Source organism: Dendrobates tinctorius, unplaced genomic scaffold (genome assembly GCF_039654945.1).
Source record: "Dendrobates tinctorius isolate UK_male_01 unplaced genomic scaffold, ASM3965494v1 ptg000016l, whole genome shotgun sequence".
NCBI classification, from domain to species: domain Eukaryota; kingdom Metazoa; phylum Chordata; class Amphibia; order Anura; family Dendrobatidae; genus Dendrobates; species Dendrobates tinctorius.
The window spans coordinates 299461-403512 of NW_027361684.1; the positions used below are offsets into that span (position 1 = coordinate 299461).

Here is a 104052-nt window from a genome sequence, read left to right on the forward strand (position 1 = left end):
ATACTACATGCAACATGCATACTACATATATACCACATATATACAACATATATACTACATGCATGCAACATACATATATACTACATATATACTACATGCATGCAACATACATACTACATATATACCACATATATACTACATGCATACTACATATATACCGCATGCATGCAACATACATATATACTACATGCATACTACATATATACCACATATATACTACATGCATGCAACATACATATAAACTACATATATACTACATGCAACATACATACTACATATATACTACATGCATACTACATGCATACTACATATATACCACATGCATGCAACATACATACAACATATATACTACATGCATGCAACATGCATACTACATATATACTACATGCATGCAACATACATATATACTATATATATATACTACATGCAACATGCATACTACATATATACTACATGCATGCAACATACATACTACATATATACCACATGCATGCAACAGGCATACTACATATATACCACATATATACTACATGCATGCAACATACATACATACAACATATATACTACATGCATGCAACATGCATACTACATATATACAACATATATACTACATGCATGCAACATACATATATACAACATATATACTACATGCAACATACATACTACATATATACTACATGCATGCAACATACATATATACTACATGCAACATACATACTACATATATACTACATGCATGCAACATACATACTACATGCATACTACATATATACCACATGCATGCAACATACATATATACAACATATTTACTACATGCATGCAACATGCATACTACATATATACCACATATATACTACATGCATGCAACATACATATATACCACATATATACTACATGCATGCAACATACATATATACTACATGCAACATGCATACTACATATATACTACATATATACAACATATATACTACATAAAAAGCATAAAAAACAATAAAAAACAAAATAATATATACTACATGCATGCAACATGCATACTACATATATACCACATATATACTACATGCATGCAACATACATATATACTACATGCAACATGCATACTACATATATACCACAAGCATGCATCATGCATACTACATATATGCCACATATATACTACATGCATGCAACATACTTATATACTACATATATACTACATGCAACATGCATACTACATATATACTACATACAATACATTCATACAATACATACATATAGACATACAGTACATATAACATAGAGTACATACTCACCATCACTTGTCACTTTGATCCCCGAAGCCATTGTCATCTGTGGAATAAATATTAAAATAACAAACAACCAATATACTTACCCCTGATCCGCAGAAGTCCACGAGTGTCCCACGACGATCTTGCGTGGAGAACAGCAGCATCAGCTGATGCTACCGTTCTCTACGGGATCCAGGAAACCAATGACGGGAGGTAGGTATCCTTCCGCACTGTATTCCTCCGCCACTGTAAAAAAAAAGTCCCTAGTCTCATTTTATGGCATTGCTGTGTGAGAAATTTCCCACGCAGCTTTTGCATTCGGTGCACACGGGCGCACCTTCAAAAGTGCGCAGTGCACGGCAAAATCCTGCTAGCGCACGGCCAGCGCACGAACTGCGCACCCTATGCTAAAGATAGGGTGCGCAGATCGCAAGCGCCCATGTGCGCTAGTAGGCGGTGATGACCGGATGGGGCGGGCAGAGAGCCAGGAGGGGGCGGGGCTTAGCGGCGGCCGTGCGCAGGCCATCGCGCTATAAAGCACAAATGTGAAGCTAGCCTTATAGGCTTCTCCTGCTTTGTGTTCCTCCACCATGTTCATTTTCAGAGTGCCAGGCAGCTGCGTAAAAGAACCCATGGCTGCTGTTTTTTTGCACAAGATTAGAGGAGGCTGGGTTTTTGTAAGGCTGGGAAATTTGCTGAACTTTGCCTTTCCTGATGATAGTGAACTATCTATAACCTTAACATGCTAATTAAGGCCTGAAACCTAGGTCAAAGTTATCTGAGCACACAAATCTCCATTGGTGCCCAAACTTTTGCATCAGCCCATTTTCCTTTTTATAATTTTTAAAACGAAGAAAAAATGATAATATATATATATATATTTTGCCTAAAATACAAAGGAAATGTTTCATCTTTAACTTTAGACCTTTTAGAGATCATTCCATCTTCAACTTGCTTAACTGTTCACAATAACAGTAATTTTGACCAGGGGTGCCCAAACTTTATATGCCACTGTGTATAGAAATGGCAACATTTGTGATTAATTTATTGTATTTGAAAATTGAAATGTTGTAGGAAATGCATGGGAATCCATGTGAAGCAGTAAGGCGGGTGCGAGATTATACATACTTCCCCATTCACAAAATGCTTTTGAGACGCAGGTTAGAAAGTGGCATACAAAAATAGACTGTGCTTGTCAGAAAGGATAAACAGGACATGTCTGAAGCTCAGACTCCAGTGTCACAGAAATCAAATCGCACCAGTGTATCCAGTAACAACTCCAAGATATGTGACCACATCAGTAAACGGAACTCCAGCGTGACTTCAATGGATAGTTTAAATGGAACGCGTGGAGACTAGAAAGTATATTGGTAAGGAAATAGGTATATATAAGCACAGCAGCACTATGTGAAGGCCAAGGCATGCAGAAACAATGGAAATATTATCTCCAAGCTGTATTGTTACTCAGAAAGATGTACTTCCAAAAAAAGGGAAGGTTCTTAGCCTGTAAATTCATGTGAGCCCATCAACCATGGCAAGGTGACACTTCTCTGATTGGTCCTATCATACCACTTTCTTATCCTACTACATATTGTGCAGTTATTGCAGCTTGCACCTATTAACACTAAGGAGTTGCTTGTCAGTTTTTTTGCAGTACAGTCTAGTATTGGAGGTTATAACTGCCTCCTAGTCTGACGCTGCACTCCTCCCATTATCCTACAGCTGATTTTCACCAAATCTACTTGCCCATTCAAATTGTAGGCTCATAACCAGAGAGAGACAAAGTTTGCCCATTGTAGGCGTTTTAGCCCGAGAGTGGCATGTTCAGTAAGATAGGAAAGTTGTATGATTTGACCCATCAGAGAAGTGTCGTATTGCCACGGTTGATGGGCACACAAGAATTAGCCAATTTACGCGCTAAGAACCTTCCCTTTTTTTGTAAGTACATCTTACTGAGTAATAATGCAGATTTGAGTTAGGCTATGTGCATACATGCGGAATTACGGAAATTTCCGTGGCAATTCCGCAACTCCCTGCCACGGTAAAAACGCAGGAAATTCGCATGCAGAATTCCCGTGAAAAACGAGCGTTTTGCAAGCGTAATTAGCTTGCAGAATGCTAGCGATCTGTAGCATCGCTTGGAAAACTGATTGACAGGTTGGTCACACTCGTCAAGCATAGTGCTTGACAAGTGTGACCAACTTTTTACTATTGATGCTGCCTATGCAGCATCAGTAGTAAAAGACAGGATGTAAAAAATAATAAAAAAATAAAAAATATTGTTATTCTCACCTTTTGACGGCCACTGGAGTCCTTCCCGCCTCTCACCACGCTCCCGGCATCTTCCAGTCCCAGTAAGGCTTTGCGCGAAGGACCTGAGATGACATCACTCTCGCGAGAGCGCGACGTCATCTCAGGTGATTCGCGCAAAGCATTACTGGAACCCGAAGATGCCGGGAGCATGGTGAGAGGCGGGAAGAGCTCCGGTGGTTGCCGAAGGGTGAGTATATCTCTATTTTTTATATTAATTCTATTTTTTACAGGATTATGGTACCCAGGGCCTGGAGGAGAGTCTCCTCTCCTCCGGACCCTGGGTACCATCCGCATAGCCACATGCTTAAAATGAGCGTTTCAATGCAATCCCATGGGTGTGGAATCCCCGCGATTCCGCAAAAAGAATGAGCATGCTGTGGATTTTTCCGCTATGCGATTCCGCAGCGGAAAAATCTTCAGCATTAGCACAGCATTGCGGAATCCCATAGGATTGCATGGGATGCGTTTTTTTTTTCATTTTTGCAGCGATTCTACACGTAAAAAAACGCAGCGAAAATGCAAAAAAACCCGCAACGTGTGCACACAGCCTTAATGTCTACAGTATTTCTGTATGTCTTGGCCTTCACAGAGTACTGTTAATAAATAATAATAATAATTTTTTTTCTATAACGTCAACATATTCCGCAGAGCTATACATTATAGAGGGGACTTGTACAGACACTAGACATAACAGCATAACAATAAACACATAGATCAAAACAGAAACCAAGAGGAATGAGGGCCTATGCTTTTGTTTTAGATATTGTGCAGTTCTTGCAGCTTGCACCTATTCACACTTAGGAGATGCTTGTCAGGTTTTTTTTAGTGTATATATAAATATATTTATATATATATCTCGTAGGTACATACTACATATACAGTACAGATATATAGGTAAAACGTTTTGCCTGCTTTTCAGCTGTGCTCCATTAGAACAAAACTATACTTAGTGACTGTGAAGTTTAGATGTTTATGACCCTTTTCTATTTTTACTTTCCATGTTCTTTTCCCATGCCTATGGACATGGCTCACTATAAGGAAGGCTGAGCTCCAGCACTTCAAATTCCATTCCCTTATCATTCAATGCTTTGGGAAGAGGCATGATGAAGGATTGTGTTTTCTTGAAATTTAACATCATGTGACAAGCTCCTTTGAAGTTCGACAACTCGCTGTTCTCCATGTCCATAAGGCAAGGAATAACGATGTGGTCACTGTAATTAGATACTGGAGAAGTGGGAGTAGAATGTAATTGAAAAACTTCGGCAGCATTACTAACTACAGATACAAGCAACTAAAGCAACAATAAGAAAATGACCTCTATTATCAATTTCTATTATATTTTTCTTTTTCAAGCTTTAAATGTTCTTTAGTGCTTTCGCGCTGATTCTTTTCTTGTAAGACTTTAAAGGGTTGTTCCCATCTTTGTTCTTCATGACTGGCTCCTGATGATTCTGAGTTCAGAATTCTTGGGCCATCAGTTTGACTTGTGCGCTCTCGGCTGTTGCCAGAAGCGCTAGTTTTGGCTTTGAAGAATCAAAGACGCGCATTGGCTCTGAAGCTGTCCAGATGAAGCGATCCGGCCACCTACATAACAGTGCTCGGAGCTCGCTAGCCCAGAGCTGGTAAGCGTGCTTCTTACCTTGGAAACCGTTTACCGCCGATAGACTGCAGAGGTGGTAATGAGATGTAAGCTATAAAATTAGAAATCCCTCCATTTTTAAGAATGGTGAGAAGTTTTAATAAGGTAACTTGCAACATTCTGCAACTCAAAATTATGCAAACATTAATATTTTATAGCATTTACTTAAATGCTAAAAAGAAGCCTAAGCGGGAAAAAAAACCTTAAACTTAAAGGGGTTATCTACTATTCGGACAACACCTTCTCAATTACTGTACTCCTCCTTATAAAATGACAACAGCTTATACTGAACTTCCAGTGCAGGAATCATTCCAGCAATGACAATACTGGCTCTCCCTGGGCTCGCGTGACGTTTTTATGTCATGCAGGACCTGCAGCCAATCAGTGGTAGCTTCCCGCTCACTTTCTTCAGACTAAACTGACAGCTGGAAGAAGCAAGAGCTGCTTCTGCTTTCTGACTTCCACCGGAAACAAGAGTAAAACAGACGTTTATTGTGATACCAGGAGCCAAGGTTGTTCGAAAGCGGCTGGCACCGGAGGTGAGTATTAGCTGTTTCTACTTTATGCAAAAAAATATAGTCATTGAGAAGTGGTTGACCAGTTGTCAGCCTTATATTATGTGGTCTTAAATGCGTCATTCACACACTTGGTCTGGGATTTGCAAATCGTCACATTGCGGCATGTCCTGTAATGATGCCAATTTTTAATTTCAGATCTAAGCAGAACTCTTTTGGGATCTTTCTTTCACCCCATTGTGTGCAGTACCAATGTGTTCATGTTTCAAGTCAGGCAACATTATAAAAAAAATTCTGGAGTTATATTGTAAACTATGACACAGATTCATCAATGAATTTTTGCTAAAATTCTGGCATAAAACTCCTTGAAAAGTCACCAAATTTTTGTGCAACTTAAAATTTTGTAAAAAAATTTGTGACTTTTAGCATTTTATTAAATTTTATCCAAAGTGGTCAGAGATGGGGCGGGATGAGACATGGCGAAGGCCATTCCTCAAATTCATTCCAATTTATGGCACAAAAGTAGAGTAACTTATGCCAGAAATGTAGATCATCCCTTGACTGGAGTAAGATTTATTGCGGAGGCATATGGCAGTTATAATAGGGTACTGTACACTAGCCTTAATGAATTGGGTCCTATGTGCACGACTTGTGTTTTATTCACACAGGCAGGCACACACGGATATTGGCCCTTACATTCCAGTAAAACTATTGACGTGCCAAGTATATCTTTTATCACTGTTTTTGTAGCACTCAGTATGTGATAGAATTCCAGCTGATTATTAGGCTGTATGGGGCCAGAATAGTCACATGTAACCTGCAGCTCAAACCCAACTAGACTCAAAATAAGTTTTTAGTTTTCGGGTTGGGATGCGGGGTTAAAGCCATCAGGGGTTTCTTTAATCTATTTTCTACTTTGTATTTCTTGCGTCTACAACATTATTTAATATTATTGCTTTGCAATATTCAAAATTTCCATAAGAATGAGGGTATGTGCACACACTGCAGATTCACCTGCGGGTTTTTTCCTGCGGAACCACAGGTAAAACCGCAGGTAAAGTGACCTGCGGTTTTGCTGCGGTTTTGCCCTGCGGTTTCACACCTCTACTATGTTAAGGCTGTGTGCACACGCTGCGGATTTTGCTGCGGTTCCGCAGCGGTTTTGGCCGCTGCGGACCCGCAGCAGTTTTTGCTGCGGTGAACAGTACCATGATTCCCTATGGGAATCAAAAACCGCAATGCAGACGGTGCGGAATTTTCCGCGCGGATTATCTGCGGTTTTCAATCCGCAGAAAGAATTGACATGTCAATTCTTTCTGCGGATTCTCCTGCGGTTTGCCATGTCCTCCATTGAGGAGATGAAAAACCGCAGGGCAAAACCGCAGAGCAATCCGCAGGTAAAACCGCAGGTCTTTTGACCTGCGGTTTCACCTGCGGATTTTACAAAATCCGTGCGGATGAATCCGCACATAATCCGCAGCGTGTGCACACAGCCTAAAGGTGTGAAACCGCAGCAGAATCCGCAGAAACAATTGACATGCTGCGGAAAAAAACCCGCAGCTTTTCCGCAGGTAAAAAACCGCAGCGTGAGCACTGCGGTTTTGAAAACCCATAGGCTAACATGGTAAAGTACCATGTCTGCGGAAATGCTGCAGTTCTGCAGGGCCAAAACCGCAGCAAAACCGCAGCGCGTGCACATGGCCTGAATGAAGAGATGCGCATGCTTTGCCATGTCTCTATTCCTGAGAGCTTGTATTGAGGCTTCTTTTCCAAAGTTGATGTAAGAACCTACAATTACAGTATTGGTCATCTATGAAAAATACTATCATTATGCCAGAAATATCTCAGATGGTACAGAGACACTGAAAAGGGTTAACAAATTATGTAAAACTTTGTCTTCCTTACACCACCTCATGCATCGAGTAATTTCTAGAAATATTTAGTGGAAAAAAAAAAGTTCACATCTTTAATACATTTTGGGAAACGTTAAAATTTATAAAAACTTTTAATAATTGTTCAGAATTATTTGGAATTTTGCTTAGTAAATCTTCTGCCCCAATGTTTTTTGTTTTAAAACAGCAACATTATGAGACAGTCAACGTCTGAAAGGATTGTGAGAACGCTGCTGCATGTGACCGGTGGCGTCATCATTAAGGTTACTGCCGGTCACTGCAGCTCCGCGTTCTCACGCTCAGCTCAGTGTGTTCCGGCTGACCTGAAGAGTGGTCGCATCATTGATGTAACTGCTCCCGAAACCATCCGGATTCTCACGGGACATGGCCATCAAAGGACTATCGGCAGAAAGGGGAGTACTACTTTTTGCTTTTTTATTTTTATTTTTGTGGAATAAATGGGTAAAAGAGGGGCGGGAGTTTTTATTTCAAATAAAGGAGTCTGTGTGTTGATTTCAATTAAAGGACTTTTTCCTGTCTGTGTCTTTCTTACAATTTGTCTATGGGATTAGTAATGGGGGTGTCTTATAGACACCTTTCTATAACTAACCCTTAGGCTTGATATCAGCGACCATAAAGCAGCTGACATCAACCTCACAACTATTACACCACTTGCAACTGGGAAGAGTAAAGCTAAGCACCAGATTCGGCACATCTAATGGATGCACCATTTCTGCAGTGGCTGAGGGCTGATTTTCTTAGTCTGCTAGGGAGTCAATATTCATAGACCCCCTAGGCTATTAATATCAGCTCGCAGCTGTCTTGTTTAGCCTTTGCTGGTTAACAATTATAGGGGGGATCCCACGTCATTTTCCTATAATAAACAGTAAAGGCTAAGCAAATAACTGTGATCTGATATTAATTGCCTGGGAACCTTTATGACTATTGGCCCCTTCTAAGTATATAAACATTGGCCCCCAGCCATTGGCTTTCCCTCAGCTGGTTATGAAAATTACAGGGGACCCCACGCTGTTTTATTCTTTTAATTATTTAATATGCGCTAGACAGCGGGCGCTGACTGCAGCTGTCATTAGACTCGCCTGGTCTCACTAATCACAGGGAGGCCAGGCAACAATGATGAGAGCTGGATTCAGCGCAAACTGTACTGCTTTTTTCCAGGTGACAGTACGTTTCATCCGTGTGTCATCAGAGTGCGGCACACATTTTGAGTGTAAAAAGGACATGTGTGCTGGTTTTTCACACAGATTAATGGTCTGTGTGAGAAACCTGACATGTGCGCACCACCATTGAATACAATGGGTGTGCGTGTGTCCGTATTTGCAGTTCTTAAAAAACGGACCACATACGGACACAAAAAAACAGGTGTGTGAAGGAGGTCTTAGGCAGTTGGTTTAAAAGTTATCACTGATTGGTGTATACCAAATAGGTGTTCTCTTGGCATAAATTTAACTGCTGTGGATACTTTTAAAGGAGTTGTTCACCTTTGGGACAAATTTTTTTTTTTACTTAAATGTATATATTTGTGATTAAAAATTAAGTTTGCAATTGAATTTCAATAAATATTTTGCAGGCTCTTTTTAGAGGCTCGTGCCTCCGAGTCCAGCCATGCACCCATCACTGATTGGGGGGGAGGGTTAAACAGAGCTCAGCATTCTGAGCACTGCTAGATCTATAGCCGAGAAAACAGGGATTGTATCAAAATGACAGGATACAAATCAGCAAGGGATACATCACTAGAATCAGGCTTTCATGCATCATCTCAGATTAAAAGGCAAAAACCTGGTGTCAGATTCCTTTTAAGTGAAACAACTGGTCCCCAAAAGAGGACAACCCCTTTAACTGTCATGAAAATATGTCAGTGGACAAGGGTATATGTATCTGTATTCCAGACCATACTGTATATACACCGGGGCATTTTCCTAGTGCGTATGCTACAAGCGCAGTTTGCAGTGCAGGCAGAAGTTTTGGAGCGTCCGACATCAGAGCAGATGTTTTATATTCTTGGGAACATCTTTTTAGCTCAAGTCTTCTTGTAAATTCCTCCCCGTCATGTAATGTTTGGCATTTTTACAGTTATACTAACAAGAAGACAGAATGTAGGGACAGGAGGACAATCACTCATACGTTTAATGAGCTGCTAGTTCTTGCTGTATTATCACGGTATAATAATGAATACTGATCCTAATCTGAATATCTCTCAGAAACTCCGTGATTACTTTGTGAACTGCTGCATGTACAACTCGTGGGTATTGTGCTTGTTCACATGTACTGGAATTTCTGTGGATTTTCCATCTAGAGTTTTGGGTCCAGAAATCTGCAGAGTTTTACAACAGCAGAAAAGTGGATGAAAACTTGAAAACTCTTCAACTATTATTGGATAGTAGATCTCTAAATTTGGAAAATATTTCCTCTTTAGTGGGCAGTCCAACACATAGGAATAAATGGAGCCTTAGAAATATTTACTTACAAATTATCGGGGATAATATATTCTCTAAAAACTGCTATATGGCAAAGTGGGAAGCAGATCTTAAGATGACATTTCAGGAACATAAATGGGAATCGGCAATAAAATATTCTTATGGCTCTACTACATCTATGGCTTTGCATGAAGCTCACTTCAAGCTTATGGTACGGTGGTACTACACACCGACTAGGCTTTCTCACATTTGCAAAGACATATCTCCGTTATGTTGGAGAGACTGTAAATTGCTGGGTAATCTCTACCACATTTTCTGGAGCTGTCCGAGTTTAAGAACTCTATGGACAGAGGTGGGAAATCACATAAATACTATATCTTCAGTTAAAATAGAAGTTACTCCTGAGCCTACTTTCAGACTTCAGTTTTTAAGCATCAGGCGCGATGCGGCGAAAAATGTAAAAGCCGGATCCGGCGCCGGTTGCCACCGGATCCGGCTTTTTTCCCATAGACTTGCGTTATCGCCGCATTGCGCCTGATGGCCATGCGGCGTGCCCGGCTTTTGCCGGATATGGCAAAAAATGCCTGTCTGGCGTCTGCAAAAAACGTTCCCTGCAACGTTTTTTGACAGCGCCAGACCGCTTTTTTCCACTGCGCATGCCCAAAGACTCTCTCGCCCTCTCCCTCTCCTGCACCATCTCCGGCCTCAACAGATGATCCGGCGGGCTGCGGCTTCTACCCGATCAGGTTTGACAACTTTTCGCCGCAGCCCGCCGGATTTAAAAAACTGAAGTCTGAAAGTAGCCTAAGATGGCACTCTTGTCTCTGGACCTGGAATCCATTAGTCCCTCAATAAAGTATATAATAATTCACATTTTCCTGGTTGTCAAGAACTCCATGGCCTACTGGTGGAAAAAATCGAATGCGCCTTTGTTCTCAGATATCATTGAGACTTTGCATTCACACAGTCTCATGGAGAAGAGGATAGCTTTTAACAATAATTCACTGAATAAATATCATCTTAAATGGGAAGTATGGAATTCCAAATTTTTGTAAAACTCTTGCTACTCATGGGCTACATTTAATATTAGTTACACATGTTCTAAGTCTGGAAGGAAATGTTATTACCTGTATTTGTTTGCAAATGTCTTTGCACTAGAGCGGAGCTCTCCATTATTTATTTTCCCCTATTTCCCTTGTTATTCCCCTTCTTTTCCCTTTAAATTTTAAAACTAATAAAAATATTTAAAAGAAAACTTGAAAACTCTCATCTAAATGCCACCGACATTTTCCATTCACAAATTGACCGGTGTGCAAAGTTTTTAATCTCCACCATTCTGCTACAGATGAATTACATAATTTTTGTTTCCCCCTTGAGTTCAATTAGGAATTAAAAAAACAGCATTAAATCTCATTTTTATGGATTTTTGTGTGAAATATCTTCAGGTACAGAGCAAATTCGGTAACTCCCGCTGTCAGCCAGGGCCATGGGCATGGATTCGGTCACGGGAGCGGCGCCAGAACAGGTTCATTCATCGCTCTAAGTATACCCAGCGGTGGCACTTGCCGCACCCCTGACCCTGACTGACGGCCGGCGCCAATGCAGACTCAGTGTCAGTCAGGGATGGGGGCACAGGTTCAGTCTTCACTCTGCGTATACAGTATACTCAGAGCGGTGACTTAACGAGAATGCTGCTGGGGATAATAAAGTTAACTTTCTACCCGCAGCGTTAGGCTGCAGGCACCGGGCAGCAGAATAATGCTATTAACCCCATATCTGCAGGTTAATAGTGTTTTTTTCTGGTGACAGGTTCCCTTTAACAAAGATGCTTTACTAAACAGCCATTGCATGGCAACTACACACGTTGTCAAAATTGTTGGTACCCCTCGTTTAATGACAGAAAAACCCACAATGGTGACAGAAATAATTTGAGTCTGACAAAAGTAATACCGTGTTTCCCCGAAAGTAGGACCCCCCCGAAAGTAAGACAGGGTGGGGGTTACGGGGGGGTCCTTCAATGGTAAGGCCTCCCCCGAATGTAAGGCAGGGTTGGGGGCCGCTGTGAAATGTAAGGCCCTTACCTTTGGGCCGCCGCTGTCCCCCATTGGGTCCCCAGGCTCCAGAGGTGTCCTCAGGTGCAGCTGGGCGGGTCCAGCGCTCATGGGGTTAACTCGCCGTGTTAACCCCGCAATCCGCCCAGCTCAACAGCTCATTGGCCGCCCCTGTTCCCCACGTCACCGCCGGCCCCCGGCTCGAGCACTGATTGGTCCAGCAGCTCGGGCTGTAATTGGCCGCCCCAGCCCCACGTCACCGCTGTTTCCCTGCTGATTGGCACAGCGTTCCCTGCAGCACAGGCCTTCCGCACCCACAGCCGCACCGCAGAGGAAAACGTCCAGCATTTAAAAACCAAGTAGGGAAACATGTACTGTATAGGGTATGGGGCTGTGTGCAGTGGGATACGGCACTGTTATGGGGTGTGGGGCTGTGTGCAGTGGGATACGGCACTGTTATGGGGTGTGGGGCTGTGTGCAGTGGGATACGGCACTGTTATGGGGTGTGGGGCTGTGTGCAGTGGGATACGGCACTGTTATGGGGTATAACAGCATGTTAATAAATGTTAATTTATTGGTTAAAAAGAAATTGTCATTTTTTTTCGGCTAGTAAGACCTCCCCCGAAAGTAAGACAGGGTGGGACTTTTTGGGGTAAAATTAATGTAAGACAGGGTCTTACTTTCGGGGAAACACGGTAATAAATGAAAAATCTATGAAAATGAACAAATGAAAGTCAGACATTGCTTTTCAGCCATGCTTCCACAAAATTAAAAAAAAAAAATAAAACTAATGAAATAGGCCTGGACAGAAATGATGGTACTAGTGATGAGCTACTATACTGGTTGCTCGGATTTCCCCGAGCATGCTCGGGTGATCTCCAAGAATTTGGAAGTGCAATCCCCACATGTATTCAGGCTGTCAAGTAGCTGCAAATCATGCAACTGCGGGCGGCAGAAACTAAATCTCCGAGAACATCCAAATACTCAGAGATCACCCGAGCATGCTTGGAAAAACCCGAGCAACGAGTATACTCGCTCATCACTCGATGGTACCCTTAACTTAATATTTTGTTGCACAACCTTTTGAAGCAATCACTGCAATCAAATGATTCCTGTAACTGTCAATGAGACTTCTGCACCCCTCGACAGGTATTTTGGCCCACTCCTCAAGAGCAAACTGCTCCAGTTGTCTCGTGTTTAAAGGTTACCTTTTCCAGACGGCATGTTTCAGCTTTTTCCCAAAGATGCTCAATAGGACTTAGGTCAGGGCTCATAGAAGGCCACTTCAGAGTAGTCCAATGTTTTCCTCTTATACATTCTTGGGTGTTTTTAGCATATTTTGGGTCATTATTCTGTTGCAAGACCCAGACCTGCGACTGAGACCTAGCTTTCTGACACTGGGCAGCACATTTCTGTCTAGAACCCCTTGATAGTCTTGAGATTTCATTGTACCCTGCACAGATTCTAGACACCCTGTGCCAAATGCAGCAAAGCAGCCCAGAACATAACAGAGCCTCCTCCATGTTTCACAGTAGGGACAGAGTTCTATTCTTGATATGCTTAAGTTTTCCATCTGTGAACATAGAGCTGATGTGCCTTGCCAAAAAGTTAAATTTTTGTCTCATGTGTCCATATGATATTCTCCCACAAATTTTGTGGCTTGTCAACATGTAGTTTGGCAAATTCCAGTCTAGCTTTTTTATTATTTTTTTTCAACAATGGTGTCCTCCTTGGTTGTCTCCTATGAAGTGTTACAAGTATCATTTAAGCTGGCCATACACCTGTTCAGACTATAACCATCTCTCCCAATTTCTCCATACTCAGGAGTGTTCTCTATGGAGCGGTCTGGTAGAGGCTTATCTCTCAGTTGAACAAAAGGATTGGCTATTAAAATCTAACAGCTCAATCCTTCTCTCCCCCAAAATTATCTGTTGGGTAGAGATGTGAGGCTCCCATACACATCTGATGATTGTCCTATCCCACCAAAATCGTGTTATGGGGACCTGTATATGCTTTGATGCATATAATGTTGACTGTGGAGCCAAGGGCCAACGAGCAACATTGACTGGAGACCATTGCGCAGCTACATGCAAATATTACATTACCCTCATTCAGAAATTTACATCTGCTTCTATATAATATTCAACTGGGTAGTTTTTTAAAGTGAAGGATAAGATGCTGTATTTGTAGGTAGTGACTCAAGTATATTATTCCAACTATATGTCATATTGGGTGGGAGGAGACTAATCCTGATCAAGGGCCCACCGGGGGATTCTCCGGTTCTCCTGTGGGCCAGTCTGGTTGCAAATTCTGCTACTGCTTTACTGAATGATTTATTCTTAAAATAAGGGAATAATTCCAATGTGGGCAATGTTTATGAACCTTTCCTAATATATAAGAGTAGAGAATGCAGCCATTAAACTGTACAAATGTCTTTTTATAGATTGCTTTCAGAAAGTTCCATAAGTTTCCCAAAGCTAATAAATTCTGCAGCAGATTTTTTTTTATTTTTTTTTTGCATTCAGTGATATAGTTTCAAGCACAGAGCAGAGAGAAGGCCCCTGTGAGCCTCAGAGCAGTCGCATTCACAGCCCTGGTAATAGCTGTCACCCTGGTCGAGAACTCATCTGCGCCTGTTTAACTTCTATAACAAGTCTGCCAGTTTCTGGCGATGGTCAATATGTCCATTCCAATTTTCATAGCTGCTGCCGTATTGGAATCATAGCACGTACTGTACCTAGAAGGCATGTTCTGGTCTGCTGGACCTAACAGCTATTGACAGCTATGGACAGCAGGATAGTTGGACAACACAGTGCTACTTGCATTTATCACCCTTTAGGCTGTGTGACTTTGGAATCAATGTAATGGAAAGATTAGAAGACCTCTCCCTTCCACGCTGATAAATAGATTACAAGGGATTGGCTTATATAAAAACCGTGGCTTCTACTGCTGCTTTGTTTTTTTTTCTCCTTCCTTAAAGTCAGCTTAAGAGGGGGCGGCTTGAAATGATCTAAACCTTTCACTAGCTATAGCTGTTCTCTAGTTGACGGAAACACTCAACAACTTGTCCTGGCTTTCCACGGCACCGGTGGGAGAATCCCAGGTTTGGCCCGGTCGTACATGGATTACGAGGAAGACAATGATGATATTCTCTTTGCCAAGTGGATGAGTAGCTTCTGGGGACATAGAGGGATAGAAGAAAGTGAGAGGGATGCCAGGAGCCATCGGAAAAGGGCACAATGCCGTGCCCTGTCAGAGAGAAGAGCTTCTCTTCCATGTCCGGTATGTGAAGTCTAACTTTTATAAAGCAAATCATAAAGGTAGAAATAATCTTTATAGTATTATTCATTTTTTATAGTTAGTTTACTTTTTAATACAATGACGTTGATGTTTTACTTTTGGAGATAATATGAATGGTGTACTTTCGGGGCAAATTCCCATGAAAAAGCGTTTGTATGTTCTCCCCGTGTTTGCGTGGGTTTCCTCCGAGTTCTCTGGTTTCCTCCAAGACTCCAAAGACATATCGATAGGGAATATAGATTGTGAGCCCCATCGGGGACAGCAATGATGATGTCTGTTAAGCACTCTGGAGTGTGTTGGTGCCATATAAGTGAGCCTAATATATAAATAAAATATATTATTTATCTCCAAAAAATCTGCTACACTTTAGGGCAGGTTTACATGAGTGTATTTCCGGTCCTAGTGCTGTCCATGAGAAAAACGAATCTGAGCGTGAAAAAAAAAAATCGCAGTGTGCACTAGTTTGCAATTCTTTGACGTAGGAAACTTTATTTAGTCTTAGAAGTTTCTAATCACTGCAGCTGTATAAAGCTGGATTGCATACGAATAACAAATGAGAAAAAAAAATCATCCTAGTTTCATTAATAATAATAATCTTTATTTTTATATAGCGCTAACATATTCCGCAGCGCTTTACAGTTTGCACACATCATCATCACTGTCCCCGATGAGGCTCACAATCTAAATTCCCTATCAGTATGTCTTTGGAATGTGGGAGGAAACCGGAGTGCCCGGAGGAAACCCACGCAAACACTGGAAGAACATACAAACTCCTTTAAGAAAACTTGGACGATTTTATTAACGCTTGTGTGAACCTGTTCTAAACCAGGAATGCCAACCCCCAGAAATTCCAGGAAAGTCCGTAAAAATAGGATACTTTTTTCCAGTCTGTAAAAAAAATAATGTGTCCGTGATTTTTATGACATTGAAGAAACTTGTTCAGATTGTTTCCAGCCGTATAGTCATAATAAAATAGCGTATGGCATCCGGTGTGACAGCATGGGATGTGATATGGTAATGACCCTTGGCTCCAGCTCTGCTGTTAGGCTATGTGCAAACGCTGCGTTTTTTGCTGCAGATCCGCTGCGGATCTGCAGCAGTTCTGCAGACAGTGTACAGTAGCATGTAAATCTATGTGATTTACAATCTGCTGTGCACATACTGCGGATTTTTAGCTGCGGAAAAGCTGCGGTTTTGAATCCGCAGAAAGAAATGACATGTCTCTTCTTTTCTGCGGATTCCGCTGCAGTTTACCATCTCCTCAATTGTAGAGGTGATAAACCGCAGGGGAAAACCGCAGGCCAATCCGCAGGTAAAACAGCAGGTCATTTTACATGTGGTTCCGCAGATACGAATCCGCAGACCAATCCGCAGCGTGTGCACATAGCCTTAGGCTATGTGCACACACTGCGGATTGGTCTGCGGATTCTTACCTGCGGAACCGCAGGTAAAACCGCAGGTAAAATGACCTGCGGTTTTACCTGCGGATTGGCCTGCGGTTTTGCCCTGCGGTTTATCACCTGGACAATTGAATAGGTGGCAAACCGCAGCAGAATCCGCAGAAAGAATTGACATGTCAATTCTTTCTGCGGATTCAAAACCGCAGCTTTTCCGCAGTTAGAAATCCGCAGCATGTGCACAGCAGATTGTAAATCCCATAGGATAACATGCTACTGTACACTGTCTACAGAACTGCTGCAGTTCTGCTGCGGCCAAAACCGCAGCGGAACCGCAGCAAAAACTGCAGCGTGTGCACATAGCCTTAGAGTGATCCAAATGTTAGTGCTCTGTGCTCCGATCCTCTTGCATGAAAAAATCGCAGCACAGGTGCGGAGGAGATGGAGAAAGTAGGCAACCCTGGTTTTATAATATCAGAATTGGTTTTAAATTAAGAAATGTCATGAACACGCTGTGAAACATATCTGCTGCCTACATTGACCATTGATATTTACTACAGATTCCACTGTGGCATTTCTACTGCAGGAAAATTGGGGATTTATCCCCAAATTTTGAAACTGAGAAAACAAACTCCTTATGAACAAATCTCATGTACATGTCACAGATATTTTCCACAACTAAATTGACCTGATTTTTAAGTCGGCCGTGTGTCAATTCTTTTTACGGAAAACACCACAGGGTTAATTTTGTGGCAAATTTGCTATAAAATTAGCAGCAAAATCCGCATGCAGATTTTGCTATAAATTTTTTGAGATTTAGCTGTGATTTCCAGTAAAAAAAATTTGTTGAATGGACCCGTAACCAAAATATCTTAAGTTGTTCAGAAGAACTATTGTAATGCACATAATATTCTATGCATACATTACACATGGGAATTGTGTTACTACAGTTCTCAACATTGAATTTGCAACACAAAGAAGAGAAGTTGTGGAATGATGGAAATTACAGGATTGATAAAAATGTTAATAACCTACTAATGATGAAAAAATGGAAACTGCCTCGCTGACTGCACTTGGGCAAATCATCAAGATCCGCTGCTGGCAGCTCTCTCCCTCCACTTGCTAATCTATGACATGCCCAGATGTGCTCGATTGTAGACGCTGCGGGCCATGGTAGCACGTTTAGCCCATGCTGGCTGCTCCCAGAGCACAAGAAACATGTGTACTAGCATTGTTGTGTTAAAAAATGTCTCCTGGGACACTTTGGAGAAATGGCTGTACCATTGGTTCTACGATTAGACCATTCTGTATCACAAGTGAAATTGAATGTCACATACTAAGCCTGACGAGTCAAATAGCGTCTACATAAACAATGAGAAAGCGTGTGCATGACATTGGGCTATGAGCAAACGTTCTGCTACAGGTGTTCCATTGACATAATGCCACCGTTCTTGAAGGCTTTCACGGTGAAGAGCAAGACTGAAAAGAAAGCTGGAATGGAGGTATCTCCTCTTTTTCGAAGAGTCACACTTTTTTTGTCTTGGAAACAATGATAACCAGATATTGGTTTGAAGGCAATGGGGACAACGCCATGAAGAGGCTTCTACAAGGGAATGACAAACTTGTCCTACTTCCGGGATTGTGGTGTGGGGTGGCAGAATGTACAGTAACCAGACCTCTCTAATCTTTATTACAGGTACACTAACATCTAGTCTTTACTTGATTTGGGCGTGGAACCAGTGGTACGGCTATTACTCCAAAGTGTCCCAAGAGCCATTTTTCAACATAATGTAGCCAGGTTGAGTGTTTCTTGTGCTACTGTGAGCATCCTGTGTGCCTAAAGGTGCTACCATGGCCTATAGCATCTTCTCTCATCAAGCACATTTGGGATGTCATAGGTCAGCAATTGCAAAAGGAGCTGGCAACAGCAGATTTTGATGATTTGCCTAAGTGCATTTGGGTCGCCCTCACACCCAGGGCTGTGGGGTACTCTGTACCGGGCCGGTATCTCACAGGGAAGTGTCACAGTAGCGGTGACCCGGTCCGTGGCCCTGGGCACCCATTGTAAATGTTCAGTGTGAATGTGTAAGTCGTGACGCCACCTGTGGTGTTCGGCAATGTAGATGTTAAGCCGACGCTGCAGACAGTTCCTCTGGGACAGATGGTGTGGTGCTGCAGTGATGGTATAGCCCTACACAGGCAGGGCTGTAGTTCCAGGGCAGAGTGGATGTAGCGACACTTAGATGGTGTAGTGTCGGGCGCAAGGCATGTAGCAGTGCTGGGCAGGTTGACGCAGGAATAAGTGGAGGACACCAGGGCATGTAGTTCCAAAGCTTTACTCACAGTCTGTGGTGGCTCAAGAGCCCGCATCGGTGCCGTGTCCTCCAGGTCAGGAGCCCAGCCAACCTTCAGGCAAGATGAAGCACACCTTTCCAACACTCCTGCAACTTATGTGCCTTTTCTGAACGTCTCCCTCTTAGCGCCTTTAAGTGAAGTACTCCTAGTATTGAGTTACACTGGAGTTCCTCCTGTCCGATGTTCCTATGAACTCTACTTGTACGGCAGATAGCTGTAGCCTGCTTCGGGGACTCTCTGCTTCTAAGTCCCGGCTCTCTATCTCATTGCTGTTGTGCTCCCAAGTCTTGTGTGGGAATAAAGTGATGACAAACTTCTATTCCTCCGGTGTCTGTTGCGGGACCATAAGTATCCAAACAACCTTGGGGACCGGACCCCGGCCTTGCGCCTAGAACTTGAGAGGGGTTCTCTTCCTCTCCTCACGTTCCGTACTAATCCTTCTTATGGAGAGTCACGCTTTCTTTTAGTGTTCCTTTCCTGTGCCAGCGGACCCAGATCACTGAGGTCGGCTGCAGCACTTTCCCTCCTTCATCCTTCTCGGGATCTCCTTACACAGGTCCGACCTCGTCAGACTCCTGTGACTAACTCTCTATATCCTATCCTCTTCCCACTCTTTAGTGCAAACTAAACTCCACCCGCCTCCCAGCACGCTTCGTGTTCCAAGCAGGGAGCCACCAAAGGGTGCTTTGCTACACTACTGTGTTGTGTGGGATGCAGATGTTGGAGCGTGGTCAGAGGTCTCCACCTTACCTGAATGGTGTAGTACCTCTGTGGCGACTGAACCCTCAGGGGCGCCACATACCCCCCGTTAAACACAGCACGTCCACGAGCTGCAAGAAAGCAAAAGTTGACAAATACAGGAACATACAACATTTTTGGGATGCTTAATAAACAATACTTATCTAATCTTCTCAATATGAGAGGCAATCATTCTTGAACGTTGCAATCAATTCTTAATCAACTATCTAGAGTCCTAATTCAAAAGTGCAAGCTGCATTATCAACACATTTCTTTATCATCTTTCCTTTTCACATTTTCTTCTTTCTATCATTAACTTTAAGTGACAACCGCTGATACCTGGTTCATCGCTTGCATCTTCTTTTATTCAAATCTCTCATCTCTTTATTAAAGCATTCCTAAATCCTACAGTTGTGGCCAAAAGTATTGACACCCCTGCAATTCTGTCAGATAATACTCAGTTTCTTCCTGAAAATGATTGCAAACACAAATTCTTTGGTATTATTATCTTCATTTAATTTGTCTTAAATGAAAAAACACAAAAGAGAATGAATCAAAAAGCAAAACATTGATCATTTCACACAAAACTCCAAAAATGGGCCAGACAAAAGTATTGGCACCCTCAGCCTAATACTTGGTTGCACAACCTTTAGCCAAAATAACTGCGACCAACCGCTTCCGGTAACCATCAATGAGTTTCTTACAATACTCTGCTGGAATTTTAGACCATTCTTCTTTGGCAAACTGCTCCAGGTCCCTGATATTTCAAATCCAAATCAATCAAATCAAATCAAATTTATTATCGCCAAGTACATATTACATATATACAAGGAATTCTTTGTGGCAAAGAGGCAACATAATATATAACAACAGATACAACAAGTAACATCTAACAAGACAGATACAGTATATAGCCTACACATGACGATTTAATTGTTGAACAGAGAGTGGATAGAAGCTGTTCATATGGCGGTTGGTGCTGCATTTGGGGACTCTGAAGCGACGTCCTGAAGGGAGTAGTTGGAATGAGGAGTGTCCCGGGTGAGAGGGATCGGATGAAATTTTCAATGCGTGGGATCGAATACTCTTATCATAAAGATCCTGGATTTTAGGCAGGGGGAACCTATAATTCTCTCTGCTGTTCTGAAAGTCCTTTGTAAGCGGAGTTTGTCATGCGCAGTGGCTCCCCCATACCAGACTATCAGAGAGGAACAAATCACAGATCTGATGACAGCATTAAAGAATAAGATCAGCAGATTCTTAGACAAACCATATCTTTTCAGCTGACGCAGGAAGAACATCCTCTGTTGTGCTTTTCTTATACCAGCATCCACGTTTTTCCCCCATTTAAGATCATGAGAGATGATAACACCAAGGAATTTGGTCTCTGTGACCCTAAGAACCACTTCGTCATGGATGTAGATTGGAAGTATCTCATGTTGATCTTTCCTAAAATCCACAACCATCTCAGCAGTTTTTTTAGTGTTGAGTACAAGATTATTGGCTTTACAGCAGTCACATATTCTTTCCACCTCACTCCGATACAAGTCTTCAGCATTTCCCCTGATGAGACCAATCAGTGTCATATCATCTGCAAATTTCAAGATTTTTACTGAGTCTGCTGAAGAGATGCAATCATTCGTATAGAGAGAAAACAGTAACGGGGACAAAACACACCCCTGAGGTGCCCCGATGTTTGTGACCAAGGTGTCTGAAGTGAATGGTCCAACTTTTACACTCTGTATCCTGGCTGTCAGGAAGTTATAAATCCACAAGCATAAGTTGAGAGGGACTCCAAGAGCTACCATTTTCTTATGAAGTAAATTCGGATCAATGGTATTGAACGCTGAGCTAAAGTCCATGAAAAGAATCCGGACGTATGAGTGCAGTTCATCTGTATGATCCAAAATGTACTTCAGTGCCAGATTGACAGTGTCGTTTGCCTAACGATTCTCCTTATAGGCAAACTGAAGCGGGTCCCATAGCTTCTGCGTGAATTTTATCAGGTGGGACATCATAATTCTTTCGAAGACTTTCATAGCTACAGATATGAGTGCTACTGGTCTATAGTCGTTCAACTCAGAGGATCCCACTTTCTTGGGGACAGGGATAATTGTGGAATTTTTCCAACACTGAGGTTTTGAAGGGTGCCTTCTCCAAACTGCCATTTTCAGATCTCTCCACAGGTGTTCTATGGGATTAAGGTCTGGACCCATTGCTGGCCACCTTAGAAGTCTCCAGTGCTTTCTCTCAAACCATTTTCTAGTGCTTTTTGAAGTGTGTTTTGGGTCATTGTCCTGCTGGAAGACCCATGACCTCTGGGGGAGACCCAGCTTTCTCACACTGGGCCCTACATTATGCTGCAAAATTTGTTGGTAGTCTTCTGACTTCATAATGCCATGCACACGGTCAAGCAGTCCAGTGCCAGAGGCAGCAAAGCAACCCCAAAACATCAGGGAACCTCCGCCATGTTTGACTGTAGGGACCGTGTTCTTTTCTTTGAATGCCTCTTTTTTTCTCCTGTAAACTCTATGTTGATGCCTTTGCCCAAAAAGCTCTACTTTTGTCTCATCTGACCAGAAAACATTCTTCCAAAACGTTTTAGGCTTTTTCAGGTAAGTTTTGGTAAACTCCAGCCTGGCTTTTTTATGTCTCGGGGTAAGAAGTGGGGTCTTCCTCGGTCTCCAACCATACAGTCCCTTTTCATTCAGATGCCGACGGATAGTATGGGTTGACACTGTTGTACCCTCGGACTGCAGGGCAGCTTGAACTTGTTTGGATGTTAGTCGAGGTTCTTTATCCAACATCCGCACAATCTTGCGTTGAAATCTCTTGTCAATTTTTCTTTTCCGTCCACATCTAGGGAGGTTAGTCACAGTACCATGGGCTTTAAACTTCTTGATGACACTGCGCACGGTAGACAACATTCAGGTCTTTGGAGATGGACTTGTAGCCTTGAGATTGCTCATGCTTCCTCACAATTTGGTTTCTCAAGTCCTCAGACAGTTCTTTGGTCTTCTTTCTTTTCTCCATGCTCAGTGTGGTACACACAAGGACACAGGACAGAGGTTAAGTCAACTTTAATCCATGTCAACTGGCTGCAAGTGTGATTTAGTTATTGCCAACACCTGTTAGGTGCCACAGGTAAGTTACAGGTGCTGTTAATTACACAAATTAGAGAAGCATCACATGATTTTTCGAACAGTGCCAATACTTTTGTCCACCCTCTTTTTTATGTTTGGTGTGGAATTATATCCAATTTGGCTTTAGGACAATTGTTTTTGTGTTTTTTCATTTAAGGCAAATTAAATGAAGACAATAATACCAAAGAATTTGTGTTTGCAATCATTTTCAGGAAGAAACTGAGTATTATCTGACAGAATTGCAGGGGTGTCAATACTTTTGGGCACAACTGTATATAAAAGCTATTTTCTAGTCATCAATACTTTCATAAGACACATTCTCAAATACTGCACATTTAAACTTCAATAATTCTTGTAAGTGCTGGACACCGCTCCCAGCCGGGATCTCTTGCAGTGTCCTTTGATTGGAGCTATGCTCCAGGTGAGGTAGTCCTTATCTTTAAAATGTCTATGTAAAATCAAGAGAGGGCACCTAAAGAGGTGCAACTATTTACAAATACAGTTCTGGATCATTCAGCGTCCATGATCTCCACAGTTCAATATCAAAAAGGCTGCCAATAAAACTGGGCAACAACAATAAACATGATACCCAAAAATAGGAAAAACAAAAACTGGAAAAACAGGCACAATGGTGCTAATACCCTCCAGGGTAACAAAAGTTAGTTATTTGCTTTAGTGTTGGTGGACCCCTCCTGGGGCACTGGAACCTGGTTCCCTTGGCTGCTGCTTCCACGGAAGAATTTCTTGACCTCCTCTTCCTGTTGTTGGATTCACATAGGACGAGGTGGTAGCGCCTGGGGGTACATATACCTTCCTCCCTTTATAGGTTGCCAGCAATTCTTCAGGTATGCGGCGGATATTCATGGCATACCATCCTCTCAACCCCTCATGTCGGGTGAAGGTCACATACTCCCCAGGCTGCAGATCTCTAACAGGGTGTCCATTCCTCAGGTGTGACTCCACATCCCTCCTGCTGAAGAACAAGTCACTAATCTTTTTGGGGTCTGCAATGAACCCGAATCCTCTTTCCTGGTTCACATTTAGAACCTGTCCCCATCCAGCTGAGTCCCGGGGACCGTAGTGACCAGCACTGACCTTTTCTTTCCGGTCCAGATCAGGGCCTAGCACTACCAGTCTCCGCTGCTCCCTCTCCCTCTGTTCCGCTGCCAGCTTACGGAGGGTTGCCTGACACCGCGCCTCTAGCTCTTCCTACTCTTCCCGGGACCTGCTTCTACCCCTGTGGGCAAGGGTGCCACCGGGGTTTCAGGTGTATCCCCCCAGGGTTCGGCATCCCGGTCCCAGACAAGATCCAGCACGACCTGTCCTGACGCTGCCACGGGCGTACACCCCAGGGCCTTCCCAGGTGCATGGACAGCAGACGTACCTGGGGCCTCCTAGCAATGTTCCGGTGCAGGCCTGAGGCGGTGGGCAGCTGCAGGGGTGTCCACAGGAGTGGCTCGTCCGGGTGCCGGCGGTGGTGGAGCAGATGGTGGCTCTGGGTCCGCAGGGGCCTCTGGTGGGACCTGCGCAGCCGCGTCAGGTCCAGGCGGGAGCACGGTCTCAGCTCCCGGGCCCTCCAGTGACTCTTCCGGACAGGCTGCAACCAGCCGTATGGACAGTGTGGAGGTATAGACTTGTGCTGCCTGAGGGAAGTCCGGTGCAGTGGGGACAGGTACCGACTGGGAAGGTACCGGGTCCGGAGGTGCCGGTGGTGTAGGCCCCTCCTGGGCGTGCTGCCCGCCCAACCTCTGCAAGGCCTCCCGCCTCAGTCGCAGACAGGCTGTCAGCTGTGCTATTTCCTCCTCCAACTGTCAGCGGTTCATTGTGGAAGCCAGAACGGAGTCTTCAGTTGCTGCCCCTGGGAGATTCAGCTCAACCTCCCTTCGCTCTTCAGGCCTCCTTTATCCTTCCATGATGGCGTCTTCCCTCTCTCCTTCTTCCTGTCTCTGCTCTTTTCCCGCTACTGGCTTCTGCTCCTCCTTCTGGGGGCGGCGTTTTTTTCCTACTCCTCCATACCAAGCCAGTATACGAACCCCTAGGGGGGTGGGCCATGTTGCTGTCGCACAGAAGTTGAGAAAGGGGAGGCCCAGGACCATTCGCGGTCTTTTCTTAGGACCACCCATATTATCAAGCCCCTCTTCTCCTCGCCAGCGGCCATTTTTAGCATTCATTTTACAGTCTATCAAATTGGGTTTTCTGCACATTTCCACAATCTTTTAAGCTCAATAAATCGTAGGCACACAGAACCCAGTGGTACCGGGTTTCGTCATCCTGTTCGTGACGCCAAAAATGGGTCGCCCTCACACCCAGGGCTGTGGGGTACTCGGTACCAGGCCGGTATCTCACAGGGAAGTGTCACAGTAGCGGTGACCCGGTCCGTGGCCCTGGGCGCCCATTGTAAATGTTCAGTGTGAATGTGTAAGTCGGGACGCCACCTGTGGTGTTCGGCAATGTAGATGTTAAGCCGACGCTGCAGACAGTTCCTCTGGGACAGATGGTGTGGGGCAGGAGTGATGGTATAGCCCTCCACAGGCACAGCTGTAGTCCCATGGCAGAGTGGATGTAGCGACACTTAGATGGTGTAGTGTCGGGAACAAGGGATGTAGCAGTGCTGGGCAGGTTGACGCAGGAATAAGTGGAGGACGCCAGGGCATGTAGTTCCAAAGCTTTACTCACAGTCTATGGTGGCTCTAGAGCCCGAATAGGTGCCTTGTCCGCCGGGTCAAGAGCCCAGCCAACCTTAAGGCAAGATGAAGCACACCTTTCCAACACTCCTCCAACTTATGTGCCTTTTCTGAACGTCTCCCTCTTAGCGCCTTTAAGTGAAGTACTCCTAGTACTGAGTTACACTGGAGTTCCTCCTGTCCGATGTGCCTATGAACGCTACTTGTACGGCAGACAGCTGTAGCCTGCTTCGGGGACTCTCTGCTTCTAAGTCCCGGCTCTCTATCTCGTTGCTGTTGTGCCCCTAAGTCTTGTGTGGGAATAAAGTGATGACAAACTTCTATTCCTCCGGTGTCTGTTGCAGGACCATAAGTATCCAAACAACCTCGGGGACCGGACCCCGGCCTTGCGCCTAGAACTTGAGAGGGGTTCTCCTCTAACCCTCAATCCTCTGTTCTCTTCCTCTCCTCACGTTCCGTACTAATCATTTCCTTCTTATGGAGAGTCAGGCTTTCTTTCAGTGTTCCTTTCCTGTGCCAGCGGACCCAGATCACGGAAGTCGGCTGCAGCACTTTCCCTCCTTCATCCCTCTCAGGGAATCTCCTTACACAGGTCCGACATCGTCAGACTCCTGTGACTAACTCTCTATATCCTATCCTCTTCCCGCTCTTTAGTGCAAACTAAACTCCACCCACCTCCCAGCACGCTTTGTGTTCCAAGAAGGGAGCCACCAAAGGGTGCTTTGCTACACTACTGTGTTGTGTGGGATGCAGGTGTTGGAGCGTGGTCAGGGGTCTCCACCTTACATGAATGGTGGGGTACCACACCTCAGGAGGAGGTGTAGTACCTCTGTGGCGACTGAACCCTCAGGGGCGCCACATATTCATTGTAGAAGAACATTATTCAGATAACCATTAATAACCTCATTCATAGCAGCCATGGTTAATGCATATTTTCGCTTGTGGATCATACTCAAGTGTCCCAGGATCCAATCTTCAACAAAACAAAGCCGGGTCGCATGTTTCTCATGCTGCTGTGAGCAGCCAGAATGGCCTACATGTGCTACCATGGCTGCAGTTTCTCCAGACTTGTCTCCCAATGAACACATCTGGGATGTCATTGGTCAACAACTGCAAATGGAACAGCTAACAGCTAACCATGAATGTTGATGATTTGCCAGAGTGCATTCAGCATGGCACAACATTCTTCAGGCAACCATTAATAACCTCATTGATGGCAGTCAAGAGTTTAAGTTCAGGGATTTCTGTGTGTGACACTCGTACTTGAAACTGAATAAATTAAGATGTTTTTAAATTTTGTTTCTATTTTTCCATCATTTTCATATAATTAACATGTCTATCCATCTTGTGATTTCCATAATTTCATGTCTTTTCTTTCTTGTGAAATCCATAATAAACATTCTGTTGCTTTTATTCTTGTGTTTCTTGCTTTTATTTTTTAAGGGTCCCGTTTCACATAGCGATGCACCAGCGATCCCGACAACGATACGACCTGGTAGGGATCGCTGGTGCGTCGCTACATGGTCGCTAGTAAGCTGCCAAACAGGCAGATCTCTTCAACGACGCAGCAATGATCCCAACAACGATACGACCTGGTAAGGATCGCTGGTGCGTTATCACACAGCAGCTATTCTGAACGATTCCAGCCTGCGTCCCTGAGTTCTGCGTCGCCAATGAGGTCGCTTGTCGGCATCAAACACAGCGATGCGTGCTGGCCAGCGGGACGGCGATGATGAAAAAATGGCCCAGGACATTCGAGCACGATCAGCGATATCCAGCGGGGGGGGGGGGGCGGTCGCCGCTATGTGTCACATGTACTGATCTCACTAGCGATCTCACTATGTGAGATGGGGCCTTAAGGCTTCTACAATTTCCCCTGGCAGCTGGATATCAGCTTCTTGGCTAAATCCTTACTGAAGACAGCGCATCCTAATCAGATCTTGGAGTTTATCACAATTTCTGTGTTTTTGTTTGTCCTCCTGCTTTTTGAGGATTGACCTTAGGTTCTCACTGAGATTAAGGTGTGAGGAGTTTTCTGTTAAGAGACCCAAAATGTCAATGTTTTATTCCCCAAGCCACTTAAAGGGAACCTGTCACCTCACTTTTCGCATATAAGCTGCGGCCACCGCCATCAGGGGCTTATCTACAGCATTCTGTAATGCTGTAGATAAGCCCCTGAAGGAACCTGAAGGATAAGAAAAACAAGTTAGATTATATTCACCTGGGAGCGGTCTGGTCCTATGGGTGTCGCGGGTCCGGCGTCTCCCATCTTCATGCGATGACGTCCTCTTCCTTGCTTCTGTCGGGCTTCTGCATAGGCATACTGATTTGCCCTATTGAGGGCAGAGCAAAGTACTGCAGTGCGCAGGCGCCGGACCTCTCTGACCTTTCCTGGCGCCTACACACTGCAGTACTTTGCTCTGTCATCAACAGGGCAGAGAATTACTCCTGCGCTGGAGTCGCAACAGAAGCAAGGAATAGGACGTCATCGCATGAAAATGGGAGGCGCCGGACCTGGACTTGCAACACTCATCGGACCCGGACCACACCGGACCGGACCCCTGGGTGAGTATAATCTAACTTATTTTTCTCATCTTTCAGGTTACATCGGGGGCTTATCTACAGCATTACAGAATGCTGTAGATAAGCCCCTAATGGCGGTGGCCGTGTGAAAAATGAGGTGACAGGTTCCCTTTAGTTATCAGTTTTGCCTTAGGGCATGGTCTTCATCATGCAGGAAAAAACATTGCCCATTAACTAATTGCTCCTGGATTGTTGGTAGAAGTTGCTCTTGGAGGATGTTTAGATCACATTCTTTATTCATGGCAGTGATCTTAGGCAAAATTGTGAGTGAGCCCCTGTGAGGTTTTTTTTAAATAACAATTTACGTCTGGATGCCAACATTTTCTGTAAAGGTGCAACCCCTATAATGAGATCCTATATCCATATTAACACAGTATTTTCACTTTATACATCAAAGAGGCACAATCATTTATTAGGGTTCGATGACTGGGATGGTTGTGAATCAAGTCAAAGGATATAGACCAAGGTAATGTATCATTGGCTGAATTGTCAGCTCCCATTGGGACTGTGCTCTGCTGGATCGTTTGGGGCTTATTTATTGTGTTAGTCCCTGACAGGAGCATCCTCTGATGAATCAATCTGCTCCTTCTTGTGTTTATTCTGCAGAGGCAGATATAGATGATTAGATGATTAGTGGTACGTGCACATGGCATTTTATAGATGCTGCCACTACGATGCTTCAGGAAAATGCTGGCAGTGTTTTTCCTGAAATGTCTTCTTTTCTTTTTGAAGTGCCTTTTTTTCTCTTTACATTTAATTAGAAGATACTTGCAGGCCTCCTAAAGAATGGTCAGGTCATTCTTTCAGATGCTTCACGGTTTTCAAAGCCTGAAGAGGTTAATAAAAACCGTACAAAAGATGGAACATGTCCACGACGTTGTTTTTTAAATTGCTGTGCATTATGTTTATTTTTTTAATGCCTCTTGAGCACTTTTTCAGGTGGGTTACAGGCAAAATCCATCTGAAAAAGATGCCATGTGCACACACGCTAAGGATATGTTCAGAGATTTTTTGAGGTGTTCAAAATTCGCAAGTTTTCGAATGGAAACATCAAGAAATGCTCCTTGTTTGGGGAGAATTTCAGAGGATTTGTTTTCATAGAATCATAGAATGATAGAGTTTGAAGGGAGCTCCTGGGTCATCGTGTCCAACCCCCTGCTTAATGCAGGATTCACTAAATCATCCCAGATGTCTGTCCAGCCTCTGTTTGAAGACGTCTATTGAAGGAGAACTCACCTCCTCTCGTGGCAGCTTGTTCCAATCATTGATCACCCTCACTGTCCAAAAGTTTTTTCTAATATCTAATCTGTGTCTCCTCCCATTCAGTTTCATCCCATTGCTTCTAGTCTTTCCTTGTGCAAATGAGAATAAGGATGATCCTTCTACACTGTGACAGCCCTTGAGATATTTGTAGACAGCTATTAAGTCTCCCCTCTGTCTTCTTTCTTGCAAGCTGAACATTCCCAAATCCTGTAACTGTTCCTCATAGGACATGGTTTGCAGATCGGTCACCATTCTGGTCGCTCTTCTCTGAACTTGCTTCAGTTTGTTGATGTCTTTTTTAAAATGTGGTGCCCAAAACTGGACACAGTATTCCAGATGAGGTCTGACCAAAGAGGAGTAGAGGGCAATAATGACTTCACGTGATCTAGACTGTATGCTTCTGTTAATACATCCCAGAATTGCATTTGCCTTTTTTGCTGCTGCACCACACTGTTGACTCATGTTCAGTCTATGATCTACTAGTATACCCAAGTCTTTTTCACATGTGCTGTTGCTTAGTCTTATTCCTCCCATTCTGTATATGCTTTTTTAATTTTTATTGCCCAGATGTAGCACTTTGCATTTTTCCCTGTTTTGTTTTCTGAAACTGTTTTGAAAAGTTTTTGAAGTGTTTTCTGAGTTTTTTTTCCCAAAAAGATTCAAAGAAATGACATGCACTTTTTTCTTTCCGGGCATTTTTCAGAACCTGACATGGAAAAAAAAACACTAAAAGAACTGAACAGAAAAGTGGTCTTAAAATAGAAATGAATAGTGAGATTCTTTCAGGTGTAGTTTTTAGTGATTTTTCAGGTGGTGTTTTAGGAGTGAATAAAAAAAACAAACTCCTCAAATACACAATGTGTACAAAGTCATAGTGTATGTACACTGTTAGGCGTCGGGTTCCAGTCGCTGCACAGCAGGAATCCAGAGCCTTGCATTCGGCAGTCTCCCATTCCTCTCCAGCCGCACAGGAGGCTGCTCAGACCAGCTCTGTAGGTTTAGTTGCTCCTGCCACCTCTGGTCCAGCTATAGCAATGCAGGCTGGTCAGCAGCGAGCTACTCCAGGGACTAAGTCTTCCTTTCGGTCCACTGAGCATGCCCGTGGGATGATCTCTCATTGGAGATCGGAGGTCATATGCTCAGGTCCTTCTCCAGCTCGGATTGGACCATCAGGAAGATCCCGGAAGGACGCTGCTATAAAAGAGTTGCATGGCCGCACGACCATGCGCTAGTATAGACAAAGATTAGACCATGTGGAGTGAGTGTTGTATACATGTATGAATATCTCTGGTGAATGACTCATTGGAAACCCCTACCCTTGGTACGCATGTGTTGTGCAGCCTAGCCTTTCAAGCGCCCAGGTCTAGGTGTAGGTAGAGGCTGAGTCAGATACTAGAATCAGTGTCCACTGCTGGCTCAACACGCCACGGTGCATGTGCTCGACACTTCTCCAAGGTCAGCGTCTATAGTGGTGTCCGCAGGTGCGACGCCACGTGCTCAGAAGGTCTAGAGGGACTCTGACCCCGTTTCCTTGGGGCAGAGTTCCGTGACCACATTCTGAGCACCCCCTTGCCGAGCTCTGTGAGTGCTAACAGACTCTGGCATTTAAGTTTCGCGGTACTGCGGCTCTGTGACGTAACAGAGACCGCTCCTGTTCACACCGGGTGACGTTAACCCGCGTATGACCTTTGTATACCGCTATATACATCCGCCATGACTTTCAGCAGTTTACCACCTCTGCACGGTGGACCCCGGGCAGCGAACGCACCTACAATCATTACAATATTATTTGGTGCGTTCTGCCAGCCTGTAACATACACACTGGGGGGCAATTTTTCAAAGTTGTTTTCACCAGAAAACTGATGTAAAAGTGCTGGTGTTTCTTATGCCAGAAAGTCTACTCCAACCTGGAGTTGCATTTTTGGCGAGATGCGCACCACTGAAGAGATGCACCAAATTTAGTAAATGGCGCCACTTAATGAATTCAGCACTTGATACTCCAGCGAGCCCTTCATTAAGACTGGCATCCGCGACACCAGACTTACTGATTCAGCTTCTGTGTCTTTTTACTTGTTTGAAGCAGAAAAGAGCTATGTATACACCTCATCCTTTAGACGCCACCATAGCCGCTAAGCTTTCCCAGAAACAGGCGCTTCAGAAAAAATCCGGCGGTTTAGCATTCTTTCTCATGGTGGCTCCGCTGCTGGAGTCTTTTTACATATATCTTCATTAAGGTAGGTTAAAAGAAGTTACAAAAGACTGAACATTTCGTTTTTACGTTGCTGTAAATTATATCCATTTTTGTGGTGGTTTTTCCCCACTTTTTCATCTGGAATCTGACTGAAAAAAATGCTGTGAACACAGCCACATTTTTGAGTATTTTGAAGTTTTTAAAGGGAATATGTCAGTAGTGTTAATACTCCTAAGCTGTCTATATGGCCATGTAGGTCATAGGAAGCTGAATAACATAATACCTTGATATTTGCGACCTGATGTTTTATTCCAGAGAAATCCATGTTTTTCTTATATGTAAATGAGCGGTTCAGGACTATGAGCCAGACATACAGGTCCCCTAGAAATTAAAAGGTGGTTTTACCAGAGTAAGTCAAGTAACTAACACAGAACATTAGACCTGAACTTTGCCTTCTTACAAACATTTTTGCTGCAGTTCTCACAGCTCTGCCTTATTGCAGCAACATTGCAGCACTGCCTGCCTGTGAGATGGAAGCTGAAGCACTGAGAGGAAGCTGAAGATGTGTCAGTTTGGCCACATTCACACGTTCAATATTTGGTCAGTATTTTACCTCAGTATTTGTAAGCCAAAACCAGGAATGGGTGATAAATACAGAAGTTGTGACGTGTTTCTATTATACTTCCTTTGATTGTTCCACTCCTGATTTTGGCTAACTGATTTGAAATACTGAACATGGGTTATAATCTACTAAGTTTCTTATCTAAAACTCCTCAAAAGCTCAGTGTGCACTTACTCTTATAGTGGCATCTGCCATCTCTATTCTAATATGAAATTTGTGTAGTGCAAATGCCATGAAAAGATCATGGTGCACAAGTTTAATGGATGCCTATGACATAAGCCATATTGTAGAATCTGTCACCAACAGACAAACATGGTAAAAAACAACATAAAAAAGTCTTTGTATTGGACTCCAGAGGATCGGATAGAATAGTCAACTACACACGTGGTCAAAATTGTTGGTACCCCTCGATTATTGACAGAAAAACCCACAATGGTGACAGAAATAACTTGAATCTGACAAAAGTAATTGTAAATCAAAAATCTATGAAAATGAACAAATGAAAGTCAGACATTGCTTTTCAGCCATGCTTCCACAGAATTAAAAAAAAAAATGAAACTCATGAAATAGGTCTGGACAGAAATGATGGTACCCCTGAAAATAATGTGACAAAAGGGTCATGTTAAATCAAGGTGTGTCCACTAACTAGCATCACAGATGTCTACAATCTTGGAATCAGTGAGTGGTCCTGTATAGGGGGCTACAGACACTCACTGTGCTGTTTGGTGACATGGTGTGTATCACACTCAACATGGACCAGAGGAAGCGAAGGAAAGAGTTGTCCCAGGAGATTAGAAAGAAAATTATAGACAAACATGTTAAAGGTAAAAGTTATAAGACCGTCTCCAAGCAGCTTGATGTTCCTGTGACTACAGTTGCACATATTATTCAGAAATTTAAGCTCCATGGGACTGTAGCTAACCTCCCTGGACGTGGCCGCAGGAGGAAAATTGATGACAAGTCAAAGACATGGATAATACGAATGGTAACAAAAGAGCCCAGAAAAACTTCTAAACAGATTAAAGGTGAACTTCAAGCGTGAGGAACATCAGTGTCAGATCACACCCTCTGTCGTTGTACAGTCATATGTAAAAGTTTGGGCACCCCTATTAATGTTAACCTTTTTTCTTTATAACAATTTTGGTTTTTGCAACAGCTATTTCAGTTTCATATATCTAATAACTGATGGACTCAGTTATATTTCTGGATTCAAATGAGGTTTATTGTACTAACAGAAAATGTGCAATCTGCATTTAAACAAAATTTGACCGGTGCAAAAGTATGGGCACCCTTATCATTTTCTTGATTTGAACACTCCTAACTACTTTTTACTGACTTCCTGAAGCACTAAATTGGTTTTGTAACCTCATTGAGCTTTGAACTTCATAGCCAGGTGTATCAAATCATGAGAAAAGGTATTTAAAGTGGCCACTTGCAAGTAGTTCTCCTATTTGATTCTCCTATGAAGAGTGGCATCATGGGCTCCTCAAAACAACTCTCAAATGATCTGAAAACAAAGATTATTCAACATAGCTTTTCAGGGGAAGGATACAAAAAGTTGTCTCAGAGATTTAACCAGTCAGTTTCCACTGTGAGGAACATAGTAAGGAAATGGAAGAACACAGGTACAGTTCTTGTTAAGCCCAGAAGTGGCAGGCCAAGAAAAATATCAGAAAGGCAGAGAAGAAGAATGGTGAGAACAGTCAAGGACAATCCACAGACCACCTCCAAAGACCTGCAGCATCATCTTGCTGCAGATGGTGTCACTGTGCATCGGTCAACAATACAGCGAATGCATAATGCCTTTTTGTATGACCAAAGAACTCAATCTTTGTTTCATCAGTTCACAGGACCTTCTTCCAAAATGTAACTGGCTTGTCCAAATGTGCTTTTGCATACCTCAGGCGACTCTGTTTGTGGCGTGCTTGCAGAAACGGCTTCTTTCGCATCACTCTCCCATACAGCTTCTCCTTGTGCAAAGTGCGCTGTATTGTTGACCGATGCACAGTGACACCATCTGCAGCAAGATGATGCTGCAGGTCTTTGGAGGTGGTCTGTGGATTGTCCTTGACTGTTCTCACCATTCTTCTTCTCTGCCTTTCTGATATTTTTCTTGGCCTGCCACTTCTGGGCTTAACAAGAACTGTACCTGTGTTCTTCCATTTCCTTACTATGTCCCTCACAGTGGAAACTGACTGGTTAAATCTCTGAGACAAAATTTTTTGTATCCTTCCCCTGAAAAGCTATGTTGAATAATCTTTGTTTTCAGATCATTTGAGAGTTGTTTTGAGGAGCCCATGATGCCACTCTTCATAGGAGAATCAAATAGGAGAACTACTTGCAAGTGGCCACTTTAAATACCTTTTCTCATGATTTGATACACCTGGCTATGAAGTTCAAAGCTCAATGAGGTTACAAAACCAATTTAGTGCTTCAGGAAGTCAGTAAAAAGTAGTTAGGAGTGTTCAAATCAAGAAAATGATAAGGGTGCCCATACTTTTGCACCGGTCAAATTTTGTTTAAATGCAGATTGCACATTTTCTGTTAGTACAATAAACCTCATTTGAATCCAGAAATATAACTGAGTCCATCAGTTATTAGATATATGAAACTGAAATACCTGTTGCAAAAACCAAAATTGTTATAAAGAAAAAAGGTTAACATTAATAGGGGTGCCCAAACTTTTACATATGACTGTATGAGCCAAAGTGGACTTCTTGGGAGACAACCAAGGAGGACACCATTGTTGAAAAAAATCATAAAAAAGCCAGACTGGAACTTGACAAACTACATGTTGACAAGCCAAAAAGCTTCTGGGAGAATGTCCTATGGAAAGATGAGGCAAATATGGAACTTTTTGGGAAGGCACATCAGCTCTATGTTCACAGATGGAAAAATGAAGCATATCAAGAAAAGAACACTGTCCCTACTTTGAAACATGGAGGAGGTTCTGTCATTTTCTGGGGCTGCTTTGCTGCATCTGGCACAGGGTGTCTAGAATCTCTGCAGGGAACAATGAAATTTCAAGATTATCAAGGGATTCTAGAGGGAAATGTGCTGCCCAGTGTCAGAAAGCTTGGTTTCAGTCGCAGGTCATGGGTCTTGCAACAGGATAATGACCCAAAATACACAGCTAAAAAACACCCAAGAATGGCTAAGAGGAAAACTTTGGACTATTCTGAAGTGGCCTTCTATGAGCTCTGACCTAAATCCTATTGAGCATCTTTGGAAAGAGCTGAAACATGCCATCTGGAAAAGGCAGCCTTCAAACACGAGACAACTGGAGCAGTATGCTCTTGAGCAGTGGGCCAAAATACCTGTCGAGAGGTGCAGAAGAATCATTGACAGTTACAGGAATTGTTTGATTGCAGTGATTGCCTTAAAAGGTTGTGCAACTAAATATTAAGGGTACCATCATTTCTGTCCAGGCCTATTTCATGAGTCATATTTTTTAAAATTCGGTGGAAGCATGCTTGAAAAGCAATGTCTGATTTTCATTTGTTCATTTTCATAAATTTTTGATTTATTATTATATTTGTCAGATTCAAGTTATTTCTGTGATCATTGTGGGTTTTTCTGTCATTAAACGAGGTGTACCAACAATTTCGACCACGCGTGTGTATTAATCCCTTATTTTGTGTAGATAGTTGCTAGAAGGGCCCAAGTTTGTTCTTCTAGCTAACAGTCCCCCATTTATCACGTACGTCAGGAACTTTCCTAGCATACATACTAATCACATGCATAAAGCATAATGGGAATGAGGGCTTATTCCGTTCAGCACAGTGGATAAATGGCAAGATGGTTCACTTCTGTGATTGTGACCAAGTGTTCTCATTCACTGACAGCAAGCAGTATCTTGAAAATGTTGAGGAATTGAATAACATAGAGCATCATTTACATGTAGCAAAATAAAACTATAACATGCGGTATCCAAAAAAACATCCAAAAAAAGCAACATTTATAAACTGAATTAAATTGTATGGAAGTTAAGTGGCCTCGTCAATAGACTGATGAATGATACCGATTATAATGACCAATTGCTTTGGAAGGAAACAGAGAAGTTTTAAAGGGGTTGTCCGGGCTTTTCACATAATCTCAGTACATATCTGGGCTGCAGAATTATGATAATAAGTAATTTACTTTCTGTCACTAGTTTGCACGGTTTTCTAGATATTCTGAACAGAACGTCCAAGGGGGGGTATTATGGCATTGAAATGAGAACTAGTTGTAACCTCCTACTCTACTCCAAACTTGCCCTCTATAGCAACAACCCCACCCTCCATAGCTACAGGCCCTGCCCGTCCACATGAAGAAGCCCTCATCACACAGTAACAAATCCTCCCCCTCTAGCAGCCTCACTGCAGAGAGCAGACCACCCAGCTGCTCCTCCCCCAGACACACGCTGAACAGTGATCTATGGAAAGTGAAACTAGTGAGGAGGGAAAATCATCCTGTATTCTGGGCCACTCCATGATTACAATACATAACTCATTATCAGTAATTCCTTCCTTCACTGTCCCAGGCTGCTGGCAGCAGTGAGAACAGACTGTGTGATGGACAGTGATGGGGGTCTGCAGCTTTTAATCTGCACAGGGGATGTGTTGTGAGTTCATTTTCTGGTCTACCAGTTGTGAGTTCTCCTTCCAGGCTCCCTCTGGTGGTAACAGGAGGTAGTGAGGCTGATTTAATCAGTAGAGATCTGCCACCTGATAATGAGGATGGCGATTGGACCTCAGGAATTTAAGACTGGATTTAAGTCAGCTGACGCCCTATTCTGGTGCTGGTGATTCCTTCTGGCGTTTCAGCTCTTGGTGTTCAGCTCTGTTCCAGTCATTTCAAGCTAAGTTTTTCTGCTAATGTTCACACTTGATTTTGTTAGTCTATTCAGTTTTTTGTGTGGTCAGCCAGCCCCGGATGGGGCTGTGCTGAATTTCCACTCTTATTTATCTGTATGTGCCAATTTGCTTTTTGTCCCCTATTAAGACTGGCCTCTTTTTGCTCTGTCTCAGAATATTTCAGAGTGCTGATATAGTGGGAGAAGTCTAGTGACTTCAAGGTTAATTTTGTTATCAGAAGTGTTGGACATTATTTTTGTAGGGTTTTTGGCAGATTGCAGACAGTGTCTTTCCTTTCCTGTCCTTTCTAGTTAGTTTGGGCCCCATCGTTTGCTCAGCCTATTTTCCTGCCTATGTTTGTGTTTTCATTTTGTTTCACCATCAATACCTGTGTGGGGGCTGTCTTTCCTTTGGGGTCTGCTCTGGGGCAGTTAGTTTTCCCCTTTCTTGCTTTAGGCTTATTTAGTCCTCCGGCGGTGACGAGGCTTCTAGGATCATCGTAGGAACGCTCCACGGCTGCTGCTAGTTGTGTGGTTAGGATCAGGGATCTGCAATCTGCATAGTTACCAACCTCTCTGGTTTTCTGTGACTTAGCCTTTTAGTTTTTTCCTCCTCGGTGACCCATTCGTAACAGAATCACCAGCCATACTGCAGATTCTAGGGTACTCAAAAGCAGGAAAAGGTTGTTAAAAAAAAAAGTGTCAGAATTTTTTTTTAATGTATTTTTTCCTCTTTTTCTCTGGGGCCGTAGGAGGATTTTTTTCCCTAATGGAGATTAAGCAATTGTCTGATCGTATGGAGCAACTTGCTGCTGAAGTGCAGGGAATTTCCACCTACCTCATTCAGTCACATGCTGCTGAACCTAAGATCCCTACTCCTGATGTGTTTTCTGGGGATCGGTCTAAATTTCTGAATTTTAAGAATAATTGTAAATTATTTCTTGCCTTGAAGCCTAACTCATTGAGGAGCTCTGCGCAGCAGGTTAAAATTGTCATCTCCTTGCTGCGCGGCGATCCCCAGGATTGGGCTTTTTCTGTGACACCTGAAAATCCTATTCTGACTAATGTGGATGCATTTTTTCAAGCCTTGGGGTTGTTGCATGATGAACCTAATGCTGTTGATCAAGCTGAGAGAACCCTGTTGACATTAAACCAGGGTCAGGATTCTGCAGAGTTATACTGTCAAAAATTCCGAAAGTGGGCGGTCCTTACTACATGGAATGATAGTGCATTGGCAGCTCTCTTTCGGAAGGGTTTATCAGAGACTGTAAAAGATGTTATAGTGGGATTTCCTGTTCCCTCTGGTCTGGATGATTCTATGTCATTAGCCATTCAAGTTGATCGGCGCTTACGTGAACGTAAAACTACACGGGAGGTGCTGCCACCTTTGGAACAAACGTCTGAACCTATGCAATGTGATGGGGTTTTGTCTAGGGCGCAATGTCAGGAGTTTAGAAGGCGTAATAAGCTGTTTTTTTTCTGTGGAGACGCCTCTCATACTCTTTCTGTCTGCCCTAAACGAGAAAAACGTTTTGCACACACATTTGCTGTGGGCAGTGTACAACCTAAGTTCCTTTTGGCAATTACTCTGATCTGCTCCTTATCCACATTTTCCACTAAGGCTTTTGTGGATTCAGGAGCAGCGTTGAATCTGATGGATTTGGACTTTGCTAAACGTTGTGGTTTCTCCATGATGCCTCTGCAGACGCCTATTCCTTTGAGGGGTATTGATGCTACTCCTTTGGCGGAGAATAAACCTCAGTTTTGGACCCAGGTAATAATGCGAGTTACCCCAGATCACCAAGAAAATTGTAAATTTTTGGTGCTGCATAATTTGCATGATACTATTGTTCTGGGTTTTCCCTGGTTGCAAACTCATAATCCAGTTTTGGATTGGAAATCTGGGTCTGAGGTGAGTTGGGGTTGTCAGTGTGTTCTTAGGGATGCTCCTGTTTTCTCCACCTTTCCTCAGTCTCATGATATTCCTGATTATCTGGCCGATTTTTCTGATGTATTTAGTGAGAGTAAGTCTGCATCTTTGCCTCCTCATAGGACTTATGACTGTGCAATTGAGTTGATGCCTGGGTGTAAATTTCCCAAGGGTCGGCTTTTCAACTTATCAGTACCCGAACATGATGCTATGCGATCCTATATTAAGGAGTCGTTGGAGAAGGGTCATATTAGACCATCCTTGTCACCTTTAGGTGCCGGGTTTTTTTTGTGGCCAAGAAAGATGGTTCATTTGGACCGTGTATTGATTATTGTTCCCTTAACAAGATGACGGTTAAATATCAGTACCCGTTACCTCTGAAGTCTGATTTATTCTCCAGAGTTAAGAGTGTCTGCTGGTTTACTAAGCTTGACCTCAGGGGGCGTATAATCTTATTCGCATCAAGCACGGGGATGAATGGAAGACAGCGTTTAATACTCCGGAGGGACATTTTGAGTACCTGGTGATGCCTTTTGGGCTCACTAATGCCCCTTCTGTCTTCCAGTCCTTTATGAATGATATTTTCCGTGACTTTGTGGATAAGTTTTTGATCATCTATCTGGATGATATTTTGATCTTTTCTAGTGATTGGGATTCTCATGTGGAACATGTCCGGACTGTGTTCCGGATTTTGAGGGAGAATTCCCTGTTTGTTAAGGGATCGAAATGCCTCTTTGGTGTACAGAGGATTCCATTTTTGGGATTTATCTTGTCTCCGTCGACTATTGAAATGGACCCGGCCAAGGTACAGGCCATTTATGATTGGGTTCAGCCTACTTTTTTGAAGGCCCTCCAGAAGTTTTTGGGTTTTGCTCATTTCTATCATAAATTTATAGGTAATTTTTCTGGTATTGTAAAACCACTGACTGATCTGACCAAGAAGGGCGCTGATGTGCTGAATTGGTCTCCTGAGGCTGTCTCAGCATTTCAGGAGCTTAAGCGGAGATTTACTTCAGCTCCAGTTTTACGGCAACCTGATGTCTCACTTCCATTTCAGGTGGAGGTAGATGCTTCTGAGATTGGTGCAGGAGCTGTTTTGTCCCCAAAAGACCCTGTGACTTCTAAGATGAATCCCTGTGCCTTCTTTTCTCAAAAGTTCTCCCGATCTGAACGCAACTATGACGTGGGGAATCGGGAATTGTTGGCCATGAAATGGGCATTTGAGGAGTGGAGACATTGGTTGGAGGGAGCTATACATCAAGTTGTGGTCCTCACCGATCACAAAAATTTGATTTATCTGGAGTCGGCCAAACGCTTGAATCCTAGACAGGCTAGATGGGCCTTGTTTTTCACGCGTTTCAATTTTGTGGTCTCTTTTCCGGGCACTAAGAATGTTAAGGCCCGGAACGCCCTTTCTTGGAGTTTCTTTGCCGATTCTCTTAATGTGACCAAGCCTACTACTATCCTAGGTGAGGGGGTAGTTCTGTCTGCCATTTCGCCCGATTTGAGACGCGCCCTGGAGGAATTTCAGGAGGATAAACCTGAGCATTGCCCTATGGGAAAATTGTACGTTCCTGACCAGTGGAGAAAGAGAGTGATGTCTGAAATTCATTGCTCCGCATTGGCTGGTCATCCAGGTATTTTTGGTACCAGAGATTTGGTGAGTCAGTCTTTTTGGTGGCCTGCCTTATCTCGTGATGTCAGTAATTTTGTACAGTCCTGTGGGACTTGTTCTCGGTCTAAACCCTGTTCTCGTTCTAGTGGGTTGCTGATGCCCCTGCCGGTGCCCAAGAGGCCATGGACCCATATCTCAATGGATTTTATTTCTGATCTTCCTGTCTCTCAGAGAATGACTGTTATCTGGGTGATTTGTGATAGATTTTCAAAGATGGTCCATCTTGTACCACTCCCAAAGTTGCCATCTTCCGCTGAGTTGGTGCCCTTGTTTTTACAACAGGTGGTTCGGTTACATGGGATTCCTGAGAACATTGTGTCCGACAGAGGAGTCCAGTTTGTTTCCAGATTCTGGAAAGCCTTTTGCTCCAATCTGGGAATTCAGTTATCATTCTCCTCCGTGTTTCATCCCCAGACCAATGGACAGACTGAGAGAACAAACCAGACCTTGGAGTCTTATTTAAGATGTTTTATATCTGCTGTTCAGGATGAATGAGTCTCATTTTTGCCCTTGGACAAATTCGCGTTGAACAATAGAGCTAGTTCTGCCACTTTGATGTCACCCTTTTTCTGTAATTTTGGGTTTCATCCTCGATTCTCTTCAGGGCAAGTGGAATCTTCGTCCTGCGCAGGTGTGGACACTGTGGTTGAGAGAATGCAGCAGATATGGGACCAAGTGGTGGATAAGTTGTCACTCTCTCAGGAAAAAAGGCTCAGCGATTTTCCAACCGGCATAGGACCATTGGTCCCCGGTTTAAAGTGGGTGATATGGTTTGGTTGTCGTCTAAGAATATTCCTATGAAGGTTGCATCTCCAAAATTTAAGCCAAGATTTATTGGACCTTATAAGATTTTGGAGATTCTTAATCCTGTTTCTTTTCGATTGGCTCTTCCAGTTACGTTCAAGATCCATAATGTATTTCACAAATCTATGTTGAAGAGGTTTGTTGAGCCAGTGGTTCCTATGGCAGCACCTCCTGACACTGTGTTGGTTGAAGGCAATGTGGAATATGAGGTAGAGAAAATATTGGATTCTCATTTTGTTAGACGGAGACTCCAGTATTTGGTCAAATGGAAGGGTTATGGCCAGGAGGATAATTCTTGGGTCTCTGCCTCTGATATTCATGCCAATAGATTGGTTCGTGCTTTTCACCGGGCCCATCCTGATCGGTCTGGTGGTGTGGATGAGGGTTCGGTGACCCCTCCTCAGGAGAGGGTACTGTTGTGAGTTCATTTTCTGGTCTACCAGTGGTGAGTTCTCCTTCCAGGCTCCCTCTGGTGGTAACAGGAGGTAGTGAGGCTGATTTAATCAGTAGAGATCTGCCACCTGATAATGAGGATGACGAATGGACCGCAGGAATTTCAGACTGGATTTAAGTCAGCCGACGCCCTATTCTGGTGCTGATGATTCCTTTTGGCTTTTCAGCTCTTGGTGTTCAGCTCTGTTCCAGTCATTTCAAGCTGTTTTTCTGCTAATGTTCACACTTGATTTTGTTGGTCTATTCAGTTTTTTGTGTGGTCAGCCAGCCCCGGCTGGGGCTGTGCTGAATTTCCACTCTTATTTATCTGTATTTGCCAATTTGCTTTTTGTCCCCTATTAAGATTGGCCTCTTTTTCCTTTGTCTCAGAATATTTCAGAGTGCTGATATAGTGGGAGAAGTCTAGTGATTTCAGGGTTAATTTTGTTATCAGAAGTGTTGGACATTATTTTTGTAGGGTTTTTGGCAGATTGCAGACAGTGTCTTTCCTTTCCTGTCCTTTCTAGTTAGTTTGGGCCCCATCGTTTGCTCAGCCTATTTTCCTGCCTATGTTTGTGTTTTCATCTTGTTTCACCGTCAATACATGTGTGGGGGCTGTCTTTCCTTTGGGATCTGCTCTGGCGCAGTTAGTTTTCCCCTTTCTTGCTCTAGGCTTATTTAGTCCTCCGGCGGTGACGAGGCTTCTAGGATCATCGTAGGAACGCTCCACGGCTGCTGCTAGTTGTGTGGTTAGGATCAGGGATCTGCAATCTGCATAGTTACCAACCTCTCTGGTTTTCTGTGACTTAGCCTTTTAGTTTTTTCCTCCTCGGTGACCCATTCGTAACAGGGATGGCAGTCACTGATGTAATCTGTTGTGTGACAAAGTCTCTGCTGTGTGAATGAGACAGCTCTGTGTCACTGATGTCTTCATACAGCAGCAGATTTGGTGCAGTGTATGTGTGAGCACTGTGTCTCTAATGACACAAATACTGATGGGAGCAGCCTGTCCCAGAATACAGGACGATTTTCCCTCCTCACTAGTTTCACTTTCCATAGGTCAGTGTTCAGCTTGTGTCTGGGGGAGGAGCAGCTGCTCTCTGCAGTGAGGCTGCTAGCAGGGGATGATTTGTTACTGTGTGATGAGGGCTTCTTCATGTGGACAGGGTGGGGTTGTTGCTATAGAGGGCATGTTTGGAGTAGAGTAGGAAGTTACGACTAGTTCTCATTTCAATGCCATAACACCCCCCTTGGTCGTTCTGTTCAGAATATCTAGAAAACCGTGCAAACTAGTGACAGAAAGTAAATTACTTATTGTCATAATTCTGCAGCCCAGATATGTACTGAGATTATGTGAAAAGCCCGGACAACCCCTTTAAGGGATTAGTGACTGTGATACTGCGATAATTACCCAGATGCATCGTCCAAAATTTTCATTTGTTCCATTCCCATAATGTGACAATATTATCAGGCAGCGCTTCTGTAATCTTCCCCTTGAAAGCATTCTCAGTGTTAGTGCTATTAAGCTTCTATATCACTGAGATATTATGACGGGACGCCGTGTCCCATGTTCTAAATCCTTCTGAACAAAAATTACATTCTGCATTTCACTCCATAGTGTAGTGTCATCTGTAAAGAGGATAATCTGTAAATCTTGTGGTTCTCCACTTACAGCACCAATGGGATCTGGGTTCATTCTTCGGTTCTTGCTCCTTGGGATTAAAAAGTAAGAGAGTACAATATATCAGATTAAAACCATACCATTGTTTCATCTGGGCAGAGGTTTAATGGACAGAATAATCCTGTACTGTAAAAGTTTGCAAAGGAAACTAAGCTATGAAAATGAAAAATGGGTTTAATAGCTCATGTTGGGAATTGTAGGGCTTGCTCTGTCACAGCATTTTGATGCCCCACCCATAGGGTAGGTTATCAATATCAGACCGGTGGGGTCTGACACACGGCACCTCCAACGATCAGTTGCTATTTGCTACCAAAGCACCAAAGCCACCAATTACAAATTACAGCTTTATTTAACCCCTTCAACCCCTTCCCAAGCCTGTTTTCACCTTTATGACCAGGTCAAATTTTACAATTCCGACCAGTGTCACTTTATCTGGTAATAACTCTGGAACGCTTCAACGGATCCCACTTATTCTGAAATAGTTTTTTTTTTAGAGACATATTGTATTTCATGATAGTGGTAAGATTTGATCAATATGACTTGTTTTTATTTGTTTTAAAATCCGAAATTTTTGGCAAAAATTTGAAACATTGCGCAATTTCAAACTTTTAATTTTTGTGCCCTTAAAACAGAGTTATAACACACAAAATATTTAATAAATCACATCTCCCACACATCGACTTTACATCAGCATGATTTTTGAAAGATAATTTTTTTGTTAGGAAGTGAAGGGTTAAAAGTTGAGTTAAAAGTTGAGCAGTGATTTCTCATTTTTCCAACAAAATTTGTAAACCATTTTTTAGGGACCACATCACGCTTGAAGTGACTTTCAGTGGCTTATATGTCAGAAAATACCCAAAATGTGCACCATTCTAACAAATACACCCCTCAAAGTGCTCAATGATGGTTAGGATAGGCTGGGTCACTGGTAGACACCAGATACCACTCTAGGGCAGTTGCCGGGACTGCAGCAGCTGAGCCACGGTTCAGAGCAGGTCTTTGAGGTACAAAAGGGGCGAAACAGAAATATAGTCAGACGGTCCAAGCTCAGGGTAAGTGGCATGTGTTCAGAATACCAAACCGAGGTCAAGAGCAGAGAGGTCAGGCATAACGCATTAATGAGCAAGGTTGGTAACAGGTTTGTGTTAGCAGCGGATTAGCGTAACATCCAGAGTCAGCAACACAGAATGTAGATTTATTCATATCCAGGTTGAACAGCTTACAGCATGAAATGTGATCAGTCTGGTATCTGCTTGCAGCATGGGAGCATTACAACAACAAGAAGGGAAGAGAAGGAGGGGGCATCCTGTCTGTTCCTTTTTTTTTGTCACTGAACTTTGTTAACAATCTCACAATATGCACAATATATCAAACAGTACAGTAGTAGTTGTTGCAATACATACAGATCAATATGCATTATTCCAACACCCCCACTCAACAACTACTTATCCTCTTAGTCCCATTGTGGTTTTCAATTCTTGGAACCTGGCTCGTGGCAATGGCTTTGTCATAATGTCAGCTGCCATCTTATCAGTTTCACAATAGACAAACTGAATTATGCCACGATCTATCAAATTACGTAAATGATGATGTCTGACGTCAATGTGCTTGGTTCTAGCACTGATCTTTTCACTGCATGCAAGTTTAATGCATCCTTGGTTGTCCTCATAAATCACCGTCGGCTGAGTTGACGGTGTGCTAAGATCATCCATCAATTGTCTTAGCCAAACGACCTCCTGGCTTGCATAGGCTGCGGACACATACTCCGCTTCTGTAGATGACAAGGCAACAGACACTTGTTTCCTACTAGACCAGGAGATTAAACTTTCTCCAACTTTAAACAAGTATCCGCTTGTGGATTTACGATCATGCGAATCATCAGCCCAATCTGCATCTACATAGCCGGTGAGTTCTAGATCTCCCGTTGCAGACAGCTTTAAATTTACATCTTGCGTTTCTTTTAAATATTGGAGAAGTCTCTTAACAGCATTCCAGTCTCTTTGGCGTGGTTTTTCCACATATCTGCAAAGGATTCCAACTGTTGTTGTGATATCCGGTCGAGTCATAGTTGATATGTATAGAAGTGCCCCCACTGCCTGACGATATTTCTCATTGTTTGGCAACAGGACATCTTCTCCTTCCAGCTTCAGGTAGGATGGTTCCATTGGGGTTGATATACCTTTGGCTTCTGACATTCCAAACTGATTCAGAATCGAATTAATTTTTGCACTTTGGTTTAGAAGAAAACTTCCATCTTCCTCTCTCTGGATTTGGATTCCTAGATAACATGTCACATTTCCAAGGTCTTTCGTTTCAAAATGCTGGTTCAGAATTTCAGCCATTTTTCCAATTTCTGCGTCTTCCTGATGAACTACAATCACATCGTCCACATATAAAAGAATATACATCCACTTTCCATCTGTATATTTTGTGTATAAGCATGGATCCGCTTGACCTCTTTTAAAACCTTCTTCCAACAAGACCTTATTCATCTTGGTATTCCATGCTCTTGCTGATTGCTTAAGACCATAAAGGTATTTTTGTAGTTTGCAAACAAGATTCTCTTCACCCCCTTTTACATAACCTTCAGGTTGAGTCATGTATAAGTCCTCCTCAATGTCACCATTTAAAAAGGCAGTTTTTATATCCAAATGTCTGACATTCATCTTTCGTACAGCAGCTACAGCTAACAAAGCTCTGAACGTGGTCTGTTTAGCGACTGGAGCAAACGTAGCATCGTAATCTTCGCCATACTTTTGAGAATATCCTTTTGCCACCAACCTTGCTTTAAATCTGTGGACTTTACCTTCAGAGTCATATTTGGTTTTGAAGACCCACTTGCACTTGATTGCCTTTTTTTCGGAACATGTACAATTGCTTTACTTCCGAATATTCTTATATGATGTGGCTTTCTGCTGTTCCATTGCTCAAACGGAGTTTTCTCTGTAGCTTTACCTGGTAGTCTGTTCTGAAGATAGCAAGCTGTCATGATTGCTTCACCCCAATATGCTGTGGGCAGATTTGCATCAAACAACATACTTCTTCCACTTTCAGAGTGTTCGGTTCCTTCTTTCTGCAACACCATTTTGCTCAGGATTGTACGGTACAGTGGTCTGAAATAGGATTCCATTTTTCTTTAAAATGCTCTGTGTCTCATTACTTGTGTATTCAGTCCCATTATCTGCACGTAGAATCTATGGCATTCTCCCAAATTTATTATATACCTCAGCTAGATATACTTCAAGTTTCTCTGGAACTTCTTTCTTGCTGTGAAGCAGATGGACAACTGTATATCTTGAATGATCATCAATAAATGTGAGAAAATATCTCTTCTTCCCAGGAGTCTGAGTGCTCATTGGACCACAGACATCTGTATGTTTTAAATCTAGTGTCTGTTCTGTTCTTGTAGTACTTCTTTTAGGAAAAGCTTTTCTAGACATTTTCCCTTTGATGCAGCTAGTACATTTCATTATCTGCTTACATAGATCAATTGTAATGTCCTCAGCTAGTTGCTTTTGAACTAACTTCCTTATTGCTTCTGGGTCTCTGTGTGCTAGGCGCCTATGCCATACATGAATGCAGTTATTGTGCCTTTCTTCCTGAGCAGTGTACACACACTCTTTGCATTTAAGCTGGTAAAGTTAATTTGTGATTTTTCTTTCTGCTAGTGTGTGGCCCTCTTTTGAGATGATGCAGCTATCATGCTTAAATGTAACTTCATTTCCTTGTTTTGTGAGTTTCTTCACAGATAGTAAATTACTCTCAAGACTAGGCACATAGAGCACATCTTTTACTGGGATCTTCTTGCTTTGTGTTGGTGAGATTTGACAATCAATATAACCATCTCCTATACCTTGTGAAGTCATGTACTGACTATTAGCCATAATCACTTTCTCTGACTTACTTTGGTTAAGCTTAGAAAAGAAGTCTCTGTTATTAGTCATGTGACTAGTTGCTCCAGAGTCTATACACCATGCATGCTTTGATGTATTTACACTGACAGTAAATGCAGTTTCAGTATTAACAGAATCATTTTCTGCAGACACAGAACTTTTAACCCTTTGAAGACTGCTTTGCTTTTTCAGCTGATTCATTCTAACTTTCCAAACTCTGCAGTCGGCTTTCAAATGTCCTGATTTCTTGCAAACAAAACATTCATGTGTTTCTTTTAGGTGCTTTCTGTTATCATTTAGATTTTGTGTCTGTAAAGCAGATTCTGCATCGCATGTCCTGCTGTTTACACCTTCCGCTTTCCGCTTATATTCATCTATGAGCTTCCCTCTGACATACTCCAATGTAAGCTCATCATCTGGGCGCGCATCTAGTGCGGTTACAAGCGTGTCATAGTTTTCTGGAAGACCACTAAGCAGTAATGCAGCTACATGAAGTCCTTCAAATCTTCCCCAATGCCTCTCAGGCGGTCTACAATCTCTAGAATGCTTGTTATGTAGTCCTGCATATCCTGGTCATTCTGTAGTTTAGACTGGTACAATTTTCTCATGAGATAAAGTTTATTGCTTAAATTTATTCTCTCATGCACCTTTTGCAGCTGCTCCCACATTTCTCTTGCAGTTTCACTTTTACACACATGCACAATCTGATCATCATCTATACTGAGTGATATGGTACTTTGTGCTTTCTGATCCATCTCTATCCACTCCTGTGATACTGGGACAGGTTTAGGCTCCTGTGTGTATTTCCACGTACCTTCTCTTATCAGCAGCATTTTCACTTTGAATTTCCAGGATTGATAATTCTGGTTAGTGAGACTTGGTACTGTAAACTTCATGGAGTTGCTGCTGCTGGTGGCCATCTTTGCTGTCTTCCGTTCTTTTCTCTGTGCTCTGGGGATCTGGGACTCTAGGACTCTGGGCCCATAAACTGTTAGCAGCGGATTAATCAGCGTAACATCCAGAGTCAGCAACACAGAATGTAGATTTATTCATATCCAGGTTGAACAGCTTACAGCATGAAATGTGATCAGTCTGGTATCTGCTGTGGCTTGCAGCATGGGAGCATTACAACAACAAGAAGGGAAGAGAAGGAGGGGCCATCCTGACTGTTCCTTTTTTTTTTTTTTTTTGTCACTGAACTTTGTTAACAATCTCACAATATGCACAATATATCAAACAGTACAGTAGTAGTTGTACAGTAGTAGTTGTTGCAATACATACAGATCAATATGCATTATTCCAACAGTTTGACAAGACAAAATAGCACAGGACAGATTGAAGAGACTGAGAGGAACCAGGAGCGTAAGATTAGGCAAAGGTGTGAAGGGCTGCGCTGCCTAATATGGCATCTGCTGGATGGTGATTGGCTGGAGAATCCAAACCCTGCAGGACATAGCAGAGGTAAATTTCTGCAGGATAACCATGTGGAGACATCAGGGATAATGCAGCAGAGTTGGAAGTGCTGCTTGGACTCAGTGCAGCGGCCAGGGAGGCTAGAAAACACAGTGAGTTACTGTTGTGACATTACCGTATTTGATATGACCTGTTCTGCAGCACCTGGTGGCAGCTGCTACACATTGAGTGGATCTGCCCTTTGCAGCTCCATTCAAAGAATGTATATCTGTCAGCCGTGGGACAAATAACAGCTGTTCACCTTGTGTGCCTGGTGTCAAACCCCCACTGATCTGATATTGGTGGCCTATTAACATGGATAGGTTATAAATGTACTGTGACAAGACAACCCCTTTTAATAACGAATCCTATGGGTCTCAACTTGATGCCACAATCTCTCAGTTTTCTTTAGCCTTCCTTAGTTTTGCCATCACTATCACAGGATCGTTTGTAATCTGAGTATTTAAAGCATTAAAGAGATTGTACCAAAATCGCAAATTACCACCAATCCATGGGAGAATAGGTAATGTAATGATTGCTGGGAGTTCCACCACTACATCACAAAACGATCCCATGAAGAATGCTCTGCTGTGATTTTGCTGAATGCAGGTGATCGTGCACTCCATTCCTTATCTAGTGGACTGCCAATTAAAGTGTAGAATGAACCACCTAAATTAATAAAGTAATTGTGCAGAACTGTATTGTGGTTCCAGTGACAATACAATTTTTAAAGAACCTCTTTTTACCAACTCCACTGTCCAGCATGAAACAAGAAAGCTTCATACTTACCTCATACACTGCTGCCGTTCCTGCAATTGTACCTCTATGTCCCCCAGAGGTCATCAGTGCAGCAGTCACATGACATAATATCATCACATGACTTCTGCAGCCAATTAGCAGTCGCTGAACGACTGCAGCCTTCAGTATGTCACCAGAGCGGAAGTCCACTGTGACAGAATAGTGAAGGCTGCAGCCAATCAGCGGTCTGTGATTGGATGCAGCACTCATGTCACAAATATAAATGAACAAATCAATTCATGCTGCCCTGATCTGGAATCTCATCTGGTCTTCTGTGATAACTGTTCTTCACTCGGTCCAGCACTAATTTGGGAGATAAGTGTGAGGTTTTTTTATTTTATGATAGACAGTATAACTGTTAAGATGGGGTTGTCCAGTAGTAGACAGTCCTTTTAAACCCTTTATGAATCTATGAAAGCGATGAATACAGGTGATTAAAAACAGTGTTACAATCAGAAGACATACAGTAGAAAGATAGATGACATCTAGGTCTACTTGTCGATTCAGGACAGTGAGAATTTCTCCATGTTTGCATCTGCACTAACTAGAGAGGGTGATGGTTTTTTAATTCTCCAGAAAATAAATTGCAAAGATGTAAAATTTGAAGAACGCACTTGGAACAAGATGGAACCCTCTACATGGCTATGAGTATATAAGAGAGAGAGCCCTGTAACAAAAGTCAAAACAGGCTCTCTATTATGGCCCCATGTTTTTCCACATACAACAGAAGACCCTGTAATTTGTTTCATCCTTTAAAACATTTCCATGACCCTTGGGACAATTCCATGCTTTCTTAGGAGAGGGTTCAACATAGGCTTTCACCACTCAGTAACATAGGGCAAGGGACAAACCAGTTCTGGGCCCTTCTGCCAGGACCCTAAGGTTTTGCAGTGGCTGGTTCTTTGGTATGTAGACACCTGTCTCAAATTAGTGGGCATGTGAAGACAATGTCAATGTGCCATAGCTATACATGTGTGGCCTTTAGTCTCTGGAAATCAATAACATTCTGCTCTTGGCTATTCTAAGGGTCCTGCCATTTATGATTATCTTGTTTTTAAAGCACAATAATTTGACATTGAGGGCAATGTTGGCTGTTGCACATTTCTCATATACTGTTGCTGTGTTGCTTGTGCTATGAAGTTCCTTTTATTCGTTGTCTCATTTACTCTACTAATTACTTATTGATCCTTTTATTTTTATGCCTGCCATAGATTTGTCACGTCCTCCGCTATTCTGTCCAGGCATTATATCTGTCACTTTGTGATTAATACGTTTGCGCAAGTACAGATTTACTAATCATATACAGTTGTGGCCAAAATTATTGACACCCCTGCAATTCTGTCAGATAATACTCAGTTTCTTCCTGAAAATGATTGCAAACACAAATTCTTTGGTATTATTATCTTCATTTAATTTGTCTTAAATGAAAAAACACAAAAAGAATTGTCCTAAAGCCAAATTGGATATAATTCCACACCAAACATAAAAAAGAGGGTGGACAAAAGTATTGGCACTGTTCGAAAAATCATGTGATGCTTCTCTAATTTGTGTAATTAACAGCACCTGTAACTTACCTGTGGCATCTAACAGGTGTTGGCAATAACTAAATCACACTTGCAGCCAGTTGACATGGATTAAAGTTGACTCAACCTCTGTCCTGTGTCCTTGTGTGTACCACACTGAGCATGGAGAAAAGAAAGAAGACCAAAGAACTGTCTGAGGACTTGAGAAACCAAATTGTGAGGAAGCATGAGCAATCTCAAGGCTACAAGTCCATCTCCAAAGACCTGAATGTTCCTGTGTCTACCGTGCGCAGTGTCATCAAGAAGTTTAAAGCCCATGGCACTGTGGCTAACCTCCCTAGATGTGGACGGAAAAGAAAAATTGACAAGAGATTTCAACGCAAGATTGTGCGGATGTTGGATAAAGAACCTCGACTAACATCCAAACAAGTTCAAGCTGCCCTGCAGTCCGAGGGTACAACAGTGTCAACCCGTACTATCCGTCGGTGTCTGAATGAAAAGGGACTGTATGGTAGGAGACCCAGGAAGACACCACTTCTTTACCCCGAGATATAAAAAAGCCAGGCTGGAGTTTGCCAAAACTTACCTGAAAAAGCCTAAAACGTTTTGGAAGAATGTTCTCTGGTCAGATGAGACAAAAGTAGAGCTTTTTGGGCAAAGGCATCAACATAGAGTTTACAGGAGAAAAAAAGAGGCATCCAAAGAAAAGAACACGGTCCCTACAGTCAAACATGGCGGAGGTTCCCTGATGTTTTGGGGTTGCTCTACTGCCTCTGGCAGTGGACTGCTTGAGCGTGTGCATGGCATTATGAAGTCAGAAGACTACCAACAAATTTTGCAGCATAATGTAGGGCCCAGTGCGAGAAAGATGGGTCTCCCTCAGAGGTCATGGGTCTTCCAGCAGGACAATGACCCAAAACACACTTCAAAAAGCACTAGAAAATGGTTTGAGAGAAAGCACTGGAGACTTCTAAGGTGGCCAGCAATGAGTCCAGACCTGAATCCCATAGAACACCTGTGGAGAGATCTAAAAATGGCAGTTTGGAGAAGGCAACCTTCAAATATCAGGGACCTGGAGCAGTTTGCCAAAGAAGAATGGTCTAAAATTCCAGCAGAGCATTGTAATAAACTCATTGATGGTTACCGGAAGCGGTTGGTCGCAGTTATTTTGGCTAAAGGTTGTGCAACCAAGTATTAGGCTGAGGGTGCCAATACTTTTGTCTGGCCCATTTTTGGAGTTTTGTGTGAAATGATCAATGTTTTGCTTTTTGCTTCATTCTGTTTTGTGTTTTTTCATTTAAGACAAATTAAATGAAGATAATACCAAAGAATTTGTGTTTGCAATCATTTTCAGGAAGAAACTGAGTATTATCTGGCAAAATTGCAGGGGTGTCAATACTTTTGGCCACAACTGTAATTGGCAGATCTGGATTTACAAGTCAGAGAACATTAATTTCCCGGTTTATTATATAAAATAATCCAGCTAATAATAATGACATATACTAATACTAACATATTCACTGCTGAAGCTTGTCCACCAGAGACCGAGTTGTGTCATTCCTATGTTGCTGGAAGAGATATTTATGGATTTTTCCTTTTTCTATAAAAATGAACTGTGTTATATGGGGAATCGATTTAAAGCAAATGTGCAGACGTTGTGGACTATTGTTGGAATTTTTGAGACATACATTGCACTCATGCAAAAAATGATTTTTGCAGGTTTTGCAAAAAAAAAAAAAAAAAAAAAGGGTTCTCTGGGACATTAACATTCAGGCTTCAAAACACCTGGAAGACTAGAATTTCTTTACTGCCCCAGCTAGTAAAGTACCATGGCCCCGTATTCAAGCCACTTCTGGGTCAAACACTGATGGCTTATCCTAACCTTTCCTTACTGTGCAGATAAGTTATGGAGCAATATATTTTATTTTTAAGCATTCTTTATCATTCTCAGTTTCTTTACTTGATGTCAATGATTTGAAACATTTATTCTTTACAGTGAGCGCTGAAAATCCATTTGTGACTGTCTATCAACCTGTTGTTGAAACTGCTTTAGATTAAAGTACACAAATTGGCTCTTCAGAGAGGACGAGGACTAGAACTCTAGTGACACCTATAGTAAGTGGGGTCCTAAAAGTAAATATTGACCCTCTAACGAGCCTTGCAATATGATTTAGGATATGACAAAACCATAATCTCAATTTACAGAAACTGTGTTTCGGGGTACTGCCCCTCATCAGCGCAAAGTGTGAGATCTAGTACTCTTCTTCTCTGAAGAGACAATTTGCGTATTTCCCAGAGGAGAATTATAAGGCTTAAAAGTCTCCTCACCTTGGCATGTCAGGCTTGACATGTCACTCTTCATAAGGAGAAACGTTGCCCCTTAGATTAAAGTAATAAGTTCTTCAAGAATTTGGCAGGATTTGGACTCTAGGTTTTCAGTTTCTGAATCAAAACGATGCTCAATTCGCTGAAATCAAGCAATCTTGACATTTTTTTAAACTGACATGCAAAGTCTACTGGAAAGTTGCATATATTACATTATACAATAAAGAAGTTGTCACACATACACAACCCTTTTCTTTATGCCCCTTGCAGGGCTTTTGGATAGTCTAGGAGGTCCCTGCTCAAACCCTTTGAATTTGTGTCTAAGGGTATGTGCACACTTTGCGGTTTCTGCTGCGTTTCCGCAGCGGTTTTAGCTCTGCAGAAACGCAGCAGATTCTGCTGCGTTGTACAGTACCTTTATTTCCTATGGAAATTAAAAAAAGCTGTGCACATGCTGCATTTTTTTCCACGCGGTTTTGCTGCGGTTTTCAAAACGCAGCATGTCAATTTTTTGGTGCAGAAACGCTGCAGTTTTACACCTCATCCATTATGAGGTGTAAAACCGCAGATAAACCGCAGGACTTTGTCCTGCGGATTTACCTGCGGTTTTCTCTACAAAATCCGCAGAGACAAAAAACTATGTGTGCACATAGCCTAATAAGATGCTGCTTCTGAAATTCCCATTTGAAAACCTATCCATTATTAAATAACTCAACAGCATGATAAATATCAAGACTAATAAAATGCTCATTTTGACATCAAGTGGGAAAACTTTCACAAAGTATTCTATATCTATTTTGATATGGCATTTCACAGTAAGTACATCAACCTCCTCAGGTCTAAGATATGTTTTCTAAATGTATGAATGTGAAATGTGACAAATGTGTAAAAGGAGTTTGCTGCTACTTACTAATTAAATTTAATAGGTCTAAGGTGTTGTAAGAAATAGAAAAAAAAAACCTATACTCACATACGAGACTGGCGCTGCTCCTTCTCTCTCAGTACTGTGTTCTTCGCTGTCCATCCGAACAGGAATAAACATCTCGCTTCCTGTTTGGCAGCAGCCTTCACATCCTATCCAATCAGTAGCCGTTGATTGTCAGCACCGGTGATGTGATGCCTCCCAATGGATGTTCATGTCAGGAGTCCTGTAAGGGGACACAGTAGTGAGTGCAGAGGAGTGGCACCAATCTGGCAGGATTTTTTATTTCTTATATCACCCAAGGCCCATTAACTTCAAATTATAAAGTAGTGAACAACCCCTATAAATTCCATCACTGATTTTTTAGGGGATTGCAGCATGTGCCATTAGAGCCAGTTCCTAGGGGTAGGGTAAGATTGTCTCCATTACCGACATCTAACACTAGGCATTAGGTGCATATAGAGCATGACAGGACGTTTTTTTCACCAGCACTTTGTTCTATACCGGTTGCAGTTGACTCCTACAAGGGTAATAATAATGTTCATTTATTTTAATGGTTGCCGACCCATTCTCTTTTTCCAGGCCCAGCTCTCTGCCATGCATGTGGCCAGATTCCACTCAACTTCCAAGGCACCGTCTCCTGTATATTTAAAGGGATGCAAGGAGCCTCACAGGGATAAAGACACCAAAAGCAACAACCACTTCAAGTTAAGCAAAATATTCTCAGTTGATGCCTCAGTGCCTGAAAGCAAAGGACAGAAAAAGCGATCAAACTCCATACAAGAATTTTCTGAATCATTTGAGAAGCAGCTGCGCTTCCGGACTAAGCGCTCCACATCTCTGGTAATGACTTGTGATTTCATTTACACTGGTCCTCTGCTTACTCCAACCCTCCAAGGCCAATACTACACATATCGGAAATCACACTGCCCGCAGGGCCGCAAAGCATCAGACAATGCCCAGTTTATGCCACGCAGCATCCAGAAAAATATCCCCTCCCTAAACTTGTCAATTGCATGTAAAATTTGATGTAGAAATGTCTGACTTGCCATAACTTTCACAGGCAATGTCATCTTGGTACCAATAGTCTTTATGGATGAAGGCAGCTCCCATATTAAGAGGGTTGTCAACAGAAACAACCACTCAACTAGCAGGCAGGATACCGGAGAAGTGGTGGTGGGATTTACAAGGTCTCGTAAGTCCTGCTTACTCAAAAGTGCTATATTTCTCTGAACTTGTAAAAAAAAAAAAAAGGCCATAAAATATATTGCATGTCCTGCGTCATGAGATCATGTACACAAGCATACAAGCTTTGTATCCATACTTCAGTCTGTGCACTCCTGTCTGATCAGCTACTCACTGTTCAGGGGTCTATTGTGCGATCGGCGGAGGTCTCAAACATGGACCCTCACCGATCTGCAGGCATTCAAAGTTCCTGCGAAATATGAAAATTAATATTCAAAGTTTAGTTGCTCTTTAATTAGTTAAATACAGAAAAATAGTTGCAGGACAAAAAAATTAGAAAAAGAAAACAATGTATAATTATATTGTAATATTTAAGAGAACCTAATGGTTCTTCTGCACATGAGCTGCTATTCATACCGTGGACACAAGTTGGCGCTATCATAATGGGTTTAGTTTAGGATTGTCAGTGTGTCACAACAGTATTTCTTGTGTTACTCTGTTAGAGCAACTGATATTTTTTAATGTTTATGTGGTTTTTTTTTTAGGGAGAGCATTCAATACCCAGGAGGAATTCTACCTGCACAGAGAAGGTAGGGGATGATGCCACCCATCCCTTCCGAGTTCCCCACCAATCCCGTAAAGAAAAAACGTTCTTTCTTTTCAAAGAAAAAAAAAGTGAAAGTGCTTCCTAAAGCCCTGTGATAATATACAGTCATTGTATGTCAATGGGATAAAATCAATCTATAACACGGATTGTACGGTTTCTCTAATGTGTCACACTTTTATCACAAATTCTGTACTATTTTATTTATATATTTATATTGGTCCGAACCTAACTTTCTCCATGCATAGACGTAGAGGTCATGTAATGAACTGGTAAAATCGTGGTGGCTGGCAGTCATCGGTAGAGGAAGAGCTGCTTAAAAGGGAATGTGTAATCAGAAATTCACTGAATGTTTAAATCAATGTTATATGTAATGTCTTTGAAATATAGTCATCTTTGTTTTTCTATTTTTCATATTACAATCTGTATTATAAAACTTGGAATCTTGGAATTCTCACACTTGCAACTGGGGCTATTCTAGACTCATAGGTTGTCGTGATATTAAAAAAAAAGAATTGTCCAAAATTTAAAAAAAGCAAACAATTTAAACAGAAAAAAAAAACAGATTTAAACAATTGTTCATTTTCTGTTGATACATTCCTTTGTAAAGTGAAACTGCGCTCTGTTTTTCATTTATTACATGAAATGGTAATGTTTCCAAACATGCCCCCATATGCCAAATCTAAAGAACTCAAGTTTTCAAGTACTGTGCGCTACATAAAGTGTTTCCAGGATCAAGACGAGTCCTAACTCTGATCCTGGCCCGTGTGGCTTTTTTGGCATTTCCCAGTTTTCTGTTTGTGCCCAACGTCCTTCACCAAATCATGTCCTCTGATATACACCATCCCGGCACGTGCTGTGCATATGTAGGTGATTGTAAATATCTCACTACAATGGTATTCTAAGGGTCTGTGCACACGTTGCGGATTACCCTTGCTAAATCCGCAGGTAAAATGACCTGCCTTTTACCTGCGGATTTAGTGCAGATTTAGGCCGGTTTCACATTAGCGCTTTTTCAGCGCACGCACGGCCGGGGGTAGCTCCGCCCCCGAGCCGGCTCTCTGCCCGGCATGCCCGCCCCTTGCTTGTAGCGCCGCCTACTAGCGGACAGCGGCGCCTGCGATCGGCGCACCCTATCTTTAGCATAGGGTGCGCAGATCGTGCGCAGGCCGTGCGCTAGTTGCGCTTTGACCTGCGCTGCGCACTTTTGACGGTGCGCCGTGCGCGCCAAAATCCGGAAAGTTTGATTTTGGCGCGCACGGCGCACCGTCAAAAGTGCGCAGCGCAGGTCAAAGCGCAACTAGCGCACGGCCTGCGCACGATCTGCGCACCCTATGCTAAAGATAGGGTGCGCCGATCGCAGGCGCCGCTGTCCGCTAGTAGGCGGCGCTACAAGCAAGGGGCGGGCACGCCGGGCAGAGAGCCGGCTCGGGGGCGGAGCTACCCCCGGCCGTGCGTGCGCTGAAAAAGCGCTAATGTGAAACCGGCCTAAGGGTATGTGCACACGCTGCAGATTCTGCTGCGGATCCGCTGCGGATTTGGCCCTGCGGATCCACAGCAGTTTCTGCTGCATTGTACAGTACCTTTATTTTCTATGGAAAACGAAAAACGCTGTGCACATGCTGCGGATTTTTCCGCACGGATTTGCTGCTGTTTCAGATCCGCAGCATGTCACTTCTTTGTGCGGAATCCGCAGCGGTTTTACACCTGCTCCATTGTACAGGTGTCAAACCGCAGGCCAATCCGCAACGTGTGCACTCACCCTTACTGTGGATGTTCTGCAATTTTTGTGCGGATTTCACCTGCATTTTTACACCTGCGGATTCCTATAATGGAAGAGGTGTAAAAACGCTACGGAATCCACACAAAGAATTGACATGCTGCGGATTAAAAACCGCAGCAAAAGAGTTTCACGGTTCTTTAAAAGTGGACAACTCTTTAAGCATTGTGCCCACTCTGTTGTCTTTTCTCATTCGTAATCGACGTATATTTCCCTTATCTAGTCTCCAAGAAAGCTAAGAAAGAACAGCCAAGTGTAGCATCCAAGTTTCTTAGGTTCGATTATTGTGTTTTATCAGTCGCTTTTCTTGTTTGTTTCTTTTTTTGTGGAGCTCATTGTTTTATGTGCCAAATTATTCAAAATGGCGCACGCAATTCATGAGATTTGCAGAAAGTCAGAAATTACCTTCATTTTTGTCTATTTAACTCTTTTTTTTTGTGAGTTGCACGATTTGCAAAAAATTTGCAGAAAACAAATTCTGCCATACATAAAATCACTCCGGGTTGTCACAAATACAATGAAACAGGCAGAAACATCTGGAAATTTAAAAAAAAAAAAGACAGAAAAAAAATATAAAAAAGTGAATTTAGAAAAGTTTCAAATGAAAAGATGAATATGCCGCGATTAAAAAAAAAACAAAAAAAAAAACGAACAGGCACGAAAACCAGAAACATAGACAAAAAATGCTGCAAAAGCTTTGAAGTGGCTCCTTACATCTCAGTGCTAATTTATAACAGATGAATGTGCAAGATGTTAGCATGCCATGTGTGTAATAATATGTAAGAACGAAAGCTGCCTGAGTGCAGTATTGTATAATGTCTTATACCATGTATACCATGTGTAAGGATCTCGGCGATAAATCCTGTGCCAAATTCTAGAACGTTTTTTCATGTTAATGGTATTACAAATTGTAAAAACGTATTTTATGACAAAATGTGCTTTATGGTTAGAATTTTTTTTAGAGAATATCCGGATTTGTATTTTATGTCAGTATATAATTTTGTGTAATATGAGTCGTCATCTAATGGGTAATACCGCCATACACATTATGTTAATATTGGCTGAATACGCCGATACGGGTGGGATCGGCCGATCGTGTCATGTGTATGGACGATGTCGGGGAGAGAAGAATACAGAACCCTGGATTTCCAATCGCTGATCGTTTTTTTCTTTTCAAATAATTTTTATTAAAGTTTAACAATTTAAAAGGGAAGGGGAATGGGAAAGGAATCAAAAGATAGAGATCTCCATTTTACAAACAGTAAAATCATACAATTACAAACAAGAATTATTACCATCATATACCAGGCTTCAAACACAAAATGGAAGACATAGCAATTCCCTCATGACTTCAAAATAGGACACAACAATTCATCCATGACATCAAGGAAGGAGATAACAATTCCTTCATGACTTTAAAATAGGACATAACAAATCATTTATATTTGGTATTCCACACCCACCACGTCAAATGATAGTGATTCAATGAACCTGGGTTGATAGCTATTTTTCCTCCATTATATGGGTGCGTAGTGTGTTAACTATATCCAAGAAAATAGGAGCATCCGGCTTCTTCCACCACTGCGCTATAAAAATTCTTTACCGTAAGGAATATGTGCGTCATCACGAATTTGATTGTCGGACTAATACCCTCTAGGTCTAGGGACAAAAGCGCCATATGGGGGGGTGACATCGATAAAGGTTTTGGACAGTGAGTTGACATGCATCTTTACCTGTAACCAGAGTGTATGTAACTTGGGGCAGCTCCAATAAATATGAAATAAATTTCCATTGCAATGGCAGCCTCTCCAACACAATGGAGAAGTATCCACACTTATATGAGATAGTCTCGTAGGTTTGTAGTACCACCGGAGCGCTACCTTCATATGAGTCTCGTGTAGTCCCATAGAAATTGTGTATCTGTTGGAAATCCTAAAGGCTTATTTCCACTGCTCCTCAGAAATGGGTGATCTGTTATGATTGAGTCACCGTAGGAGGCAGACACAAAAATAGAAGCTAGGTCCAGAAAACCAGAGAAGTTGGCAACTATCAGATTGCAGACCCCTGAACCTATCAACACAACTAGCAGTAGCCGTGGGGGGTTCCTACGATGCCCTAGACCCCTCGATCACAGCCGGAGAGCTAAATAGCCTAAAGACAGAAAAGGAAATCTAAACTGCCCCAGAGCAGACCCCAAAGTAAAAGGCAGCCCCCAACATATAATGACAGTGAAGCAAGATGAAAAAACACTCACACAGATAGGCTGAGCAAACGATGGGGCCCAAGCTAACTAAACAGAACAGGAAAGGAAGGTTGCCGTCTGCAATCTGCCAAATCCCTATCAAAGACATAAGCCAGCAAGCTGATATGGAAAAAGACCCTGAAGCAGCTAGGCTTCAAAAACTAATTCAGCACTCAGGTATTTTCAGAAGACAGAGCTAAAGGAATTCAGCTCACCCCAGCAGGGAATGGCAGAAATCCAGAAAAACAAAGCAAAACAAAGTTAAAGCACAAATGCAAAAGGCCGAGCAGAAAACTTAGCTTTAGAAGAGCAGGAATTCAGACTGTTCTCCAAGGATCCCACAGAGAAATCACCCGCAGGGCAGAAGGGCGTCGGCAGCCTTATATCCAGTCAGTAACTCCACTCAGCCAGTCATCATAATCAGGCTCAGGTGTTTGATAAATAGGCTCACTACCTTTCTTTACCAGAAGAGGGAGTTCCTCGGGCCTCAGTAGTGAAGGGGAAAATGAACTCACAACAATGATCTAAGATCTAACTCCCATTTTTTCATATAACTGGTCATTGAAAACACTGTATCTCTATTGAAACAATGATAAATATGCCTAAGAGTCCATCTACTTTCAAGAGCAGGGTTGCCCACTAATGAGAGAATCACGTCTAAATTTAACTTTCTACTGCTTATTAACTTTGGAAGGTTATCTCTAATCAGCAAATAAGACATGAATTCACCTGAGGGCAAATGAAAGCTGTCCTTTAAGCCCCCGTTACACACTGCGATATCGCTAGCGATATCGCTGTAAAGTCACCCCATTTTGTGACGCAGCGCTAGCGATATCGCTACATGTGATACTTACCTCTGACCGGCTCCCCCACTGATTATCGCTGGTCGCGCGAGAAGGTCCTGGATCATTTTTCGTCAGGCGCTTCCTGCTGGGCTTCCTGTGGCGCCGACGAGTGAGGCGTGGACGTGGGCGGGAGGATGTCAGGATCGCCGTGTCTGACAGGTAAGTAGCGACCCCCGACCCCAGCGATGTCGCTGGTGAGATCTGCCTGTGTGCCAGCTCACTAGCGACTACTTAGCGATGCACCAGCGATCCATATCGTTGTCGGGATCGCTGGTGCATCGCTAAGTGTAACGGTACCCTAAGAGAAGAGAAAGACTTGATACATATGCCATCATAGAGATCTCCAATTTTCTTTATATTAAGATTGGGCCAGGCATTTGGTATTGGGCAATCATATATGACTGTGATCGTTTTGAGAGGCAGGTTGTTAAGAATAGAAACTCTATTATCATTTTTCTTAAGTTTGGCAAACTTCCTCCACGCTTCAAAAATAGCATCATAAATAGGATATCTATGCTTTTTCAGAGACGAGACAAGAATATATTTTAAAAAAAATCTCGTAATGAACTATAGTTAATTTGCGCCATTTCCAGATCCATCCATGCTGGATGATCCTTTTGGGTAAACCATTGGTGACTATGTTTAACTAGATACGCTTGTTGGCATGCCCATATGTTTGGGACAGCCAAGCCCCCATGGATTTTTTGACGAAAAAGTGTTCCTGGCTATTCGTGGTCTCTTGTTTTCCCAAATGAATAGGTTAATCAGGTTTTGTATCTTATCTATTAGCTTTAAAGGGAATTTTAACGGAATGGCTCGGAAAATATACAATATTTTTGGCAAAATAATAGATTTAACTGTCAGTATCCTGCCCAGAAGTGTAAGCTCCAAAGAGTTAAAACGTGAGAAATCTTTGGAGACGTTAGCCTCGAGAGTTTTAATTTTTACTGGCACTATAGAGCGTAAGTTGGAAGTAATGGAAATTCCTAAATAGGGTAAGCTTTTTTCTTCTAATTTGAAATTGGTTCTTTGCAGGGCCCATTCTACATCCTCCCGGGCCATGTTAAATGGCATAATGTTGGATTTGACAGAATTAATCTTAAAGAAAGACATTTTATTAAACTTTTCTAGAAGTGATAATAATACATTAGTAGATTCGACTGGGTTTCTCACCGATATGAAAAGGTCATCTGCAAACAGACTGATCTTATGGGAGGACCTTCTAGTATCAATTCCTGATATCGATGGGGATGATCTAATGGCTTCCGCGAGAGGCTCGATTGCTAATGCAAATAGTAGAGGTGACAAGGGACACCCCTGCCTAGTTCCATTACTGATAATAAAAGGTTAGGATAGATGGTTATTGACATAGATTCTGGCACTAGGTTCATGGTAAAGGGAAAATCTGATCCTTTTTTTCTTGGGGAGAGAAACCTCTGTGAGAGAGCCGCTGTTAGACGAACACAAAAACGCCCACGATGGGAGACTCGTGAGAGATAGTCGAATGATCAGCTATCTTTTCTGTATGAAGCGCTATAGAACGTTTTCTGAGTATATTTTCTCCAAATAGTCCTAAAATATACCCATAATTCAAGACATTTTGGGCCGTGACAGAGAACTTATATTTGGCCTTAATCTTGGCGAGAATACTTCCATACATACAGATCCCGATGGAAAAACAACATTTTTTTCTGTTTTATTCATGTAGTTTTCAACAGAATACAATTAAGCGTTATCCAGGATTGGAAAAACATGTTTGATTTCTTCCTGAAATATCGCCACCCCTGACCATGGGCTGTGCATGGTATTGCAGCTTAGATGCCATCTGCTGTACGTGTTTTTCACGGACCCATCAATTGTTCTTTATTATCCATGATAACGGAGAAAAATGGACATGTCTCTGTGAGTTTTGCAGGGAACGGCACCAGCACAGGAGGGGAGTATAGGTTTTTTTTCATTTTATCGAGGCCAAACATTTAGTTCAAGAAGAGGTTGTCCTAGTAGTGGACAATCCCTTTAAAACAGAAGACATTCTTATTGTTCTACTAATGGAATTCCACCATGTGCTTTATATAGGATTGGACAATAGTAATGTATGTACAAGGTATCTAATAAAAAAGCTAAACAGGTTCTACAAGTACATAGTGGGTAAAATGTCAGTAAAGTTATTGGCATGAAAGTAGTAAAACTAAGCGGATATGATTGCATTTGTGCTTTTTTCTGTTGCATTATTACGTTAGCTGATGGGTTAGGGTAGGTGCAGACGTTCAATAATTGGCAGCGCTTTGGACGCAGCACATGTCCGCACATGTGTTCATTGAACTGTGCGGAATCACTGCGTCCAATACACGTTGGACGGGTGAAATTTCTTTTGCGGAGGCTCACATCTACGCTAGATAAATAGACAAGTTGCGGTCTGGAAAGACGCACCACATGTCTGTCCTCCGTGGGTGATCCGCGGGCATCTGTGCACGCATAGTTTGGATGGGATTTCATGAAATCCCATCCACTATGCTGTAACATCTGGACACCGTGGGTTGGACGCTGCAGATGTACGCAGCATCCAACCCGCAGAGTTTAATGACCGTGGGAACATACCTTTATAATGTGTGGAATTTGGTGCATTGCTCTAGACCGAAATATGCAGGCTGCTCTGCTTACACATATTAAAGGGATCCTCTGGGCTGAAACTAAATATCTGCAATGCCTCCATCAAATCCTGGCAGTGCGCATCACGTACATTACTACGACTCCCCTCTATTCTTAGCCTGTGTGGTCATCACAAGACTGCAAGTGTGCGATTTGCATAGTTGCGGTCATATGCTGTGTAGCGTTTCATCCGCCTCTCGCAATAGAACACCGCAAGAAGCAAGAAAGGCTGCTAGTCGTCATGTGATCACAAATCGGAAAGCTGCCCACTTGCTGTCACGCTACGACTGCTCAAGCTAACAATAGAGGGAATCCTGACAGTGTGCTTTCTGAAATCTGGAGTGCGATAGAAGCACTAAAGAAATTAAGTTTTATAAGGGAAAATCCCTTTAATGGAAGGCAACAGGAATATTGTATTTGCTTTTAAATCTTAACATAAATCCCATGTTAGGCTATGTTCACACGTTGTGTTTATGTTGCGTTTTTCCTGCAGGTAAAACCTATTCTATTGGCAGTAAGGCTATGTGCACACATATGCAGAAATTTCTGCATAAAAACCGGACTCCCTTCCCAGAAAACGCGCGTTTTTTTCCGTGCGTTTTCTGCGCGTTTTGGGCGCAAAAAAAAGCGCGTTTATGCTTTTTTCCGCGCATTTCCAGACCCATAGAAAATAGCTAGAAACGCGGAATTTTCCGCGAAATTAATGAGCATGCTGCGTTTTTTACCGCGAAGCGTTTTTTTCGCGGTAAAAAGCGCATCAATATGCACAAAAAGTGCAAAATGCATAGAAATGAATGGGAGGCTTATTTTAAGCATTTTTTGAGCGAATTTTTTGGCAAATCCGCGAAAAAAACCCGCTACGTGTGAACACAGTCTTAAGCAGATTTTGCTGTGTTTTTGTTGCTTTTTTTTTCTGCTGTGCTCTTTGGTGTGGATTATATGTGTCATTTGTCTACAGTGCATGTCTAATAAAGTTAGGTTTATTCAACAAAAAAGCAGCAAAAACGCAAGGTTATGTATTATTGCAGCGTTTTTGCCGTTTCTCATTGCTTACTATGGTGAAAAAAATGCTGTAAAAACACTGAAAGAGGCGACATACTGCAGTTTTCAAAAAGCATCAATTTTCCAATTCTGTGAAGAAAAAAAAAGATGCTGCAAATTTAACGCCTTGGCACCACACACGTAATATTTTCTTTGGCAGATGGAGCTGTGTGATGGCTTATTTTTTTTTGTGGGGCGAGACAACGTTTTTATTGATACCATTTTGGGATAGATGTGACTTTTTGATCACTTGTTACAGCATCTTTTGTGAAGCTGTGGCAACCAAAAAAATATAATTTTGTCGTTCTTGATTTCTTTTTTTCATTTTACGATGTTTTCCGATTGGATTACCGTAATTGGTTTTATATTTTGATAGATCGGACTTTTCTGAACCCGGTGATACCACATGTGTATATTTTTAATATCTTATTTTCATTGCAGGAAGGGTTTCAAACAAGCTCCATGACAGGCGCATGTGTCATCAGCTGACCCTGGCCATCTCAGGCTGAGAGAATGACACGCACACATAACGGTGTATGTTAAATACTTGTGACTGACAGCGGCATTTAACAGGTGAACAATTATGGGCAAAGCACTGCTCCACCCGCGATTGTTACCCGCAGGTTCTGGCTGTAATACACAGCCATCACCTGTTGGGCATTGAGTGGGCTTCCTGCATGAGCCCATTTCATACATCTGCTTTTGACTTACACCATATGTGAAGGGGTTAAAAGGTGCTCAAGAGATCGTAGGTTCAGGTCTAGTGATGGGCGAGTAGCATCGATGCTCGGGTGTCCTCAGCTGCATGATTTGCGACTTGTAGACAGGCTGAATACATGTGGGAATTCCCTAACAAACAGGCATTCCACACATGTATTCAAGCTGTCTAGCAGCCCCAAATCATGCAGCTGAGACGACAGAAACTAAATCCCTGAGCACTGCAAAATACTCATAGGACACCCGAGCAATGAGTATACTCGCTCATCACTATTCAGGTCCCCTAATGGGACTAATAAATAAAAATAAATTATATATAAAACGAGATTACATAACTGTATAGACACCACAACAGCATCAATACCTACAACTGTGGCATCACTATCACCATAATGACCAGTAGAACAAATTTGCCAGATCAATTCTATTGTAAAGTGATCGTCATAGAAAAACCTGCAAACCAAACAGCTGATTTGCAGTTTTTCTCTAATTGCACTCCACTTTGTAATTCTTTTGTATTTTTTTCGCCCATTTGTCAGGACATTACGTGTTAATAAATGGCCTTATTCGTAACTAAAACTTTTTTTTTCTGCGATAAACAAAGAAAAAGGACTGTAATGTTCCGGGACGTTGCCTTTAACCCCCATTCTACCACAATGTGATAGCAAAGTCTTGGTGTAAGTTGCTATTATTATTTTTTTTATCGTTATTCCTTTTCTAAGACATAAAACAATATAAACTTAAGTAAAGTATCTTTCTACAGCTGAATCCACAGATTCAGAATCCCAACAATTGGCGTGGGTTTTGTTACGGATCTCCCACATATTTCGTCCTTTCAGACCACGTTCACACCTTCAGTATTTGGTCAGTATTTTACATCAGTTTTTAGAAACCAAAACCAGGAGAGGGACAATCAGAGGAAAAGTCTAATAGAAACACGTCACCACTTCTGTATTTATCTCCCACTCCTGGTTTTGGATTACAAATACTGAGGTAAAATACTGACCAAATACTGAACGTGTGCATGTGGCCTAATAATGATTTGCAGTGGGTTTCAAATCTACAGCGCAAATTAATTATCCAGTGCAGATATTTGAAAAATCTCATCCACGATGCTGTAGTATGCAGTTGTAAAGCCCAAACTTTAAGGCGAGTTCCTTAGTAGTTAGAATTCCCCAATGGAGTGTTCAAGATAATTTAAAAAAGATAATTCCTTCTGTAGCCACTAGAGGGAGATTCCTAATGTTATCAAGTGACAGGCCCTTATGTATTTCTACTCTTGGAGACCCACTTAGAAATTCTGCATCTGCCCCTTGTCAGTATTGTATGAAGTTGGCTTTTATAACAGTTTCCATTAAAAAAAAAAAAAAAAAAAAAAAGATATGCTAAGTGATTCATAGTAAAATATATATAATTGGCCAAATTTCAGCAAAGTAAAATAACCAACAAGCTAATCTTGATTTTGTGGATGTATTTTGAGCTTTCGTCTTCAGGACTCTATAGGGCACGTTAACTCGAGGTGGATAAGCTTACAATTTTCAGATTTGTGTAACAGCAGCCAAATGAATGGCATTTTAAGAAATCTAATGCGCTTGCTGCAGAAAAAAAAATCAGCAAGAAAATTAATCTACAGCACAAACTTTAAGTACGTTAATTGTTTTCTGAAGATTTTTAATATATTTTACCGTGGAATCTGCAATAAATCTGCTGCAAAACCAACAAGTAGATATTCACTGCAAATCCCCACCCTTAGATATACCCTTATACATGTTACAAAGAAATCTTATATACTGTTCTATAACTTCAATAATCCAGAATATAATCATTCCGTATACATAAGGTCGAGTTTATAAAGAAGACTACATAGATCTTCAGAAAAGTTCAGTTTTTTTATATAGTTATATTCCCCATAATATAACATTTGTGGAGCATTTTTTCTTAGAACGCTGTAGCCCTGTCCCTCTGTTATTCCTAATAGAAATGTATGAATAAATTGACAAATAGGCGTTACCAAATGGGGGTGTGTCTCTGTACAGCCAGCTATTGTCCAATCAGTGCTGTCAGTCTCAGGTTACACAGGGACACACCCCTTTGATATAAGAGGAATTGTAACTCCCAGTTGTCAATTCATTAATTTACATTTCAAGGAGGAAAAACAGAGGAACGACGCGATGCTGAGGCCTGAGGAAACATGATCCAGGATTATTTCGCAGGGAATACAAGCATTGACTAAAACAAACATGTCTGGATTGCTGAGGTCTTCTTGAATGTGTGCTAATTTGTATATAAAAGGAAATTCCTGTGTTCTTGTGAATTCTTAGTGCATAGATGTATAATTGTATTATTGTTCACACCACAATTGCCATACAGTATATGTGTATAGCACAGAACTGTGCTGTTTGCCAGCAGCCTTTGCAGTATGGATGTAAATGCTTTGTGTTTTCACCAGAAATCTTGATATATTATGTATGCTGTTCACACTTACCTTGTGCCTCACGTCTCTGTCACTTGTACTTTTAAAAATCAGAAATAAAAGTTTTAAAGGAAATCTGGTATTGACTGTTTATTGGAAAGGACAATAGGTTCAGCGAATCGTTATCCAGAGCTATAAGTGAGCGAAGACCCCATCGGAACACTGCTGTAATCAATGAGCAAAACACTTGTTCATCGTCTGATTGATATATCCATGCAGGCCATTAATGTAATGTTAATGCGGCCTACAGGGGGCGACGTGCAAGGACAGAGCGGTCACAGAGTCTTGGCTCAGCGCGAACTGACCATAAACCAGCGCCAATCCACTTGTACATAGCTGATCGGAGTTCATGTATGGTCAAAGATCGACTCCATGTGAATGGGTGTTTAGAAAATTACATGACTTCACCTCTCAGACTTCCTTCTATGTCGGCGAGTCTCTGCTACTGCGAAGTGACTCACCATGCCAGCGCAGAAGATCAGTGCAGGCACTGCCCATAAGAGGGCGGACAGGGTTCGCGCAACTGCGCACGTGAGCATAGCGCATGCGCGAGATTACAGCGCCGAACAGGTCAGTGTGACGCTGATGGGAAGTGGGTACCATTATAATGAAGTCAGGAGGCTGTGATTTCTCCAGGCATCGCACGCCCCAGAGCCTGAAAGAAATCATTAACATAAAACATTATAACCGCATTACTCAAGATCTCCACCGCAGCTATGAGGCACAGAGGGGAGACTGGTCTAACCATTCTAGTACCCATATGCCCATAGTAATAGATCAAAATCATCCAGGGGTGACAGATTTAAAGACTGACCTTGCAGTGCTGCCTCTACTCTTGCTTTGTATAGTTGGAGGATTTTACCTGGCTAAAATCTTTAGAGGACTTTTTACAGCCACTTCTGCGGATTGTGCTGTTTCGTTTTTTTTCTGAGTTTTCTATCCATCAGTAGTGGGAGCAAACCTTCAGAGAATGGTTTTATAATATAAAAATTACCCAAAAATTAAAACAAAACAGCACTCGAAATTGCTGCCTTTGGTCAAATAAAGTCCTGCCCACACATTTATCTATCTATCTATCTACAGTTGTGGCCAAAAGTATTGACACCCCTGCAATTCTGTCAGATAATACTCAGTTTCTTCCTGAAAATGATTGCAAACACAAATTCTTTGGTATTATTATCTTCATTTAATTTGTCTTAAATGAAAAAACACAAAAGAGAATGAAGAAAAAAGCAAAACATTGATCATTTCACACAAAACTCCAAAAATGGGCCAGACAAAAGTATTGGCACCCTCAGCCTAATACTTGGTTGCACAACCTTTAGCCAAAATAACTGTGACCAACCGCTTAAGGTAACCATCAATGAGTTTCTTACAATGCTCTGCTGGAATTTTAGACCATTCTTCTTTGGCAAACTGCTCCAGGTCCCGATATTGGAAGGGTGCCTTCTCCAAACTGCCATTTTTAGATCTCTCCACAGGTGTTCTATGGGATTCAGGTCTGGACTCATTGCTGGCCACCTTAGAAGTCTCCAGTGCTTTCTCTCAAACCATTTTCTAGTGCTTTTTGAAGTGTGTTTTGGGTCATTGTCCTGCTGGAAGACCCATGACCTCTGAGGGAGACCCAGCTTTCTCACACTGGGCCCTACATTATGCTGCAAAATTTGTTGGTAGTCTTCTGACTTCATAATGCCATGCACACGGTCAGGCAGTTCAGTGCCAGAGGCAGCAAAGCAACCCCAAAACATCAGGGAACCTCCGCCATGTTTAACTGTAGGGACCGTGTCCTTTTCTTTGAATGCCTCTTTTTTATCCTGTAAACTCTATGTTGATGCCTTTGCCCAAAAAGCTCTACTTTTGTCTCATCTGACCAGAGAACATTCTTCCAAAACGTTTTAGGCTTTTTCAGGTAAGTTTTGGCAAACTCCAGCCTGGCTTTTTATGTCGTGGGGTAAGAAGTGGGGTCTTCCTGGGTCTCCCACGATACAGTCCCTTTTCATTCAGATGCCGACGGATAGTACGGGTTGACACTGTTGTACCCTCGGACTGCAGGGCAGCTTGAACTTGTTTGGATGTTAGTCGAGGTTCTTTATCCAACATCCGCACAATCTTGCGTTGAAATCTCTTGTCAATTTTTCTTTTCCGTCCACATCTAGGGAGGTTAGCCACAGTGCCATGGGCTTTAAACTTCTTGATGACACTGTGCACAGTAGACACAGGAACATTCAGGTCTTTGGAGATGGACTTGTAGCCTTGAGATTGCTCATGCTTCCTCACAATTTGGTTTCTCAAGTCCTCAGACAGTTCTTTGGTCTTCTTTCTTTTCTCCATGCTCAATGTGGTACACACAAGGACACAGGACAGAGGTTGAGTCAACTTTAATCCATGCCAACACCTGTTAGGTGCCACAGGTAAGTTACAGGTGCTGTTAATTACACAAATTAGAGAAGCATCACATGATTTTTCGAACAGTGCCAATACTTTTGTCTACCCTCTTTTTTATGTTTGGTGTGGAATTATATCCAATTTGGCTTTAGGACAATTCTTTTTGTGTTTTTTCATTTAAGACAAATTAAATGAAGATATAATATCAAAGAATTTGTGTTTGCAATAATTTTCAGGAAGCAACTGAGTATTATCTGACAGAATTGCAGGGGTGTCAATACTTTTGGCCACAACTGTATCTGTCTATCTATCACATATCTATTATCTATCATCTGTATCTATCTATTATCTATTTATCTCCTATCTATTATCTATCTATTATCAATCCCATAGCTATCTATCCCATATCGATCTATCTCATATCTATCTACCTATCTATAAATTGATTGTAGATAATTGTAACATTTCTTTTGCAGAGTGTTGCTATAAGTTGCGCGGCTTTCTCATATTTATTGCATCTGTCTGGTATACTTATTTGCATGATATCTTACACAGTCCTATTGGCTAACAAGCATTTTAATTAATTGAATTCATCTCACATCCTGTTATCTTCATCTCTCCTGGGAGAATCCTGATCGCACGGAATTGCACCTGATGCCCCTTCAGCTCCAGGTTTCTGGACGTGTTCCACACTCCCAGCTGATGCTACCGTGTGTTTTCCTTCCGTGTATATGACCAGATTGTGAGCTCGCAGTGGGCAGGATTATGTCTCTTTACCTTTTGTTATTATCCACTTTTGTGTTTCTATGTTTGTATGACATATTGTACTTCTATGCATGTTGTTCTTGTTGTTGTTGTTTGGCGTATTGTACTATGTCACCACGCATTTCTACACGTCTGGTGTTTCTAACCTGGGGCGATTCTGGTGAAAATGTTTGCATGTGGGGTCCCAGGTACACAATATAGATACCGTATATTAAATGGCACCATCATAAAATTGCTGATAGAATTTAGTGTCTTCATGTCAGAGTCGCATAGATACTATAAGGAGGGGTCAATACTGTTTGTGCTGATGCGGTGTGTATGTGTTATGGCTTATCGAAGTCTTAGAGATTCAATGGATTCGGGCTTATCAAAGATGTTTATATGACATGATGACTTTATAGCAGTATATAAGCTATATAAATCCCTGAGAGATTAGTGTTCTTGTACCTCTTTATTTTGTTAAGTCTTAAGTATAACCTTGATCCTACCATAGCTTTGGAGCAGCAGTTGTAAAATCCCAATGCATAGTTCTATTGTGAACAAATAATTACATTTAATGTCTGCAAAATGTAAAAATGCATCCACCATAGGTCCCATCATATAATAATAATAATGCAACAGTCATAATTGACAATAGGAATTTATTCTTCCAGGCACATATGAAAAGTAACCCTTTCTCCAACCTTCATAACCAAGTTACTATGGACAGGAAAAGGCAATTTACTGACCGGATAAATAATGTAGTTGTGTTTCTCATTATCTGGTCTACAGGGAGCGGTTTTCTCATGTGAGCAATTCATTCCCATGAGCTCACACAACTCGGAGGAAGTAGGCAGTAGAGGCTGAGTCTCTTCAGAGAGGAAGAGGACTGTAACTCTAGTGTTAGCAAGTAGCAATCCTAAAAGTCAATACCCTCCAACGAGCCTTGTCACATGACTTAGGATAAAATCCAAAACCAGAATCTCAATTTGCAGACACTGTGTTTCGGGGTCCTGCCCCTCGTCAGTGCAAAGTGTGAGCTCTGGTTTGGCTGTGTAAGAGGCGTCTAACCGGGATCCAAGGGGTAACGTTTCTCCTTGCAGAGAGTGACATGTCAAGCCTGACATGCCGAGGTGAAATTGAGTTTTAGGATTGCTACTTTCAATAGATGGCACTAGAGTTCTAGTCATCTCCTCCTCTGTGAAGAGACAATTTCCCAGAGGAGCATTGCAGCTTAAACGTCTCCTCACCTTGGCATGTCAGGCCTGACATGTCACTCTCCACAAGGAGAAACGTTACCCCTTGGATCTCGGTAGAGGCTGAGAGCACACTATATTCAGAGCGGTGCCTGAATCAGCGTCACTGAAACCGAATGCTGTAGGGCAGCGGTGCACCACATGTCTCACCCCCTGAGGCAGGTAGAAGGGGGAAGGCACGCAGCCATCCAGGAGCGCGCGATGGCTGTGTGTTCTGTGTGCACAAGCCCTGTAATGAGGTCACAGGAGAGGGAGGAGTCAGGGGGTCACATGATCGGGGGCCTCAGTGTATGCAGAACGCTACTGTCTTTGTCTGTACTGGTTGTCATGGTGCTGGGTAAGTTTCTGTGTGGGGTCAGGAGGGGTTTACAGGGTGGATGTAGCAGAGCTGTGTGTGTACGAGGTGTACGGAGAGGAGCCGTGTGTGTACGAGGTGTACGGAGCGGAGCCTGTGTGTATGAGGTGTTTGGAGCGGAGCCGTGTGTGTACGAGGTGTGTGGAGCGGAGCCGTGTGTGTACGAGGTGTGAGGAGCGGAGCCGTGTGTGTACGAGGTGTGCGGAGTGGAGCCGTGTGTGTACGAGGTGTACGGAGCGGAGCTGCGTGTGTACGAGGTGTACGGAGCGGAGCTGCGTGTGTACGAGGTGTACGGAGCGGAGCCGCGTGTGTACGAGGTGTACAGAGCGGAGCCGCGTGTGTACGAGGTGTACGGAGCGGAGCCGCGTGTGTACGAGGTGTACGGAGCGGAGCCACGTGTGTACGAGGTGTACGAAGCGGAGCCGTGTGTGTATGAGGTGTGCGGAGCGGAGCCGTGTGTGTACGAGGTGTACGGAGCGGAGACGCGTGTGTATGAGGTGTACGGAGCGGAGCCGTGTGTACAAGGTATACAAAGTGGAGCCGTGTGTGTACAAGGTATACGAAGTGGAGCCGTGTGTGCGAGGTGTATGGAGCGGAGGCATGTGTGTACGGAGCGGAGCCGCATGTGTACGAGGTGTGTGGAGCAGAGCCACGTGTGTACGAGGTGTGTTTATTTTGGCATGGGGTGGGCCCCATTTGAAAGTTCGCACTAGGGCCCATAACTTTGTAGTTATGCCACTGCTCACGCTAGAAGAGAGGAGTGCGCCGCTCCGTTGTGGCTGTGGCCCTGCGTGATGACATCCCTCTGGCGCTGTGTAACGACATCACGCCAGCGCGCAGAGAGCGGAGGCGTGACTTTCCCCCCATTGCTGGATTTTGCAGGTGACTGTGGCTGTGCGTGTACAGCGAGGTGATAGCGCCGGCTCACATGCAGAGCCGACACTATCATCCGCTGAAGTAAGCTGTACATCGCAGCTGACAACCTATTTGAACAGCCACGATCGGTATTAGCACCGATCGCGGCCGTTTAACCCCTTAGATACCGCTATCAATTGTGACTGTATTAAGGTTGAAAGGAATGCGGCCTGCCAGCTTAAATTTTTTTTTATGTGCGGCCCATTTACTCTGCCGAGTTTGAGACCCCTGCTGTAGGGGTGGGGGGGGGATAAAGATAATTTTTCACTGCAGTGATCAGCTAAGTATGGGTGTTGGGCAGCATAATAACGCTATTAACCTGCAGATTAACCCCATATCTGCAGGTTAATAGCGTTTTTTTTCTTGGTGTCAGGTTCCCTTTAGCTAACACTTAGATTTCAGAACACAATACAAGTTTATTCCTATACCTTCTAGTCAAGGGAACATTGGTATTATGAGCAGATAAACGGCAGTAGCAGAGACATAGGTAAAGAAGTGAACAGCTAATAACTATGATTAGTGACTAAAAGGTGTTAAAGGTTTAATACCTAGAGGCGCCTGAGGTGTGATGTATGAGATATGAGAAATGGTGTGCACTACCTTATTAAATTATTGGGGCTGTTTCTGCAATCATACATAGGAATCCTTGTGTCAGTATAGGATGGATTTGCCCAGATTTGTACTTGCATTTCAGGTAATGCCTTTAAAGTGAACCTGTTTTGTAAGAAATCTCACCTGATCTGCAGGCAGGATGGTATAAAGCAGGAGGAGCCGGTCAGGTTGATGTATATTTTTGCAGGAAAACTTAGACTACGTTCCCATTTTGACCTTTCGGTGAGTTTTTGATGTTGCAGAATTTCTGCACCCATTATTTAAATTAGGTTACGTGTGTTTTTTTCTTATTGCATTTTGTGTGCCTTTTTTTTTTACATGCCTTTATATCGTGTTTTGGATGCTGCGATTTTCATCTCTTGTTCCTATGTCATGCTTTAAATAAAGCTGTTTTTTTTTTATACTTCCTGGTATTTGGCTTTGATAAAACTTTATTGACATACTTAGGTGCAGATTACATGTGTTTCTGCAGCGGACATGCTTGTGTGTTTTTGCACCTGTGGAATTTCCGCACCTAATACAAGTCTATGGGGAAATTTCGCACAGAAAACTCAGCGTATCCGCAAGAGAAATGAGAAATTGCCATGTTGCGGATTTGAAGCACAAATTGCAGGTCAGTTTACGCTGCAATACTAAGAAGCGCAGTGGGCAGGCGATCTCTATAAATCCCATCCACTTTGCTGGAACTGTAAGACGCTGCGGTTTTACTGCAGCAAAAATACGCAGCGTCAAAACTCATCGTGGGAATGTAGCCATGCAGGAAGATTTGTGCTTTATTGATTGAAATCTCTGCTCTGGTATTTATATGAGTCCAGGGGGTGGTTCTACTGTATGCAGAGATAGCTGTCAATCACTAAATAGTACCTCCCACTGGACTCCTATACATACAAACATCGGGGATTTCAATGAACAAAATACAAGTGTCACTGAAACTTTTTCCAAACAAATGTATATTATTCTACTGCTTCTCCTTCTCTACACCGTGTTGTCCACAGATCAGACTTGATGTACAAAGTTCCTTTTAGAACCTAAACAGAATGACGGCTTCGTACCAATACTGCGACGACCACACTTCGCATTCTTGTTGAAGTCTAAGTCCTCTGTAATGTCTTGTTGCTTTCTATGTGAATCACTAACAGTTTTATGTTTGCATGCTTTTGTTTGCCTTTTTCTAACAATCAGTTTTACCAATGTTCGGCCTCCTGAGCAGTGCACGTCTGAGCAGTTTTTTGGGGCTATCCATGAATATGTCAGGACCTGGAACCCTATCCACCTACAGGGAATTTAGTGTTCTACAAACCATACACATTTTTACTAGATTTTGTATACACTTTAAAGGACCACTCCAGCATTTTCTTTTTATTGCAACACTGGAGTGGTGCAAAGAAACTAAGTTCCCTGTCCTTAATCTTATACTTACCACCTGCTATCTTCAGCTGTTCCTGACATCGCACCTGTAGCTCTTGCGCAGTTGCTGAAGATGGCAGCTATAGTGAGTATAAGACTAGGCTTACATAACTTAGATTAGTAGCACCACTCCAGTGCTGAAATAAAATAAAACCACTGGAGTGGTGCTTTAAGACAAAGTAGAGCGAGTAATTGTCCTTGGGCGGATAACACATAGGACCCACCGTTCCTTCCCTAGACCGCTGCTATCACTCAAACCTTTCATCTCCTATTAATTTGGGCATCCTGCGTAACGCCAAGTGGGTTTATTAAAGTGATAAGACCCAAGAATAAACACATAAAAATAGTAAACATTAATTCAAATTCATCCCACCCTTAGGAGAATAAATGGGTCTCCCAGTATCCTTAATTAAAAGGCTGATTTATTAAAACTCGCCATCACTAATTTAGAACTGGGCTGTCATCCAGGACCCAAGTATTGTAACCTCAGGCCGTTGCGTGTCATCTCTGATTCGTGCGTCCATGACCTTGTAAAGCAGATGCAGGATGGGCATAGTAATTATAATGATAATGATTTGTTTTCCTTTGAAGGCTGAAGATGAGGACCCCTGTGTCATCTGCCACGACGACCTTCACACTGACAGCATCTGGGAACTGCATTGCTCCCATAGATTCCATAAGGAGGTATGAAAATGGTCAACTTTATACATTTCCTAACCACAATGGAGATCTTCTACTTAGATTTATGTTACGGAGAACGTATACGTTCAGCTAACTCTGCACCGTAATACTTGTGATTTTATCATTCCATGCACTGCTAATGACCCAATTGGGCATTAGGAAAATGAAAATAAGATGCTCTTATATAAAAGGATTTTCCGCTATTATAACATTGATGACCTATACTTTCGGTAGATTGGTGGAACACCCCAACCGACTGTACGAAGAGGACCACCGCAGCTCCATCATACAGTTTAGCAACCCCTGCTGGAGTTGGCAGTGGCTGTTCAGTAGGGGTTCAGGGTATCAGCCCCCCCCACCTAAAATTAGCCCTGTCAAATAATATTGACCTGTCCTAAATATAGGTCATCAATATCATATTAGTGGAAAACCCCTTTAAGTCAGAAAAGATAGCTTTAAGTCAGAAAAGATACCTTCAGAAAAGTTTCATGGAGGGACATAGAGAGGATGGAGCTAGGTGGAGTGGGAAAGGGACTGTGAGTTGCCAGGAGTGATTTTATAGATAACTAGCTGAAGAGCCCGGCACTGCCTGGTCATAGTAACTAACTGTGGTTAGTTATAGCAAATTATAATTATCCTCCATCCCATAGTCCCGTGCCCATATACCCATCATACATATCCTCCATCCCATAGTCGAGTGCCCATATACCCATCATACATATCCACGATCCCATAGGCCCGTGCCCATATACCCATCATACATATTCTCCATCCCATAGTCGAGTGCCCATATACCCATCACACATCCTCCACCCCATAGTCCCATGCCCATATACCCATCACACATCCTCCATCCCATAGGCCCGTGCCCATATACCCATCATACATATTCTCCATCCCATAGTCGAATGCCCATATACCCATCACACATCCTCCACCCCATAGTCCCATGTCCATATACCCATCACACATCCTCCATCCCATAGTCCCATGCCCATATACCCATCATGCATATACTCCATCCCATAGTCCCATGCCCATATACCCATCATACATATTTGCCATCCCACAGTCGAGTGCCCATATACCCATCACACATCCTTCATCTCATAGTCCCATGCCCATATACCCATCATACATATCCGCCATCCCATAGTCCTGTGCCCATATACCCGTCATACATATCCTCCATCCCTTAGTCCAGTGCCCATATACTCATCACACATCCTCCATCCCATAGTCCCGTGCCCATATACCCATTATGACATCATCATCACCATGGCAACCGTTATGACATAAACGTCCCCATTGCAACCTATGATGAATCAGCGTCGCCACGGCAGCCATTGTGACAGCATAATGAAGGGCGGGGCTTGATGCGCACACACTTTTTCCCCATTATGTAGATAGGGGCAAAATTGTTTGGTGAATTGGAATGCGCGGGGTTAAAATTTCGCCTCACAACATAGCTTAGGACGCTCTCGGGGTCCAGACACGTGACTGTGCCAAATTTTGTGGCTGTAGCTGCGACGGTGCGGATGCCTATCCCGGACATACACACATACATACACACATAGATACATACATACACACACTTGAGCTTTATATATTAGATGCTGTCATCGTGTAATTAATAGGAAGTCAGAAACTGACTTCCTGTCTACACCAGTATGTACTGGACTAGTGGTCAGACTTGACATTACAGTTGTCTTATATGGAAAAAAAAGAAAAAACGTATGGGAGCAAGTGAGCTGAGATGAGCTGTAGCTTGTGTTTAAAAATTCCAAACTGCGCTGAATTCACTTTCCCTGGGTCCACTGGCAAGCGTCCACTCCTACTCCTGGTGTCTAGCAGCAGCCAATCAGTGAGCTCAGCTTTTCGCCTACACTGGATTGCCCCTCTCAGAGCCGCTAGGCTCACTGATTGGCTGGGCTGTCAAGATGATGCCTGTACCTCATCCAATGCTACATACCGGGAGCTGGGGACCCGGGGAAGGCGAGTACAGCTTTGTTTTCAAAACAAAATGCAGAGATGAATGAATTATATTTGAAATTGAACACCCCCTTTAAGACCAGGCATACCTCTAGGGGCCACAGTTATATCAGTCACACTCAGGTGCAGGCGTCTAAGCGTGTGGCAAAAGATTTTCTTTTAGATAAGATGCCGTCCATATTAACAATCCAGTGTTCTTACTTCTGCTATCCTGCCGTGAACATTGGGGTTAGGTTCTCAGTAACAAAATTACCTTTCAGAAATGTATTATGACTTTTCCTGAACTGTTTCTCCTCCACAGTGTATAGAAAAATGGCTGGGCAAGAAGCAGACGTGTCCCACGTGTCGAGTGCAGGTCATCAGATCCAAGCCTTTTTTCTTATCTTTTTCTCGGATGAAAGTTCCATGAAGAATGAACCTATAAATCTCTTTTCTACAGCTGCAAAGGACTTACAGTGCCTGAAACCGGCTTTTGCCATTTACAGGTGCTCAGCAAGCTGATTTTTTTTTTTTATTTAGATTCTTATTTTTACAGATATTTACATTTTGTGGTACAGAATATTTTAGAATTTTACATTTCAGCTCTAGCTTTTTTTTTATCATGCAGCTGCGCTGTAAATAAAGTTACGTATTTGGTATTCTATTGTTTTTTTTTGTTGTTTGTTGTGACGCTTGTAAACGTCACTTCTGGTGGACAAGTCATGGACCAGGGGAGTCAAGAGGTCCAGGGTCAGAGAGGCAAGACAAAAGCGTAAACAGCTCACAGTCTGAGGTAAGAATCTTGGGGAGATGGAGCAGACAAAGGGGCTAGGCAAACGGATGGTCAATGGCAACGTCCAAGGTCGGGCATCAAGAGATCAGAATAGCGTAACAGTAGAGAACAAGTTACACACAGCATCGAGCTAAAGCAATGACTGGCAATGATCTAACCATTCTCAGCTAACTAAATAGCCAGGCAATCATTCAGAATGGGAGACACCTGAATAACACCCAGCAGGCCTGACCTAAATAGGTGGCTGGGGTGTCAATCCCAATACTGACAACCCAGAATGCCCCTACCACTGATTGGGGAGCTGGGCTGTGATTCACAATAAGGACAGCCCAACATGTACCTGCATTCTATAGAGCAGCAGATATAACACTCACTGCGTCCCTAGGACCTTGTGAATGGCAGGACAGTAAAATTTGTTATCTGTAATGTAAAATCAAGGTGACCTCAATGGGAAAATCAAGCATGACATTTATGCCACATTTGTTTTTTAAATATAAAACAAAGTAAATTTTCCAATAGTTTAAACAGGTTTCAAAAAGTCTAAGTTAAAATGTTCCCTATGGAGAACTGTATCTCTCCATGGTAACAGACTACAAAAACCCTGTGTAGTCTGATCTCACAGTCAATTGGCCTCTGTCAGTCCACTATTTCTTACTACCATACAAATATATGTTAGTTCATGGTGGGGAACAAATCGTAGCCTGTATGACTGCAGGATCAGACTGCACATGTATTTTTGTAAAAACGGGATTGATCACATAACTGTGCGTAGGATGGGATTGATCACATATCTGTGCGTAGGACGGGACTGATCACATAGCTCTGCGTAGGATGGGATTGATCACATAGCTCTGCGTAGGATGGGATTGATCACATAGCTCTGCGTAGGATGGGATTGATCACATAGCTCTGCGTAGGATGGGATTGATCACATAGCTCTGCGTAGGATGGGATTGATTACATAGCTCTGCGTAGGACGGGATTGATCACATAGCTCTGCGTAGGAGCTGTAGACACGGAATATAATTCAGACCAAGTGCACTGTTGCTTCTTTTCATATTTTAGATGCATTAGAAGCATAGATTGTGTTCACATTTGCATTGGAGGCTTCATTAGATTCTATTGATGGAAAGCAGTATTATTGTTTCCTTTCCAAACTGACAAACACCATGATGAAAGCCTTTCGGAGGCCATTATAAGTTATTAGTGTCTGTGATGTGATGGATCTGATTTTTCTTCTTATTCATGCAAAACATAAATGCAGAAGTCAAATTTAAAGGCAGATTTAAAATGCCTTGTAAAAGCCTTTTCTTTGCATTTTGAAACGGCAAACAATTTTGTTTGGGACATAGTGATCCAAATGATGTAAGTCTATTCAGTCCTGCACATCAATATGTCGCCCCCTCCAAAGCGCTGCCTATATGCTACCTCTTCTTGACCCCACGGAATCTGCTTCATTCTGATGAAGGTCCAGATATATGATTGAAAAGTTAATACCCTGGATTTATTGGATTGCATGAATAAATATTCCTTTTTACATTTCATCCATTTGAGTGTTGAGTTTTCATCTACCTATTGTTACGGATTGGAACCCTACTTGGGCACTGACCCATCTCTTCGGAGAGCCGTATACCATTTCCTGCCATGTAAGTCCATTTTTAGTTCTGGATTTGTATCTTAGCTGCAAAAAGGAGGCCAAGCATATACAGTATGATAACTGTTGTAAAATGATGGTCATATTATTTATATTTATGGACTTTTCTGCTCCATACACTGTTTATGTCATGACTCTGTTGTCAGGTGTCCCAGGACCAGGGTTTCCTTCCCTGTCCCTAATGCTAGGGGCGCCCTAGCTGGCTCTGTTCCCCAGATTACTTCTGATGATGAAGACACTGGGGCCACGTACCTTGCCACGCAGGAAAGAGGGGAATAGTAGTGTACCGTAATACATCAGCCAGACTAACAAGGTAATATGAACAGGGATAAAAGAAAATACCTAACATACAAATATACACACATAAGCAATAGAGGTAAACGCCGGGGAGTGGAGGATGGGGTTAAACCAAAGAAAGAGAAGAAAGGGAATTATCATACACTCAAAACCTAGAATCATTCACTGATAAATCCACAAAAAGTCTTCTCCAACAGCAACCACCAACAACCTTCAGCCATGTAGCATAAGCTAGCTCTGACAATGAGTGCTAGCATAGATTATATAGGAGAGGGGAGTGGCTAACAGTGCACAACTGAGAGCCTAAATGCAGGAATGCTTCCAGGAGCTCTCAACTGAGCAGATTTCCCCTTGCACTGGTAAAAGAAACTTACATGGTTTAATATAAAGGTTACGTGCTTCTAATCAATGTAGGAGTAGGAGAAATCAGATGCTGCGGTCTTCTGGCTCTTCTTTGTCACGGTAAACCCGTGACAGATTACATCTGGCCGCTGCTGGAGCTGATAACATCTGAGCTGTGGGGGTGCTGGATCCCCATGAATCTGATATTGATGATCTATCCTGAGGATAGCGAATTAATCTCTCAAGTAGTGGGCAGCCATATTAATATGAACTGTGTATTCCACCTATCCCCCCTCAAGGAAATTGTGGTTCTCTCAGAGAGGTGGAATATTTCACTAATTCATCATGATGCCCCTTTGGCACTGTCCTTTAATAACAAACAAATTGCTGTCCAAAAGTAATTGTAGGGTAACTGTTATGAATGGGTCACCGAGGAGGAGAGCAGGTCCAGGCTAAGCCGCAGAAAACCAGAGAGGTTAGTACCTAAGCGGATTGCAGACCCCTGATCCTATCCACACAACTAGCAGTAGCCGTGGAGCGTACCTACAATGATCCTAGACGCCTCGGCTCAGCCGGAGAGCTAACTAAGCCTAAAGCAAGAAAGGGGAAATCTAAACTGCCCCAGAGCAGATCCCAAAGGAATAGATAGCCCCCAAACATATATTGTCGGTGAGACAAGATGAAAACACAAATACAGGCAGGAAAATAGACTGAGCAAATGTTGGGGCCCCCACTGACTAGACAGGACAGGAAAGGAAAGACACTGTGTGCAATCACGCAAAAAAACCCTGCAAAAAGTCCAACACGTCTGATGCAAAAAACACTGAAGTCACAAGACTTCGTCCCCCACTATATCAGCACTCTGGTATATTCTGAAAGCAGAGCAAAAAGAGACCAATCTAACAGGGGATAAAACAAACTGGCACAAGCAGTAACATATGGGCGGTGATTCAGCACAGCCTCAGCCGGAGATGGCTGACCCGCAAAAAGAAGAGATAGGCATAACCAGATCAAATTCAAACAGAATAGTAAATAAACCACTCAGCTGAACATGCAGGGACAGAGCTTGAGAAATCAGACCTCAGGAGGAACAGGAAGCAAATCACCAGCAGGGATAGAGGGAGTCGGCTGTCTTAAATCCCAATCTGAAACCCCAGATCTCCAATCGTCATCATCATTATCAGGTGGCAAGCCTCTGTCAATCAGATCAGCTCTATTACCTCCAGCAACCACCAGAGGGAGCCCAGAAAGAGAACTCGCAACCCCTCTGTCGATCTTACCAGCTCCACTACCTTCAGCAATAACCAGAGGGAGGCCAGAAAGCGAATTCACAACAGTACCCCCCTTGATAAGGGGTCACCGAACCCTCATCCATGCCACCAGGCCAATCAGGATGGGCCCGTTGAAAAGCACGAACCAATCTTTCGGCATGAATGTCAGAAGCAGAGACCCAAGAACTATCTTCCTGGCCATAACCCTTCCATTTGACCAAGTACTGGAGTCTCCGTCTAGCCAAACGAGAATCCAATATTTTCTCTACCTCATACTCCAAATTGCCTTTAACCAATACAGGGTCAGGAGGTGCCACCATAGGAACTACTGGCTCCACAAACCTCTTCAACAAAGATTTATGAAACACGTTATGGATCTTAAATGTAACTGGAAGAGCCAATCGGAAAGAAACGGGATTAAGGATCTCCAAAATCTTATAAGGTCCAATGAATCTTGGCTTGAATTTTGGAGACGCAACCTTCATAGGAATATTCTTTGAAGACAACCAAACCATATCAGCCACTTTAAACCAGAGACCAATGGTCCTATGCCGGTTGGAAAACCGCTGGGCTTTTCCTGAGAGTGGGACAACTTATCCACCACTTGGTCCCAAATCTGCTGCATTCTCTCTACCACAGAGTCCTCACTTGGGCAGGCCGAAGATTCCACTTGCCATGAAGAAAATCTAGGATGAAACCCAAAGTTACAGAAAAAGGGCGAAATCAAAGTGGCAGAACTAGCTCTATTGTTTAGCGCGAATTCGGCCAAAGGCCGATCAGCAGGTATGAAACATCTCAAATAGGACTCCAAAGTCTGGTTTGTTCTCTCAGTCTGCCCATTGGTCTGATGATGAAATACAGAGGAGAAAGATAACTGAATTCCCAGTTTGGAACAAAAAGCTCTCCAAAATCTGGAAACAAACTGGACTCCTCTGTCCGACACAATGTTCTCAGGAATCCCGTGCAACCGAACCACCTGTTGTAGAAACAAGGGGACCAACTCAGAAGAAGATGGCAACTTTGGGAGTGGTACAAGATGGACCATCTTATAAAATCTATCACAAATCACCCAGATAACAGTCATTCTCTGAGACAGGAAGATCAGAAATAAAATCCATTGAGATATGGGTCCATGGCCTCCTGGGCACCGGCAGGGGCATCAACAACCCACTAGAACGAGAACAGGGCTTGGACCGAGAACAAGTCCCACAGGACTGCACAAAATTCCTGACATCACGTGATAAGGCAGGCCACCAAAAAGACCAACTCACCAAATCTCTGGTACCAAAAATACCTGGATGACCAGCCAACGCGGAGCAATGAATTTCAGACATTACTCTTTTCCTCCACTGGTCAGGGACATACAATTTTCCCATAGGGCAACATTCAGGTTTGTCCTCCTGAAATTCCTCCAGGGCACGTCTCAAATCAGGTGAAATAGCGGAAAGAACTACACCCTCATTTAGAATGGTAGTAGGCTCGGTCACATCAAGAGAATCTGCAAAGAAACTCAAAGAAAGGGCGTCCGCCTTAACATTCTTAGTGCCTGGAAGAAAAGAGACCACAAAATTAAAACGTGTGAAAAACAAGGCCCATCTAGCCTGTCTAGGATTCAAGCGTTTGGCTGATTCAAGATAAATCAAATTCTTGTGGTCGGTGAGGATCACAACTTGATGTCTAGCTCCCTCCAACCAATGTCTCCACTCTTCAAATGCCCATTTCATGGCCAACAATTCCCGATCCCCCACGTCATAGTTGCGTTCAGATGGGGAAAATTTTCGAGAAAAGAAGGCACAGGGATTCATCTTAGAAGTCACTGGATCTTTTTGGGACAAAACGGCTCCTGCACCAATCTTAGAAGCATCTACCTCCACCTGAAATGGGAGTGAGACATCAGGTTGCCGTAGAACCAGAGCAGAAGTGAATCTCCGCTTAAACTCCTGAAATGCCGAAACTGCCTCTGGAGACCAATTCACCACATTAGCGCCCTTTTTGGTCAAATCAGTCAGTAGTTTAACAATACCAGAAAAATTACTTATAAATTAACTGTAGAAATTAGCAAAACACAAAAACTTCTGCAGAGCCTTCAAAGAAGTGGGCTAAACCCAATCATAAATGGCCTGTACCTTGGCCAGGTCCATTTCAATAGCAGACGGGGACAAAATGAATCCCAAAAATGAAATCCTCTGTCCACCAAAAAGGCACTTCGATCCCTTAACATACAGAGAATTTTCCCTCAAAATCCGGAACACTGTCTGGACATGTTCCACATGAGAATCCCAATCACTGGAAAATATCAAAATATCATCAAGATAAATTATCAAAAACGTATCCACAAAGTCCCGGAAAATATCGTTCATAAAAGATTGGAAGACAGAAGGGGCATTAGTGAGCCCAAAAGGCATCACCAGGTACTCAAAATGTCCCTCCGGAGTATTAAACGCCGTCTTCCATTCATCCCCGTGCTTGATGCAAATAAGATTATACGCCCCCCTGAGGTCAAGCTTGGTAAAACAACAGGCTCTTTTAACTCTGGAAAATAAATTAGAAATCAGGGGTAACGGGTACTAATATTTAACAGTGATTTTGTTAAGGGAACGATAGTCAATACATGGCCTTAATGAACCATCTTTCTTGGCCACAAAAAACCCCCCAGCACCTAAAGGTGAAGAGGATGGTCTAATATGACCCTTCTTCAATGACTCCTTGATATAAGATCGCATAGCATCATGTTCGGGTACCGATAAATTGAAAAACTGACCCATGGGAAATTTACACCCGGGCATTAACTCAATTGCACAGTCATAACTCCTATGAGGAGGTAAAAGACACAGACTTACTCTCACTAAATACATCAGAAAAATCAGCCAAATAGTCAGGAATATCATGAGACTGGGGAGAGGTGGAGAAAACAGGAGTGTCACTAAGAACAGATTGACAACGCCAACTCACCACAGACACAGATATCCAATCCAAAACAGGATTATGAGTTTGCAACCAAGGAAAACCCAGAACAATAGTATCATGCAAATTGTGCAACACCAAAAATTTACAATTTTCTTGGTGGTCCATGGCGACCCGCATTATCACCTGGGTCCAAAACTGGGGTTTATTCTCCGCCAAAGAAGTAGCATCAATACCCCTCAAAGTGATAGGAGTCCGCAGGGGTATCATGAGAAAACCACAACATTTAGCAAAGTCCAAATCCATCAGATTCAAAGCTGCTCCTGAATCTTCAAAAGCCTTAGCGGAAAATGTATACAAGGAGCAGATCAGGGTAATCGCCAAAAGAAACTTAGGCTGTACACTGTCCACCGTAAATGTGTGAGCAAAATGCTTTTCTCGTTTAGGGCAGACAGAAATAGTATGAGAGGCGTCTCCACAGAAAAAACACAGCTTATTATGCCTTCTAAACTCCTGACGTTGCGCCCTAGACAAAACCCTATCACATTGCATGGGTTCAGACGTTCGTTCGAAAGGCAGCAACGCCTCTCGTGTAGTTTTACGTTCACGTAAACGCCGATCAATTTGAATGGTCAATGACATAGAATCGTCTAGACCAGAGGGAACAGGAAATCCCACCATAACATCTTTTACAGTTTCTGCCAAACCCTTCCGAAAGAGAGCTGCTAGGGCATCTTCATTCCATTTAGTAAGGACCGCCCACTTTCGGAATTTTTGACAATATAACTGCAGAATCCTGTCCCTGGTTCAATGCCAATAAGGTTTTCTCAGCTTGATCAATAGCATTAGGTTCATCATACAACAACCCCAAGGCTTGAAAAAACACGCCCACATTAGCCAGAATAGGATCTCCGGGTGTCAAAGAAAAGGCACAATCCTGGGGATCGCCGCGCAGCAGGGAAATGACAATTTTAACCTGCTGCCCAGAGCTCCCCGATTAGTTAGGTTTCAAAGCAATAAATAGTTTATAATTATTCTTAAAATTCAAAAATTTAGACCCATCCCCAAAAAACACATCAGGAGTAGGGATTTTTTGGTTCAACAGCAGATGATTGAGCGAGATAGGCAGAAATTCCCCGCACTTCAGCAGCGAGCTGCTCAACACGATCAGACAATTGCTTAGTCTCCATTTAGAGAAAAAAAAAATCTCCTCCTGCAGCCCCAGAAAAAAAAGAGGAAAATATATATATACGTATATAAAAAAAAAATCCTGACACTTTTTTTTTTTTTTTTTTTTAATTCTTTCTTTCTTTGGAGTACCCTAGAGTCTACAGTTAGGCTGGTGATTCTGTTATGAATGGGTCACTGAGGAGGAGAGCAGGTCCAGGCTAAGCCACAGAAAACCAGAGAGGTTGGTACCTAAGCGGATTGCAGAGCCCTGATCCTATCCACACAACTAGCAGTAGCCGTGGAGCGTACCTATGATGATCCTAGACGCCTCAGCACAGCCGGAGAGCTAACTAAGCCTAAAGCAAGAAAGGGGAAATCTAAACTGCCCCAGAGCAGACCCCAAAGGAATAGATAGCCCCCAAACATATATTGTCGGTGAGACAAGATGAAAGCACAAACACAGGCAGGAAAATAGACTGAGCAAATGATGGGGCCCACACTGACTAGAGAGGACAGGAAAGGAAAGACACTGTGTGCAATCACGCAAAAAACCCTGCAAAAAGTCCAACACGTCTGATGCAAAAAACACTGAAGTCGCACGACTTCGCCCCCCGCTATATCAGCACTCTGGTATATTCTGAAAGCAGAGCAAAAAGAGACCAATCTAATGGGATAAACAAACTGGCACATGCAGTAACATATGGGTGGTGATTCAGCACAGCCCCAGGCGGAGCTGGCTGACCCGCACCAAAAAGAGATAGACAAAACCAGATCAAATGCAAACAGAATAGCAAATAAACCCCTTAGCTGAACATGCAGGGACAGAGCTGGAGAAATCAGACCTCAGGAGGAAGAGGAAGCAAATCACCAGAAGGGATAGAGGGAGTCGGCTGTCTTAAATCCCAATCTGAAACCCCAGATCTCCAATCGTCATCATCATTATCAGGTGGCAAGCCTCTGTCAATCAGATCAGCTCCATTACCTCCAGTAACCACCAGAGGGAGCCCAGAATGAGAACTCGCAACCCCTCTGTCGATCTGACCAGCTCCTCTACCTTCAGTAATAACCAGAAGGAGGCCAGAAAGCGAATTCACAACAGGTAACCATGTAATATAAATCACAAATTGCCAAAAGGCAAATAGAACCTAACTGAAGACCTTCTGGGATCACTCTTCCTCTTGGAACCCCCTGAGAAAATTTCTTGTTCTGCTGATTCTGCTCCCATTATGTAATCTAAATAATAAATAATACTGATAATTTTGTAATGGAATACAATTTGTTAATTAAATATTAATATTAATGAGATGTTCTAATTGGTCTCCTGCCATGAGAAGGAACTATTGGGAAGTTTTGTGTTTTTGATTTAGGTATGGCTGGATTGTACCTTGGTGAGACATGTTGTAATACTATTCTTCTTCCTTCTACATATAATGGAGGGCAGCAAGTTCTGCTGTTGCCCCTTTTGTATGAGAATAGACATGTACTTTATTGATACATTTTCATTGTCTCTCATAAATATCTTAGTAATTAATATACGGGTCTTATAGATAGGAATCCTAAATATATGTTTGAGTACGTTATTAATCAATGCAAGTGTCACATGAATGGGCGTCCTATATGTATGCACTGATGCACCTATATTATACCTGACCCTTGGTTATAATGTTATATGATCCATGATTGGCCTGTTTTTGGAATTATACGATTGGTTGACCTTTCTGTGACATCAGATCCTAAGTTTTAAAAGGTCCAGCAACCTCTGTCTGGCTTATTACAGCCTCAACCCCCTGATGACACCAGTTAGCTGGTGAAACATGTTGGGGAGGCTCAAGAGCAAAAAAAAAACACATTTGAAAGGTAGACTCACCAAACCCTGACTAATGCACTAGCAGGATGCAGCAGACCTCCACTGATATAGGCTGGCCAAAGCAGATTAGCTCGCAACCCAACGTCAAGGGTCCCCAAATTTTGCGAGTCCCTAACACTAAATCTGATCATTTTTGCAGGATGCAGCTAGGCCTCTTTATTTTGGCTTGTTTTTTTTTCTGTGTGATGCATACATATAGTGCTGAGCAGCCCGCCTGCTAATACTATGGGCGTCTTTAATAGGCTGTTCAGACACTTTGCGCCACACCTATCTGTGTGACTGAAGTTCTATGCAAGCCTTATTTGTGTGCAATTTTTCCACTAGGCAGCCAGACCCTCTTGGGTTACTGGCTGTTTTCATCAGTGGTTTGCACCTATGCTGCCCCAGCCTATATCAATGGAGGTCTGCTGCATCCTGCTAGTGCATTAGTCAGGGTTTGGTGAGTCTACCTTTCAAATGTGTTTTTTTTTTTTAATTTTTGGGAATTTTTTCCTATGTGTGCTGTTGAGGCTCAAGAGCAATTTTTAATAGCATTATTCAGTGAATTAATAGCGTTGAATTGTAATAGCATATAGGTAGCGGCCGCACCTTGTCCCATACCCATAAATGAAATTAAATATAGTGATTAGGACTGTGAGCACCTTAACCCCCTTCCGACGTTGGACATAATGATAAGCCCACGTCGGAATCCTTCCTTTGATGTGGGCTCCGGCGCTGACTCCGCATCTTTCCCGGCACATGTCAGCTGTCACTGAGGCTGCGCTGCCGCACAGCCTGACCCACGGTGAACTCTGGAGCGTGGGAGAATGCCAGTTCATTTTCCCACGCTGCAGAGTTCAGCGCGGGTCAGGCCGGCAGGGAGGGCAGACACAGTGACGTCAGCGCTTGTCTCTGAAGCAAGCGCTGGCATCATCTCATTCATTCTTCAGTGGTTTACGGTTGGGGCGGTCGCATTAGCACGGCTCCCGGTTGTAAACTGTATATGGCTCTATATATGGATTACAGCGTGAGACTTTACGCTGGACAAGAATGGTATATTGATGTTTTTTTATTTTTTATTTACTACAAGAAAATCGAGGGCATCGTTTGGATTAGCAGAAGAATAAAGATGGAAAAACTGTGTGTTCTTTCATTTCATTAAAATACTTTATTCCGCATGTGTGTGTATTTATTTAACCCTTTACAAACTTTAGGATTAGTAATGGATAGGTTTCTTATTGACATCTCTCCATTACTAAGCTGGGCTCAATGTCACCTTACAATACAAAGGTGACATTAACCCCTTATTACCCCATATGCCACTGCTGCAGGGCAATGGGATGAGAGAGGCTAAGTGCCGAATTGGCGCATCTTACAGATGCGCCTTTTCTGGGGTGGCTGGAGGCAGATGTTTTTAGCCAGGGGGAGGCCATAACCATGGTCCCTCTCTAGGCTATTAATATCTGCCTTCAGTCACTGGCTTTCCCTCTCTGGCGCAGAAAATTGCACAGGAGCCCAGGGGCTGGCTGGCACTTTTCAGCCTGGGGGGCAATCACAAGGCAGTGACCCTCGAATTGTGGTGGCCCACCTCTGCCCAACTTATCTCTGGCCGCTGCATTAAAGCATCAGAGAAGACAAGCTTTAAAGACAGGCTGGTACATAGATATGGGAGCAGAACCAAGCTTACTGCCTACATACAGTCATATGTTAAAGTTTGGGCACCCCGATTAATGTTAACCTTTTTTCTTTATAACAATTTTGGTTTTTGCAACAGCTATTTCAGTTTCATATATCTAATAACTGATGGACTCAGTTATATTTCTGGATTCAAATGAGGTTTATTGTACTAACAGAAAATGTGCAATCTGCATTTAAACAAAATTTGACCGGTGCAAAAGTATGGGCACCTCAACATCAAAGTGACAATAATATTTTGTAGATCCTCCTTTTGCAAAAATAACAGCCTCTAGTCGCTTCCTGTAGCTATTAATGAGTTCCTGGATCCTGGATGAAGGTATTTGTGACCATTCCTGTTTACAAAACAATTCCAGTTCAGTTAAGTTTGATGGTCACCGAGCATGGACAGCCCGCTTCAAATTATCCCACAGATGTTCAATGATATTCAGGTCTGGGGACTGGGATGGCCATTCCAGAACATTGTAATTGCTCCTCTGCATGAATGCCTGAGTAGATTTGGAGCGGTGTTTTGGATCATTGTCTTGCTGAAATATCCATCCCCTGCGTAACTTCAACTTCGTCACTGATTCTTGCACATTATTGTCAAGAATCTGCTGATACTGAGTTGAATCCATGCGACCCTCAACTTTAACAAGGTCCCCGGTGCCGGCATTGGCCACACAGGACCAAAGCATGATGGAACCTCCACCAAATTTTACTGTGGGTAGCAAGTGTTTTTCTTGGAATGCTGTGTTTTTTAGCCTCCATGCATAACGCCTTTTTGTATGACCAAACAACTCAATCTTTGTTTCATCAGTCCACAGGACCTTCTTCCAAAATGTAACTGGCTTGTCCAAATGTGCTTTTGCATACCTCAGGTGACTCTGTTTGTGGCGTGCTTGCAGAAACGGCTTCTTTTGCATCACTCTCCCATACAGCTTCTCCTTGTGCAAAGTGCGCTGTATTGTTGACCGATGCACAGTAACACCATCTGCAGCAAGATGATGCTGCAGGTCTTTGGAGGTGGTCTGTGGATTGTCCTTGACTGTTCTCACCATTCTTCTTCTCTGCCTTTCTGATATTTTTCTTGGCCTGCCACTTCTGGGCTTAACAAGAACTGTACCTGTGTTCTTCCATTTCCTTACTATGTTCCTCACAGTGGAAACTGACAGGTTAAATCTCTGAGACAACTTTTTGTATCCTTCCCCTGAAAAGCTATGTTGAATAATCTTTGTTTTCAGATCATTTGAGTGTTGTTTTGAGGAGCCCATGATGCCACTCTTCATAGGAGAATCAAATAGGAGAACTACTTGCAAGTGGCCACCTTAAATACCTTTTCTCATGATTTGATACACCTGGCTATGAAGTTCAAAGCTCAATGAGGTTACAAAACCAATTTAGTGCTTCAGGAAGTCAGTAAAAAGTAGTTAGAAGTGTTCAAATCAAGAAAATGATAAGGGTGCCCATACTTTTGCATCGGTCAAATTTTGTTTAAATGCAGATTGCACATTTTCTGTTAGTACAATAAACCTCATTTGAATCCAGAAATATAACTGAGTCCATCAGTTATTAGATTTATGAAACTGAAATAGCTGTTGCAAAAACCAAAATTGGTATAAAGAAAAAAGGTTAACATTAATAGGGGTGCCCAAACTTTAACATATGACTGTAGATACTGTAACAGAAGCAAGCTAACTACATAGACACGAGAACGGAACCAAGATTATTATGTAGATAAGGGAACTGAAAGGAGTTTACTACAGAGATGTGGGAGCAGAACCGAGCTAACTACAGAGATATGGAAGCAGAACCGAGCTTACTACAGAGATATGGGAAAAGAACCGAGCTTGCTACATTGATATGGGAGCACAACAGAGCTTACTACAGTGAAATGGGAGCAGAACCGAGCTTACTACAGAGATATGGGAGCAGAACCGAGCTTACTACAGAGATATGGGAGCAAAAATGAGCTTACTACAGAGATATGGGAGCAGAACAGAGCTTACTACAGATATGGGAGAAGAACCGATGTTAGTACAGAAATATAGGAACTGAAAGGACCTTACTACAGAGATATGGGAGCAGAACTGCGCTTACTACAGAGATATGGGAGCAGAACCGAGCTTACTACAGACATATAGGAGCAAAACTGAGCTTACTACAGAGATATGGGAGCAGAACGGAGCTTACTACAGAGATATGGGAGCAGAACCGAGCTTACTACAGAGATATGGGAGCAGAACAGAGCTTACTACAGAGCTATGGGAGCAGAACGGAGCTTACTACAGAGATATGGGAGCAGAACCGAGCTTACTACAGACATATAGGAGCAAAACTGAGCTTACTACAGAGATATGGGAGCAGAACTGAGCTTACTACAGAGATATGGGAGCAGAACCGAGCTTACTACAGAGATATGGGAGCAGAACAGAGCTTACTACAGAGCTATGGGAGCAGAACGGAGCTTACTACAGAGATATGGGAGCAGAACAGAGCTTACTACAGAGATATGGGAGCAAAAATGAGCTTACTACAGAGATATGGGAGCAGAACAGAGCTTACTACAGAGCAGAGATATGGGAGCAGAACGGAGCTTACTACAGAGATATGAAGGCAGAACAGAGCTTACTACAGAGATATGGGAGCAGAACGGAGCTTACTACAGAGATAAGGGAGCCGAACCAACTTACTAAGTCTACTACATAAATACAGGAACAATACCAAGCTTATGGCATACATATGGTACCAGAATCTAGATTACTACATCGATACAGTACCAGAACCAAGCTTACTGCTTAGATATGGTACCATAACTGAGCTTACCTTCAAACATATATACAACTCCAGAAACACGGACATGTAAACACATAGTATGCAGGGGCGTTGCTAGGGTCCTAAAACATCAGGGGTCCAAGCCCCAAAGTGCATGTTTCCCCACATGACCCCCCTATAGCCATATAAAATAGCATCTGTACATATGTAATTACAGTATACCACTGATGCTAGGCAACAACACACAATGCAAAGACCAATATTATCAAAATGTCTACTATAAAAGACCAAAACAATACGGCTGCACAATGTCCACTACCATCACCACTACACAGCGAATACATAATATGACCATTACCTCTACATAACAAAACACTATGCAAAGACCAATGACACCACCACACGCCTTCTACTGCATAATGACTGAAACACATTAAGCAGTTACTAAATAAAAAAAATAAAAACAAGACTAAAAGGAGCAATATTCCCACCTAAGGCTGTGTGCACACGCTGCGGATTTTGCCGCGGTTCCGCAGCGGTTTTGGCCGCTGCGGACCCGCAGCAGTTTTTGCTGCGGTGTACAGTACCATGATTCCCTATGGGAATCAAAAACCGCAATGCAGACGGTGCGGAATTTTCCGCGCGGATTATCTGCGGTTTTCAATCCGCAGAAAGAATTGACATGTCAATTCTTTCTGCGGATTCTCCTGCGGTTTGCCATCTCCTCTATTGAGGAGATGAAAAACCGCAGGGCAAAACCGCAGAGCAATCCGCAGGTAAAACCGCAGGTCTTTTGACCTGCGGTTTCACCTGCGGATTTTACAAAATCTGCGCGGATGAATCCGCACCTAATCCGCAGCGTGTGCACACAGCCTTACAGTAACCATATATTGGTAGATACCAGTCCCACAGAACATACACGTGATAACAGTACAGTTTAATTTACACGTTTCAGGTCGTTCACTTTTCCAGTCTTTTCCATCTTCTCCAGCCACAGCTTGTCTGCACAACAAAAACACATTTTCAGCGCCGCCGCCATCTATTTCCAACCTACAAAAACTCCCCACTCTGTGTGCACTTGCGGTGTGGAGCACTGACTGACCCCAATATTTAAAAAATTGTGCTATTATTAGGATTACTCCCTCCCCAAAAAATGAAAGTGTCCCATAGAAAGTATTAATGCCCCTACTGTGCAAAGGCCTGTATTCTATATAATATCCCAAGTGCCCCCTTCCAGCAACAAATACCCTTCAGTGTCCACTTAAAGTTAATAATGCCCCCCCCCAACAAAAATGAATAAGTAATGGAACCTGAGTGCCCCTATCAAAACTAATAATGTCCCCTTTTATAACAAATAATGTCCTCTGAGTACCCACACAGCTCTGTGTATACAGAATGATGGTCCTATAGCCCTCAATACACAATATTATGGTCCCCAAAGCACTTTATAATACATTGAGGACCCCAGAGCTCCCTATATATAGTAAAATGGCTACATAGCCCCTATATACAATATGATGTCCCCACTGCCCCCTATATATTATAAAGATGAGAGAGGCCTGTAATTGACATCATAGGTAGACCACAACTATGAGAGTCAAAATGAGAAAACAAATCCAGAAAATCACCTTCTCTGATTTGGTAAGATTTATTTTGCAAATTATGGTGGAAAATAAGTATTTGGTCACCTAAAAACATGCAAGATTTCTGGCTCTCACAGACCTGTAACTTCTTCTTTAAGAGGCTCCTCTGTCCTCCGCTCATTACCTGACGTAATGGCAGCTGTTTGACCTTGTTATCAGTATAAAAGACACCTGTCCACAACCTCAATCAGTCACACTCCAAACTCCACTATGGTGAAGATCAAAGAGCTGTCAAAGGACACCAGAAACAAAACTATAGCCCTGCACCAGGCTGGGAAGACTGAATCTGCAATAGGCAAGCAGCTTGGTGTGATGAAATCAACTGTGGGAGCAATAATAAGAAAATGGACGTCATACAAGACCACTCATAATCTCCCTCGATCTGGGGCTCCATGCAAGATCTCACGCCGTGGGGTCAAAATGATCACAGGAACGGTGAGCAAAAATCCCAGAACCACACGGGGGAACCTAGTGAATGACCTGCATAGAGCTGGGACCACCGTAACAAAGGCTACTATCAGTAACACACTATGCCGCCAGGGACTCAGATCCTGCAGTGCCAGACGTGTCCCTCTGCTTAAGCCAGTACATGTCCGGGCCCATCTGAAGTTTGATAGAGAGCATTTGGATTATCCAGAAGAGTATTGGGAGAATGTCATATGGTCTGATCAAACCAAAGTAGAATTGTTTGGTAGAAACAAAACTCGTTGTGTTTGGAGGAGACAGAATGCTGAGTTGCATCCAAAGAACATCATACCTACTGTGAAGCATGGGGGTGGCAGCATCATGCTTTGGGGCTGTTTCTCTGCAAAGGGACCAGGACAACGGATTCGTATACATGAAAGAAAGAATGGGGCCATGTATTGTGAGATTTTGAGTCAAACCCTCATCCCATCAGCAAGGGCATTGAAGATGAAACGTGGATAGGTCTTTCAGCATGATAATCATCCCAAGCACACAGCCAGGGCAACGAAGGAGTGGCTTCGTAAGAAGCATATGAAGGTCCTGGAGTGGCCTAGCCAGTCTCCAGATCTCAACCCCATAGAAAACCTTTGGAGGGATTTGAAAGTCTGTGTTGCCCAGTGACAGGCCCAAAACATCACTGCTCTAGAGGAGATCTGCATGGAGGAGTGCATAACACCAACAGTGTGTGCCAACCTTGTGAAGACTTACAGAATTCGTTTGGCCTCTGTCATTGCCAACAAAGGATACAGTTAGGTCCATATATATTTGGACAAAGACAACATTTTTCTAATTTTGGTTCTAGACATTGCCACAATAAATTTTAAACAAAACAATTCAGATGCAGTTGAAGTTCAGACTTTCAGCTTTCATTTGAGGGTATCCACATTAATATTGGATGAAGGGTTTAGGAGTTTCAGCTCCTTAACATGTGCCACCCTGTTTTTAAAGGGACCAAAAGTAATTGGACAATTGACTCCAAGGCTATTTCATGGACAGGTGTGGGCAATCCCTTCGTTATGTCATTCTCAATTAAGCAGCTAAAAGGCCTGGAGTTGATTTGAGGTGTGGTGCTTGCATCACCCCATTCTCAACACAGCGCCTCATCATCCCCCCATCCCCCACACAGTTTCTCACAGTGATCAAAATAAATGAATGAATCTGCAGCCGGCGCACTGCACATGCGCCCGCCATTTTCCAAGATGGCGGCGCCCATGACGCAGGAAACCGGGACGGCCAGAGGGACAGGAGGTACCGGGGCCGGTGGGGGGGATCGAAAGGCTGGGGGGAGCGGAGGGAAGGGGAAGGGGACCTGATGATGACTGCGGCGTCCGATCGCTGCCGTCAGTCGGTGGCGGCAGCCGATTGGCGCCATCAGTCGTTGGGTGAGGGGTCTGATTGCTGTCTCCAGCCATGGCCGATGCTATTGCAGCATCGGCCATGGACCGATTGTAATATTTCACCAAATTTACTGCGCATGCGCCTGCCATTTTCAAAGATGGCGGCGCCCATGCAGGAGGGACGGCGGGACACCGGGAGCCGGAGCGGGACATGACAGGGACCGGGGAGGGTGAGGGAGAGATCGGACTGCGGGGGGGATCGGAGGGAAGGGGAGGGGGAGCAGATCATGACAGCAGCGGCCCATCGCTGCTGTCAGTCCGTGGCGGGGTCGATCACCCCTGCCAGCCGGTGTGGGGGGGTTAAATTAGTGTCTCCAGCCATGTCCGATGCTACTGCAGCATCAGCCATGGCTGGATTGTAATATTTCATCAAATTTCATTGATGAAATATTACTATCGCTCTGATTGGCTGTTTCATTTTCAACAACCAATCAGAGCGATCGTAGCCACGTCCTTTGTGTGTGGGTTGGGTGACCTTTCATTGACCCCGGTCACCCGACCCGCAGGAGCGCTATTTAGAGCATGACGCCTACGGGGTGTCATGGGTCGTTTGGGCACGACTTTTCATAGCGCCTACGTAGGAGTCATGGGTCGGGAAGGGGTTAAGTTAGTTGTTTACTTCGCTAGGCTAGGGGCTGAGTCCCTTCTGCGACCTAATTTCTTCTCCCACCTGATAGCAATCAGCGTGGGTGTGGCGCCCCTGAGGCTTCAGTCACCACAGAGGTACCCACCATCCAGGTAGGCTGGGAACTTCCTTCCACATTCCAACACCTGCACCCCACACACAGGATAGTTCAGCAGGGACCCATCCATGCTTTATGCTGGAAAGGTCATAGGGTGCCTTTTGTGGTCCCTGGCTTCGTAACACGAGAGGTGCTGGGGAGGCGGGTGGAGTTAGATATAAAAGAGAGGGAAGGTGTAGGATTTCAAGTCAGTCCGAAGAAGAAGGCAGGCGGAGTAGGAGAGGACAGCCACTCAGTGAGGAATGGGGATCCCTGGAAGAAGGGATGGAGGAAGGAGTGCTGCAGCTGCCCCAGTGAACTGGGCCAGCTGGCACGGGAAGGAAGAGAAGGAGAAAGAGATGTAGACTGGAGACTACAGATTCCATAAGAGAGATAGAACAGATCGGAACGAAGGAGAATAGAAGGACGGTGGGAAGCAGGTTGAGAAAGAGAGAGAACCCTTCCAGTCCAGAGCGCAAAGGCCGGGTCCCAGTCCCCGAGGTTGATTGGATCTTTATGTCCAGCAACAGACACCGGAGGAGTAGTGAGCCACTAACGCCTTACTCCCATCATAGACTTGGGACACAACAGCAACTGATAGTGAGCCGGGACGCAGAGAGGAGTCCGTGAAGCAGGCCACAGCTGTCTGTCATACAAGTAGAGACTAGGAACACCTAGAGAGAGGCATTCCAGGGTAACTAAGTACTGGAGTGCTTCGCACCTAAAGGCACATTGGAGGAGTCGTTCAGTAAGGTACATATTGGCGGAGTGTGGAGGGGAGAATCCTATCCTGCCTGGAGGTTGGCTGGGGCCCTGACCTGGAGAACACAGTGCGGAGGCAGGCAGTTGTGTGAACTGCAAACAGTGAGTAAAGCTTTGGAACCGCATACTCTGGTGTCCTCCAGTTATTTCAGCACCGCTACACCTGGGTACCCGCACCTACACCAACTGCGCCTCCCTGCCATTACTTCATCTACACTGCCCTGGGACTATAGCTCCGCCTGTGGGGAGCTTTACCATCTAATCTGCGCATACCATCAGTCCCAGAGGATCTGCCCGCAGCGTCGGCCTAACATCACACTTGCGGGGCACCACAGGTGGCGTCACGAACTATTTCAATAAACTTTAACACCATTATCATCACCGCCATTGATATTGGGCACCCAGGGCCACGGACCGGGTCACCGCTGCTGTGACACATTCCCCCCCTGACACCGGCCCGGTACCGAGTACCCCACAGCCCTGGGAGGGCGACCCATGGGACTCTAGAAATTCCACTCTTTCCTCCCGGGAACTTTTCCTCCAAACCAATCTATCCGGCAGCTCCTCCTGACAGGAGCTTCTCCAAGCGCATCCTTCCACCTGCTCTTCCCCTGAGGGAACTCTCTCAACTGTTTTCAAATCTCCCACTCTTTCTCTAAGCTACACCCACTCGCTGTTCCCATTGGCTCCTCTACATCACTCCACTCTCTAAGCTGCTCCCCTTTTCCTACCTTTCCCATTAGCTCCCAACACCTTTTCCTAGCCAGTCTGGGATGAGGCCATCCTCCCGAAGGGTACACCCAGGTGCCCTGACTAGCTAGTGTGTGTGTTGAGTGCAGTGTTAAGAGTGTGGTGAGGTGCCCCCCATCTTACCTGGTCGTGAGATACCACACCTCTGGATGAGATGCAATACCTCTGTGGCGACTGGACCCGCAGGGGCGCCACACCAGCATCAAAATCAGACCGATTTCTTAATAGCTAGTGTTTCTCTGCCCTTAGCTCTTTATATTGAATCCACAAACTAGTCTAGGAAAATTTGCTCTCCAGGAGGCAAATAGCGCTCTGTCCCTCCTGAGTCTCTTCGTATGGCAAAGTAGTACTGTACAGCCACATATCGGGAATTTCTACATTCAGCAGAAATTGTGGAACACATTTTGGTGCCATTTTTACCCATTTCCCAGCGTGAAAATGTAAAACTTGGGGCTAACACACAATCTTGGTGATAAAAAAGTAAATTATTTTTTCTTCAATGCACAATGGTATAAAAGTCTGTGACACACCTGTGGTGTCAGTATGATCACTACACCCCTAGAAGAATTCATTGAGAGGTTTAATTGGTAAAATAGGGTCACTATGGGGGGTTCTGCTGTTCTGGCACCTCAGGGGCTCTGTCAATATAACATTGCACACTCAAACAAGTGAAACAAAATCTGCACTGTAATTTGGCACTACTTCCCTTCTGAGCTATCGGTGATCTCTGGAGAGATTGCACAACAAACTTTTGGGTCCATTTTCTCCTTTTTCCCTTTAGAGCTAAAAAAGATTTTTGTGGTAAAAATGTGATTTTTTTAATTTCACGGCTTAAGTTATAAACTTCTGTGAAGCACCTGATGGTTCAACGTGCTCAATACACATCTACATAAGGTCCCAAATGGATCTAGTTTCCAAAATGGTGTCACTTGTGGGAGGTTTCCAATGTTTAGGCACATCAGGGGCTCTTTGAAAGCGACATGGCATCCGCTAATTATTCTATCAAATTTTGCATTCAAAAAGTCAAATGGTGCTCTTTCCCTTCCGAGCCCTGCTGTGCGCCCAAACAGTTGTATTCCTCTACATATTGGGTATCGGCGTACTCAGGAGAAATTGCACAACGAATTGTATGGAGCAATTTCTCCTGTTACCCTTATGAAAATGCAAAATATGGGGCTAAAAAAGATTTATTTGGGAAAAATTTGATTTTTTTTATTTCCACGGCTCTAAGTTATAAACTTCTGTGAAGAACCTGTGGTTCCAAGGTGCTCAATACACATCTAGATAAGTTCCTTGGGGGGTCTAGTTTCCAAAATGTTGTCACTTGTTGGGGGTTTCGACTATTCAGGCACATCAGGGGCTCTCCAAACGCGACATGGCAACCGCTAATTATTCCAGCATATTTTACATTCAAAAAGTCAAATGGCGCTCCTTCCCTTCCGAGCCCTGCCGTGCGCCCAAACAGTAGATTTCCCCCACATATGAAGTATCGGCCTACTCAGGAGAAATTGCACAACAAAATGTAGGGTCCATTTTTTCCTGTTACCCTTGCAAACTTAAAAAAATTTGGTCTAAAGAAATATTTTTGTGAAAAAAAAGTAAATGTTTATTTTTCCTTCCACATTTCAAAAATTCCTGTGAAGCACCTGAAGGGTTAATAAACTTCTTGAATGTGGTTTTGGGCACCTTGCTCAAAATATAAATACTGTTAGATTTCAAGACTTTTTTAATATGCATAGTTATATCAAAATGCGACTTCGGCCTCTGAAGAAAAGAACGTTGATTGTTCACCACACTGAACAAGTGATGACAGTCCGACTACCAGTCACTTGACCACTAAGCCCACTGATTCGCATCCATCCGGTCAAACTCACATGAGGACCACAGAGGAATGGTGATAACATTCACATTACACAACAGAATGTATCCAAGGTGCCAGAGCAATTTGTGAATATTCTGTATATTGCACACTGTCACAATCTGCGGTCACATACATTGAATGTGGACTTTTCTTCTTGTGACCCCTTTAATTATAAAACTCATCCAGAGTCTATGGTTGGGCTTCTTGGGAGATCAGTAATTTTACAATATTATATATCTTTATATTGCATAGAGATTTAGATAGAAGATTAGCCGTTAATTCATTTGTCGGCTTCTGTAAAATCATTACAGAACACGACATGAAATGACACATGGTTTACATATAGTAAAACATGTCATATCAAAATGATTTATTTATGTCAGTGTTTATTAAATTGTTCAATTGGAAAAAATTGGAACTCTAGAGGTTAAATTAAAAGCTTCAATCACGGAAAAAAATTGCGTGGGCTCTCACGCAATTTTCTCCACCAGAGAGGGAAAGCCAGTGACAAGGTTATTATTTGAAATAATAATGTTCTCCTTCTAAACTTTGCTTTCGTCAAAGATTGCTCCCTTTGCAGCAATTGCAGCATTGCAGACCTTTGGCATTCTAGCAGTTAATTTGCTGAGGTAATCTGGAGAAATTTCACCCCATGCTTCCAGAAGCCCCTCCCACAAGTTGGTTTGGCTTGATGGGCACTTTTTGCATACCATACCGTCAAGCTGCTCTCACAACAGCTCAATGGGGTTGAGATCTGGTGACTGCGCTGGCCACTCCATTACAGATAGAATACCAGCTGCCTGCTTCTTTCCTAAATAGTTCTTGCATAATTTGGAGGTGTGCTTTGGGTCATTGTCCTGTTGTAGGATGAAATTGGCTCCAATCAAGCACTGTCCACAGGGTATGGCATGGCATTGCAAAATGGAGTGATAGCCTTCCTTATTCAAAATCCCTTTTACTTTGTACAAATCTCCCACTTTACCAGCACCAAAGCAACCCCAGACCATCACATTACCTCCGCCATGCTTGACAGATGGCGTCAGGCACTCTTCCAGCATCTTTTCTGTTGTTCTGCATCTCACAAATGTTCTTCTGTGCGATCCAAACACCTCAAACTTGGCTTTGTCTGTCCATAACAGTTTTTTCCAATTTTCCTGTGTCCAATGTCTGTGTTCTTTTGCCCATATTAATCTTTTCCTTTTATTAGCCATTCTCAGATATGGCTTTTTCTTTGCCACTCTACCCTGATGGTCAGCATCCCGGAGTCGTCTCTTCACTGTAGATGTTGACAATGACATTTTGCGTGTACTATTTAACGAAGTTGCCAGTTGAGGACCTATGAGGCGTCGATTTCTCAAACTACCGACTCTAATGTACTTGTCTTGTTGCTCAGTTGTGCAGCGGGGCCTCCCATTTCTCTTTTTACTCTGGTTAGAACCTGTTTGGGCTCTCCTCTGAAGGGACTAGTACACACCATTGTAGGAAATCTTCAGTTTCTTGGCAATTTCTCGCAGGGAATAGCCTTCATTTCTAAGAACAAGAATAGACTGTCGAGTTTCACATGAAAGTTCTTTTTTTTCTGGTTATTTTGAGAGTTTAATGGAACCAACTAATGTAATGCTCCAGATTCTCAACTAGCTCAAAGAAAGGTCAGGTTTATAGCTTCTCTAATCAGCCAAACTGTTTTCAGCTGTGCTAACATACTTGCACAAGGGTTTTCAAGGGTATTCTAACCATCCATTAACCTTCTTACACAGTTAGCAAACACAAAGTACCATAAGAACACTGGAGTGGTGGTTGTTGGAAATGGGCCTCTATACACCTATGAACATATTACATTACAAACCAGATGTTTGCAGCTAGAATAGTCATTTACCACATTAACAATGTATAGAGTGTATTTCTGAATCATTTAATGTTAGCTTCATTGGATCAAACTGTGCTTTCTTTCAAAAATAATGAAATTTCTAAGTGACCCTAAACTTTTGAACGGTAGTGTATAGCTCCAACAAATATATATATATATATATATATATACACACACATATATATATATATATATATATAAATCCAACAATGTAGACCAGCTCACTCCTGTGAACCACCTGGAACCTCAGCTGACCTGGTTAACTCCGTTGTGCCCGGATCTGGATGTAGGAGTGCACAGGGCCTTAAATCTTATGGTCAGGTTATTGGACATTCCTAATGTACTTTTCTCCAATATGTTGAATTCTTTCCTTATAATCTTTATGCATGTTGTATACTGATCAATATGTGGATAGTTTATATGTTTGATCTGCTTTTATAGCACATGTTTTTAAGTCTCTCACATATGTTTATAATTACCCTGATGGGAGTGGGATGTATATAAGGTTCCATGTTTGGAAAGCAGATTAGATTCTGGACCGTGAAGAAGGCGGGTTCTACCGCTGAAACGCATAGTCCTATCTGCACAAGTTTCGTTTACATAAGGTATTTAAGAGACACCTTTTCCACATTGGGATCTGCTCCTGATGAAGCCAGGTTACCTGGCATAACGCGTCGGGCTGTTTCTTGGACCCCAGCCCTCCTCACAACCTTTATTCTGCTGCCCTGGCGCTATCTGCCTCCACTATATCCCTGCAGGCTTTGTACTATTATAGGCACAGGTATTACTTAGCACCCTGAATGCTTTACTTATAGGGTGTACCTCGCTTTTGGTATTCAACCGAGTGCCTATGTGGCGCCCCTGAGGCTCAGTCGCCACAGAGGTACTGCACCTCCTCCTGAGGTGTGGTACCCCACCATCCAGGTAAGGTGGAAGCACCTGACCACACTCCAACACCTGCACCCCACACCACAAAGTAGTGTAGCAAAGCACCTTCGGTGGCTCCCTGCTTGGAGTATAGCAAAGCACCCCTTGGTGGCTCCCTGCTTGGAACACGAAACGTGCTGGGAGGTGGGTAGAGTTTAGTTCGCACCAAAAGAGCGGGAAGAGTTGAGTCAGTCAGTCAGTCTTCCACTCAGTCAGTGAGTGAGGATGTAGAAGGACAGAGTGTGAGATAGAGAAGATCCCCGGGAGAGGGATGGAAGAAGGAAGTGCTGCAGCAGGCCACAGTGATCTGGGTCTGCTGGCACAGGAAAGAGACAGAGAAAGGAAGCTTGATGCTCCATTGGGAAGAAGGATTAGTACGGAATGTAAGGAGAATAAGAGAACAAGGACC

The 104052-nt window shown here is 43.0% G+C and overlaps 1 protein-coding gene across 1 annotated transcript; it reads left to right on the forward strand.

Annotated features, from left to right (window-relative positions):
* The first annotated feature begins 15138 nt into the window (after positions 1-15138).
* LNP1 (leukemia NUP98 fusion partner 1) lies at positions 15139-79182 on the forward strand. The gene is made up of 5 exons (XM_073564738.1): positions 15139-15398; positions 55244-55504; positions 56392-56436; positions 76463-76555; positions 78846-79182. Exons 1-5 carry the CDS (start codon positions 15237-15239, stop codon positions 78951-78953), a joined length of 669 nt encoding a protein of 222 aa, XP_073420839.1. The 5' UTR covers positions 15139-15236; the 3' UTR covers positions 78954-79182.
* The last annotated feature ends 24870 nt before the right edge of the window (positions 79183-104052 follow it).

Bases quoted from the DNA above. Each gene is read 5' to 3' on its own strand.
- LNP1 (XM_073564738.1), top strand. From the start codon at position 15,237: ATGGATTACGAGGAAGACAATGATGATATTCTCTTTGCCAAGTGGATG. The intron at 15,399-55,243 runs GTATGTGAAGTC...CTCTTTTTCCAG, and splicing joins GAGCTTCTCTTCCATGTCCG to GCCCAGCTCTCTGCCATGCA. The intron at 76,556-78,845 runs GTATGAAAATGG...TCTCCTCCACAG, and splicing joins CCCATAGATTCCATAAGGAG to TGTATAGAAAAATGGCTGGG.